Consider the following 130,145-nt stretch of genomic DNA (forward strand, 5'->3'; position numbering starts at 1 on the left):
GAATTTATGCAAGCAATGGACTATCTCAGGATTCAAAGCTAAAAGCGTCCTTAGAGATCAAGTCTGCCCTCTCTCATTTTATAAACTTTTTTTTCTCTCATTTTATTAGATGGGAAGACGGAGACCCAAAGAAACTTGCCCAGGGTCACTTTTTTCTTTTTTTTCTTTTTCTTTTTTTCAGGACAATAGGGTTAAGTGACTTGCCCAAGGTCACACAACTAGGTAATTATTAAGTGTCTGGGGTCGGATTTGAACTCAGGTACTCCCTAGGGCTGGTGCTCTATCCACTGTGCCACCTACCTGTCCCTGAATTGTCTTTCTAATGTAGCTCACATTGTCTTTCACAAGCCCCCATTAGTGTGTTTCTTGATATGATTATCTGATTATCAATTAATATAGTCACCCAGAAAGGAGAATTATCAAGGTGGTATAGTAAGAACACCTGATATAAAATATTTTTCCCCAAAGATCTGTGACACACTGTCCCACAATCACATACATAGTCTAGGGAAAAGTGGGTTTAGAGCACATGTGCCAAAGGGACAAATCACAGCTCCTGGAAATCTTTTTTTTTTTTTTTTTTGGAGTCTTCAAGATACATCCCTTAAGGATGACTGAGCTATTTTCTGCTGAACTCTTTGTAGAGCCTTGAATCTATTTGTCCTTGGCTAAGGCTATAAACAGAGGCCACCACACCAATCAATGCTATCCAGTGATGCTCCTAGGCTATCCAATAAGAAATCCAATCCTCAAACTGGCCAACTCTTTCTCATCTCATAGCTCACTCAGAATTCCAGATTCCATCTAAATGGATAGTTTGATGCAGTACCCAATCAATGTGACCTACTCTCTCAGCCAATCAGAACAGACTTCCTGTATCTAGGTCTCATTCACTTCTAGTGAGCGATGAGATGATAATTATGGGAGGGGGAGGATGATTTCACCTTGCCCTTTCCTTATAAAGTCTGTGATTAAAACTGAATTCTAAAAATAATTTACACTTATGCAACCTTTCAAGTTCTATAAAATACTTTCCTCATAACAATTTTGAAATCTAGACAATCCCCATTTAACAACTAAGGAAAACCAAGGTTTAAAGGGGTAGCTTTTTAATCCAAAGGGAAACAGAGTCAAGGGCTCCTTCAGTTTCACTGTGGATCACGTCAATAAAGCAAACTAATGATGCCAAATATATTATGAGACTATGATAGATACATGAAAGCATATATACACAAATATAAATTTTTTGCAAATCAGGTTAACCAAAATTATGCATTGTAACAATGTCTAAATACAGGAATATTAAAAGGATCCATTATTTAATAAACATTGGGAAGGAATTCTCTTCTACCAAAGATCACAACCATTCTCTGACAATAATAGATTCTAGAAATTCCCCTGAGTCACAGAGAGATTGAATGTACTGCAGAGGATCATGTGGGTATTCCATGACAAAAACAAGACCTTCCCTCCTCCCTGTACCACCCAGTTGTTGGCCATCTCTCTAACCAGTGTATTGCCTTATCTTCTATGCTTAAATGTCTAAGGAATGTCAGATAAATAATAAGAGCTTTAAATCCTTGGCAAAGTGCTAAAAAATACATCTGTAGCTCTCTGTCTTGAGGAGCCCCTCTTTATGACCCCCTGAGGCTGAACCAGTCACTCAAAGACCACCCAGAAGCACCCTACAGATTGAAAAGTCCTGGAGAATCAACCCAGAGTTTAACTGAAAACTACTGGATTCCAAAAGACCTCTTTATTCTTAGTGTCTTTTTGTCTCCGTTTGGATCCTTGGCTCTTAGTATAGTGCCAGACACACAGTAGGTGCTTAATAAATGTCTGTTGATTGATTAGTGTGAAATGATGCTGACTTTAGAGCTGAAAGACGTGTGCGGTCCATGGCAACGTTCTTCCTTTCTCAGAACCTTGGTGTCCTCAGTTTTAAAATACCACCTATCTGCCTGGATTTTGGGAGCAAAAGATCTCAAAGTCTTGAATGCCTAAGAACTACCGTTAGAGCCACAGACTTATTTATTAAACAACCCATTATAATAATAGTCCACGTTTATGTAGTACTTTGAGGTCTGCAAACATATTTACATATGTCATCTCCTTTGATTCTCCCCAAAATCCTGTAAAGTAGGTCAATTATAATCCTGTTTTATAGATAGGAAAACTGAGGCTTAGAGAGTTCCACCTTGGCCAGAGTTCCATAGCTTATGGGTGTCAGAGACAAGATTTTCACTCCAGCTTCTAGCAAAAATGTCTAAAACACTGAGGCAGCTAAGTGGCATGGTGGATAAAGTGTCAGCACTGGAGTTAGAGGACCTGAGTCCAAATCCAGCTTCAAATATTTACTAGTTGTGTGATCCTGGATAAGTCACTTTGTCTAAAGAGAGGGAAGGGTCAGGAATCAAAAGGTTCATATGTCTCCATCTTTTGAGCTGAAGGAGACTTCACAGATCATTTAGTCCTGCCCCCCCTTTATTTTACATAGAAGGAACATGAGAGCATAAGAATTTAAGTGACTTACCCAAGGTCAAACAGAAAGTAAATGGTCAGAGATGGTATTTTCACTCATTCCACATCCAATGCTCTTTCCTCTGCCCCCACTTGAATGTAAGTATTAATTCTCTTCTCATTGTTTCTCCAAATTGAATAATCCATCTCTTTCCCATGATTTCCTGAGTTTTCTTTCTTTAGATATCATTTTTGGATTTGTTTTTTTTTTTCCTTCTGGGGTATGGCTCTCTTCCATTCTTCCTTAAAGAAAGCTTTCCAGGCGAACACATTATTTTCAGTAAGAGTCTAATCAGTTTCAAGAAAGGGTGAAGGATTCCCTAATGGATCTTGTACCTAATATTCTTGTGAGCACATCCAAGTATCATATTAGCTCTTTAAATAACAGCATATTATGGTTGCGCCCTTTCCAGCTTATATCTTTAGTTCACCTTCAGGCCCTTCAAGGTCTTTCTTTTTGCCTTACTACTCAACCCCCACCTATCATAGCTTGAGCATGATGGCATCATAGCAGATCAGAGCTGGGAGGAACCTTAGAACACATATAGTCATAACTGAACACCTTACAACATAAAATGCCAGAATTAGGAAGAACTTTATTTAGAACACAGAATGTCAGATTTGGAAAGGGACTTCAATTCAGTAGTCTGAATTAAGCACCTACTACTATTATTATTAATAACATTTATATAGCACTTTTGTTGTTATTTGGTTATTTCACTCATGTTGCTCTTCCTGATTCTATTTGGCAAATTTCTTGGCAAAGATACTGGAATGCCTTGCCATCTCCTGCTCCAGCTCATTTTACAGATAAGAAAACTGAGATAAATATTGACTTGCCCAAGGTCATACAGCTAGTTAACTATCTGAGGCCAGATTTGAATTCAGCAGGATTAGTCTTCCTGACTCCTGGCTGTGCACGTAGCTACCCTTGTATAATATCTACCATATGTCAGACACTTTCCAAATATTACCTCATTTGATTCTTACAATAGTGAAAAGTAAGCATTCTTATTTTATCCCTATTTTGTAGTTTGAGGAAACTGAGATTAAGAGATTTATCCAAGGTCACATAGCTACTAAAGTATCTTCAGGATGAATCTGACCTCAGGTCTCTCTGACTCTGGGGTAGCTAGGGTGGCATAATGAATACAGTGCTGGGTCTGGAGTCAGGAAGTCTCATCTTCCTAAGTTCAAATCTGACTTCAGACAATTACTGGCTATGTGACCCTGGCAAATCATTTAACTCTACTTGCCTCAGTTTCCTCATCTATAAAATGAGCTGGAGAAGAAATGTCATACCTCACCAGTAATCTTGTCTTGAAAACCTCAACTGGGGTTATGATATGACTGAGAAATAATTGAACAACAACAAATCTTTCTGACTCCAGGTCCTGGGCTCTATTCACTCCTTAGCTGCCTCTATTATGTGCAAGACACCCAGCCTTTGCCCTGAGGATCAATGACAAAAATGAAATTTTTGTTTTAAGGAGCTTGTGGGGGGGGAGGTCTACAAGATCAAGAAAACAAGTGTGTGTGTGTGCATACACACTTATATATATTACCTATATATGTGTGTATGTATGTATTTATATATTGATAATGTATATTTATACACATATAGATAGTTTATGTATATATATGCTTATTAATGTATGTGTGTGGATATATGTATATATACATATATATATGATCATTTGTGCCATATTCCCTTGGTAGAGAGTATCTCTTCATCTGAAATTCCTTATGTCTATGAAATCACAGATCTGCTCCAAAGTCACAATTTTCTGAGGAGGGTAGGAATATTAATCATTGGGAACATAATAATAATAATAATAAAAACTAACACTTATATAGGGTTTTCAGACTTGCAAAGCACCTTGCAAATATGATCTCATCTGATCCTCAAAACAATTTTGGGAGGTAAGTACTATTATTTTCATTTTACAATTGAGGAAACTGAGGTAAACTAAGGTTAAGGGGGCCTCCCAGAGTCTAAGGCTGGATTTGAACTCAAAGATTTCTTGGCACTGGAGCTTCACCTTAAAGGACTCTAAAGCATTCCCAGAGTGCATTGTAGACATGGGGCATTAGCATAGCTTGGCAAATTCACTGGAAAAGCTGAGACTGATCAAGTTGATGTGTGCTTTATATATAAAAACCTTAGAACATAAACTCAGTCTTAGATCAGACTGGCAGAACCAGAAACAGCTTTAGAGATCAATTAGCCCAGGAATTCTTAATCTTGTCTATGAACTTGTTTTGTTGTTTTTAAATACATTTTGAAACGCATTTCCATCATAATTGGTTTCCTATGTGATCCTACATGCTTTATTTTGTGTATTAAAATATGATCTGAGAAGGAGTCCATAGACATAACCAAAACTCCCAAAGATCTCCATGATACACGCAGAAAAAAAGGTTAAAAAAATGCCTCATCTGGACTGGCCCTGGGAGAGAATGTAATTGGCCTCAGGTCACCCAGCTAGTAAACTCCAGAGCTGGGACTCAAACCCAGGTCTTTGGGCTCCTCTCCCAGGCAGGGCCCCTTCCACATTCATCTGCTGCCTCCCCAGCAGTTGGCTTTTTTCTTCCTCTAACCGCCCCACAGCTGCCCCTTCCTCCCATTGAACTTCATCCTATTTATTACGGGGCACCTCTTTAACTTGTCAAGGTCATTTCGAATTCTAATCCTATCCTCCAGGGTCCATCTTTATGTCAAGACCATTTGCTTCAGATGCCCCGAAAATAAGGCAGAGAGAGCAGTTGAAAGCTTCCTTTTCTCCCCCCACCTCCCATCCAGGAAATAGTCACTGTACTTAAGAGAGAAAAAGGACACAGGGGTTCAGAAAGGGCACCCCCTGACCAAAGGCAGCCTTTGGTACCTCGACAAACAACCTAACGTTTCATCTCCGCCAAAGGGGCCCCTAACACGGTCTTCATGAGCATTTTGCCATGGTTTTAAATGTAAGTTGTCCTGAAAGGCATATTTAAGGAAGGAAGAAGTGAGGTCTCTGTCTCCAGTCTAATTCTTTGAAAATGCAGTGCTTTTGGTCGGGCCAGAGACTGTTTGAATCTGACCTCAGTCATTTCATCTCATCCACAGAAATATGTTTTAAATCATTGACTCCCTGTGGATCATAGCTGTTGGCCTTCCTCTCCATGGGGACCCTGCTGATTGTAGCCTTGTCTGCACTTTTCAGAAGCTGTCGAGTTCTAGTTGCTTCAAGACCCTCCAATTGCCCGGCAGAATAATAACACCATCCTTCATTATAACAAAGAACACTGAGCCATCGCAGCCGCTGGTGATCCCAGCCTTCAGACTGGTTTGCAAAATCCCAATATGCCGTATGATTTTAATAGGGGGAAAAGATTTTTAAATACGTCAGCAGTTCACCTTCAAAAGACTTCTGCCACCGAAGAGCTGGGGACCTGTTTTTAAATAACACTGCAGTCTAAATCCTTCCCACGAGTTAGCATCTGACAATCTGCATAAGGCTTTCAAATGAATATCTGGGAACTGGGAAACAGACTTGCTGTCATGACACTGGAAAGTCGGTGTAGGCATTTGGAATGGAATGATAAGAGTGGAAAGGACCTTCTGAGGTCTAGTCCATACTCCCCCATCTCAGACAGAAGTATTCCTTCAAGCATGGGAGACAGATGGGAATCAATCCTACTTGGAAAAGAAGGGACACAAATGCAGTGTAGGAACATTTCAGCTCCACAAATGAGACAGACCTGTCAGTCATTCCCATTACATGCCACTGCTGTGGTATGTTTTGGTGGGATGAAATGCCTTCTAAACGTGCTCTATAATATATATGGCAGACAGACAGGATAGAAAGATGACTGATTTCTATCTTGACTTTGAACAGCTCCTAAAACCATCTTCTTCTGACAGGGTGGGGGTTTGGGGTTGTTGTCATTTTTTTTCTTTTTACATAAAGACTAAGAAATTACTTGACTGGCACTTAAAGTGAGTGACTCTATGTGAGCTTAGGACAAGCCTGTTCTTTGAAGGGTATCATGCAGAGAGAAAGATTTGTTTATTTTCATTTATTTCACCTCTCCCACCCCTGAACACAGATAACATGCTGTTCACTTGGGCCCAATTGTCTGACTTTAAATTGTTGATAAAACTGAGAAACTAAAAAAGGGGACATTTAAAGACAAATGTTCAGCCTTATAACCAAAAGGAGATGAGGTAAGGATTGAAAGATTACATTTTTTAAATGAGCCTTGATGGTAGTATTATAACACATATGACACTAAAAGTGATTTTATATATTATTTTACTTGATCCTTTACTGAAGGACCTACTGAAGGAGGTACTCTTATTAACCCTAATTAATAATAATGTTTGTCCTTTATTGTTGAAGAAGACCATGATGGCAGGGAGGTGATGCCATGACAAGCACATGAATTGGATTTAAGTGAGAGGATGCTGTACTAGGTCACCAACATCACTTCTCCTCCAGAGCCATCTGGATCCATTGGCCTGATATGAATCTAGATGACTGGAGATGGCCCTGGATGCAAGGCAATCAGGGTAAAGTGACTTGCCCAAGGTCACACAGTTAGAATCAAGTGTCTGAGGTGAGATTTGAACTCCTATCCTGAATCCAAGGCCACTGCCTTATCCACTGAACCATCTAGCTATCCCTTAACCTCAATTACAGATGGGAGAAGTGAGGTTGAGATTTTCCCGGAGTCACACAGTGTCTGAATGAGGATTTGAACACTGATCTTCCTAACTCCAAGTTCAGTACTTAATAGACTAGATCATCAAGTTTCCTTGTCAATTAAAGAATGAAGAGAAAAGTAATATGTTCCTTTATTTTATTTGAGAGTAGTATTGACCGGAAAGTCCAGGGAGAGTTGGGTTCAAACGTTGACTTTCATACTTAAAGACAGTAGGAAAATTAACTCCTCTAAGCTTTTTTCCTTCTCCACAAAATAAAGGCCATAATCCTTGTACCCTCTATCTCCCAGGAAAGTTATAAGGAAAAGAATTCTGAATTGCTGATACTGTCATTAAACTATATTTCCCTAATGACTGTACATGTTCAATACCAGACCAGAAGGTCAATACTAGTTAGAAATGCTGACTGTATTACTAGATGTTTATTGAGGGAGAAGTGCACCCTAACAGACATGAAAATGCGGATAATTTAATAATGAATAGCTTCTGGGGTAGTAGAAGGAATGTGGGACTGGAATCAGAATCAGATAAGGGATTCACTGTGGTATAGTGAACAGAGCATAGTACTTGAAGTCTGAAAGAAAAGGATTTCAGTCAATCAGTCGATCATTAAGTATTATTTCTTAGGTACCTATTCTGTATGAGCCTCTACTCTTTAGTCAATTCCTACCTGTATGACTACATGCAAGACATTTAACTTCTTGTACATCAATTTCTTCATCTGTAAAACGAGTGGATTCAATGACTATTAAGGTTCTTCCGTAGTTCTAAACCTTTGATTCCATGGCCTAGGTTTGGTTCTTCATTCTGTTTACTTGTTATTTGTTCTGAGCCTAGTCTCTTCTCTTAACAGTCAAATGGAAAGGTTGGACTAGACAAGGTATTCTTAATCTTTTTGTGAGTCCTGGACCAATTTAGCAACCACTCTGTGGAAACCTGTGGACTTTTACTTAGAATAATGTTTTTAAATCCATAAAAGAAAGTGCATAGGATTATAAAAATAACCAATAATATTGAAATCATTATACATATATATATATATATTTATATACATATTTAGGTTTAGTTTTGCAAAGCAGTGGGTTTAAGTGGCTTGCCCAAGGCCACACAGCTAGGTAATTATTAAGTGTCTGAGACCAGATTTGAACCCAGGTACTCCTGACTCCAGGGCCGGTGCTTTATCCACTGTGCCACCTAGCCGCCCCTCAAAATGTATTTTTGAAAAATTTCACAGACTACTTGAAATTTCTTCATAGACCTCCTCATGTCTCTTTTGTTAGGACCTCCTAGACTAGAGGATTTCTAAGTTGCCTTCCTGCTTTCAGTGTTCTGATCTTATACTTATTTTATACTTATTTATATTTAATTTATTAAAAACACATGCATGTTCATATGTGTATACATGTATATGTCTGTATAGCTCTGAAATTTCAACCAGTAAGTATGAACTCCTACTATTGACATAGATTCAGGCAGTAATCTGTAATTTCCATCATTATTTTCTCTGCCTCTAATTTCTCCCATTTCCAATCCATCCTTCCCACAGTTGCCAAAATAATATTCCTACAGCATGATTCTGACCAGGTCAATCACTCTCCATTCATGAAGCTCCAGTGGCTCCCTATTGCCTCAAGGATCAAATTCAAATTTTAAATCCCTTTACAATCTGGTTGCAGTCAACCAGACATCCTCATGCCTCCCCTTCATTCCCTCCCTTTCATATACTCTGTGGTTCAGTCAAATTGACCTTGCCATTCCTCTTCCTTCATCTCCCATGTCTCTGTCTTTCCAGAGGCTATCCCCAATGACTGATCTCTTTACATCTGCCTTTTGAAATTCATAGACTCTTTCCAAAATCAAATGCTACCTCCTACAGAAGATCTTTGCTGATTGTCACCCACTCTTCCCACCCAGGGTTCCCCACAGCAAATTACTACATACATATATTTCTACATGCATGTATGCATGCATATATATTAAGCCAGGTATATATATATATATATATATATATATATATATATTATAATATATATATATAATTTGTGTATATTAATTCAGGTACATAGATATACTATAAATTCCTTGAGAGTAGATATATTTTTGTTTGTGTTTCTGCCAAAGAATTTGGTACTTGGCATATAGGTGGGGCTTAATAAATGCTTGCTTATTAGTGATGATAGTTTTAGAGAGTTACCTGGTTCATTGAGAAGTTAAATGCTTCATCCAAGTTCATATAACCAGTATTATTATTGTCAGAGACTGTTCTGTCTCTGAGTGTCAGCCCCATCCATCCTCAGCCTTCTCTCCTAATGTATCTACATTATCAGTTATTTAACATGAATTATAACTAAAATTCCTATAAAATATTTTAATGAGAATCAGGATTTTTAGCAACTCCAGGTATTTAGAGAAAACTAAAAAACATACTTTAGATTTTAATTTTTTAATTTAATGTGGTGATTAACTAGCAGTGAAAAGAGTGCTGAGTTTGGAGTCAAAGGACCTGGGTTTGAATCCTGTCTCTGTGATGTTGAGAAAGTTAATTAACCTCTTTCGGTTTCATCTATAAAAATATATGGTTTAATCAAGTTATCAGTAGTAATATGAAAAATGCTCTAGCTCACGAATAATTAGAGAAATGCAAATTAAAACAACTCTGAGGTACCATCTCATACCCTTTAGACTGGAAAAGATAACAAAAAAAAGGAAAATGGCAAATGCTAGAGGAGATATAAGGAAATGAGTACACTAATCTATTGGTAGTGGAGTTGTGAAGTAGTCCAACCATTCTGGAAAGCAATTTGGAACTATACTCAAAACTATAAAACTGTGTATACCCTTTGACTCAGAAATAGTTACTATTTATACCTCAAAGAGAACTAGCAAAGAAGAAATAGAACCATATGTACAAAAATATTTATAGCAGCTCTTTTTGTGGTAGGACTGGAAACTGAGGGTATGCCCATCAATTGGAGAATGACTGAAAAAGTTATGAAATAGGAATGCAATGGAATATTATTCTTATAATAAATGATAAGGGGGATGATTTCAAAGAAAACTGGCAAGACATATGAATTGATACAAAATGAAGTGAAAAGAATCCAAAGATATTATATTATAAAGATAATCAACTATGGAATATTTAATAATCCTTGTGCAACACAACAACCAAGGACTAATAACTTCCAAAAAAAGCCATCCACCTCTAGAAAGAGAACTGATATGCTTAGAGGAAAGACGGAAGCATATTTTCTTTTTTCTATTCTTTTCTTTTTTTCTTTTTTTTTTTGTCCATGGCAAACTCAATAATTTGCTTTGTATGACAATGCATATTTTAATGGGTGTTTTTCTTGTCTTCTCAGTAGATAAAGTAGAGAGGAAAGGAAGATAATTTGGAAATGAAAATAAAATAAAATTGAGTTAATAAAAATTGACAAATTAACATATGAGAATTAAAAATAAATTAAATGAAGTGAATTAACAAATGAATAATAGGCAGGGTTTGGACTAGAGTTCTAAGATTTCTTTCAGTTCTAAACTTATGATCTGACATATTCTATCACAAAGACAGCCTTTAGAGAAAAAATTAAAATAGAAAAAGTCGTCATTGCAAGAGAATCAAAGTGTTATTGGATAATAGATTTATAGCTAGCAGGGACCTTAGAAGTGAGTGAATATAGCAACCTCAATTTACAGATGAGGAAAATGAAGTATAAAAAGTTAAGTGACTTGTTCAGTGTTAGATAATAAGCAACAGAGCCAGGTCTTGAATTTAGGTTTTCTTGACTCCAGGCATGTGTTTTATCCACTTTGACACCTAGTTGAGATTCTGTAGATAGAAAAATTCCTCACTATGTATTTTCTCACAATTATACATCTCAAGCAGCTCATATGTCTTATCTGAAAATGACCCATACTTCCTTATTTCTTTGATTGAATACAGACATTTGGCAGAAGGGAGTGGGGCACCTCCTTTTTTGATATTAGGAAATGTACCTATTTGCTCTCCCCCTCCCAACTTGTAAAACCCCTAATCCTTCTTCCAAGTAGAAATCAGATGACCTAATCTTATGTCCTGGTTTATTTACTAAAAATTGTTTTCTTTTAAAGCATAAAAATCTGTCTCCCCCTGCATTTGGGATCCAGTGTCAAGTCTAGACCTAGTCCTGATTTTTTTTATACAATTGGTAAATATGTAATAAATTGATATGCTTGAAATCTTGGATCTTTGTTTCCTAGGTTATTCAGATTTTACTCATCACCCTCTAGTCAACTGTGCTGGTCCTCAGATGACAAAGATGATCATCAAGTTTAATCGTAAGGCCATTCCATGTTTATAGGACCTTCCCTTTTCCTGCTCCACTCTAAAGTCCATTGCATAGCCTTAGAGAACCCAATGCTGTCCTATACCCCAGGGAGCTATTGTAGGAGAACTCTGGAGGAATATATCTTATAGAAGGATTTATAATGGAATTGGGATCTTACTGGACTCTCATTGATGTTCCTATAAAAACAAATCTATTTAGGATCAGAGAATCTCAGAGGCATAAGGGAACTTCTGAGGCCAACTTCTCCAATTTCTCCACCATATGCAACCTTTCAATAATGCTTGAACACCTTAATTGAAGAGGAAGCTGCTACCTCCTAAGGCACACCACTCCACTTTGAGATATCTCTAATGATCAGAAAATATTACTCTAGAACAAACTTAGATTCATCTCTCAACAACTTCCACTCAATTTCCTAATTCTACCTCCACTAGGGAGACAGAACCAATGGATCATTTCCTTCCAAATATGTAAATACAGTTGTAATGTTCCATACAGTTGTAATGTTCCTCTTCTGTTCTTTTAAAAATTAAATCATTTATTGATATCTTTTTTTTCCATTGCCTAAATTTCCCTTGTATTCTTTCCCTTTGTCTCTGAGTCAGCCTATATAACAAAAAAATTGTTTTAAGAAAAAATTAAATTAAGAGGGAAAAAAATCGGCAAAACTAGTGTTCTATACCCATGAACCTGACTGAAAAACTGAAGTATCTTCTTATGTCTTTTTTTGAGACCAAGTTTGTCTTTAATTCTGCCTCATTTTCATTTGAGTTTATTTTTTGTTTTCCCTTCCATTTAAATTATAGTCATTATGTATATTGTTTTCTTGACTGCTTATTTCCCTCTATATCAGTTCATGTAAGTCTTTCCATGCTTTTCTATATTCATGTTATTTATTACAAGGTAATATTCCATTAAATTTATGTACCACGATTTATTTAGTTATCTCCCAATCATTAGGCATCTACCCTGTTTCCAATCCATTACTACCATAAAGCATTCTGCTAAAGTATTTTGGAGCATATGGAGCCTTTTATTTATTTATTAAATCAATGACCTCCTTAAAGTTTGTTCTTAGTATTGAAATCTCTGGTCAAGGATATAAACATTACTTTGCATTATTCCAAACTGCTTTCCCAAATGATAACACTAAATCACTGCTACACCAATGATACATTATTAGCATGACCATCTTTCTATAATATCACCACCATTGACTATTCCCATCTTCTGTCACCTCTGTCAATTTTTAAGGATTGAGGTGAAGTCTTACAATTGATTTGATTGGCATTTCTCTTATTATTTGAAGCATTCTTTCATATGGTCCTCAAATTCCTTTAACCCAATCTTCTTATGGTATGAACTTGAGACCCTTAATAATGATAGCTGCCTTCCTCTGAAAGTTTTTTAACCTATCAATATCTTGTCTATAAAACAGAGATGAAGTTAACATAAGAAACTAGCTAATCACAGAAAAGGGGAAAATATGGGGTGAGACATTGAATTAGCTTAGGCTTATGGGTCTTCCCCCCCCAAACAACCCAGGAAAAAACTTGATTTTTTTGGATCTCTGAGTCCTCATCTACCATTGTATATATTGTATGTTAACATATGTGGCACATTATCATTTCCTTCTAGTAGAATGGAGGGTCTTGGAAGATGGAGGCATTTCTGTCTTCATATCACCAAATTCTCTTGGTTTGCATACATATATACAGTAATGGTAGAAAGTAATTCTGTGGATATTTTCAGAATGTTATTGGCTATGAGTTAAGCCCAAGGCATCTTGGGACTTTAAAAAAAAGCCAAAATCCATATTTGAACTTGCTGTGTCTTATGGCAAACAGAAACACAGTTAGGAGTGATCCCAAGAGACTGGATAGTGAACACTGCTAGGTAGAGAAATCACTTCAACATTTCAGGCGAACTCAACTATGAAAAGGTGAATGCACAGAAGTTTTGAGGAAATATCTCTGAGAGAACTAGTCTTAGAGAAAGTGAAAAGTTATTGTCGGGAACAATGCAAGAAACTCAGATATAGGACCTTGAAGAAAACTAACAAAACACAGTTGTAGATCACCTACATCTGGGAGAAGAACAAGGAACTCAGGGACAAGAGCAAAACAAATCCTTCCAGCAATTCTTTTTGAAATGCAGATAACAGTAGGCATTCTGCCCTGAAATGCCTAATAGTTAAAATGAAAGGCTTAAAAAAAAATCAAAGACAAAACAGGATGGAAACACTGTGGGGCCTAATCCTTTCCTCTTTGTGAAGGCAAAACTCTAGCTGATTCCAACTGGAGTTTGGCTGGTCTAAAGGACAGGGGGCTAGGTCCCTGTGGAGTGAAAGAGGATACCAACCAGCCCACAACAATGGACAGATTCAAAGGGGGGGAAACAAGCAAAAAAAAAAAAAAAATAGCACTGCTAGCTAGCTTGTCTTGTCAAAAACATTATTCTGTAAACTTGTGATCTTGGTAGAGAACATCAATCCCCTGAAACATACTGGGTGTGTACGGCCACTATTTCAATGGTGTGTTTTTGAAATGTGCTCTAATCACTATTTATGAATGCAACCTAGTGTTAACATTTTCAATGTTATGGATATTTATACAGCTAGACTTCTAGAAAAATAAAATAAAATAGAGATCATTATGTTGCCTGACTATTTTTCTTGATATTCAGCTGACAAACAATGTCACTTTTTAGCCGCATCTAGACTAATGAGTGTTTGTCATACACCTTGCTTATTTTAACAAGTCCAAAGCATCTTAACAAACAAAGGTTTTATTGGGGGAGCATCCTAATAGCTCCAAACAGTTTGTTACAGCTGAGAATGGCGGCTTCATCAAGCAGCCATTTCCAAAAGAGGAATATCTATTTTAATGCTTGTGGTGAAACAAACATTCTTGCATTGCTATTTTTTTTTCTGAGGTTGAACAGCCACATTTCTCCCACAGTTTCTGCAGGTTAGCAATCAATCAGAGAGGCTCCAGAAATCTTCCTTGTTGATCAGAAACTTTCTTTGCAAGATATCCCTGGTTGTCTCATTCATTCATTTCTCCCTGTATTGGTCTGATCAACCTCAGTCAGACACAATGTACCTTGACCCCAACATACTGAAATCATTTTGCTCCTTTTCAAGAACAAAGGACAACCACCAACCAACTAACAAACCCAAAATATAAGCTCTTTGGGTGGAGGAATTATTTTACTCATTGTATCTGTATTCCTAGTACCTAACACAGTTGTCTGGCCCATATAGACATAATAAATGCTTGTTGGGCCTAGAAGAAGCCTTAGATCTATTACAACTGGCTTATTTTTCAGATAAGGAAATGGAGGTCAGTAGAGAAATGACTTTCCCACTAAAATGCATTTCAAAAGGCTGGTGAAAATAAAATATAAATTAAAAAAAAATAAATCTGATTATCACTTTTTGTTTTTTCATCACAGTCATTTCCAGATATTGTCTTACTCTCCCATGAAAATCTCTCTTATTTAAAAGAAAAAAGTTAAAACTAAACAACATAAAAATGGAGTCTGACCATGTGGGTAACATCTTGCATTGGTATTCCCCCACCTCACTTCTGGAAAAAGGGTCTATATTATTATTATTATTATCTGTTCTCCAGGACAGAAATTGGTCATGTTGAAGAATCGACCTGGTACTTGCTTAAAGGCACAACTTTATTTCTTGCAGTTAAAAGGGGAAGAGACATTGCAACACAGACAGAGTAGCAGTGATGTGAATGAGAAGTTCTTCCCCAACCAAGTTAAAGCATGGAGGAAGTTTTTACAATCTTTAGAGAAGACAAAAATCAATGGAGGATAGTCCAAAGAAAGGAGATTAATGAAGGTATACAAGATGGAGAGATTTTTTAGGAAAAAAAATTGTATTGATATCTTTTGTTTTCACATCACCTGCATTTTCATACCTATCCCTTCCCCCATCCCTCCCCACAGAACTATCTTCAGAAACAAAGAACATGAGAGGGAAGGAAAAAAAAAAAGCAGTTCGGCAAAACTAACCAATACATCAAACTGGACTGACAGTAAACACAATATTCTGCACCCATATTCCCCTGCCTCTGCAAAGGAGGGGAGAGGTATCTTTTCTTATCTCTTCTTTGAGACCAAGGTTGATCCAATTACACAATGTTTAGTTGTTTCTGTTGGTTTTCTCTCCTTTTCATTGTTGCAACCATTATGTATGCTGTTTTCCTGGTTCTGCTTACTATATTTTTATATTCTCACCTAAGTTCCCATGTTTATCTGTAAATTTACAGGGCATGAGGTAAAATCTCAGAATTCTTTAGATTTTTATTTCTATTATTATTGGTAATGGCTGTTAATAGTTCTTTTGAGAATTAGATCTAGGGAATACCAAATCAAATAGTCTCTGTCCTCAAGGAGTTTGTGTTTTAAACGGACAGAAAATGAACATATTTCTTTCTAAGTAATTGTTTATGTTAACTATATATATATGTGTGTGTGTATATAAATATATATATATGTAGGTGGGTAGATAGGTAGGTATGCTTGTTATGTGAGGCAGCTAGGTCGTACAGTGGATAGAGTGCTGGGCCTGAAGTCAGGAAAACCTGAGTGCAAATTTAGCCTTAGATATTTACCATTTGTGTAACTGGAAACTCTTTTCAAGTAGGGATTGTTTCATTGTAAAATATATGTTGATGGAATCATAGGAATATGTGCGAAGCTGATAATAAGTTATCTTGGAGGGTGCATCATTGTAACTCTCCCCCGAGGGGATCAGAAAAACCTCAGAAGATGGTGCTAGAGGTGAGTGAACCGGCTATGAAGATTAATGAAAGAATGCAAAACTCAAGAGGTTCATGAAAGGATACAAAATTGAAGAAGTTAGGTTCAATAGATGAGTTGTGGAAGGAGTGTTTGGAATATCCTAGGAAATTGATAAAATATTTCAAAATAATTGATTATAATAAATTAAACAAGTCTTTAGTGTTCTTTCTAAAAGTGGCAAGGCTTCCCTGGAGAAAGCAAATTCTCATGATCCTTCAGGACAGTAATATCTAGTTTATCCATCACTATCTGCAATAATGTCAAATCCTCTAAAAAATAAGAAAGCTAACATCTATATTCAATCATAATTAAAATTACTCAGATTTGACACTATAATTCATTTGTTTCTCCAAAAACCTTGTGACACAACACAGTTTCACATACACGCTATCTTTGAAGATTCCCTTATATTGTACCTCTTTAAAGATCCAAAGTCAAATAAGCAACTCCCTCACTCCTAAAATATTGTTAATGAAAGAGCTATAGATGGTGGTAAAAGGAACTTGGATAATTACTTAGATATTAGCGGCTGAAACGAGGGCATGTACATCAAAAGTTTTTTGCTCCTTTCTATCAATTCCACTTAAAAATTGCTCTATGTATGTTAAGATGCCATTTGTGGATGGAACAACATGATAAGCTCGAAAAGGAACAAAGATGTATCTCATTTTAGGCATATAGAAAAGTAAGTGATCCAGGGAGAGCAGGGGGTTGGTGAAGTGTGCAGGAGAATGTCTGAAAATGAAGTGGGAAATAGAAAAGGTTTTCTACATTTTTTATTTCGCTTCTCTTCATTTTATTTTACTTGGCAGCACCATGGACTAGGCTGAAGGTTTGTTTTGTTTTGCAAAGGATGCTTAAAGAAGCTGTTAGATGAAGAGCTGAAACTGTCTCTTCCAAAATGATTGAAATTGGAACATCAAAATATTCTCCAAATGGAACCTGGACCAGTATTTCATTGCACTGGAGTCCCTAATTAGGCCACAAGAGATTGCAACCTGAAACCTTGACCTCACCTTGGCCTTGTTAGCAACATGTTCTTACCAACTGATTTAACAGGTTCAGACAGCCAGTAATGTACTAGGTGTTGTACAAATGTAAAATTAAGACACAATCCTGCCTGGTGGTTTTAGCATCTATGTTCACCAGACAAAATTCAAAAGCATGGGGAAAGGTGATAACTCAACTATCTGAGTTCAGGGAAAAATGAGAATGGCATATTAGAAGAATGTCAAAAAATAACTCTTACGATGACACTAAGTCCCCCAAATCAGAAAAGGGTTAAGCCATGGGTAAGTTTGTAACCCTTTCTGGGTCTTTGTTTTCTCCTCTATAAACAGAATCACAGAATTTGAGAGTTCAAAGGGTCCTCAGCAACCGTCTAGTTCAAGTTATTCACAAAAGGAATTCCCACTGTAACATACCCGACAAGTGGTCAGTCATCCATCCTCTGCTTGTAGACCTCCAAGGAGGCAGAACCCATCACCTCTTGAGTCAGCGGGTCCATTCCACTTTTGGACAGCTCCAACTGGTAGAAAGGGTTTGTTTTTTTTCCTGATCCCAAACCTAAATTGACCTTTTTACTCCTTTCACAGATTGCTCTTGATTCTGACCTCTGGGGCCAAAGAGAACAAACCTAATCCCTTCTCCACATGACAGGCTTTCAAATACTTGAAGACAGATATCAAGTCTTCTCTTCTCGGTGCTAAACATCCCCAGTTCTTTAAACAAATCCTCATAAGATATGAATGAAATCAAGATCTTTCCCCATATCCTTCTTGTCTTTCTAGATACTCTCCAACTTACCTAACATTTTTCAAACTGTGGTGCCCAGAAATGAACACAATTCCTCATTTGAGATCTGACTGAGGGCAGAGTACAGTGGATACTATACAGAACATAAGAGATTGAATTGAGTAATTTTAGAGTACCATCTCCAAATGGCATGTTGCTAAAGCTTCAAGTTTCTGCTGAATGCTAACCTAGCTCTAACAATCATCTAGCTATGATTAGTGGAAATAGCTTGGAATCGAACGACCTGGGTTCAAATTCATACTCTATTTACTATATGGTCTTGGGTCAGAACAGAGGAATGGAGGTCTCTGATTTCCCAGCCTAGGCTTTTTTTTTTTTTGCCTTTAGTGAATTATGCATTCAGCAAGAGCTGAGAGAAGCTGAATTAGCAAAGTGAGTCTGCGACACAGCAGCCTATGATCATAGGATTTTTAAAGCAGAAGGCATCTTAGGGTCCATCTAATTTAACTCCCTCATTCATCGATGAGGAAATTGAGGTGCTTGAGGTTAAATAATTTGGACTGCGAGTAAGAATACCAAGATTCTGAGCCTGGCTGTTACCTTTTTGACTTCCCTTCTCAAAACCTCTATTTTTTCATCTGTTAAATGAGAGGGTTGGACTTGATGGTCTCTCAAGTCCAGGTTCCACATTAAATGCTTCAAATTTGAATTTGGAAAATCTTTGATCACATTTTGCAGGAAGGAGCTAGTTAGGGGGTGAGAGGGATCCTAATTCTGACAATGATTGCCTGTGTCCCTCCAATTTCCCATCTGTAAAACGGAGACAATAGACTAGATGGGCTTTTCAAAGGCCCTTCTAGCACTAAATCCTATGATGATCTTTCAGGGGAGGAGATGAGTAAAGTCATTATAAAATAGCTGCTGGGCTTTTGTTATTGACAATGTTGTGGTTCTTTTTCCCTTTTTTCCCCAATGCAACAAGATCACTTTTACATTCCAAAGACAGCCTAGAGTGGTCCCAAAAGCCCAACACTTCTTCCCTGGACTACCCAGGATATGTAGCCCAACACTTCTTCCCTAGACTAGCCAAGCAATTTAGCTTGAGGACAGGTGGAGTGGAGGGGCCCGGGTAGCCGAAAAGGGCTGGTTGAGTGGCTGAGACCAGGGATGCCATAGCTTCTCTAGCAAGGGATGCAAACTGCAAAGGGCCCTGCCCGAGCTGTCCTCGGGAGTGCAAGCCGGGAGACCCGGGCCCGGGGGGCCTCAGCCCCATCCCAGGGATGGAGGCCAGGGCGGACCGGGCGGGCCCCGGAGCCCGGCTTCAAAACACTGGCCAGCCGAGAAGGGAAGAAATAGAGACAGGCAGCGAGGCGAGCGAGAAGAGGGGCTCCCCGAAAACCGAGGAGGAGTGAGGTGCCGCTGCCTCCCGGGTGCTCGGGAGCTGGGCAGGGGGAGGGGCGCCGCGCCCCCCGGTCCCAAGGGGAGCTGAGGGGGGGAGGGAAGGAAAGCGAGGAGAGAGGGCGGGGTCAAGAGGCCAGGGAGGAAGGGAGGGGCAGGGGCGGGGCGGGGCGGGGCGGGGGGAGGGCTGCCCCGGCCCTCTTCCGGGCGGGCGCGAAGCTTTAGAGGGCGGGGCCGGCGCGGGCAGGCTCGGGCGCGACGGGTGAGAGCGTGCGCGCGCCCGAGGGCGCGGGGCCGCGCCGAGCCCCATCTTTCCGCTTGGGGGGGGGGGGGCGGGTGTCATGGCGTCTAATTGCGAACCTCGCCGGCTCTCCGAAATCCCGCGCCGTCTGTGACGCCCCCGTCAAGAGCGCGCGCGCCTCCCCCCCCCCCCCCGCAGTTACTAAGGTGATGGCGGGCCGGGGGCTCCGAGCAGAGCCGGTGGGCGAGCATGGGGGCGGGGGGCGAGGCCGCGCGCCGGGCCCGCCCCCGGCCTCGCCCCGCCCAGGCCTAACTCCTGGCCGGCCCCGCCCCTGCGCCCTCCCGCGCACATGCGCCCTGGGGCCCCCGGCCGCGGTGGGAGGCCCCGGAACGGGCGCACTCCCCGCGCTGCACCTCGGCCTGCCCTCTTAGTTGGGTGCCGGGGAGACCCGCCGCGGTAAGAGCTGCCCCCGGGCACCTAGTGTAACTCCCCGAAACGGAGAAACTGAGGCCCGGCGGGGAGGGGAGGGCTCTGTCGGCGGGCCCCCCGGTGCGGCCCCCGGCCATCGCTGGGGAGAGAGCGGAGGCCCGGAGAACCGCAAGCTACTTTGTGTTACAGAGTTGGAGAAAAGCGGAGAAATGGCCCAAGTGGGAGGCCCCAGCCCCCCCGCTAGGAGGATGGGAGTTTAAAAGGCCCTGTTGTAGGAATGGGGGGGCGGGGGGTACTTCGGTTCGTTCAAACACCCTCGGAGAAAACACGTACTTCCTCCCTTACCGTTCCCGTTTTGTTGTTGTTTATTTTTAGAAATTTCCCCCCATGTTGTTGGGGTTTTTAGAAATTCCCATTTTGTTGGGTTTTTTAGAAATTACCCCCATTTTGTTGTTGTTTTTTCATTTCCCCCATTTTGTTGGGGGGTTTTAAGACATTCCCATTTTGTTGGGTTTTGTAGAAATTACCCCCATTTTGTTGTTATTGTTTTTTTAATTTCCCCCATTTTGTTGGGGGTTTTTTAGACATTCCCATTTTGTTGTTTTTTTTAGAAATTTCCCCCCATTTTTTTGTTTTTTTTTAAATTTCCCCCATTTTGTTGGGGGGGGTTTTTTAGAAATTCCCATTTTGTTGTTTTTTTTTTAGAAATTCCCCCCATTTTGTTCTTTTTTTTTTAGAAATTACCCCCATTTTGTTGGGGTTTTTTTTAGAAATTCCCATTTTGTTGGGTTTTTTTAGAAATTTCCCCCATTTTGTTGGGGTTTTTTTAGAAATTCCCCCCCATTTTGTTGGTTTTTTAAAAAAAAATTTCCCCCATTTTGTCGGGTTTTTTTTTTAGAAATTCCCATTTTGTTGTTGTTTTTTTTAAAGTAATTTCCAGCCTTAAGTACAGCCAAGATTTCACGCTGAGATGTGAAAGTCTTGGTGAAATCCCAGTTTAACGAACGAGCGCCTTACTTTTATTTGCTGCTTATTACCATCTCAGCCCCAAATCGAGAGAGACTACAACCTTCGGGGATTCATTGGACTGGCCCTCAAACTGCTTTTCTAGTCTTAGCTTTTGTATTGAGTATCTCAGTATAATTATCACAGAATTGACTCTCTAATTGAACCAACCTTTGCCCTTGGCTATTATGTCATCATTAAACCTGTGGCAAAATAAAGACTTTTCAGCTTTCCTGTCACTTTTGTTGCAGGTTATATCCTCAGACCTTGAAGTAGTTCAACCCTACTTTCCTTCCACATGTATTTTCATCATGGTGGATACTCAGTATGTCCTCTGCAGATGGAAAGAACGTTTATGGCCAGCAAAGGTGACAAGTTGTTACTGTTTTCATAATTTCAAAAATGAAAGATGACTTTTTGTTGACACTTAATGTCTCCATCCGGTGTTTAAAAGGGTGCTTACAATTCAGTTTAGCAAAATGATTGAGCTGTACAGTTTGCCTCCATGAAAACATTGGCATAAAGTTCTGATTGGTAAACTTGTCCCAAACAGCTTCAGGGCACCATTCCAAAATCTTGCATTTTGCATGCATTTTTAAGTGAACTGAGACAGTTGTGTGAAGGCTCGGTGAGTTAGGATTATAATTCATGAGAATACTGGCTATGGTATCTCCAGGACAGGAGATAGATTTTTCCCCCCCTTCTTGTTTTTTTTTTTTGTTTCACATGACCTTATCAAAATCTGTTTGATCTCAGAAATAGACTGATAACAGTTGGTGTTTTTTTTTTAACTTAGGTTTTGTCCCAAAGTGGAAATTCTGGAAGACAACATACTCAGAAAAGGAAAGCAACTTTTTTAGATGTTGAAATCCTGAGTCTAGATGAAAAGTTAAGTATTGCTTTTTTTCCAACAGGTGTAGGTTTTGTTTAAAATCAGATTTGGAAAAAAAAAAACCACAACAAAAAACCCCAAAGAATCTGATGTCCCTTTTGCTGAGAATCACTAAAGAAAATAGCTATGTTCTGCACAGAAGGCCATTTCTGTTATCTAGCGGACTAACATTGGAGAAATCAAATAAAAATTACCAATAGATAAAGCTTCCCTAAGAAAAATGGTCTCTTGTCAATTTTGAAAGCTGTATATTTTCACAAATCTATTTTGCTTGTCTAATCCTTTGAAAGGTTTGAATCTTATAAAATGAGAGTGCAGTTTGGAAATTTTAGCTTACAGGATAGTTTTGAATTGTTATCTGCCATTTTTGAACACCCATTAATGGAAAAATTTAATAATGATAGCTAAAATTTATATAGTGATTTAAAATTTATATAGCACTTTATATCTAATTTAAGAAATGAAAATATCCATATTGTATTGAAATGTGGAATTCATTTTATATTAGTATTCAAACAAGATTTTAGACTGACCTAATAATTCATAAGACTTCAATCACAAAAAATGAAGCCTTATTTTGTCTACAAACTTGAGAGCAAGGTAGAAAGCTGTATTTCTCCATCTTGGGGATCAAGTATTGTTTCTTATGCTATTTCTAATGTATCAGGCTAAACTAGGTTGCCTTTCCTATTCTGTAAGCTCCCTAGCTTTCGAGCTCATATTTTCACCGAGTAGAGAGGGAGATAATTTAGTACTGTTAGATTTCACACAACAGTTGTTTCACTTGCATTCTGATAAGAGAGTACTAGATATGGAGTCAGAACCTGAGTTCACATCCCAGTTGTATCTCTTGCTACCTGAGAGACTTTGGATATTATTGTTACCCTCTCTGGGACTGCCTGTCCTTCCTCATCTGTGAATAAACTATCTGTGAGTGTCCACACTCTTATTGTAAAGTGGCAAATCCCTGATGAGCTTCAGCCAATTTTCCATTTATAATTTTATTCCTATGGAACTCTTAATTGCTTCCTTCCCTCACCTCTGACCAGTTAATAACATTGAGTGGGATATACCTGTATTTTAATTTAAAAGGAGGGACCAACAACCCTTCTAGTTGCTCCTGTTTAGCTATAAACAGATGATTCCTTAGTTAGCATCCTTTTCAGAAAGGATGATAATATCACCAAACATTCTCCATAAGGAAGTTATAAATATGATTTACCTCAGATAAACCAGTTAGATTTTATTTGGCTCTGAGGTCAGTATAGCGTTTCCTTTGTTAAAATGTAGACCTGGAGTAAAGGACTTTCGAGCTCATTAATGCCACTTTTCTGGCATTTAAATTTAAAGGGGAGTGTGTGAGTTTTAATTTAAGGAAGAACACGTGTTTTCATTTTCTCTTATCTTTATACCCATACATATACACAAACACCTATACCAGTTATTATTTGAAAATGATCTCACAGTGATAGTGGGTAACATATGACTTCTTGTCTCGGCAGAATTAAAGTGAAGAAGACAGAAACCAAGATCCTGGAGAAGTCTCATATAGAAGAGATCGCTGCGAAATTTAGTAAGAGATTATATTAATATAAATGTGTAATTTTAATGAAATAAGAGATTACTACTTGAAAGAATTGTGAAAATGTGATGCTCCAAACAAGTTAGTCACAGCCTTAAATTTCCTGAGCTCCGAGAAGAGCCAGGAGGGTCCTTACTCTAGTCCTTGCTTCCCATGCTTTCTCCTAGAGCTCAGCTTTGACATTCTTCTAAGGAAGGAAGTTGTTAGTGTATCCAGTGTTCAACCTAGGATTTCTGGGGGTGCACATGGTTGTCCTATTATCTGTGTAGAGGCTTCCTCTTCTCAGCTTAGACTATAGAAATCTAGGACAGCTGCTTTGAACTGAATCTCTCCTGGTCACTGCTCTTCAGGCTGGAGAATCTTCCAGGGTTTTTAAATTATTTTCAAAAAAATTCCTAGTGAAAAAAAATAGCAACATTAAGATAATATTCATAATGAAATCATCTAAAATATTAACAGCATAGTTTCTGAATTTGTTAATGAAAAAATTTAACTCATTTACAAAAATAAAAAAAAATAATAATGGTAGTTTTCATCACCCCTCTGAACTGAAAATCAGACAAAAGAAAGAAATTAGGTTCTTAATGGAGAAACTGGATTTTATAGACATAGAATAATGAACTGGACATAAAAGGAAGGAAATACATGTTTTTCAAAATACCCATAGGACATTTGTAAAAATGGATCATGTGACTCCTGATCACAAATCTTGTAAGTTAATTTGGGCAAATAATTTTAAGCTATATTTATGGATCATAGAACACTTAAAAATGTATCAAAATGTATGGCAGAGTATATGTTGTATACTTGCTTAGTCACTAGCAATATTTATCAAATATTTGCAGAACATAGTATTAGTCACTGGGTAGTTAAAGAGAAAACAAAGTGTTCCCCTCCCCCCACCCTCATGAGGATTTAACAGTTTAGTGGGGTAGAAAGGTCATATACACTGAGTGAGAACATATACAATAGCAACATGCTTACACAGATGTATCCTGCTTTAAGCAAACCCAGGTATGAAATCAGAATTTGCACACAGACAAATAAGGGGTGATTATTCATTTTACCAAGGATGCTTTGCTTTGCCAGAATATTAAACACTGGGCTTCTTTAAAAAGGAAACTGCCTGGAAAATGGAATTGTTTACTAAGATTGTTTACATATTTTCCATGGCATAGATAAGATATACTTGTATTATGATAGATGGCTCTGAATGTCATTGCCCCCCAAGTATCATCTCTTAAGGGCTGTAGTGCCCAACATATTATTGGTAACTTGTATTTCTGGACAATTAAATATTAAAACTGGGGGGGGGTGTTTTGATTGATGTTTGAGTCATCTTAGCATAAATAGTACAGGGTCCAGGCTTAAAAAAAAAAGCGCTTCCAAGATTATTCTATTTTTTTTAATGTCTTTAAAAATAGTCTTGGAAAGGACAAAAATATTACTATCCACAAAATATTTTTTATCATTTTGCAAAAATATTGAGAATAAATTATCAGAATCCTTTTTAGTAGGCATTAAATATTTGAATAAATTTTATGGTTATCAGTTGTAATTTGAAGGTATTTTTATTTTTATCCGAGTCACGTTAGTAATTTTTTCATTAAAAAACAAGAATGGGGTATGTCAGCTCTCTAAACATTTGGTTTTATTTTTTTTTAATTACATTTAGTCTGTAGTTGAATTCACCAGTTTTTCTATTCTTGTCAACCATTACTGTATGCATATGAATATCATAAAAAATGTTTCTGTTTTCAGTAAAAATTACAATTTTGATTATTTCATATATTTTTAGCGACCCAGGTTGAAATAAATACTACACCTACCGAAGAACTGATTTACAGACGATCACTTAAAGTAGCACTGGATGCTTTGAGTCAGAAAGGAGATACCAGTCAAGTAAACTCTTTGGGCCAAAGTCTAAGTACTCCCATACTTCGCCAAGTGAAACAAACAATACCTGCACATGCTGTCTCTGAATCTGACTCGTCACCTTTTGTCTGTGAAGAAGTTGTAGCAGGGTCTGGGCCCTTTAAGAAAGCAAATGTACTACAGAGGCTGTCCAGTTCCCCCACTGAAGAAAATAAATGCAAAAAGGGTTTAAAGAGAGCTAATAGAATTTATGGAAATAAAACAGAACCCTGGGCTTCTCCAACGAGAAGTATTCTTGGTACTCAAAAACCGCAGCATCAGAATTGTGAGATTTCTAAGTTGAGGTCCAGAACTTGGAAAAACAGGAAACAAAAGAAAGATGATTCATCACAAAACTCGCAATTGAACCTTAAGAAGAAGCTCGAAGTAAAGAAGATTGGGGAAAAAGGCAGGAAGAGGCCACGGACCTCAAACAGGAATTCATCACCTTCTAAAGCCGGAGAAGACAATGGTAGTAATACTGAATTTGAAGAACTCAGGCTATCTTTGTCAAAGACAAGTAGTCCTATCCAAAAAGCACTGGACTTTTCTACCAGCCATTCCTTTGCAGAATCAGATTGTGAAAATGAACGTGGTAAAATGCCTTTACAGAAGTATTACAAAGTTTCAATTTCAGATGGCATTAAACGGTCATCCGCTTCTGGATGCCATTGTGTGGAGCCAGAAGGAGCAGGGCTGAGCCCCAGTGGATCAGACACTCCCCTGGGGGCCTCTAATTGCAGCTTACATTGCCCAAGCTATTTTGCAACTAAAACAAGACCTCTAAAGCTTCCAGATTTTAAGGAAGATGAAGGTAAAAACTTATTCCTGGGGAATTTTGACTTATGCGTCATTGCAAATAGTTCATAATGACTTTAGGGAGAAATGTACCTATGGGACACGTTGGGTGGGTAGCAGAATCTCTCAAATCTAATCCCAATTCTTAAGTGCTAATAGACATTCATTTTAAAAATTGGCACCATTCATTTTGGCCACTGAAAGTGGCCCAGAGCCCATCAGACTAGTGGTAAAAGTGGGTTAGAGTTAAGATTTTTAATTCTTTATTATGTCCTTCGTTCAGGGGAATATGTGACTTCTACTTTGTTGTATAGTATTTTCCCAATACTCTTTCTGGGGGAGGAGAAATAGAGGAAGGAGACATTGATATGATTTTAAAGGGGAAAATTATCAGTATGCTGATTGTGATTAGATGTTATAGAGAAAAATCATTATATTGCATTTATCTTATTTTGAATTGTTCCTTTTTCTTGCCACTGGTGAATATGACTTTTTTTTTTCATCAACTAAGCATAACAGACCTGAGGAGTGATTTCCCTCTTCTTAAAAGGTGATTATTTTTGAATAATAGATTTTAAAACCTTGAACAGGTATGGGTTAGATGCTGTGATACTTTGTTTAGTTTATTAAGCATCCTTGCTTAATAAGCAGTCTTAATCATGATAATATCTGACTTTATAGTTAAGTGCTTCAGGAAGGAAAAAAAATCACATTTTATAATTTTTACCTTTGTTGAACTATTTATAGATACACTAAAATAGGCCTCATTTTTCTCATTTGTGAAATGAAGGGGTTAGACTAGGTGAACTAATTATGCTTCTTTCCTGCTCATATCTTGAACCAAGATTTCCCAAACCAGACTGTACTATAGACCTATAAAGATAGTTAAATTTTCTATTATGGGTTGTTCTTCCATAATGAGAGAACACAATACAGTAGGAGTAGAGAAGGGAAATGGAAGTCATAGAATCTAAATTTAAATCTTGACTCTCCCACTCGATCTGGGTGACTTTGGGCAAGTCCCCTTCTTCTTGTCCTTCTGGGCTGCCAGTTTCTTCTCTTTAAAAACAATGGGGTGGAACTAGATTACTATTCCTTCCAGCTCCTATGATTAGGGGAGAGATGACCAGAGGAGTACATTCAGGCCAATAGGATAGAGATTTTTAAGAAGGAGAGATTTTTCATAGTAACTTTTGGACTGGAAAACCTAGATACTGGCATTTGGGAAATGTTGATCCAGGTCATTGGTGTCAACATCAAATAGAAATGGGAACCATAAGTAATCCTGCAAGCTGCATACTAAGTTTATTTTTTTTAAAGTAGTTATCTATGTGTTATTGTATTTTTATTTATTTTAAATAGTTACATTTTAATCTGATTGGGGCAGTACTCAAGGCCTTGTGTTTGATACCTCTGATCTAGGTAATCCCCTTCCAGATTGGAAGGCTTCTTTCTATTTTCATTCATAACACCATTTTCTGAAGAACAGAACCACAATATCATGACCTTACCATTAAATATTGCTATGTAGGTAAGCCCTTTGGAACTTGGTATATCACATAGGGAACCATGAGATCATAGATTTAAAGCTACAAGGAACCTCATAGATCCTCTAAACCTATTTCTAAGATTATATAGGAAAAAAAATGAAGCTTAGGGCAACTATGACTTACCCAAGGTCACACAAGTAGAAAGTATTATAGAATTTTCTTTTTACTGCAGCAAAAAAATACCAGAGATAATATGTAGATAAAGCACACTTAGACCAGTCGTTTTCTCTTAAATAATTACAGGTATATCCTACCTGAAGGTCCTGCATTGATTCCTGGAAAATAGGACTTTAAGTGAAACAAACTCAGGGGACAATTAATAGGGTTTATAGCATAGTGATATTTTCCTAAATGGTCAAAAGTCAAACTAGACATCTGAGACTAGTTGGGCCATTTGGACTGGGCATATTTGAATACAATAAATAGATCTGAGGACAGGAGACCTGAAATACAAAGTGATCAGAGGCACCCATGAGATTTATGGCTAACAGCCAACAGAATTAGGTGGGGAGGAGAGACAGAATCAAGGATAAGAAACAACTAACACCATCTTGGAAAAGAAATTTCTCTTTCTCCCTAGAAATTACCTCATCTCTATTTAAAGATTAACTGGGATGAAAATTGTCAGATGAGTTTAGACATTGTTTTGGGCAGTCTTCCTTTTGAGAAAATCTGTTTCCCACATCTGGTAAAGACTTCTTAGTCTCCCCAGAGGAAAGAACAATGGAGAAAAAGGTGTAGCGTATTCAAGTGAAAAGATCACTGACCCTGGAGCCAGGGGACTTGGTTTAAAATCTAACACTTACCTGTTACCTCTTTGGGCCTCAGTTTCTTCAGTGATAAAATGAGGTATTTGGACTTAATGATCTTTGAGGTCCCTTCCATATCACTGTCTGTAGTCCTTTGAAAAATCCTGAGCCCCCAAGTCTTGTGTTCAAGGGAAGGGGTAATTGATTAGAGCTCCAGCCTAAGGCCTTCAGCACCCCGATTCCCCTCTCCCCCTGCTTGAGGCTCGGAGTGACCAGAGACTGAATTTGGGGCTTTGGAACTGCTATGAAGTTTTAAAACCCTCAAGACTTTTTTTTATTTCTTGTTTCTGAACATCTCTGTTATGCTTCACAATCCAGATGAAGAACAAAGGCTAAAATTGTGTCCTCAGACTGAGCTAGATTTCTCTTGAGGAATTAGCTGATGACAGGAGTACTCAAAAGTCAGGGTCTTAGACCTAGAGTTAGGGGGCATGGTGTGGGAGCTTGCTGGTAAGAGTAGGCCTCAGTTAGAAAGTATACCTGGGAAATAATACTGGCAAAAGCATTTTGTGTAAGTAGATTATTAACAACTATTGAAGCTTTATTAAGAATAGAGCATGCTGGACTTAGGAAATTCAAGTTCTACCTCAGACACCAGCTGACCACAGTCAAAGTCATCTGAGCACTCCCAGCCTCAATTTCCTCAATTGCCTTTTAGCATTTTTGAGTTGGATGTCTTGTAGAGAGATCAAATCCAGAAGGGAGCTCATTTTCTCTTCCCCCAAATCTGCCCCACTTCTGAGCTTCTGGATTCCTGCTGAAGACATGAGCATCCTTCCAGTGACCGGGTTCCCCACCTCTGGGTCATCCTCAACTCCTTACTCTCATTCATCTCACCTAACAAGGAAGTAGCTGAATCTTATCATGTCTTTCTTCATAAGACCTTGTACACATGCCCTTCTTTCCAGTCATGTGACCCCCACCCTGATGGAAAAACCTCACCTCTGTCTTGGATTAGTACAGGAGCCTCCTTTTGATTTCACAGGTCTAGAGAATTCTTATTAGTATTTAAGCATTGGCCTAGAGTTGGTGTGGAATAAATATTTGTTGATTCATAATAACCCAGTCCTTTCTTACCTTTCCAGGCTGCTTAGCCCATTATTCCTCTGCCTCGATGCTCCACCTCCTGTCTCTGTGGTGTGCACTAGCAGCCCCCTCTGCCTTGATTGCCATCCTTCCTCACTTCCACCTCCTCCTGCCTTGGCTTCCTTCAGAACTTAGCTCAGATGCTATCTCCAGGATGACTCTCCTCTGTTCCCCCAGCTGCTAGTGGGTTCCCCTTCAAGGATACCTTCTCTTTGATGTGTATGTGTCTGGGGTGTGTGTGTGTGTACATAGATATGATATAGCTATGTCTATGTGTACATGTCCCCCCTCATGAGAGGAGAGGCTCCTTCTCTTCTATCATGGCTTCACATTTTAGCACAGTTCCTGGGGCATCATAGCTGCCTAATATAGGTTTCTTCATTAAGTGATTGAGGTCAGGAGCCTGGCAACACCTCTCTTGCCTCCTTGGCCTCTGATGTGCTGACAGGGAAATCCTGGGCAATTGTCCAAAACTGTCCATGGGAAGGGATTTTCCTAATTGGGCATTTCTCCCTTAATCAATGAAGCAGATGTCTAATGGGCTAGTTCTAGAGCCTCAGAGAAAGTGAGACCTTGTCCTGGAAGAGAAAAGATAGTGGACTTGTAATGGTAAAAGTAAAACCTAAAATTCTGAGAGACAGAGGTGGAGGAGGAGTGGGTCAGTGGGAGGGGACAAATACTGATGAAGCCCTTCCTTTGTGCTGAGCCCTCTGCTTTTACAAAAATCAAGTCATTGAATTCTCACTGCCACCCTGGGAAGTAAAAGTAAGGGAACTGAGTCAGACAAAGATGAAGTAATTTTCCCAGGTCTCATAGCTACTAAGTGTCTGAGACTAGATTTGAACCTGGGTCTTTTGCGGGTCCAGGTCCAGTCTTGTTCTGTTTCACCATCTTAGCTGCCAGTAGATGGGAGATGGAGGGTCCTTTATATGAGGAATGACTAGAAGAGCACTTTTGTAGAATGCATGGAATGAAACAGTAATGTATAAGACCTGAAAGGTAGGACAGAATCAGGTTATGAGGAGCTTATAATATCATGAAGGCTGTAGGGAAGCACTGGAGTTTGAGTATGTGTGCAGATGAGGGGAGGGGACTTGTGTCTTATGGTTTTCTGGAGAGTGGGAGTGAACTTTAGGCAGGGAGATCTACGCTAGTAAGGAAGCGATGATGGCCTAACCTGGAGTGGGGAAAGGAAGCATGTAGAAAGAGAAAAGACATTTGACAACTGACTTTTTAAATAAGTGGGGTGATTGAGTTGGAAGAGTTGAAAATAGCATCACAGCTATGAACTCAGGTGACTGAAAAGGATGGCGGTGCCTTTGAGTGCAATGAGAAGCGTATGGAAAAGAGGGGTGGGTTTGAGGGAAAATATCAGTTCCATTTTGGAAGGGAGGGAGTCTTCTCTTAATTCAGTACATTTCCACAGTGTTGTGCTTCTGATATGGTAGTGGAGACCCTTTTCTTTTTTTCTTTTCTTTTTCTTTTCTTTTTACAAGATAAATGGGGTTAAGTGGCTTGCTCAAGGCCACACAGCTAGGTAATTATTAAGTGTCTGAGGCCGGATTTGAACTTAGGTCCTCCTGACTCCAGGGTCAGTGCTCTATTCACTATGCCACCTAGCTGCCCCAACTGCGCCACCTAGCCACCCCTACCATTTTCTTTTTTATGGACAATTATGGGTCAGTAAATATTTTCTTAGGTAGCACAGTGTCAGACCTGGAATCAGGAAGACTCGTCTTCCTGAGTACAAATCTGGCCTCAGACACTTACTAGCTGGATGACCCTGGGCAAGTCACTTTACTCTCTTTGTCCTAGTTTCCTCTTCTGTAAAATGAGCTGGAAGAAAATGGCAAACCACCCTAGTATCTATGCCAAGAAAACCCCAAATTGAGTCATAAAGAGTTGGACACACTGAAACAATTCAACAACAACTGATCTTCAAAATATGTCCATTAGGATGGCAAAATAAAATTGTAATATAAATTTATTTGTAGAGCTTCAGTCTTCTGAACAGTCATTGGAGGCTAGTGCTGTTAATACTACTGTGGAAGAAGAGGAGGAAGATGAAGAACTTCCAAGTATACTTTCACACTCTGGTAAGAAATAATTTAGATCAATTGAAAGTGAGAGCAGGAGAATATTAAAGTGGGTTGGATGATGGCATAAAACTATTTCTAATGCCTTAAACTAAAGGCAGGTTCCTATTAATTGTTAATTTGTTCCCTTAGCATCATCCAGGAACTCCAAAAGATCTTAAAAGGTTATCTAGTCACTAAATTTCATACAGATGTACACTTAGGTTTTCATCTCCTACTAACTGCTAGTTGTATTTCTTTAATTTTAAGAGCCTCTAAAGAAGACATTACCAAAAAAAAAAAAGACATTACAGTCTAACACTGGGTAGTCCATTCAGCCCTCCGTCTTAGGATTTTTATTCCTTATGTTGAACTTAAGTCCGTTATGTTCCAGCTTATACCCAAAAGAAATCTATCTTCAGTATGAGAAAAAAACAGCTAAAAGAAGCCAGACACCCAGAGAGATGAACCCATCAATCTAAGAGGGAATTGACCAGTTGAGGATATAAACCAGGTCACCAAACACAAGAAGCAAACAGAACCAAATTCTCTGAACTATTAATTGGTAGTTCCTTGGATTTGTTTACTAACAATAGTTCAATAATTAATTTTATACTTAATTTTTAAATTTAAATTATTAGTTTCATTTTTTTATAGCACCTTTATTTCTGAACATATCCCTCTTTTTTTCCACACAGTGAACCATCCTTCTAATAAAGAATTCTAAAAGAGAGGGAGATAAAAGCAATGCAGCAAAGCTAGTCATCCTCTCACCTGAGCAGGACATATATTATAGTACTTTACCTCCATAGTGTCCCTCCTACTTCTACAAAAGGAGGGAGGTACATTTCTTTATCTCTTCCCTGGAGCAAACTTATTCATTTTCATTACATCATGCTCAGTGTAATTTTTTTTTTCCATTTACATTGTAGTTTTGCCTAGTAAAATTTTAAATGACCTGGAGGAATACTATATGACTTGACCACTTTAACTTAAAGTTAAAAAAAAATTTTTTAATCATACTCTTGTCCATTTGCACTTGTGCTAATATCTGATCATTTTTCTTGTATTTCTTTCTGTTTCAGAGCCATGTTCCATAGAAGCTGGAATGTTAGTCTGGTGTAAACATCAAAAATATCCATATTGGCCAGCAGTGGTAAGAATAACTATATCTTTTGAATCATAAAGTAAAAAATAATAAAATTCATTAATTTGGGCTCCATTCTTCTGAAAATTGACCTGGCTTGTGCAAAAGTTTATAGTATCTCTTTTGATGATTTTATGAACAAATTGTAAATAGGATTACAAGGAGGCATTTAACCGGGGAAGTTTAATCCGAGATTCTTTGTTTGTATATATTAAAGCATGCTTAGCAGAATTTTACTTACCTTGGAAAAACTTGAGCAAAACTGAACCTTATTTTATAATATATGTAATTTCAACTGAATTTTCGCCCACTTGATCCCATTTAGTTTTTATATGATAGAAGTTAACGTGCTCATTAATTAATTCATCATCGATCCTAGTTGAATTAAGTATAAAATTAGTATCTTTTACTATATGTTTGAACTTCTTCCATTTATCCCTTTTTTCCTCCAACCTTCAGTTGTTTTGGAACTCCCAATGATTTTAACTATGTCTTCAAATGGTTTTAAAATTTTGAAGAGTTGGTTTCAAACTTTTCTTTCTCTTCTAATTTTTAATCATTCTTTGGAATAATTAAAGGAACCCTGTAGTAAAAATAATTGTGGGATCAGAATTTTAGTCCTGCTGTTTTGTTGCACTCTGGGTTTCAACTTTACCAAAAAAGGCTATGGTTTGGTAAAATATTTCAATTAAAGAATTAGGCTTTTTGCCTAGTTCTAGGCTGAGCAATTAATTAACCGACTCCCTATGATCCTTTTTCCTGATACAATACTACTCTTTTCCTAGAGTGTGCCAGCCCACATCTTGGTCAATGAACCCTACTCACTCAACTTTGTATACCTTCATTTATTCACCCCCCCTTTTTTTTTCTTTTTGTGTTTCTCCTCTATTTGTATCACTCTACTTTTGTTTTTTGTTTTTGTTTGTTTTTTTTGTCTTCTCAAAAACACGGAGTTTAGCCCTGCTCAGTTCAAGAAGCTCACAGCATAAAACTCTGTCTCTGATGAAGGTTGCTTACCTTGCTGCTTTAAAAATATAGCAGTACCTTGTTTAAGCAAGAACTCACAGAGTACTAGGTTAATTCTTCAAAAATAATAAAAATTTATTCCCTAGGAAATTTAGCTTTGGGAGGTATCAAGAAAAAAATGCTTTCCCTTGAGACTTTACTTCTCTGTAACCAAAAGGGCTAAGGGAAAATAGAAAAGCTAATAAAATAGATTATTAAGATTATAACTGATTAATGTGGCATGAAATGAAGATTTAAGGGTGCTGAAGCAATTGTGAAGTAAGTGAAGTGTGTTTTTGGCAGTAGACTCTCTCTCTTCTCTTCCTGCCTTCTTTCAGCCCCCTCTCTTCCACCAGCATTTACCCCTTCTCTATCTTATTTGTGCGAAGTTCTTTTCATGTTTTCGACCCGCATTGGATTGTGAGCTCCAATCTTTGAATCACCAGTGGGTAGTACAGTGACTAGCACATAGTAGGTGCTTAGTGGTTTTTGACAATTGACTTCAATAGACTGTGACTTTGTTTGAGGTGAGCCCTTTCCCACTGATCTGAATTCATTCAAACCTCAACCTTTGTGTTTTTTGTTCAAAAATCTTCATGGTGGACACTCTGGAAATTTTCCTCTGGTTCTTTTATTACATGTGGTGGGGGGAACAGATATTGATGCAAAACTCAATACTATTCATCTGTGACCTTCCACTGGTCTTAGAAGTTGCTAAGAATGCCAGATACTTAGTCCTGGCTTAAGATGCCCAAGGTTCCTTACTGTGCCTGTTAAACTCATTTTATCAGAACTTGTTTATATGCCATCTCACATCGACCTGCTTAGGGACTGGCCATCTGATCCACCTGGAATGCTTGTGTTAATGTGTTACCCTTAACATTTACATTTATCAAACTTCAGTACCTTAGCCTGAGGAAATAAGTAGTAGGGGAACTTTAATAACATGGCAGACTAGTTAAAGAAGATATTTTAGGGGGTTAGAGAGCCATGTTTATTGAAACATGAAGCCAGCCTTAGGAATTATACATGTTATATCTCTTTTTAATTAGAAGAAAAAATATGCAAAACTCCCTTTCTGTTTCAAATGTATTTTTTTTTACTAAATATGTGGCTAGAATTATTCTTAATACAGACAGTGCAGTTTGACATTTTCTTTGTCAGATTTTCCATAAAGTTCAATGAATAATATACAAAATACTTATATAATTTTCTAAAAATAAAAGCTTTTTTTCCTTGAATTTTTCTACAGGTAAAAAGTGTAAAGCGAAAGGATAAGAAAGCAAGTATATTATATATTGAAGAAAATATGAATCCAGAAAAGAGAGGGTAAAAATAATAATGGCTTTTGGAAGCTGTCACCTGAAGGGACATCTTTTGAAAAATCTTGGGATCTTAAATGCTTTCTGTGTGCATGTTGCTGCAGGGATTATACTACTGACTAATAAGAATGGGTTTTGGCCTATGTGTAAAAATCTGGTCATTTGAAGATAAGACTGCAAATGGCCCAATTTTTCTAATTTCACAATTGGCCAAAAGCTCCCCACCTGGGTGTGAAAAACCATTTCGAGTTACTCAAAATCAGCCAAACTGCCAACACATTTTGAAAGGTATTTATGATGCAATGGACTGAGCATTGAGTTTGGAAGCAGAAACTCTATGTTGTGCTTGGACACTGTCATCTGACCTCTGGAAAGCCCCCATCCTTATTTGCATAAAGTTGCTAATCATGTTCATATTTATCATTGGTGATACCCTTTCTTTCCTCACAAGATCCAGAAAACACTTCCCTGAAATCTATTCAGCTGATTTTCTCCAGAAAGTTTTCTTTGCCCTTTGTTTAACTTGCTTCTTTGGTAATGTGCCTAGTAAAATTTGACCTCTGTATAAATATGAGTCCTTATTGAAAATGAGGTAAGGGATGTAAAGTGCTTTGCAAACTAGGCTACATCAATGTCACTTGATTATTATTCATTAGTAATGATAGAGATGATGATAATGATAATGTGGTTATTTTAACCAAATAACTAAAAAAATAAAGAAAACAGTGAAACTGTTATAAGTAATTTGTGGGTCCTCAGAGCATTAAAAGTTTTGTTTTGATGACTGTAAAATAGTCATCTATTGAGCTGTTCCACAGTATAACTCATTTTTTCTGAAGGGATTGTTCTTATTCTAAACTTCTATAATGCCTGTTCAGTAAATAGTAAAATCGGTAGAGCTTTCTGTTGGAAGAGAAGAAAGCATGAGCTAAATGTGTTTTTTAAAAAAAGCCTCACTTGGGCAGCTAGGTGGCCCAGTGGATAGAGCACCGGCCCTGGAGTCATGAGTACCTGAGTTCAACTCCAGCCTCAGACACTTGGGAATTGCCTAGCTGTGTGGCCTTGGGCAAGCCACTTAACCCCATTTGCCTTGAAAAAAAAAAAACCTTAAAAAAAAGAAAGAAAGAAAAGTAAAAAAACCACAGTATAAATGATGTGAAATTCTTATCCCTTTTTGACTGGGTAATTAATTCTCTTGACTACGTTTGAGTGAACTTGGTGTTGAGGACATGGATCTGATTGGGGTCCCTGCCAACCACAAGGTAGGAAATGGAGGGGCAAGAGGACTTTGGGCTGGAGGAAGAAAGAAAATAGCTTTTGTGAAAAACTGAATGTGATTAAAAAGGACCTCAAGACTGTCAAGTTAATAGAAGGGGGGGAAATACCATTCTGCTTACCTAGTTTGCCCGATAATTCCTGTGACCCTCTCCTGCTTTTGTTTCCTCAAGGTTTACAGTGTGTCTCAGAAGATTAAAGCACTTTGATTGTGAAGAAAAGCAGGAGCTTATGGTAGGTGGGATAAAGATTTTACTGTTGGTTCCTTAAAATCCTATTCCTTCTAAGCATTTTGCCCGAAAGATAGATGTTTAGAAATCAGAGTTGGGCTATAACCAAGTTTCTAAAGTAGATGTGGAACTCCAAGGCTTGCTTTGATGAACTGAGAAGGCCAGCAAGATTCTTCTCCTGGGGTAGTTAAGTGAGTCTTTTATTCTTTTAGATCATTTCAAAATGAATCTAGGCCCCACATAGCTTGGGAGACTAGACAAGCCCAGAGTCCCACACCTGAGCAAGAACTGGAACTCATGTCTGAACTCAAATGGTTTTTCCCTTGTACCACTCAGTGTTTCCTTAGCTAGTCTAAAAGTATTAATTTTCCTATGACTAGCCTTCAGTTCATAGTGGTCCACAGTCTCTGTTAAATATTGTCATTCTTGTCATTTTCTTCCTAGACCACTTTCAAACTTCAGTCAGATTCTCCTCTTCCGATACTGCAATCTTAACTAATTGCCAGATCTCTTTTAAAGAAGCCTGAACCCATTTACATACACAGACAATATAAATTCATGTGCCAAGTGCAAATTCAGTTATCAAATGCTGGCAGTTCTTGAGTTAAGAATTTATTAATATCTTGGTTTGAGCTCTATTCATAGTTGACCCTTCCCCCCTTTCCCCTATCCTTGTTTCTCGACAAATCTATTTGAAGATAGACAAGTTGGGTTGAATGGTCTTCAGTGACAGATGTGGGAGTAGGGAGGAAATAATCTCTTTTCAGATCTGAACTTTTAACAGATATATAGAAGAGGCCATTCATTTTTATAACATAAAAGTGACTTCTGAGATAATGGAGTAGTCCTTTGTACTTCAGTGTTTCATTGGGGCACTAAGGTGACCCAGGGCTATGGTGGGTCCTACCAATCCAAGAAAGCCTTTTTTCAACTTTGTATCTTTTATAGGATTTTTCCCAGCTAAGTACCAGAAACTTGGAGCCAGAAGATTAACCACTATGTTTAACTAACTAGAGCAACTTGAGAAACCATTTACTAAACTAAAGAGGGGTCTCTGATAAGTGTTTCTAGAGAGCATGCCCACACTAGTAAAAAATCTCAGTTCTTGAATACATAAGTATTGACTTTATTTCTTAAAAGTATATCTCACACACCCATAGTTATAACAGTTTTTCTTTATTTTTCTTCCTGTTCTTTATCCTCCCTCTGATCACCCTTTAAAGGACTCAAGTTCTACTTGTGGAATAAAATTTCTAGGCCTGTCTTGTTTTGTTATCCTTCTAAAGGACTTGACTTTATTGTAAATGACTGTGAATAGACTAGAGACTGCTATCCTGAAGGACTATGGGAAAATGTTTTCTCAAGGGGAACCTTTGTCACATCTAAACAGAATGATAGAAAGCACCTGCTTAATTTACTCTAATCAGTTATCCATTAACATATAACCTTTTTTACCTCAGAATATTCCATCCTACCTCGACTTGGCTGCTAAAGCCTCACTAGCTCTACTTTGTATACTTCCATTAATCTTACATGATTTATTTATTTAATTAATTTTTGTCTTCTCAAAATATTACCCTTGATTCAACTCAAACAAGAAGTTCTAGATAGCACACACACAGACATGTTATTCTCTTAAAAGCTCAAAGAATAAAACAAGAAAATGTAAAGCACTCTGAATCAATCCATCACCATAATCCATTATGATGTTAAGTTGGGACAAATATTTGACCATCTGGATATGCTTAGTAACAGTATTAAATGCAGTTTGAAAGTGGTGGCATAAAGTTGTTTCACACCATCGTTAATGCTGGGGTATCACTTCATTAAATGAATAGGAAGTTAGTACTATTATTGAGAATGTTGCTCCTTAATCAGTTGCCACTTTTTCCCTGAGTGTTTAAGATAATGTAATGTTGAGCCTAATTCTACAAAGTTCCGTCCATTTATTTTCTTGGGTCTTTGTGTATATGCAATGTACACTACAATATTCTTCCTCCACACTCAAATCAGTAGGCATTGAACCTCAGTAGAAACAGACTGTGGCAAATGCTTCTAGAAATCCATACCGTAACGGGGCCTTTTTCTTCAGCCCTTGTGAATTGTCTGCAGCCCTGCTCTCCTCTGTACGGCTCTGGTGTCTGCTACTTACCGTGCCAAAGCTTAAATGATTAACCCCTTTTTCTTGAGGCTGCAAGCTCTGCTTTTATCTAGCAACAGCTGCTCAGAAAGATGAGCTTTAATTGCATATAACCTTAAAAGAAAGCTGTCTGAAGTTAGGTGAATTGTGAAAGGAAGGTCGTTGATGGAAACGGAAGCTTGCAGAGCAGCTGGGTCAGACTGGTAATTGATCTCAGTTTACTGTTGGGACCGTTACCAAGTTGGGATGAGCAGAGTTGCTGGAGGAGTTTGGGAGGGGGTTAATGTGCCCTTGCAGAGGACTTCTTTCCTTAAAGACTTGGAAAAGCTATCGTTTACTGGAGCAGCCTTTATGAGGCATGAGGCCGGGCTCCTCTGTTGGAAGAAGAAATTGGAAAGGAACTCCCCACTTGCTGAATAAGCTTTTCCAGCTTTTCTTCCACTTTTCACTTCATACATACCAAATGTTTATTGTGTTTTATTCAGATACTCAGCCACTTGTGGACTTTATTAATGCTAAACTGATGGATTTTGATTACAGGATAAAGCCAAGGAGGATTATAGCCAGGCTGTTGACTGGTGTTTCATGCTGATTTCTGACTACAGAATTCGAATCGGTAAGCAAGGGAACCCAGTGCTATTAGTAAAATTAAAGAGTATCAAAGCCTTTAAAATTTGTTAATATCAATCCACAAAGAATAGGACAGAAGGAAATGAGCTCTGAAGTATGTTTAAATTTATTTAGTTCAGAGAAAAAAACAGGCATATCTTGAGAATTAAGAGTTATTTAGGCAGGGGGAGATTGTAGAGTTCCTTTTGGAACAAATGATTAAGAACAAAATAAGTCTTCTGCTCTCTTAGCTAGAGCTGCCTAAAGGCAGGGAATTAAACTTTATGATTCCTCTAGGTTCTATTTTCTTATCTGAGCAGTTCTTCATTTTCCAAAGTCTTGGAAGAGTTATGGGGTCTACTCGATATCTCCAGGGTAACTGGAATTTTACTGTATGGTGTGTCTTCATAGATCCCCATGATTTGAGGTAAATGGATAGGGTTGTACATTAGTAGCATAAACTCCCATCTGAAAAAAGGGAAGAGTGGTTTAAACAAAAGGCTAGTTTCTCCTTGAAGTCTCCACAAGGAGGACGTTTGAATCCAAGCTTTGCTCTATCCGTTCACCTCTAGGGAGGCTTGCACTTGGAAAAAATACTAAACATTGCTTTGACTAGCCCAGACCCACAATGATAAGTGTTTTCTATCACAGCATTTTCATTTAAGGCTGGACAAAGGCTGTCTTAGTCAATCTTAGAAAAACAGACACCCAAATACCAGGTATTTTGAGCTAGAAAAAAACGCTCCCTTACTGTCTAGCTCTTTGTATAAACATTCCCTTTTTGCATTCTTTTGTCCAGGTTGTGGTTCTTTTGTGGGATCTTTCCTGGAATATTACTCTGCTGATATTAGTAAGTACAACTATGCTTTTCTAAATTTGTTTTTTCCCCCCCTTTAAAAACACAGAAATATTTAATTCTATCCAGTAGACTGTTAGCGACTGAAGAAATCAGCACAGCAGGGATCTTGAAGGCTCCCCTGCAGTCTACTCTGGGTAAATTGACCTCTGGGACTGAGTTTGAATTTGGTCCCCTCAGGGCAGGTTCAAATTCAGCTCAGGTTGGGATTTGGAGCATGGGACGCTCTCCTTAGATTCCCACAGAAGGCAGTGCCCAGCAGTACGCCTCCACCTCCCTCTCCCTCCCCCCTCCCTCACCCCCATGACTGCTCTATATCCCTTGCTCAAGGGCCAGAGGTAGGAAGCGCTGTGGGGAGGGGGTGGTCAGTGCCGACACTGAATATTGAAAAATCTCTACTGAGAGCAAAGTTAATGAAATGTTTCACAATGTTGAAGATTTAGATTGGGGGCTATAGAAAGCATAATTCAAGTGCATCTCTTTTGTCATTCTAACATACTGATTTGTTGATATCCGGTCTTCCTACCATGAAAAGAGTTAAGATTAATTTACTTGTCTGAGAAGTTGGGGCCTTTCTCCTACTCCGCTGAAGTTAATTTGGCAATGTGAAAAGTGGAAGAATCCTTCTCATGAATGATCAGGAATTCTGTCAAAAGAAGAGTTCTTCATTAGATGCAGTGCTTTCTGTTAATTGCCTCACTGGAGTTAGCCAGACTCTCTGGGGGCATGACTCCCTTACTGCTGGGAGAATATTTGTTGGACCAGAGCCAGCTGGCTCCAGTTCCCTAAATGCCCAGCCCCCATCCTAGAAGAACCACAAGCTGGTAACAAGCTGATTTTGGACTCTATTCATGGGCAGAGAGAAATCAGTCTCCCTCGTAATCATTTATTTCACCCAAATTGGACATCCTTAGACAGGAGGGGTGTAGGGGAAAGAGAATGTGAAAAAAAGCCATAGATCATACAAACCAGAGTATGTTGGAGGCTGACCCTTTGGCTGACTAGCCAATAAACCAAGTTCTTGCTTGTATGCAGTCTAATAGTTTTGTATACTTGCAATCTTGCTTCATCCCTTGCCACTGATCCAACATTTATTAGCTATATATATGGGCAGGTCATGATATCTAAGCCTAGGTATCTTCATTTAAATAGTGAGACATTACCTGCACTCCTTACTTCACAGAGTAGTCTTGCTTAATCCGAAAACAGGGATAAGAAAGGGAATAGGACCTGGTGTGGCGGGACCACTCAACTGCCTTGCCTGTGGAAGAAGCAGAATTGTATATTTAGGGAATTCAGTCATGTATTTCAAATCATTCCAAGAGAACAAAGAGTAAAACCTTCTTGAATAGCCTGCCTATTGGACATGAAGTCTTCTTTTCTGTGAAAATCCAGAGACTAGTTTATGTTTATAAAATCTTGCTTATCCCCTGGGAGAAAAAACTAAGGTTTATCTCCATACTGTGTCTCTGTTTTATGGTAAACTATTTTACTTTTAAAGCTGGTATGTCTTTTAGGTTGTCCAGTGAGGAAAGAAATTAAGCAAGCACTCATCAAAACAGTATTTCCCAACCTGAACAAGGAAGACTCTGAAGAAAGTCTGCAGGATAACTCCCCAAACAAGAAGCAGCTCTTCAGAAAAGTACTTCCAGACCGAAGAAGGGCTGCTAGAGACAAGGCCAATGAGAAGTTAGTGGAATACATCGTGAATGAGAAGGGAGCAGAGAACCATCTCTTAGCTATTTTAAAAAGCAAAAAAAAATCCAGGTGGCTGAAAGAATTTTTGAATTCAAGTCAGTACATGACGTGTGTTGAAACATACCTTGAGGATGATGAGCAGTTGGACCTTGTGGTGAAATATTTACAAGGAGTCTATCAAGAAATAGACGGAAAAATGCTGACGCTAATAAATGGCGATGGAATAAAATTTATTCTGGATGTTCTTTTGCCTGAAGTAAGTTGCTGACTTTATCAGATTCTGATTTTTTGGCTTGGGGTTCTCCTGCCCGTTGGCCCAGCAAGATCCCCTACTCCAAGGATTAAGTGATGATTGAGCTGAAGAGTTTAAGTGCTGTACCATTTTGCTCAGCACAGCAGTCTGAAGGCTCTTTATGTACAAACTGAAATATGTTTGAAAATACATTTTAATTAAGTAGGCACTGCTGAGCTGTCCCTGCAGTCTTACCCAAAAAGCTTATACATGTAACTTAGAATGCTGGCAGCATGGAACATCTATTTTGGAGATTGTAAATCAGTTTTCTAATGATTAGAACCTGTTTTCTCTCTAATGCCATCAAAAGTCTTTACTACGTAAGCGAGTTTTCACCATTATATCAAATCTCTTGGCCATTTTACAACTGGTGCCTGAATAGATATCTAATTAGTAATTAAAATTTTTTCTTTAATGACATAATAAAGTGAGGCAGACGTATCTTGTGTGTGTTTTTGCTGCCCTTTGGATAAGGTAACTGAGTCATATTGTCCAGCATGAAGGAGTTGCTATTCCAGCTATCTTTATGCTTAATGGGATCTCATCTTGAATATTATAACCAGTGCTGAAGAGAGCTGAGAACCATATCATAGAAAAATTTGTTGAACTAAGAAATTTGACCTGAAGAAAAGAACACTGTGGGGAAAATAGTGTTTACAAGCTGTTAACGTTTTAAAAAAAAAAAGGGCATGTTCTGGTGGGCCTCTTTTGACAGATTCAGAAGTACTATCCTAGAGAATCATAGTGAAGTTAAGTTTCATTTCAACATGAGACAAAACTTAGTAAAAAGTAGAATGGTCTAAATGGGAATCAGCCATCATGTCATGGGTATTGTTCAGGCAGAGGCCAGATGAGCATTCCTGTTCAATACTGGGTTGGACTGGATAACCTCTTAGGTCCCTTTCAGCCCAAAGTTTCAGGGAAGAAGCAGAAGAATATTCTCAGTTGGTGTGAATTCCTCATTCAAAGATAAACTAAAAATATCCAAAGAAACTCTTACATTTTCAGGAAACTAATTGTCAAACTTCCTCACATTCATTTATTCAGACTGTGGTGTTTCCCCTTTACCCTTAAATGTGATGATGAATTCTGGCATTATCTCTTACAGGCAGTCATTTATGCGATATCTGCAATTGATGAAATAGACTACCAGACAGCTGAAGAAAAATACATAAAAGGACCATCTGTGAGCAAAAGGTATAAAACTGGTGACATTTCCATACCATTTAAAACTAGATCTCCAAATTTTGTGTTTTCATCAATGATTATAATTTTGTTTTACAAGATCTCTTAATTACCTATTCTCTAAAAGGTTCAAGAATGCCCCAACAAATATTTCACCCAAGATCCTTAATCTCCATTGTAAGTCACCTTTTGTTCCGGGTCCATCTGAGTTAATGCTTGAAATTTGCTAGCCTTAACTTCCCTAATTGCTGTTTGCTTTCTGTATAGGAAGACCTGATTTCAAGTTAACATTAGGCAATAATGATAAATAATAGTAATAATAAAATGAATTCTGTGACTTTGAAATTCATATTGAGGACCTAAAAGAAAACAAGTCAGGACTAGTAAATACTTGGATCTCCTACCTCTTTGATTTTCAGGGAGATTCTTTTTTACTTAGGGAATCACAAGGTCAAGATTGAAATGGTTCTATTGAGGATATGCTAGAGCCAGCTCAAATCAGCTTCTGAGAGCCACTTGTTCAGTGTGAGCATTTATACTTTGGAAATCAATGAACTCTGAAATCAGGGATTGGTTTGTTGTTTAATTAATTGTCTAGGCTTAATATTAGATGAGAGAGAGAGAATGTTAATAATGTGGATTAAACTTTAAAATGTCATGCATACATTTCCCTACCCTGGCTCCCCTGCCCCCAGAGCCAGTTGTTAAACATGCAGCAGCCCACTTCTGGCCCTGGCTGCACTGTATTGGCTTACAACAAGCAAATCTTTTTGGAACTGTTTTAGACAGTGTTCTTGTTCATGGGTAACTTCCTAATCGTCCAGATCAACCAGACAGAATGTTTATTCAAAACATTGTGAAAAATTGGGGTGTTTAGTCTTGAATTTAAGGTCCAGGTAGTTAATTAGAAGTTAATGGATACAATCCCTAATTGAGACTTTGGGCCCTTCTCCAATGCCTGTCAAGCAGACTATATCTAAATAGCAAAGCTAAGTAACAACTGAAGACAAAAACCTAATTTGGTTAGTCTTAAGTAGAGGACTTTAATGTGTTGAGAACAGATAGGTCAGAATCTTAGATAATTAGATTATTGGTCATTTCACTGCACAGACTGCTAGGGAAGAAATGAATTTGAAGGTCTTATTTCATACATTAGTTCATATAGTTAAAGCCTTATTGTGTAATTTTTGAAAATGGATATGTACTTATCCATAACGGATAATTAATCAGCTAAGAGGTTTCACTGCCAAAAATATTTAGCCATTACTGAATTTTTAGGCCAAATAGAATTTAGGTAGACTGAATAACCCTGGGAAATTCTTTTCTTTAAGTTAAGATCTGGATGTTAAATTGCCCCATGAGAACTAACTTTGACTTCCTTTATAAGATAAATGTTAATCTTAGTGAAGAACAACAAAAAGGTGAAAGGGAAATTTGTCTAAACCCTCCATTGTTATGGATAAGATTGAGAAGCAGACTTCTCTATTTGCTTCCAAGCCCTAAGAACTTAAATTTCAATATAGAAGGGTCCTCAGAGGCAATCTAATCATTATTCCCACATATTTGATGGATGATGGAGGCTTAGGGAGGTTAAGAAACTTGGCCCAGGTTACACTCACTGTGAGCATCAAGGGAACTTCACCTTGGTCTCCCCCCTTCCTCCTGAAGACAGTCTGTGGTCTCATGAAAAAAGCATTGAACCTGAAGATAATCTTCTCTTCCAACCCTAGGTCTATGTCATCTATGTAACCTTAGGCTCCAGCTCCTCACTTCTTGAGCCTTCATTTTCCACATCTATAAAATAATGAGAAGGTTGCAATGCTAAAATCTCAAGACCCTCATAACTTCATTCCACTGCCAGCCTTCGCATTACATTGGTCTATTCATTCTCTTCTTTCTCTTGGAATCTGTCCCTGAACTGCTTCATTCAGACAATTTAAAATTTTTTTCAGAGATTGTTTCCTCATTTGGCATGACATGACCTAAATATTCTCAGAAGTTAGAGAGGCAGCTTAGCATATGGAGACTTGAAGCCAGAAAATGTTCATGTGAGCCCTGTCTCTGCTACTTCATAACTTTGGGACTGGGTAAATCTGTTCGATTCCATTGCAGGCAATGGATTGTTTGGTTTTTTAAAAATATTTCTTCCCCTCACCCATGAACAGGGCTGTATACATGCTTAATAAGTGGTTATTAACTTGAAAGTAGGTACACCTTTGCTGCCTGTTTCCTCCTTTATAAAATGGGGATGATATTTGCAATACATATGTGAACCTTAAAAAGTGTGATGGAAATTGTAGTGATTCTTTTATAGGTAATACTTTTTTTAGTTAAATTTTAAATTATGTCTGAAGTAACTATAATGAACTGCTAAAGTAAAGAAATAAGGAAGAGAATTAATTATGATTAATGATTTTATACCATATGTTTGTGGTATTAATCTAAGGAACCATGGAATGAATATATTTTAAACTGGTTGGGTTTGTATATAATATCATAAGATAGAGAGAGATAACCAAATTTGGTTATTGATCCTGTGACCTAAAATGCACATAGAGAACTTTATGGTTCTAAATTGCTTTTCATATTTTAAAATCTATCTTTACTATCTTCCTGTGAAGTTGCTTGCTCTTTATTTTGTAAACAAGAAAGTGACTTTGTGAAAGTCACACAGTTGGGAAGTGCCAGAGGAGAGCTCAAGTATCTGTTTTCTGATTCCATGCCCTGTTTATTTCCTTTGGAATGGACTTCATGAATCAGGAGAAAAATGTTTCCAAGATACGTATTCCTTGTTTGTGTAATGATAAATATTATTTTGAGAAGGTAGTTATTCTTAATGAAGTCATTCAGCAATTATTTTAGTGGTTTATGCTTCTTTTATTGAAGAGTTCGTTTATTTTAAAGATGACACAGTTCATAGAAGAGTTTTAAAATGAAATCTTTGAAATAAAAGAATCCTGACAATGTTTGTTTTCTACAGGGAAAGAGAAATGTTTGATAAAGAACTTTTAGAGAAAAAAACCGGAACTTACATTGTTGAAGACTGAACCAACTTTCCCAGAAATGTCTCCAGATGTGTCAAAAACCATAAGAGGAAACCTTTGTATTCTAAGCTGACTCATAGGTATCGTTAGTAAGAGATCATTCTGTGTAAAATTCTCATTATAAAATTTTTATGGAAATGGGAGCTTTCAAAGTGTTTTTAGTTTTTACTGATTTTGGCTATATCTATTGTTGATTAGGGAGTGCATATCCCTCAGAAGTATTCTGTGGTATGTTTATGAATGTTCAGGGCTTCTTTCCTCAGAAGAACCTTTTACAAAAGTCATCAGTAGTGTGCATTTCTATTTTTATAACATACTGCAGGCCAGTATCCTACTCCTATCCCTTTTTGAAGTTTGAAATTGCTGGCTAATTAATGTCTGAAAAGACCAACACATTTTGTAGCATTTCTGGTTGCTATTGTGTTGTCCTGTTTAGTGTAAATTGCACATTGATTTTTTTTCATTTTGAAAGAAACCACTGCTATCAGTTTATAAAGTTTTTTTTAAAAATCTAGGTTTTGGATATGTAATTCTATAAACATCATTCTTTTTAAAATATTGCATCATTGATATTCAATATGTTGGACTTCCTCTTAATATTCTCCCTGTCCCTTCTTTATATTCATTTTGGGAAGAAATTACCTCTAAGAGGTGAAACCTGATTCAGAGATGTTTTCTTATTACTAACAGAATAACCACATTTGTGTGGACAAGAAAGTATAAGTTGCAGTATTATCATAACTATTTTAAATGGAGCTTTTCCAAGTAATCCATAGTGAGAAAGGATCTATGAATGCTTACAAATCATGCATTTTTCAAGAATGTGTGACTGAATGAAATTATATTGTATTGTCAACCATTTTGATAGCCCCAGGCCAGATTCTCTCTACTTATCTCACCTTCCCATGTGCATCTCCATTTTTTGGCTGTGTCTGAATCTTAACCTGGCAAGCCTTGGTCTCAGGCATTGTGACAGCTAGACTTCATTGTATCAGCAGACTGGTTCATTTGACTGGATCATCCTAGTTTGATCCCAATAGGCTTTCTGGGTAATGTGTTACAGGAAAGTCAAACACTCCTTTTTAGGACTCATCTATATCATTTGATGAGGGATAAGTTAGTATTAGAAACAATTGCATTCTCCATTGTACATTCTCACTGAGAACAGCCATCGATAACTAGACTGTGGAAATAAGCAGCAGAAGCTGTAGATTTAATAAGTTTTGGCCATTCAGATTTAGGAAGGACCATCTTGTTGGTAACAAAAGACTCAAACCAATGAGTAATTCAGACCCAGATAATGAAAGTTTGATTTCTATGGACTTGAAATATTAGGAAAGTTAAATTTATTTTTCAGATTCTTGGCATGAATATGAATGCTAAAATGTTGTATAAACATGAACTGAGTATAATTTTATATCCAAATATGGATGAATTGCAGTCTTCCTATATATGTTCAAATATACACATATATTTATATGTGTGTGTGTTATTGTGTATATTTATATAATATTCCTATGCATATCTTTTTTCTTTAACAGTGATTACGGAACGCTAAAGATTATATTTTTGGATTTGAGATTGGGGTGAAGTGCAGAAAGAAGGACCTATCTATTTTCTTAGTCTTGGTATAGCTTTAGAGTCTTGTGTTAATAAACATGTGAATGTAATTCTAATTGAGTAATAGCACTAAAAATTTGTAACTAAGTTTCTCTTTCTGTTTTTGAGAGGACATAATTTAACGTGCCTGAGTCACGCTAAGATCATTATAAGCCAATGATAACTTAGAATGTGCTCTAACCATTTTCAAAGTGAATTTTTAAGTATACAAGTAGAAAGAGTAATAAATGTGAGTTAATTTCATTGCTGTTTTCTTTATACAACCTAGGGAATATTTGTGCTGGTAAATAGCCCTCCTTCCTTAATGCCCTTGAGTAAAATCAGAGAAGTTTAAAAAGAAATCTCATATATAAGCAACAGATGGGTTTTTTTTAATTATTATCTTCTTTTGCCATTTAATCTGAATGAATTACTTCTAATATTTTTGGTGTTTATGGTACTACTACTAATAAATTCCTGGAATTGGTATATTCAAAGGTCTGAGAGTCAGCAGCCATTGTCCTTCATCTTTTTGACTTTTCTCCACATCCTCTCATCAGTCTCTTCCTCAAGCATAAAGAAATACATTTTCTCCTCCATCTCCATCTTAATATTCCCAGGGAATGTGAATCAGTAACTAGTCTGGATACACAGCTGCAGAGCGATTTACAGATCAGAAAGGATCTTGCCGTGCTGCTCTCACCAGTGTTTGAAATTGTGTACCATATCTCATCCATGGACAAATAAAAAAAAAAAGCCCTCTTCATCCCAAAGCCAAACACAAGAAGAAATGGGACACGGGGAGATAGAGATTTCTTGTATCAAGAGAATAAGCTTTCAATGTTTCCCACAGTGGTTTTGCAGCAGGGGCACTTGTCTTTATATCAAAGCTATCGTTCTTCCTTATGGAAGAAGCCTAGATAATTTAGGTCAATAATATCTTATTTTTAACTTATCATTTCTAGTCTAAATTGGTTAGTTAAAAAGTATTCACCTTGTACTGATACAAATAACACTGACCTTGGAGATAGGGCCAATAACCATTTTTAATGCTGTGCTAAAATTAAATTGCTTTAGATAACAAGGTCAAATGTGTCCTGAGTGTGTGTAAGGACTGTGTAAGGCATCTGTCAGAAAAAAAAATTCTTATCATTTATTCCAGAGTATTTTGATATGTGACAACATTTTAAGTGAAAAGTAATTATCTCTACTGCTCCCAAGTTTATAAGTTTTTATTCTCCTCACTGTAAAAATAAAATTTAATTGATACTGTTTGTTGGAGGCTTTTTTTTTGTTGGGATTGCAGGGTGGGGTGGGGAACCTACTAGAAGAACCAACTAAGCTGGAGTTTTTAATGAGAATGTCAAAGATTTTTTGGTAACAATTGGTGGCAATAACTTTATATGCATTACCTTCATTTGAACCTCAGGCCTATTATTACAAGTAGTATTCTCATTTTATAGATGAGCTAGTAGATGTGTAACTGGTTAAAAAATAAATATTTTCAAGGAAGCTTACTTTAATTTTTTAGGGGTTTTTTGGTAAGGCGAATGGGTTTCATGTGTCCCCAAGGCCACACAGCTAGGTAATTGTTGTCTAAGGGCAGATTTGAACTCAGGTCCTCCTGACTCCAGGGCCGGTGCTCTATCCACTGCACCACGTAGCCACCCAAAGCTTACTTTTAAACACCCCTGAACGTGTTTAATGTTTTATAGGCCATTCATAGGAAAATAGTTTGTAAACTGGAAGGGTCCTCGGAGGCCCTTGTGATCTCTCCGACTTGGCCAAGGTTACACAGGTGTGAAGAGTGGACAGGGCTGGCCCAGGCCCGGGCCAAGGCCACAGGGAAGCCCCCCTGCTCAGACACAGATGGCACTGTGCCGGCATGGAGGGCAAGGCACAGGGAACTGTGAGGTGAAGGCCCGGGCCCCAGGGGACACAGCTGCCCCGGTGGACCGGCCTCAGGGCTGGGGCAGCCTCCCTTGGGTCAGGACCCGGTGGTCAGGGCGGGCTCCCGAGAGCGGGGGCTTGGATGCCCATCTGGGCGATCCGCCAAGTAGCGCCACGCGCCCTCCCGGGCCAGGAGTGGAGAGGCGGCCCCGGCCCGGCCCTCCCCGGGGCCGCCTGCACCGCCTGCCCGGCCCGGTCCGGCCCGGCCCTCCCCGGGGCCGCCTGCACCGCCTGCCCGGCCCGGCCCGGCCCGGCCCTCCGAGGCGCTGCCGGGCCCAGGCGGGCCCCGAGGGGGAGCCTGGGGGCCGGGCCTGACCTCGGGGTCTGCTTCGAGAAGGAAGGGCAGGCAGGCACTGGCCCCCCCACGAGTAAAAGGTGGGCCCCCAAAACTTGTGCCGAAACCCGGGATCGAACCAGGGACCTTTAGATCTTCAGTCTAACGCTCTCCCAACTGAGCTATTTCGGCTGCGTAAAACCCAGCGCTGCCTCTGCGCCTTCAGTCCGAGCCGGCGCTCCCGGGCGGGGCGAGGCGGGGCCCCCGAGACGCCCCCCGCGCCCGCGCCCGCACTCCGGGTTCTAAAGGCCGCCCAGCCCCGACGCCCGGGGTCCTCGGCCCCTGCGCGCGGCCCGGGCCGTGCCCGCTCCCCTGGGCGGTGCCAGGCGCCGCCTCGGACCACGTGCAGGCCGGGGCAGCCACGACGACGGGACGCAGCCATGACTACGGGCTGCGGGAAGGGCTCCCCCAGCTCCGTCTCTGTGGCGCAATCGGTTAGCGCGTTCGGCTGTTAACCGAAAGGTTGGTGGTTCGAGCCCACCCAGGGACGCGGCCGCTTTTTTCCTAACAAGGAAAGATTTCCCAGAAGACCTCGGACTACGAGCCCAGGACCTCGGGACTGGTTCCTTTTGGCGCTCCACAGAGCGAGCGGCCGAAGGCAAGGGAGCAAGAGGCCGGTCGGAGCGGGGCGCCTCGGCGGGCGGGCCGGAACGCGGAGTCGCGCGACCCCGGGAGCCACTTCCAGGCCCCGGGCCTCTTTAAGGAGGGCACCCGCTCCCCTCCCCCTCCGCCATCTTCCCTCCGCGCCGCCAGACACACTTCCGCCGCCCGCGCCCTCCGACCCGGAACGGATAGCGCCGAGCCCCCGGGGAGGTCGTCTGAAGGCTGCGCACAAGATGGCGGCGGCGCTGGCGGGTGAGCGGAGCGGAGCTGGGGGCTGGGGCGCTCGGGGCCGGGCGGGCGACTGGGCACGGGCCCCCCGGCCCACGCCGAGCCTGAAGGGTGGGGGCCAGCGGCGCGGCCCCTGCTGGCCCGGGGGGCCCCCGGGGGGCGGGCCCCGACCCGTGGCCGCTGCGCACCTCGGCCGGCCCCGTGGCCCCGAGCTTCCGATTCTTAGTGAGAATTACGGTTAAATCCGGGAACTCCTCTGACCCCTGGTGACCCTGGCCCCTCCCCCACCGGCCGGGGCGCCGCCCCCTCTGCGCCGTGGCCTTGACCTCCGAGGGATGTGGCTTCGGAGCGTGTCTCCCAGGGACCTGGGGCCCCGCGCCCCGAGCTAATGATGACAGCGATGACCTTGGACCCCGGGGAGGGGGCGCCGAGGCGAGCCCCGGAGCTGGATCTGAGCGAAGGGGTCCCCCAGAGCCGTCCGGGTCCCGTAGCCGGAGAGGAATCAGGACGACTGGAGGCCATCGGGGTTCAGCGACTCGTCCAAGGTCACGCAGCTAGGAAGCGGCATTGGAACTCTTGTCTTCAGACCTCACCGCCCTGTCTAGACGCTATATATGCCCGCACAGAGGACTGGCATTACCACCCGAACTTGGCTCAGAATCGTATGACCCCGGGAAAGTCGTTCAGCCAGCCTCAGTGTCCCCCTTCTCCCAGGGTGGTTGTGAGGATAAAGCAGTTCTTGTAGTTTAGTAAACTTTAAAGAACCTTTTAATGCTGAAATAAGTGGAATGAATAGTACAACTAGTAAGGGCTGCCGATTTCGCACAGCACCCCCTCACGCGTGTGCTTGTCACACCCGCCCGAGGTCATGGCCTTCTTCCAGAAAGAAGGACAAACATCATCTTCATCTTCATCTTCATTAAGTGTCTTCTCCATAAGACTCAGCGCTCTCTCTCCAAACCTGTGAGGTCTGGTCCTCTGTCAGTCTGTGAGGTCCATCTGCCCTCTCATATTATGATCCCCAGTTTGCTTTTCTTGTTGCCCAAATATTTGGGGTTTTTTTAGGTTTTTGCAAGGCAAATGGAGTTAAGTAGCTTGCCCAAGGCCACACAGCTAGGTAATTATTAAGTATCCGAGACCAGATTTGAACCCAGGTACTCCTGACTCCAGGGCCTGTGCTCTATCCACTGCCACCTAGCCACCCCATATTTGGTTTTTTGGCAAGGCAATGGGGCTTGCCCCAGGCCACACAGCTAGGTAATTATTAAGTGTCTGAGGTCGGATTTGAACTCAGGTCCTCCTGACTATCCACTGAGCCACCTAGCCACCCCTTGCCCATGCATTTTTACCACCAAAATCCTACTCAAACCATCCCATATCTTTTTTCTTCATTTCAACCTCTTGCTTGCAAAAGACTAAGTCTGAACGTGTTATTCCTTTTAGCAAACTTTTGCTTGAGGAGCCAAAGTTTAACCTTATGTGACTTGGTTGTACTTTAAATCAACAGTCTTTTTTATGGGCATTTTATACTGGGTTCCTGATTCAAACAAGGTCTTCCTTGAGCTTATACTTAATGGGGAAGATGGTGAATATAAATTAGAATACACAAGATGAAGAAGAGAACCATTATTAGGGGATCAGGAAAAGCTTCCCCAAGGAGGAAATACATGAACTCAGTCTTGAAGGAAATCCCTTTGCAATTCTATCCTTGTCATTCTCTTCCCATAAATCTTCCATAGATCATCTACCCATGTGCTGAAAGCCTTTTTCTCTCTAGATCTTTTAACAGTTTGGGCCTGATGATAATTATAATATTGTAATTAGTTTTTGCCTCACTTGCAGTAATTAAATTGGCAGGCTATTAAAGTTCTTTTTTCCTGTGGTTTCTGCCTACAGTTCCTCGCCTGACCCGTTATGGATTGTTTAGTTTTCGGTGAGTACTGTGGTTTCTGATTTTTGTGGTGATTTTACCAACCAGAACAATACATTAGTTTTCTGGGAGTAGAAAAGGAACCAGAATTTTAGATATCCAAGAGAATTTGGCAGTCTCCACATTTTATAGCTAAGGAGAACTAAGATCCTGAGGGGAAATGACTTGCTTGCCCAGTTTTACACCTGAAAGTCAGTGAGAGTTCTCTTGGCACCAGGAGAGATTCAGATGCAAGAATGTTGAAGGGGTAGGCAAGAACTATCTTTTGGCTGAAACTAGTGATAGCTATGGAGGGGAATAGGAGATGTCAGGACCATAAATATGAAACTTGGGCTTTATTTCTAGGCAATAGGAAGCCATTGAAGATGATTGAGCAGGACAGAGAACATTATCAGAGCCGACCTTTAGGAAGAAGTGAAATCAAACCAGTCATTTCCTCTTCTGTGCCTCAGTTTCCTCATCTTCATAATTAGAGAATTAGACTAGCTCAAAGAGAGACCCTTTCTGATTTTAAATTGAATCAGTCCATCTCTATAGCATAGACTAGATATAGGGAGAGAATAATGAATTCAGCTATTCCTGTGTTTCTTGGTAGGATATGATATTGAATTTTCTCCTTTGAACAGATCCAGCACAACCCTTCAGGCTCAACTGCTCCATCAGAGTTCTGTGACAGATGCAAGCAGGTAAAAGGTAGCTTCTTAGGAGAGGCCTGTTCATTCTTCCTGTTCTTCTTTTCCAAGAATTTTCCATGAGCATCATAAGTTCTCTTTCTATTATAGTGCCCCAGGACTGTTGAGAAAGGGAAGAGAAGACTCTGTGGGAATTGGGGAGGAGAAAGTAGTGAAATAGATTTGCATTGAACCATTTACCTTTCCTAAATCCCTTTACATTCAGAATTATTCATTCACAATTTGTTAACTGCCTACAGTCAGTTCTCTGTCAGAAGTTCATATTAGAATGTTTCATCTGAGGTTGAAGGACTCTCAGAGTAGAGCTAAAGTTGGGCCTCCAACTGGGTTGGGGACTTAGAAGACCAAGGTTGGAGCAAGTGCCCTTGATCTTCCCACTATACACAGATCTCCTAATTTATAGTCTGGTTCATGTTAGCAATGTGTGCCAGCTTCAAATGTTTCTTGTCTGCAGTGTCTTGATTTAGGATTCTTTCTATTGATGTTGTACATCTCCTTGTGTGTTATGTCCCCCTTTCTCAGCCCAGTCCCAGAGGGAAAGAAGAGTGGGGCAATAGTCCCCAAATCCTCCTCCCTCCCAAGCAGCAAGGGGGAGTATGTGATCACCAAACTAGATGATCTGATCAACTGGGCCCGAAGGGTAAGTCACCACCAGATGAGTCTTCGAAAAGACCTGAATGTCCACAGCAGGCAAGGCACATGGAAACATGGAGCAGAGAAATCTCCACCTAGACCAGACTGGTAGAAAGTGACACCTTCCCCTTGCTTAACCGAGGCAGCGAGGTAGTGTAGAGGATAGAGTGAAGGACTTATGCCAGGAAGATGTGGGTTCTAATCCTACCTTAGATGTTTACTAGCTGTATGCCTGTGGCAAGTCATTTCTTCATAACCTCTCTTAGCCTTAATTTCTTCTCTGTAAATGGGTATAGTAATAACACTTCCCAGGATTATTTTACAAATAAGATTGTAAATGTTAAGTACTGTGTAAGCCAACATGAATGTATCTATTAACTATAAATTAAATGAAACGTGTCCATATTCAGCATAGAGTCCCTGCTTCTTCCATGGGGGCAAGTGTGAGAAAGCAAGCCATCACTGTCTGTCCCATTCATTGAAGAAAACTTACCAAGCCAAGCATAGTTCCCTAGTTCACAGTCCCTAGCTCCTGCCATCAGCCCATTAGTTTGCCTTTAAGGATCTCACCATTCAGACCCTTTGAATCCACTTGTTTGTTCATAAGAAGAGCATACAAGATTTTGTCAATTCCTTTGATCTATCAGACTAGTAACCCTGTCCAGAAAACGGAAATATTGAGTTCATCTATTCCTGCTGAAGCCATGTTGACTCTTGTGATCACACTTCCTTTTCTAAATGTTCATTTATCTTCCCTTAATAACATATACTAGACTTTTTTTTCTGGAATTGTAATCAAGCTTAGTGTCCTTTAATTTGTAGCATCTACTCTCTTCCCTTTTTTGGAAAATCAGGATGTTTCTCTCTAGGCCTATGCTACCTCTCTTGTAGTATCATAATTAGTTTGGGCCCCTCCTTTTGCCAATGAAGAAACTAACTCCCAGATGTTAAGTGACTTGCCTATGGTTATATATGCAGTAAGTTTGAGAGGTGAAATTTGTGCCCATGTACCCTGCGCCAGAGTCAGTGTTCCTCCCATGATACTCTGTTTTCCACCACCTGTCAGACTTGACGGTGGCTTTGACATGTCCTTTGTCTGGACCAGGTGACTGGCTGCTTTCTCACTCTTTCCTGACTTCTTTGGATTATTTGCTCCCCTGACAGTCCTTTTTGTTCTGTCCTTTTCAGTCCAAGAACTCCTCCCTTTGCAGAGGAAACAGAAACAAAATACCTCTCTCCCTGTTCTCTCTCTCTGCAGCTGTTTATCAAATCATCTGTCCTTCAACCTCCAAGGTCTAGAAGGTGTAACTCAAGCTCCGTCTTCTGTCCTTGCCAAATCTCCACCTGCTGGAGCTCTCCCTCCCTTCCAAGCTCCTGGGGATTTAATCACTTGTATCTACTTGGATTTAATCACTGTGTATGGACTTGTCCCCCCTCCCCATTTCAGTAGAGATTGTTTCATCCTGTGGACTTGGATCCCCAGGGCCTAGCCCCTAGTCTGCCAAAGAGTGGAGCTTAGGAAATGCTTGCTGTTTGACCTGATTGACTTGATCATCCAAGCAGCCGTTCCCATTCTTTCTTTGTTCCCCTTTTCCCCAAAACACTTTTAAAAATAAAATTGTCTTTTTGTCCTTAGCTTTCCTTATCAGTATTTGCTCATCTCCCAACATTCTTTTTCCTCCTGATGGTATTCTTTCAGGACTATGCCATGATTTTATATTCATCCTCTATTCCCTGCCTTTGTTTCTATTTTCTGTCTGTGACTTTCAAAAATCCAAGTTGACCAATAGAGCTCCTTGGGCCTTCATTTGATCTTTTTAGACAATATCTCCTTTCCTAATAATCAGAATTTTTTCTTTGTTTTCCATATTTCCTTTTTCAGACCTTCTCACCTTTCCTTTTCTGATTTTACCTGTAGCAATCCTCCCTTATCATTTCTCAGAGTCCTTTGAAATCTGTTTTTCCCAACCAAAGTCACATACCACATAATGTCCAAGTTTCCTTCTTTGTCTCACATTATCAGATGGAATAGTTACCTTTCTGTGATGTTCCAGCATTTCCACCCTAGCACTCATCCTCTACCTAGTTGGAGAAATCCAGATCCAGAATAGACATTCTCTCCTTTGGTGCTTCCTCCTTTGAAGGATGAAATCATTCAGATAAGCCAGAAAGATTGTTACATGCTCTGCTTTCAGCAAGGAGGGTGACCCCCAGCAGAGGCTGGACCCATTGAGAGCTCCAGTTTTCCTATCTGCTCCTCCAGAGTCCTTATGATTCCATCTCCTGAACTCTTCATCTGGGTCTCCTCTCTGCAGAATATTCCAATCAGACTTCTGTTGCTATCTTAATTTACCATCACCCACATATTTAAATCTTATTTCCCTTATGGTTCCCTAATTTTCTTGTTTAAGTACATCTTATTGCTAATAATAATGCTGCATTTCAAAGTTTGCAGAGCTCTCTATGTGTGTGCTATCTCTTGGTCCTCCTATCCTGGGAAGGTAGTCATTCTTGTTTACATTCTACAAAGGAAGAACCAAAGGTAGAAGAGGCTGAGTGGCTCAGGTGACTCAGAAGCAGGATTTGAACTCCCTTCTTCCTTCCTCCAAGTGCAGCCTTCCCTTTCATCCTACAAGATTCAGGGTCTTTATCCAAAACCTCTGGAGATCAAATTCGCTTTCTAGAGTTAGGATCTTTAGTTCACCTTGCTTATTGCCCATACATTTCTGCCACTGAAATCCTACTCAAGTCATCCTAGGACCTTGTTTCTCTTACTCCATTCCTTCCAGCCTCCTGAACAGGAGAGAAACCAAACATGAGCTTCTCTTTACAGACCTTTGCTTGGGGAACCTTATGCCACTTTATTGTATTTTAAATCACCAGATACATTATGATGCTTTATAACCATCTTTTCATCTTTATGAAAGAATAAAGTCTTAATTCATATGGAATTTAAGCAGCTAGACAATGGTAGTTAGAAAAATAAATTTTTCTAGGCTTTTCTTTTATGAAAGAAAACTAAATCAGGAAATTATTCAAAAACCATCCCCTGGAAGCTGGCATATATTGGATCCCCTACCCTTAGCCATACCTATAAGTTATATTGGAAAAAGTCCTGAACTGGGAGCCAAGACACCTGATTTGTGATCCCAGACCTTCCCCTAACTTGTGTGACCTTGACCAAGTTTCCCTCTGGGAGCCTTAGTTCTTTTTCCATAAAATGAGTAAGTTGGAATAGGTTCTTTCTGAGGTCCCTTCTAGCTCTGGTAGTCTGTGATTCAATGAATTGATAGTCCTTTCAAATGAAAATGAATGTTCAAAGCATAGCTGAAAAGAAGGAATTGGTCTTCTCCAATCCTACCCCATCCCTTTGCTGGAAGACAAGGAGGCCATTTGCTACACATATTTTCAGACTTCTTCAATGTATTGATTAGTAATGTTTTTTTTTCTCCTTTTCTTTTTTTGCCTTCAAAAATACCATTTGTTATACTGGATGGCTCTGGGAGAGGGAGGATTCTGGGGAAAACTATAGTGATATTAAAAAAAAAGAAGAAGCAAAAGACATCAATGAAAACTTTCTTTTTTAAGTGTTCAGAACAGTGACCCTGAGGACTTTCAGGAAACTCAGTCAACAAAGGCTTTGTAATTTAGTGGAAAGAGATGGAAACTTGGAACCAGTGGATCAGACTTCATATTCTGCTCTGCTGCTTCCTAGATGTGTAACCTCTCATCACCCCAGGCTGGAGCCAGCAGGTCACTTCTTGGGGCCTTTGTTTCATCACTTGATAAATAAAGATGTTGGATTTCTGATGTCCCTTCTAGTCCTGTGATCCTTTACTTATTGAAAGGACTTTGATATTTTAGGTGGAATTTTGTTACTAGAAAAATGTTTTATTTTTTGTTTTTGCTTAACTCTGAGTTAAACTTGAGAATCCAGTTAATCAGAATATCCCCACACAGTTTAAGTTGATCAAAATTTTAATTTGCAAATTAGTGTATCTTCTAGGTTGAGATTTCTTCAGAAAGAGGAAAACCTGCTTTCTTCATGTCTTTTATGTGTTCTAAAGTTATACCAGCCCAGAGTGGGAAGGGAACTCCAAAGTCTAACCCAACTCCTGGCCTAATACAGGAATCCTGTCTTGCTTGAGAGTCTTTGAAGTCACCTCTTCTCCTGTTTTTTCCTTGTTGCAGAGATTTTTTGGTGGGGCAATAGAGTTAAGTGACTTGTCCAAGGTCACATAGCTAGTATCAAGTGACTGAGGCCAGATTTTAACTCAGGTCCTCCTGAGTCCAGGGCTGGTACTCTATCCACTGTGCCACCTAGCTGCCCATGGTTTTTGATTTTTGTTTTTTTCTCCTTTTTTTCTTAACCAATTATTTCTACTTCATTGGGACCCATATAAGATTTTCTTGACAAAGGTATTAGACATATTCTAATGGCAAAGTTATTAAAATTATTTCTCCAGCTCATTTGACAGATGAGGAAACTAAGGCAAATAGGCTTAAAAGACTTGCCCAGGGTTAGTGTCTAAGGCTGGATTTGAACTCAGGTCCTTCAGATTCCAAGGATGGCACTCTTATCTGCTATGCCACTTTCTCCTTTCAAATAGCTCTTAATTCTTAGGAATTTCTTTCTTATAATAAGACAAAATGTATATCTCTAATAGAGTATGACAACTTCCCTCACCCCTAAGTGATCCTAGTCTCAGAATGTCTAATTTATATGGGAATCAAAACATTGCCCCGCCCCCCCATTTGTGCCTTCATTCCCTACCTCATCAGCATGTGTTGTTACCTGAATTATTGTACAAGGCAAATCCTGCCTCACTTAAGGCAGTCATGTTAAATTTAGCTTTTTCCTCTCTTTAGAGTTCTTTGTGGCCCATGACCTTTGGGTTAGCATGTTGTGCTGTGGAGATGATGCACATGGCAGCTCCCCGGTATGACATGGATCGGTTTGGGGTAGTGTTCCGGGCCAGCCCACGTCAGTCAGATGTGATGATTGTAGCTGGCACTCTGACCAACAAAATGGCCCCCGCTCTCCGAAAGGTAACCCCTCCTCCTCACTCCTTGATGCTGAGAAAGCCAGAAATAGCTGTCACACTCTAAGGAAAGAGGTCCAGCCTTATTGGAGTAGCATAGAACTGCTTGAGAAAGGACCTGATGATTGCTATCTGGATGTTTCTTACTTTCTGTGGTCTGAATCAAGGAAAAAAACGGGATGCATGAGAATGAAAAGATCCCATTGAGAGAGCTGCAGAATTCCAAGCCATTAAAATTCAGATCCAGATTGTGACTTGGGCTCCAGCCTGGGGTGATAAGATCGGTCTGGGTTTGTCAAAGATAGTGAGCTGTAAGAGACCCCCTGTAGGCAGAGGAGGCTTTTTATGACCCTGCCTAGCCTTCCACCAGGTATTCCTGCCCCCCACACACACCCAGTCCTTAATAGAGACAATATCATATGAAACTCTAGTAAAGCTGAAGTGAATTATGCAGGGAGATGACAATAAGGTGGCTGGCTTTGTCTGTTTTCCAGGTGTATGACCAGATGCCAGAGCCTCGTTATGTAGTCTCCATGGGAAGGTAAGTGAAGAGTGCATACTTTTTTTGCATTTCTTTGTGACCAGAGTCTGAATCCTGGATGGAACAAAGCAGTGTTCATGCCAGTAGCATGAGCCCCTGGTCCCTGTCTTAAGAAGTTTTCTCACTGGGGAGTCTAAGAAACACATAACAGAATGATATCAGAGTGTGAAGTAGTGTGGCAGGTTATAATGAGAGTGAGAACCTGTACCTGATACCAGGGCATCATCAGTTCCACACCTGTGAATTTCTCTGAAGTGATGGCTCCAGGAAAGACAAATTAGAAATAATCCCCAGGGCCAGAGGTGGGAGTACATAAGGATGTGGAATTAAAGAAATATTCTAGGAAAGTAAGAAGAGAGGCCTTCTGCTGTATTAGATAACGAACCAAATGGCATGTGAAGGATAGGACTGGGGTCAAGAGAGACCTAGGTTCAAATCCTGCCCTGGACACTTACTGTGTTAATGGTAAGTCAATTTAAACCTCATGGGTCCTGATTTGTTCATCTGAAGAATAAGAAAAAAAAGTATTTGAATTATCTTCCTGGTGGGGCTGTTGTGAGGAAAAGGCCATGAAAACCATCAACCCCCTCTCCCTCCAATAAATGTGAGACCAGTTATAAAAAATCACTGCCAGGAAATGATAGAAGGCAACAGAGAACGCACAAAGGATGCTGTGCATCCAGAGAAATGTTAGTTGGGAGTCATTTCAAAGGAAGGACCTTGTCAGAATCCTCTCCACAAATAATAATAGACTTGGAGAGAGACTCAGACAGCTTGAAACGAAATAAGAATCTCCTTAGGGAAGGAGACATTTCTTAGGGTCACAAGTGTAGAAAATGTGCCAACCAAAGCATTTGCCTTAATGGATATCCAAAAATTCATGCTGGAGAGAAAGCCTACATATAGAATAGCCCCATGCTGAAATCTATCAACTATGGAGGAAGGGAGCAGGTGGGGAGTGCAGAAGGAGCTCAGAGCTTAGGAGCCAAAATCCCAGGGTCTGGACCTAGTTCTAACAATTAACTGCATGCATGACATTGAACCAATCCCTGTTCCCTCTGGATTTCAGGTCTCCCTCTATAAAATGAGGGGGTGGTATTGATGATCTCTGAGGCCCTTCTCTAGCATCTTGAGTCTTCCTGTGGGCTTGGGCAGGGAACACTTTCTGGAGGCACTTATGTTGAAGTTGGACCAGGAGCATTTGTGATTAGACTTAAGTTCTTGAAGAAGAACCCCCAAGATAGGCAGAGGAAGTCAAAGTCTGGGAGATTGACAAGATCATAACTTCTGATAAAGCTTAGGAATTCCAGCGCCCCTTCAGAGAGCTTTCATGTTCATGGGAAGAAAAAAACCAGGGAGAAGAAAACCCCATTTGCATCATTTTTAAATCACTCTTCCCTGGAGCCCTTTTGTTGTCCTGTTTGCTATCTTCTCTGTTCAAGAAAGAATCATCTTTTTCTTCTGACCTTGGATAACAAGAGTTAATGAGTCCAGGGTTCAGTTCATACCAGTCCCATTCAACTTCCCAAAAAACTAAGAGTTCCATATCTAGGTGGGAATTGGAGTTGCCAGGGACAACTTGTCCCTGGGCTAGTAGAGCTTGTCCTGCTTCTGTCATTGGGAGCAGTTCATAGAAAAGGGGGAAGGGGTTCCCCCTGGGGCAGAACTCTGCATCTCATTAGATAGGGTCACTGCTTTGCTTGGTTTGTTTGGACCAGGTTAAGAAAATGCACAAGATTTGGTGATAACAGCTGAGCACAGCAGATTAAGTGATATTGAAGAGAACAATTTGGCAAAGAGTTTGTGTCCAGGACCAGGAAATATTTTGAGAAAGGTCCAGTGGAACCTGAGAGAGGCATGAGGAAACCCTGGACTATCTGGATTCTTCCAAACACAGAATTGCTTTGGGAAAGCCAGCTCTGTTAAGAGTGTAAGCTCCTCAGCCCCTCTATCCCTCTGGGCAGAGGGTAAATCCTCAGGGAGTCCCCAGGGTGACTGCTCCCTGGAAAAGTTCAGGTTTCTTGGAGCTTGAGCCATTTTCCTCTAGTCATCCATGAAGGCTTCTGTGCCCAGGAGTGAAATTGCCTCCTGGGCAAGGACAGTTTCTGGGGCATGCTCTGCATGAGCTGCTGGACTCTGGTGTAGGTGAAAACAGCCTCAGGAGGGCCCATTGGGCAGCATGAGAAGGGACTCGGGTTTGAAGACAGGAGTGCCTCTTGGGACCCTATTCTATTCTCGTCATGTGACTGCTTGCTCCATAATTCCTCTATCCTTAAGTTTTTTCAATGTGAAATTGTTACTAATAATAATAACCACATCTATATGAGGCATTAAAACTTGCAAAGCACTTTATATGTTATCTCATTTGAACTTCATAGAACAATTCCATGTTGTTGTATTAGTTATGGGGGAAACGGGGAGACAGGTAAGTGACTTGCCCAGGGTCACATAGTTAGTAAATGTCAGACAGAATTTGAATTCGGCTCTTCTTGACTCTGGCCACCTCACCCATTATACTGGTACTAACTACTTCACATTCGTAATGTACAATTGCTTTGTATAACTGAAGTGCTCTGGGAATTGTGAGATAATTCTCGTTATTCTCTCTTATTTTTCTTAACAGCTGTGCTAATGGCGGAGGATATTACCACTACTCATACTCGGTAGTGAGAGGATGTGACCGCATCGTGCCCGTGGACATCTACGTCCCAGGTAAAGGAGCCCTTCTGTAGCCTCCTTATTCCAGAGTCCAGTTCTGCTGCCCAATGTGTCATAGCTCTGATGGGTTTTGTCCTTCATTCTTGAAGAAGACTATGACATCAGGAAGATGATGCCATGAAAGCACATAAATTGGATGTGAGTGAGGGGTGGGTAGTGCCTAGTCACCAGTCTCACTTTCCCCTCCAGAGCCACCTGGGTCCAGTGACCACATACGAATCACAATTGGAGATGGCCCCAGATGTGAGGCAGACAGAGTTAAGTGACTTGCCCAAGTTCACACAGCTAGTGAATGTTAATGAGGCTGGTTTCGAACGCCTGTCTATCTGACTCCAAGGCCAGTGCTCTTTCCATTGTACCACCTACCTGGTAGAAGGGACACGTGAATGACCCCAGCATCTCCCTCATACTGTAATTGTTACAAGTGAGGAAACTGCAAGAGAAGTGACTCTCAAGGGGTCAGAGAGTGAGGTATAATTACATGGGAATACAGATAATAAGCTTAATTCTACTGCAAACTTGAGAAATTTCTTACAGGTGGGCTGCTTTTGACATATTAGAACCTTCATAATTTCTCAACAGTTTCTTATATTGTGGATATAGCAGTATTTACCAGCTAGCTTGTCATTTGCCATCTAAAGTCAGGTACCTGATCTTAGTATAGTGGTATATAGTAGAAAGAGTGAGGAATTTGTCTTTTAAGACCTGGATTCAAATATTTACTTTGCTATTTGCTAGTTGTGTGAATTTGGACAGCCCCTCCCCATTCAGCCCAGTTTCTTCATCTGTATCATGATGGCTGGACAAGAGGGTCTCTAAGGACCCTTGCAGCTTTAAGTCCTGTGATCCTCTCAGTACATCCCTTACCTTCTGTGGACTGAAGGATTCTGAGTTCCTTTCTAACTCTTGTTGGGTACCCAATACCTGGGTCCAGTTGAAATTCAGAAAAAAAAGCCCAAAAGGCTTTCAAAGCTCCCCATATTGATGTCAGATGATCTTATTGGCCTTCCTCAGAGCAGAGTCCAAGGGTCCTCAGAGAGGCTGCTGCCTCTTACTTAAAGGATTGAGGATCCTGACTCTGCCACTAATATGTGTGTGTGACCCTGGGCAAACCTCAGCTCCCTCCTCTTTAGAAGGAGCTTCAATCCTCTGTTCTCTTAGTCCTTTAACCCCTCCCTTCCCACCTACCTTGATATGAAGTCCTCTTGGGTGACTTCAGGGATCCAGAACCAGGAAACCACAGCCTAAGTCAGTCACATGCGTAGTTAGCCACAGGCATTGGAAGCCACTTGGTGTAAGTTCACTGGTGTTGCTGCTGGTGGAGGCTTGAGGCCAACCGAGGCATGGGAGGGAGAAAGCAAGCGTTTATTAAAGCCCCCATTCCATGGGTTGAGAACTTTACGAGCATTGTCTTATGGAAACCTTCCCACAACCCTCTGAGACAAGGTACTATTAGTATTCCCGGTTTTTAGGTTGGGGAAACCGAGGCAGGCAGCTTCAGTGTCTTGCCCAAGGCCACAGCCAGTGTCTGTAGCTGGATTTGAATTCAGATCTTTCTCACTTGGGGAAAGCACTCCCTCCACTGTACCACATAACTGTCTTTAGATAGAGGAAAGGAGAAGACAAAGTATGGAAATGAGAAAGAAATGTGGAGATGAGCTGATGTCAATTCAGCTGCCTTGTAGTGATTGTGCCATGATTGTGTGTCATCTGTGCACAGAGTCCTAGAGAAGCTGGGTGTCCCAAAGACTTAGGGAGTGCCTGGGTAATAGAAGACCTTTAGTAAAGAGGAGTCCAGCATCTGGGCTTCCTCCTCTCCTGCCTGCCAGGTTTAACAGCCTGTGGTGTGTGTCCTTTCAGGCTGCCCGCCCACAGCAGAAGCATTGCTCTATGGGATCCTGCAGCTCCAGAAGAAGATCAAGCGCGAGAAGAGGCTCAAGGTGTGGTACCGGCGGTGACGATGGCCCCTCTGGGCAGGACGCAGTTATGGGGCTCCTGGCCAGGCAGGGACCGGCCCCTGTTTGTTTGTGATCCCCTGCTGTGTGAATATCAATAAAGTGCCCATATTAAAGCCATTGTTGTCTCTGCTTGGTAGTGAGAGCACCCTGGATTGGTCTGTACTCTACTTTAATTCCATAGGGCCTCAGTTTCCCCATCTATAAAACGGGGCCCCTCAGAGCTCCCATGAGTGTATACCAAGGCTTAGGTGGATGATAGGCTGTATGATATAGAGGCAAGACCATGAGGTCCATCTCCTGTGACCAGACCAAAAGCTGAGTTGTTCCAGGGAAGCCATTGAACAAGCATAAGCCAGTGGGGACTGGGTGAGGTGAAAGGAAGGAAAGGCATCCTCATCACTGGAGGGTCAGTGATGTCTTTGGCATTCCCCATAATCTTCACTGTCCTAAGCATGTAGAAGCACGTTTCCCTTCACCACCACCTCCCCATTCCTGTTATACTTAGGATGTCCAAGGCTGCTTCATATTACGTGTAGGAATTAAATTTTTATCACAATCATTTTTATGTATACTAGTACTGCTCACTTTTAGGAAATACTGAAGTGAAGAATCCTCTGACTTGGATATAGGAGGTGCTCAATAAATGCTTGGTGAGAATGATGGAGAGTTGCTCTATTTCCTCATTTACCTGACCTGAGAGTTGCAGTACTGCAGTCCTTACAGTGACTTGCTTGCTCTAGTCCCCAAATTCCAGTAAAATGAGTGTGAACCTGAAGATCTCTCTGTCTGCCCTCAAAGAATCCTTCCAGCTCTCAGCATCTATGCTTCTTTCTGATCTTCAACCCTCTCCTCACAAATGGAAGAGTTGGCCAGATTTTTGGATGTGCACATTGGCTTAGAACAGGGAAGAAGGGGGCCCTTTTTATAGACCCACCCTCCAGAAGTCCTTTTATAGAGGGAAGACCATTCTTTTTAGAACAAGAAAAAAATTACCTAGCTGGGTGACCTTGGGCAAGTCATTTAACCCCATTTCTCAGAAATAACCGAAAACAGTTCCAATTTTTCTTTTAGAACTATAGAGTATGTGTTCTGAGACCTGGTTTCCCCAGGGGTATTGGGCTGAGAAAGCCTCATGGAAATAACCAAGGAGACTGGGGAGTTGCAAGAGTTGGGTTTGAATCCTTGATCAAGTCCTTTCTTGGAGTGCTTCAGATGGATCCACGAACCCATAGATATGGAGGACCCCATTCACAGCATAGCCCCACAATCCCTCCATTTATCCTACCTGGCTTTTGTCCATTTCTGCCCATAAATCCTCCCTGAGGTCTTTCCTTGGGTTCTTTTAATAGTTGGAGATACCAGTGATGACTGGCCCATTTTCTCAGGTCGGAATATCCTTGAAGTAATTTATGCTGTCCACCCCACACATGTCATTATCAGTCAGATGCAGCAGCCTGTGATTGTACACACCGCCCACCACAGACATGCACCAGCGTCTCTCCATTGCCTTTTGGCGTCATGTGTAACTGATTCTTTCAAGATCATGGTGCATTTTATAATTTGTGACTATGTAGCATCACCTGAAACCTATTAGGGATGAAATAAGGTTTTCCTGGGAAATAAGTCATGCAATTTTGGAAAGAAATCATCCAAACTGATCTCAATTCTGAGTCTAGCTTATAAATATACTAATGGACCAATTCCATGGGAATAACCAACCCACTGTTAGGTTATAATCCAGGCCCTGTCTTTCACTCTTACTGCCTGTCTCACAGGGCTATTTTGAAGAAAACATAAAAATAAAGACCATCATATCCTCATTAAACCTTGGCCAGAGTAAGAGGTCAACTTTTGAAACAGCCCTGTGGGAAACTCATTGACTACTAACTTTTTTTGTTGTTTGGTTTTATAAGTTTTTCAAGGCAATGGGGTTAAGTGGCTTGCCCAAGGCCACACGGCTAGGTAATTATTAAGGTTTGTCTAAGGTCAGATTTTAACCCAGGTACTCCTGACTCCAAAGCCATTGCTCTATTCACCGTGCCACCTAGCTTCCCCAACAACTTTTTTTTTAGGCTTTTTTTGCAAGGCAAATGGGGTTAAGTGGCTTGCCCAAGGCCACACAGCTAGGTAATTATTAAGTGTCTGAGATCAGATTTGAACCCAGGTATTCCTGACTCCAGGGCCGGTGCTTTATCCACTGCGCCACCTAACCGCCCATGACTACCAACATTGTTAAGAGACCTCATCTCTAACTTGGCATTCAAAGGTGAACTCTGCCAAGAGAGAAAGGACCCTGCCAACCTAGGGCTGTTAGAGAAGGCTGGAGATGTGAAACAGGATTTTTGACATGACCTAGCTAGGGGGAAGTCAGGAGTCCAGATTGCAGCCTGCTATTTTTGTCATGTTTCTAATACAAAAGACCATGGGGGAGCCTGGGTATGGCAAGCTCAGAGGACTGTGGGAAAGGCCTTATCTTTCTGCAATGTAAGCTTTGTATTGTTTAATTTTTATTAAGCCACTATCTGTTCATCTTTTTACCTTTCTCAAAGTACTTTGCAGGCTCCCACAGTTGTAAGACCTCAGCAATTCCCATTTGAATGTCCATTAATTTTGTAAATGGTTCAGACCATTCTTTTATGCTCCATCCTTCCTGTAAAGCATCTTCACCCTTTGCTATTGCTTTCCCAAGATTATAAAGTTTTGCTCTGAATAACAGCAACAAGGTATTCAAAAGTTCATGTTAGAAAATTACAAAGAAACACAAATGGCCTAAAGATATGAGAAGACACCTCCCTTCATGACTAGAAAATCAAGTATCTTTTCATATTTTTAGCTGATTTTTTCTTCTGTATTACTTTCTTACTTAAAATTATTCTTCATACCCAGCAAAACTGAACATCCTCTTTCAGGGGAAAAGATGGATTTTCAATGAAACAGGGGACTTTCATCAAACTTTCCTAACAAGACGACCAGAGCTGAACAGAAAGTTTGATCTCCAAGTACAGGACTCTGGTGAGCCATAGAGGGAGTGGAAGAGAGGGACTAACTGAGGAACTTGATGATGTTGGACTGTTTGTATTCCTGCACGGGAAGAAGATACTGATAACTCATATGAACTTTCTCATCTATAAGAGCTGTTAGGGGGCGGCTAGGTGGCATAGTGGATAAAGCACCGGCACTGGAGTCAGGAGTACCTGGGTTCAAATCCTGTCTCAGACACTTAATAATTGCCTAGCTGTGTGGCCTTGGGCAAGCCACTTAACCCCGTTTGCCTTGCAAAAAAAAAAAAACCTAAAAAATAAGAGCTGTTAGAAGGAGCATAAATAGACAGGGCACAGGAAGGAGCAGAATATGATGGTATGATGAGCCATGGAGAGTGGAAGAGAGGGACTGAGGAACTTGATGATGTTGGACTGTTTGTATTCCTGCACGGGAAGAAGATAGTGCTAACTCATATGAACTTTCTCATCTATAAGAGCTGTTAGAAGGAGCATAAATAGGGCACAGGAAGGAGCAGAATATGATGGTATGATGTGGTAAAGGGATGGAGTCAAAGGGCAATGGGGGAAAAGTACTGGAAGGAAGGAAAAGGAGATGAAGAAGCTGAGAGATTTCACCTAAGAGTCAAAAAAAGGCTTTTTTCAATGGAGGGGAGGAGGGAAGGAAAGGGGGAATTAAGTGAGCCTTCATTCTCATCGGAAATGGCTCAGGGAGGAAATGGCATACACACTTAATAGGGTGAGGAAATCTGTCTTGCGCTGGAGAAAGATGGGAGGGAAGGGATGGGATGAGGGGGAATGGGGGGAGGGAAGGGGGAATAGGTGACAGAAGAGAGGGTACTCAGATGCAACACACTTTTGGACAGGGCCAGGATGAAAGGAGAGAAAGAAAATGAGAGTGGGGAGGAACAGAGTGGAGGTAGTTAGTAATAGCAACTGTGAGAAAAATATTGAAGCAACTTCTCTGGTGGATTTATGATAAAGGAACTCATCCCAGAGATAGAGCCATTGGAATCTGAACACAGACTAAAGTACAATTTTTTTTCTCTCTATTCTTGAGGTTTCCCATCTTCTTGGGGGGGGGGGAGGGGGTTTATGTTTATTCTTATGTTTACACTTACAACATTCAATTTACATCAATGTATGGCATGGAAGCAATGTGGAGACTGTCAGACAGCCTGGGGGAGAGGGAAGGGAGGAGGGGGCAAAAAATTGTAGAATTCAGAGCCTTGAAAAAAATGATGGGTACAATTTACTATTGTATATAATTGGAAAACAAAATGTTTAAAAAATTATTCTTCATATGGAATAACTCAGGAAGGATCTAGACAGTCACATCCAACTCTTTGTGAGCCTTTGGATCATATTCCAGGTCCTTCTAGTCTTTGATATCTCCCAAAGTCTGTCCAAGCTCCTATTTCTTGCTTCCATAACACCATCTATCTCATCCTCTGCCATCCCCTTTTCCTTTTGCCTTCAGTCTTTCCCAATATCAAGAAATAAAGGAGAAATTTTAGGTGATGTGAAGTGCTTTATGTAATCTCACTGTCCAGTGAAGTTTTGGCATGCATGTGACTGGATGTATCAATAGGCCTAAAGTTGGCAGAATCCCGGTAATCATTTCTTCAATAGGAGGATAATTAGGCAATAGGTTGGCTTCAAGTAGAGCTGAGAAGGTCCCAAGCTCAATATAGGAAGCAGCCTCTGTCCTTTGGATTTGTTTCCTATTTGAACTGCTTTCAAAGAACCATTTGCTTCCTTGCATCCCCATATTCATTTATCTTTTCCCTTTCTCCTCCCTTCCCTTGCTGATCCTTCACCCCTTCTTTCTCCATTCTTTTTCCCTAATCTCTTCTACCCCCACATTTCATTCCTTTACACACACACACACACCACACAACACACACACACACACCTTGCATCAGTAGTTGAGGTCAGAATTGCTTTATTATTTTAGCAGCAGGTTTTCTGCTACAACTGAGAAAATACAAGGCCTTCCCTTCCCCCACAGGACCTCTGCCACCCCAGTAGAGCACCTGGTCTGAAGAGCACCAAAATCTGAATAAAAGATGGAGGGGGACCTCACAGTGTATTAATAAAAATTAAGGCTTTCAAATGGATTTCCATAGGGAAACAGACTGAAAGAGAACAAATGGGATGGTGGAACTTGCTGGAGACCCTCAGCCTCTGGGACTCAAGACCCAAGTTCAGATCCCAACTCCAACTTTAGTGTCTAAGAACAAATCACTTCTCAGTTTTTTCACTTATAAAGGGAAAGGGACTGAACTTCTGACTTTAGCGATGAAAGGGGACACTCCAATGAAGAAATTTCCTGTACCGATGCAGATCTGCAGCTTAATCTGAAGAAGATTCTCCGAGGAACCAGGCTCTGTGACTTGCCCAGAGTCACATCGGTATGCACCGGAAGTGAGACAAGAACCTGGGTCTTCTCTAGTAGATCCAATGCCTCTCTACCATCTATAACATGGGCCTACTCTTTGCTCCGCCCATCTCAAAGGAAAGGGGTTAACCGGCCACACAAGGAAGTATTAAGCATTAAGTATTAGGCACTGTGCTACACCCTGAGGCTACAAAGAAAGATAAAAACATTTTCCCTGATCCCAAGGGGTGCTATGGAGACCCCAGAAGCCACCCAATCTAATTCAGCTGTCATCTGAATAAGAATCCCATCCCCAACAAGTAGATGTTGACTCTTTAAAGCCCTCCAATGAGGGGAAACCTCATAATAGGAGCATTTGACCCCTAGACTCACTATTGGATCAGCAATACTCTTGTCTAAAATGGGGTATAAACCCCTCAAAGCTAGGGGGCCAAGCTCTAGACTTCTCTGGACTTCTCCAGCACCATTTTGAGCATTTGATAAGCCCTACATAAAAGGGGAAGCCTATTTCCTTAAAACAATTCCTCGGAGAGACTTTTGGTGAAGAACATTCCATATAGGTAGCCTAATTATTAACTTTCCTGTCAAGCAGGTACATGTACCTTTTCTACAAATGAAACAAATTAAGGCCCTGAGTGGCTTTCAAGGACTAAGATGGTAGACAAATCAAAAGACAGAAAAATCCTAAACCTTAACATCTAGCATTGGGCTCAACCCAGAGCTTAATATGCTTTTGTTGGATTAAAACAGAAGCCTCTTTACTACCCTTGGGGCCTTGAGTCAAGAGACAGGCCTAGAGAGTCCCTCAATCCCCTGCTTACTCTCTGCCTCTCTTCTTGTGTCAAGTTCCTCTGTCAAGTACTGTTAATATGTTGTCTGGGATCTACTGAGCAAACCTAGCAGGCTAAAGTCCCTGGTGCCCCCAGTCCAGGGTCAGCCTGGCAGGAAGAGAAAACTGGCATCTTCAGTGTTTGATGACTGTTGGGGTGATCATCTTGGGGAAGGAGTAGTAGCGGCATTCCTCAGGGGGCACTAGGTCCATCACAGTAGTGCTGATATTCTCTTTCTTGAAACCTGCCTCCACCAGGGCTGCAATCTGGGTCTCCTAAGGGACAACAGAGAGAAAGACCTGGGTCATCCACTGGGAGGCACACTGGAAAAATGCACGTGACAAATCTGAAACAGGGGACCTAGATTTGACTCTTAGCTCTTAACATTTAAAACCAGTAGGATTTGAGACAAGACATTTCACTAGTCCTGTCTTCTGGTTCCTTTTTCCTAGATGGTCTTGAAATTTCTTAACTAATTAAATTAAATCAGTGATCCTCTATGAGTTAAAGAATCTGGACAAAAATGTGGGGTCTGCCACTAATGATCTGTGGGACCTTTGACAAGTTTAACTTTGGGGCAGCTAGGTGGCGCAGTGGCCCTGGAGTCAGGAGTTCAAATCCGGTCTCTGACACTTAATAATGACCTAGCTGTGTGGCCTTGGGCAAGCCACTTAACCCCATTTGCCTTGCAAAAACCAGACAGACAAGTTTAACTTGTCTGGAGGATTTCTAAGATCCCTTCCAGCTTTGAGTCTTTGCTAAGGAGAAGGGAGAGTTGTTTGGAGGAGTCCTATAACTTTGGCACAGACTCTGACATGGTCTCCATCTTTAGCAGTCAAAATCAGAAAAATAATAAAAGTTTGGTCATGAATACATCTTTAAGATTTCAAGAATCTACAAATTTATTGGTGTGGATATCTCAGCACTGACAGAAATCCCAGTCTATCCATCTTAATGGATCTTAAATGAATTCATGTAGCTAAAAAAAAAATAAGCCCCAGTCTTCCTCTGCAGGTAGGCCTTCCAATGAGCTTCCCACTTCTTACCTAGGAGGGTATCTGAATAACAAAAACAATATGGAATGGAATGAGTGCTAGATTGGAGAACCTGGGTTCAAATATTTGATCTGCTTCTCTTATGTTTTTCCTCCCTATCCCATGATTTTCTTTCTTTTCCCTTAGTCCTAATTCTTCATACACAAAATGACTAATATGTAAACATGGTAAACATAAATGCATCTGTACAACTTTTAACCAGACTGTTTGCCATTGAGGGATAGTATGTGGGAAGGAAGGTTGGGAAAAAAATGTGTAACTTGTAAATATATAAGTGGACAAATGTTGAAAAACTTTGATAATGTGTAATTGGAAAACTAAAACAAAATATCAACCAATATTATTTCTAAAACTTTCTACCTGATAGAATATGTCTTAGTTTCCTCAACTGTCAAAATGAGGGGGAAGAATGAAATGAACAACCTAGAATTTCTCTCTCTCAATCTGTGATGCTACATGAATCAAGGGACCTGGGTTTGAATTTGAGCTCTGACACATGATCTGGATAACCTTGGGTCATTTATTTAACTATTCTAGGCATGTTTCCTTATCTGTAAAGTGAGAGGGATGAGCCTAACATCCCATTCTAATATAAATCTATGATCCCATAACCTTAGGCTAATCAATAAATCTCCTTGGCTTCAGTTTCTTTAATTGAGGTCCTCTCCAGCTGTACTGTCTATAATCCTTTAGGAGAATGACTGGCAAAGTATTCTATAAACCAGAAAGCCAGTAGAGAAATATGAGCTGTTATAATTGATGTTCTTGTTAGGGAAGGATGAAAGCAAACATCTGCAGCATGCTCACATCTCTGGAAGCTGGCTCTGAATTCAGAGACTTCAACTTTGCCCCCTATGCCCTTTTCTTTTTTTTGGGGGGGTGGGGCAATGGGGTTAAGTGATTTGCTCAAGGTCACACAGCTAATAAGTAACAAGTATCTGAGTTTAGATTTGAACTCAGATCCTCCTGACTCTGCCAGGGCTGGTGCTCTATCCATTGTACCACTTAGCTGCCCTTTCCTATGCTCTTCTAAGGGCCCTTAGAACACATGTTATCAGGGCTGGGAGGAACATTAGAACAGAGAATATCAGAGAACTTAGAACACATGATATCAGAGCTAGAATGATTCTTGAACACAGAATGGAGAGACATTAAAGAATGTCAAGGTTGAGGAGTAGCTTAGGATACTGAATATCAAGAGAAGATGGGAAGGTGCTTAGAACACAATTATTAGAATTATAAGGATCACAGATCTAGTGCTGGAAAGGGTCTCAGAGGCTTTCTGATTCACCCTCTTCAACTTGTAATTAAGAAACTAAGATCCTGAGGCAGCAGAGTGGATAGAGTACTGGCCTGGAGTCAGGAGAACTTGGGTTCGAACGTGACCTCAGACATTTAATAATTACTTAGCTGTGTGATCTTGGGTAAGCCACTTTACCCCATTGCCTTGCAAAAAAAAAAAAAGAAAGAAAGAAACTGAGATCCAGTGAAAGTAAGTTGCCTAAGGGTATGGACTTTGTTGTCAGTCCTCAGGCCCCTTTTGGGGTTTTCTTGGCAAAGATAGTGGAGCATTTTACCATTTCCTTCCTCAACTCATCTTACAGATGAGGAAACCAAGGCACCTTCCCCAGGATCACATAGCTAGTATCTGCACCAGATTTGAATTTGGGAAGAGCAGTCTTCTTGACTCCAGGCCAGATGCTCTGTCTACTTCATCACCTAGCAGCCAGTTAAACATGCCAACTTAAGACATGGAATATCAGATCTTAGAAACCATCTTATCCAACCCCTCCTTTTATGGAGGAGAAACCAAAGCCCACAAAGAAGTATTTATTATGCCTGAGATTCATTCCAGGAAGATGTACAGCATCAGGACTAGAATCCACATCTCTGATTCACAGACCAGGGCTCTTTCTCACCCATCCTGTGCCCCTCCCTATACAAAGACAGACATATGGAGAGGAGACTGGTAGAGGATGATATGGAGGATGGATCGTGGATGGTCTAGAAGTCATGCTGGAGGGCATGGCAGCTAGGTTCATGGCTCACCTCAAACATCTTTTTGATATCCGTGTACTTAGTCTTCAGCAGTTCTCCCCAGGACGTGAGATTGCAATAAGTGAGGACACCCCCAGGCTTCAGCAGGCGGAAAGCATGAGCCTGGCAGGGTGAAAGGGCAGAGTCTTAATGAGCCCCCTTCCCATTCCCCCTTCATGCCTATCTCACTAATGCTCTGGGTAACAAAGGATGAAAAGCCATGGATGCCTCAAATGCAAACCCATCCCTGTTGCTGGAGGCAGCCCCTCCTCCCTTAGATCTTGCTGATAGACTTTAAGGATCTTGATCACAGGTGTGAAGGTCAATGTCTTACCTTGATGAAGTTGAATTGATGGGTATGCCAGGTCTCCTCAGAGAGGGGATAGGTGTCATATAGAATTCCTGTTCCAGAGAAACAATGCTTTTAACTGTATTCTCTAAAAATGTTATATGGGACTATCTTTGCTTTACACAATAAAGAAAATAGTTTAGCAAAAACAAATGATAGAGTAACATTTGTCAATGTGGTGATATTTTGAATCATATCAATTTGCTTAAGTTCTTAATTTTCTCTTTTATTTTCTTTGCTGATTGATTCTCTAGGGTTTTCTAAGGAAACTACCACATTACCCATAAATAGGAGTACTTTTGTCTCTGCTTTACCCATTCTTTGCTTTTAGCTTCTTTTTCTTATTACTTCGAGTATTTATAGGAACTGTAGTAAAAACAATGAGGAAAGGAGTTATTCTTGCTTTGCTCCTATATTGGGAAAGCTTGTTGGGTTTCCCCTTTTAAAAATAATGCTATGGGGGCGGCTAGGTGGCGCAATGGATAGATCGATCACCAACCCTGGAGTCAGGAGGACCTGAATTCAAATTCGGCCTCATACACTTAATAATTACCTAGCTGTGTGACCTTGGGGAAGCCACTTAACCCCATTGCCTTGAAAAATAAATAAATAAATAAATAAAATAATGCAATGTATAACCTTTATCAGATTTCTCACTGTCATGGGAAGGGGAGAGGAAAGAAAGGAAGGAGAAGAAATGTGGAATTCAAAATCTTATAAAAAAATGAATGTTGAAAATGATTTTTACATGTAATTGGAAAAAAGTTTAATGAAAAATAAAAATAATTCTTGCTTTGCGTTTTATACCTCCACATGCATGTACACACAGTGTATACATATACACATATATATATATATATAAAATGTGTATATTTATCACATTTTAAAAAATATCCTATATCTAAGCTTTGTAGGATTTGTTTTCTGTTTGTTGCTTTTTAGGATAAATGAACATTGCATTTTTGTCAAGGGCTTTTCTGCAACTATTTTAATAGTGTACTAACTTTCTGCCTCCATATTCTTCCATCAAATACTTTTTGTTATATGTCCATTTGAACCAAAAGTACTCATTACAGTTAGTTACACTATTTAGCCTGTCAACTTCAGGCAAAAAGGACTGATTTCCTATCTCCAATTCTTTACCCAAAAACCCAAAAGAAACAAACAAAAAAAATCCCTAAGAAGTTTTTTTTTAATTCTGTCCTTGAGCACAACGGTAAGGCCCTTGTTCCTTAATGTGGCCCCCCAACTAATGGGTAACTATGTTGACTTATAGAGATATTGAGTAGGTAGGAGGGAACCTGGTGTAAACAGGGCCAAGGTCATAAGCTCCCAATAGCAACAAGGCTGGGTAGGGAGGCAGCATTAATATATTAACTCTTTCCCAGGGGCCTTTGAGCAGGAGTCTTTCCTAGTGCCAATGCCTTAATCTAAAGGCCATTACAATGTCAGGATTCCAGGCAATAGTCACAGCTGTCCAGTGGGACTGAGGAGACCTTCAAACTATTTCATTAGTGAAAGGAAATTTCCAGATCTACCACAGACTGCTGTTCCATTATCCTTCCTGGAGAGCTAGTGGTCAATTGTCATAGTGTTAGACTTGGAGTCTATGAAGACCCAAGTTCAAATGTGACTTCAGACTCTTACTAGCTGTGTGACCCCTGAGCAAATCACTTAACCACAGTCTGCTTCAGTTCTCTCATCTATAAAACAGGGATAATAGCAGTATCTTACTTCCCAGAGTTGTTGTGAGATAAAATGAGATAATTTGCTAGTTTTTGAAAGCCTTAAAGCAATACATAAATGAGATGGTTATGGTTATTCCCTGTGGACCTCATTGTGCTTTCTCACCATCAAAATGTCCATCAGGCAGATTGGGCACCACCTCTTCCCACAAGCCTTTCAAGGGGACAACCTTGGGGACAGAAGAGAGAAAAGAGAGATCAAATCCAGCCTCAGACACTTACTGTGTGACCCTAGGCAAGTCACTTCACCACTGTCTGCCTCAGTTTCCCCAACTATAAAATGAGGATATTAACACCACCTATCTCCCAGGGTTGTTATGAAGATCAAAAGAGATAATATTCCTAAGCACTACATTTATTTTCTTTCCATTCCTCCCCTCCTTCCACAACTCCTTAGAGACTGGTCACTGAAGGTGTGCCATGTGGGAGACCACTCAGGACAAGATGTCCCTCCCAAGCAGATCCCTACCTTATGGGGCTGATGCTGGGCCCACTCCTGAAGCCGCTGGAAGACGCCATCATTGCACTCAACGATCCAATGCTCCTGGATGTTGGCTTCTTGCACTTTGCTGGCCGAAATGGCCATTCCAAAGCCGACTTCCAGGACCCTTCCCCCTGGGATAGAAGCCAGAGGGAAAAATGACCCAGGGTCTACCAAGGCCCCAGGGAGATGATTTTAAAGCCCACCCACCTCACCCCGGTTGAGGCTGAATTTCAATAAAAATTTCACATTCTCACCAAGTAGGGCTTTTTCCAGAACCTCTGGTCCCCCCCTGTCATTGAGAGGCAAGAAGAAATTGCAGAAAGTGGGGGGAAGGGGCAGCTCCAATTTTGTAGTTGGGTTCTAGTTTTGAATTCAATCTCTGCTATGACTAACTCTCTGTATAACCCTCTGTACAGAGGTCAAGACCTCTGTAGACCTTAGTATCCTCTTCTGAAAAATATGGGCTTGGACTAGATAACTGTTTTGTTTTGGACATTCCAAGGACTTAAAAGGTCTTAGCTTCTCTTCTCTCTGTCCTAGAACAGAGCCAACTTGATTAGTGAGGGAGCAAGAAATCCATCTCATCCAACCACTAAGTCCCATCTACCCTAAACATTTCTCTCTCCCCCACCCCACAATTCTTGCTCTGGGAACAAGAAACAAATCAACTGCTTCTGGGGGAAAAAAAGGCAAGACGTGGCAATTCCAATCACCATTCCTGTGACTGCCCAAACCTGGACTGCCTTCTCTACCATCATTCCCCTGGGTAGCCTCTTCTCATTAAGATGTAAACTCCATAAGGACAGGGACACTCTCACTTATATATTAGTGTCCCTGACCACTTGCCTGCACCTGCCACGTACCAGACACGAAGTAGGGGCTTTAAAATGTTCTTTTTATTCACTCATTCACTCTCTGTCTCAGGAAACCTAATCTACCCCCTCAAATCCCACCTCCTCCCTTTTGCCTTCTGGAAACACTCCCCAACTCCTCACCTGAATTCTTCCTTTTAAGATATTTATGACCCCACTGTCTGTCATCTCATTATATTACCCCATACTGTCTGTTAATGTGCAGGTTACAGGAGTTTTGGGGGGGGGGGTTTAGGTTTTTTTTGAAAGGCAATGGGGTTAAGTGGCTTGCCCAAGGCCACACTGCTAGGTCATTATTGTCTGGTCCTCCTGACTCCCGGACCTAGCCACCCCAGGTTACAGGAGTTTTGTCATACATATAACATACATACACAGAGTTCCTAGAGCCTGTTATAAAATACAGAATCAAATTTATTCAACAACAAATAATCATGATAAATCATGTAGTAGGTGTAATGGTTAGTAGGTGTAGAGAAGGAGAGTCCATAAGTACAAACCAGGGTCTGCCCTCCAGGAGTTGACATCCAAGCAAAAGGCTATATCAGCTACACACACACACACACACACACACACACACACACACACACACAACAGGCATGAAGGAAAGATAGAATTCTGTCATCTCAGAAGCAAGAAGGATCAGGAAAGGCCTTGGATGGGAGGCAGCCCCTAAGACAAGGCTCTGAAGAAAGTAGAGAAGGAACAATGTTCCAGACCCAAGGGAACAAAAGTCTATCAAAGACACAGAACAGAGAGATGGGGTTGTTGTGTATAGGGATAAGACAGAGCCTAGGTTGGCTGCAAAAGAGTGTGTGATGGGGAGGAATGTTAGAGCTCAAAGAATGTCAGGGCAGTGAGGGCCCTTAGAACCCAGTATGTCAGAGCTGGGAGGGTCCCTTGAATACAGGATGTAGAGCTGGGAGAACCCTTAGAATATAGGATGTCAGACCTGAGAGGGCCCTCAGAACACAGGATATCAGAGCTTGTCCAGTTCAACTCTTGACTCTTCAGGTAGGTAACCTGAGGCCTAAACAGGAGGTGTAATTTGCCCATTCTCAGAAAGCAACTCAGTGGTAGAGCAGAAATTAGTGCACGGATCTCTCACCTCCTTCCTTCAAGATTTCATGGTATAGCCAAGCACTGCGCCTCAGAAAACAGATCTTGGACAAGTCACTAAATTTCTCAGATTTTCCATTTCCCAAGCTATGAAATAGGAATAACTATATTTGCCACAAGAAGGTAGGAAAGGGGGCGGCTAGGTGAGGAAGTAGATAAGGCACTGGCCCTGGAGTCAGGAGTACCTGGGTTCAAATTCGGTCTCAGACACTTAATTACCTAGCTGTGTGGCCTTGGGCAAGCCACTTAACCCTGTTTGCCTTGCAAAAAAAAACAAACTAAAAAAAAAACCCCAAACAAACAAAGAAGGTAGGAAAGTAGTGGAAAGTTCACTGAATGTGGAGTGCTGGGGTCAAATCCTGACTGTTTTCCCCAGGATGCCCATTTGTAAGAAGATCAAGCTAAATCCCCTCCAAAGTTTCGATCAGCTCTAAGAACTGAGATTCTGACTGAAACCCAAGGCTCTTCTTCACTACACCAAACGGCCTCGGTCTTTTCTAATATCTTCTCCCCAGAGCCTGGGACGGGCCAAGAATATTTTGGAGTCTTCAGGAACCACTTAGTTGGCCCACTGATAAGAGACCTAAAGTGATCTCTGATTGGAAGCCCAGAGCTGAGAAGGGAAAGATTTGCCAAAGCCACCAGTAATTTCTGGGAGGAAGCTCTGGGGCCTCTGCCTGGCTTTCTGCAGGGGTTTCTCCAGAACTACTTTAGCCTCCAACCCCCCCCAAGGCTGGGGCAGCACCCCCAACACCTGTCTGCCCACTTGACAAGGGGCCACAACTGGAAGGCCCAGGGTCCTGAGGGCTCCTTTTACACAGAAGCTATTCTGGGTAAGGGAGTGGGGTTGGACTGCAAACAGATCACACTTTTCTTTACTTGCAAGGAATTGGCCCAGGAGGAAGGACGGGAAAGAGGAGTGGTTTTCAGTTTCTAAAGTAGGGCCAGAATTCATTCCTGCCTCAGCATTGTCCATTGTACGACTCCCCTCCCCCCCAGAATGCCCTCCCCCATCTATGCAAATCCCTATCAGTTAGCTCTCAGTCCACTCCTAGAATCTCTCCCAGATAGACCAAACTAGGGGAGCCCTTAGGAGCTGGGAGGGCCCTTAGAACCCAGGATATCAGGGCTAGGAGGGTCCTTAATGTTTGTCCTTCATTTTTGAAAACCCCAGCATCAGGGAGATGATGCCATGACAAGCACATGAATTGGTTTTGAGTGAGGGGGGGTTGGTCCAGTGGCCAGATAGGAATCAGGACAACTGGAAATGGCCCTGGATGGAAGGCATTCAGTTAAATGACTTGTATGAGGCTGGATTCGAACTCCTGTTCTGATTCCCAAGACCAGTGCTCTCTATCCACTGTGTTACCAGTTCCCCAGGAGGGCCCTTAGAACACTAAATAGCAGGGAGGGAACTTAAAACACAAGATGCCAAAGCTGGGAGTACCCTTAGAACACAGAATGTCATAGCTGGTGGGTATCTCAGTTGGGAAGGCCCTTAGAACCAGAATGTCAGAGCTAGGAAGCCTTAGAACAAATAGGATGTCAGGATTGGGAGGGGTCTCAAGGTTGAGGGGCTGTGTCCCTGCTAGCCAAGGTTTCTCTTAGTATGGGGCACAGGGACATCCAGCCCTATTCCTCACCCCTCAAAAATACTTAATCTGGAGAGAAGTTCAATGGGAAAAGGAATGGATTCTGGAGAGAACTGGAGGGGGCCATACCCCCTAAATCTCCCTCAGGAAGTTGACAGAAAAGAGGACAATTTTCAAAAGCGACACTACCCAGCATTTGTGTTGCATCTTAGGTTTGCATAATACTGTCTCATTTGATCCTTACAACAATCTGAGGAAGCAAGTGCTGTAATTGTTAACCCCATTTTATAGATGAAGAAACTGGAGCACAGAAAGTAAGTGATTTGCCCCAGGTTACACAGCCATAAGTGTCAGAAACTGAATTTGAACTCAGATCTTCCTGACATCAGGTCAAGCACTCTACCCACTAGCTTCCAACAAACAACATCCTCGGTGAGATCCTGGTGATTAAAGATTCAGATCTGAAAGGGACCTTAGCAAGGCATCTCATCCAATCCAATTATTTTTCAGTGAAACACTCCATTAGCCTGGGTTGGATGGGAATATAGATGCAAACCTAAGTCTGAATCAAAACCCACATTGTTTGCAGTGAACTTCACAGTCTCGTGGACAGGCATTGTCTGTAGGAAGGCAGCAAGCTCAATCTTGTGCCAGAAGAAAAACGCCTGCTGGTTTTTCATATTGAGTTGCGTCTCTTGGTCTCTGCTGTTGCTTTGCTTTTTTTTAATTTTGTTTTAAAGGATCCTTTATTTACTGGGGAGACAGTAGTGTAGTTCAGTGGATTTAGCAACAGAAGCCCTGAGTTCAAATCTGCCTCAACACTATCTGTGTAACAACATGACTAATATGGAAATATGTTTACTGTGGTTGTGCCTGAATAATCAATGTCAAATTGTTTGCTGCCTTGGAGAAAAGGGAAGGAGGGAGAAAAATGAAAGTAGAAAAAAAGATCTCTATATGTAATTGGAAAAAAATACTATTGCTAAAAAAGAAATTCTTTCTTCTGTGATCTTGAACTTAACATTCCTGGGTCTTAGTTTCTCAATTGTAAAATGAAAGAAATGGACTAGATGATTTTTTAGGTTCCTTTCACTTCAAAAATCTATGCCATTATGACAGGTATCACTGTGTGGGTATTACATGTTAACATATATAGGGATATATGTGTAATGTAGATAGATAAATATATGTGCTTACATATATGCACACATTTTTATGAAGATGACAAGGCAGGTAGGCATCCCTTCATCCATTATTACAGAGTAGGCTATCTCTCCTCAACCAATTCAAAAATAATAGTTCATATTCCTATAGTGCTTTAAAGTTTGCAAAACTTTTTATCTATATTAAGTTTGTCTTCACAGCAAAGCTGAGAAGTGCTGCTATTATCCCCATTTTATAAATGAGTAAATTGAGGTGAAGAGCCATTAAATGACTTGCCTAGGGTCACAAAGTTAGCAAAAGAGGATGAGGATATGATGTTTGTCTTCTGTTCTAGAAGAAAACCAAGACATCAGGGAGGTGATTCCATGACAAGCAAGTGAATTGGATTTGATTGAGGGGGTGCTGTGCTCAGTTATCAGCCTTCCTTTCTCCTCCAGAGCCATCTGGGTCCAGTAGCCAGATATGGATCAGTACAAATGAAGATGGTCCTGGATGTGGTACAATCAGGGCTAAGTGACTTGCTCAAGGTCATATATCTAGTAAGTATCATGTGTCTGAGGAATTCTGCATAACCTAGTTGTAAGAGCAACCACCCAGCCCTGCTGAGCTGATCCTTTCCTTGGTGATGGCCTCTCCTGTAAAGTTGTAGGTCTGAGTATTCCAGGTCTGGACCCCAGCAGCAGGGAGTCTCTTTTCCCATTGGGATCACATCCCTGGGGCTATTCTGAGATCCCCATTCTCACCTTGATTTCTCTCCCCAGGGTTTCCTCCCAGTTAATCTGCTAGTTTTGGCTCTTCTCATTTAACTCATATATAAAATTTGAGTTCTGAACTAATGGGCTCGGGGAAAATCAGAAAACACTTCCTGGAGGACATGGGACTATTTGAAAGTGTTGGGAGGTGGAGAGACTTTAAAAAAAAAAAAAAGACAGTTTTTTTCCCCTTTAGCTGATTCTTCTTTCACAACACAACTAATATGGAACTATATTAAATATGATTGTACATATACAACCAATATCAGATTACTCGATACCATAGGGAAGAAAGGGAAAGGAAGAAGAAAAATGTGGAACTCAAAACCTTACAAAAAAGATGAATGTTGAAAACTATCTTTGAATGTAATTGGAAGAAATAAAATAAAATAACATTAAAAAACAAACAAAAAAGGCAAAGAGAAAAGACAGATGAAGTCAAGGGGCATGGTAAGCAAAGAACAATTTGCTAGAAACAGAGATGGCAGGAGAGGTAAACTGAGGCTAAATTAGGAAGGCTGTTTTGGAGTTTTCTGGATGAGTCATCCTAATTGTTCTCTATATCTCTCTCCTCTCTAATCCATTCTCTACACAACAGCCAAAGTGCTATTTCTCAAGCACAGATCTGACCACTTCCTTGCACAAAAACCTCCAGGCTCCCTAAGGACTAAGAAAAGCATACTTCTCTAGGTGCCAATGTGAGTCCTTCTTAGCTTGGCTCCAGTCCACTTTCTCAGGCTCATCACCCATTACTCTGCAATCTAAACAAATGGACTCAACCTCAAACAATCAAACAGCCATTTATTAAACACCTACTATTTGCCAGGCACTCCATTAAACTCTGGTAGAGCTTTAAAAAAAAAAAAGTGATCCTACTAGAAAGAAGCTCATGTCTTCATGTGCAGCATTTCATCACCCAACTCTTATACATATAGGCTCTCCTCCCAGGTCTCCTTCCTCACTGATGCTTTCTTGAATCCCTTCAAAAGCATTCTTCAAAGCTCTTTCATGAGGTTAGAAAGGGTGCACCAACACTCAATTCTCTCACATTTACTTCACATCTATTTTGTATTCTAATTTGCTACAATCTAGGAGGGAAGTGCCATTATCTTCTCTATCTTACAGCTGAGGAAATGGGATAAATAGAGGTTAAGTGACTTGAACAAGGTCACAAAGCTAGTCCAAGTCCCAGACCAAATTTAAACTTCTAGTCACCAGGCCCAGATTCCTTTCAACTGCACCACCTAGCTGCCTCAGAAATGTTCCCCCCCCTTTTTGTTACAGGGCAATGGGGAAACTAGACAATGAAGTGCAAAGTCTCTGCTTCTTCAACCCTCTTTGTAGTTTCACTCAATGTCTGTCCTATCTAAGGCATGAGATTCCCAGTTCCTGAGTTCCCCTTATTATACTCCCTCTTCACCAATTCTCCTCATCCCCACCATGATGAAGTCTAGGTCACACTGCTATGGTTCTCTCTTACCATTACTCTTCAGTAGTCTGGATTTTTTTTTCCCCTTCCTCTTATTTCTCTCTCTCTCTTTTCCTATGCTATTCCCAAATTGCTTGTCTTCAAGTCAGCAGTTAATGACTCAAGTCAGTCAAATTCCAACCTTACATCTTCCCTTACTTATTTTTTTTTTCTGAGCCAACCAGGATTAAGGGATTTGCCCAGGGTCATACAGCTAAGAGTATCCAAGGCTGATTTTCTATCTACTCAGTTCCTTTTCCTTATCACATAAGATCAGTCAAACTGGAGTTTGAATCCTGCCTCAGAAAACTTACTGTGTACACTTGGAAAAGTCACTTAATCTCAGTCAGCTGCTGTTTCCTCATCTGTAAAACTGATATAATAAAAGTATTGTTGGAGTATTGGGACATTCAAATGAGATCATTTTATTTAAAGAGCTTTACAAACCCTAAAGTGTTAGATAAAGGGCTAAGTCCTTAGACCCAGGATTTTATTGATGTCAGTAACTCCTGGATATACTAATTGTAAAGTAAATATAGTGCTTAATAAATATATGTTCCCTTCCTTTTCCTTGTCTCCTCTTCAGAAGAGAAATTCCCATATTAATTTCGGTGACCAGAGAGAGCTGAAAAATACAACCAAGTATTCTTTCACCTATAAAATGGAAATTCTTGGACCTTGCATCTGATCTTGACTCATTACCTTCATTAGATGTTGAGTCAGCACCAGTGAGAAAAGCCTTGGAGGTCTAGAGAAAAAGCAAAAGAACCACAACTTTGGATCATCATATTCCTCCCTCTAAGTAGTTTCTAGGTTTTTGGGACTCCACCTTAAAATCCAAATCACTCTGGTTCATGAATAACTCCAACCCAAGCCTCTGGGACTCAGAGTTCATGTTTTGATGGCTTAAGATTAAAAAAGCAGTTTTTTTTTGTTTTATTCAGACCAGAACAGATAGATAAAATTTTATTCTGGGTCTCCCAGATAGATATATTTGTGATGTTAAATTGAATCATTTTATCTCTCCCAAGTCAATGAATGGATGTAGTTTCAGAGGAACAGATAGGGCAGCTAGATGGTAGGATAGGACACAGCCCAGAAGTCAGTTCAAATGTGACCTCAGCTCTTGATACTTACTAGCTATATGATCTTGGCAAGTCACTTAAACTTTACTGCCTCAAATCCAGGGCCATCTCCAGTTGACTTGATTCATAGCTAGCCTTTGAATCCAGGTGGCTCCAGAAGAGAAAATGAGGTTGATGACAGCACCCTCTCATTCAAATCCAATTCATGTGCTTGTCATTGCATCAACTCCCTTGTGACCTGTACATCAGGTCAAACATTATATGGGAAAGATTTTAATTTAGAAAGGCCAAGATCATCCACTGCATGTAGGGTCTGACCATTGGACTTAAGTGACTCTGGAGGAGTAGGGCTGACCACTTGGCATTGTTCAGCCATGCTATATCCAGTTCATGCACAAAGAATGAAGGATGAACAACAAAAATTATTTGTGAAGGGGTAGCTAGGTGGTGCAGTGGATAGAGCACTGACCCTGGAGTCAGGGGCTTGACTTCAGACATTTAATAATTGCCTAGTTGTGTGGCCTTGGGCAAGTAGCTTAACCCCATTGCCTTAAATAAATTTAAAAAATTAAAAAAAAATTATTTGTGTAGCCATTATGTTCCTGGATAGAATAGCAAACTTCTTAAGGGCAGGGAATGTTGCTTTTGTATTCCCAGCACCTAATCATCCAGTGCCTGGATTCTTTCCTGGCAATGAGAACCATGGAAGGTGTTTGAGCAGGACTGTTTTAGAAAATCTCCAACAAAGAGCCATGTTGAGGCTTACCTTGTACCAGACATAGTCCCTGGGTACCCCTGAATGGTCTCCAGAGTCATGGTCTCTACCATTTGTTCCTATGTGTTTTCTTTCTCTGGGATCTGCCTCTTACATAGAGGACTTTCTGAGACAAGTCATCTCCCTTTTTTGGGTCTCAATTTCCCTCTCACCTTGCAGATGGGATTGGATTCTCTAATCTCACTGTTTCTCTAAATACTAAGGTCATGAAAACAAGCATTGGGCATTTATTAAATTTCTACCATAAACTAGGCATTGAAGGACAATCAATCAATCAATCGATCAATCACCATGGGCCAGTCAGTACTAGATGCTGTGAATAAAATGACAAAAAAAAAAAAAAAAAATCTCTGCCCTAAAAGTTACATTTCATATTTCATTGGGGGGAGGTAATAAGTGTGTATATATATATATATATATATATACATATATATACATATATACACACATATATGTATATATGTGTATATATATATATATATATATATACAAAAAAATAAATATTAAAAGTTTAAATAAGTTCCAACTTCTGCCATGGAGCTAGGAAACAACCAGACCATTAAAATACACCAGGGATCACTGAGTCTGCCAAGTGGGGCAGTCGATGAAGCTCTGAACCTGGAGTCCAAAAGATCCAAGTTCATATGCAGTTTTAGACACTAGTTGTTGGACCCTGGACAAGTTAACAGGCTCAGTCTGTGTGACCTTGGGCAAGGCCTGGAATCCAAAGTCATCTCTAGTTAACCGATTCCTACCTAGCCACTGAACCCAGATGGCTCCGGAGGAGAAAGTGAGGCTGGTGACTTAGCATAGCACCCCTTCACCGAAATCCAATTCACCTGCTTGTCATGGCATCACCTCCATGATGTCATGGCTTTCTCATTTTAAAATGAGAAGAGCACCTGCCTTATAGGGTTACTGTAGTACATGTATGGCCATAAAAGCCAACCTTCTCATTTACAAATCAAAAAGGAAACTTGACAGTGACTTGATCAGGATGCAAGAGCTTGGGAGTTCAAGGCCAGCTCTCCAGTCCACTACAAACCAAGCTACCTCTTCATACCACATAAAATCAGTATATTAGGAAGGTGATATTTGGGGGCATCGAGGTGGGGAAGTGGATAGAGCACCTGCCCTGGAGTCAGGAGTTCCCGAAGTCAAATCTGACCTCAGACACTTAATAATTACGTAGCTGTGTGGCCTTGGACAAGCCACTGAACCCCACTGCCTTGCAAAACAAAACTCCTTAAAAATAGAGGTGGGATTTGATAGGGCCGAGAAGAAGTACTCCAGCTGACCCTAAAAGCAGAAAGGGAAGCGGGGAGATTCCAAGCAGAGCCGAGCCTCAGGCCTCCTCCTGGGAATGCCAGTCTGCCTGCTGGCCAGATGGCCTTTAACCCTGGGCAGAGAGGGCTTGGAATTTGACTCCAAAGCCAGAAAGCAGCTGCTGAAGTGGGGTTTTGGAGGAGCCTGGCCTCGGCAGGCCTGGGGCTGAAGGCCCCGATGCCCAGATGGCTGCATCGGGAGGGGAGGGGGTCAGAGTCCAAGCCCCCCTTTGCAGACGGAGGCGGATGGGGGGCCTCGGGGGAGCAGCGACTTCCAGGGCCTCCGGCTGGGTGATCCCAGGACTTGGCGCAAGGCCGGCCCAAGCCCCGGGCCGGGAAGCGAGGGACTTGAACCCAGGCCTCTCCGGCCCCAGCCCCAGCCCGAGCTTTCCCTCCCGGCCCCGCTCCGGGGGCGGCCCAGGGGCGGCGGGTACCTCGGGCGGAGGCGGCGGCGGCCAGCGAGTGCATGTAGGGGGTCTCCCAGCGCTCCATCACCGGCTTGCCCAGGATCTGCAGGTGCGTGTCGGGCCCGTCGTAGCCCGCGGGCGCCCCGGCCCAGGAGGGCCGGCAGTCCTCGCCCGCCTGGAAGATGGGCGCCGGGGCAGCCTGGCCGGCCATGGTCTGCTCTGGAGGCCGGGGCGGGCCGGGCGCCTTTATACCGGGGCGGGGAGGCCCCGGGCTGCGGGAGGGCGTGGAGGCAGCCCCCGGCCCGGCCGGGCCCCTCCTCCTGGCCCGGGCCCGGCCTCGCCGAGGGGAAGGGGACACCTGGCTGCCGCCTTGGGGAAGTGCAGCCCACCCCCTCTGCAGAGGCTCGGGGATGCCCCAAACAGCAGAGCCAGCTCCACAGGCCGGGAAACTGAGGCCCGGCCCCATGGACCTCAAGCGTAGTGAGCATCCGTTGTGCGCTCCAGGGCAGCGAGGGGGCTGACCTCGGAGTAAGGAGGACAGGAGTTCGAATGCAGTCTCACCTAGTTGGCAGGGTGACCTTGGGCAAGTCACTAAATCCTGATTGCCTCCCAGCGTCCTGATTCCTACCTGGCCACTGGACCCAGATGCTCTAGAGGAGAAAGTGAGTCTGGTGGCTTATCACAGCGCCCCCCCCCATTGGTGTGCTTAATTAATCAAGGCATCACCATGGTCCTCTTCCAGAACAAAGGACAAACCTCATCATTTACTGTTCTGTGATGTTTGTCTGAAGAAGGCCATGACATCAGGGAAGGAATGCCGTGACAAGCCATGAATTAGATTTGAGAGAGGAGATGCTGTGCTCAGGCACCAGCCTCACTTTCTCCTCTAGAGCATCTGGGTCCAGTGACCAGGTAGGAATTAGGACCGCTGCAGGTGGCCCTGGATGCGACGCAATCAGGTTTAGGTGACTTCCCCAACGTCCCACAGCTGGTAACGGTCAAGTGTCTGACGTCAAATTTGAACTCAGGTTCTTCTGACTCCATAGAGACCAACTAAGAGGCCACTGTAAAGGTCCAGGTGAATCAGAAAAAGAAACTGTTTTAAGAGATCTTATAAAAGAAATAGAAATGACAAAACATGGCAGCATATGCAATATGTGTTGAGAGTAGGAAGAGTTAAGGATGACTTTGAAGTCATGAACCTGAATAAGTGGAAGAAAGGGTAATGGGTCTATCCACTGTGCCCCCTAGCTGCCCTTATACAAGGGCAAAACAATATATTCCCTGACCTGAAGTTGTTCAGTTCTGTCTGACTCTATGTGATTTTCCTGGCAAAGATATCAAGTGGTTTGCCATTTCCTTCTACAGAACGTACCCATTTTTACAGATGAAGCAAATAGGATGTAAATGATTTGACTGGGATCACTAAGTGTCTGAGGCTGGATTTGAATTTGAATCTCCCCATCTCCAGGGACAGTTAGTCCTCTATTCTCTGCCAATAACAGCAACAGGAGCAGCAGCAGCAACATCAACCACCACCACCACAACCTAGCTGGACTACAGAAAAGCAAAGAGATCACAGGACTATGCATAAGTGCAAAATATATGAGAAACCAGGAGTAAGGACTGCTCTCCCAAAGAGAATTTCACTCCCAAAGAGAACTCCTAGGTGAAAAAAGCTCTTCTACCAAAGTAGATCAGCACTCTCTCTGAAACTTTCTCTTTAAAAATAACTTTTTATTGCTGTTTTCTGATTCTTGCAATTACTATAGTATTGCTTTGTATCCATCCCCCCTCCCACCCTGAGAGCCATCCCATATGACAAATATGTAGGGCAGAAGAGGGTGGATTGAGAGGGGAAAAAGTCGGAAAATATGTGTAATGTGTAAGACCTATGAACCTTCGGCCTCCACCCAGAGTAGTTTGGGAAGGTCTTCTCATCTATCTTCATTAGAGTTCTGTCCTTAATAATTTTGTTACATTTGCTTTAGATTTTTTGGTGTATCCCTGTTCCTTCCATTTATGTTGTTCTAGTTACTATGTATATCGCTGACTTCATTCAGCATTCGTTCCTATGGATCTTTCTATGTTTCTTTATATTAATCACATTCATAACTTCTTTTTATATTATTAATTTATTTTTTCCAATTACATGCCAAGATAGTTTTCAGCATTCATCTTTTATTTAACCTTTTGAATTCCACAATTTTCCACCACTGTCTTCCCTCCTTCCTCCCCATGGTAGCAAGCAATCTGATATAGTTGGATATGTACAATTAAGTTTAGCATAGCTCTCTGTATTAGTCATGTTATGAAAAAAGAATTAGAACTAAAGGGGAAAAATTCATGAAAAAGAAACAAAAAAAAACATAAAAGAAGTTAAACTGCCTTGCTCTGCATTCCAACTCCATACTATTTTCTTGGGATGTGGTTGGCATTACAAGGCTTTTAGAATTGTCCTTGATCACTGAACTGCTGAGAGGAACTGAGTTGTTGTAGTAGATCATCTCACAGTGCTGCTGTTATTATTTCTCCTGGTTCTGCTCACTTCACTCAGCATCATTTCATATAAATCTTCCCAGGCTTTTCTGAAGTCCACCTGCTCTTGATAGATTAAAAAACATTAGTATTCTATCACATTCATATACCATAATGTGTTCAGTCATTCCCCAATTGATGGGCATCTCCTCCCTTTCCTACTCTTTGCCACTATAAAAAGAGTTGTATGTATTTTTGTAAATGTGGATCTTTTTTCCTTTTTTTTATGATCTCTTAGGGATGCAGACCTAGTAACGGTATTGCTGGGTCAAAAGCTATACACAGTTTAATTGCCCTTTGGGCACAGTTCCAAATTGCTCTCCAAACATTCATAGCTTCTTACAATACAATAATATTCCATTACATTCATGTACCACAATTTGGTCATTCTCCAATTGATGAGCAACTACTATGCTTCAATATTTAGCTATCACAAAAAAAAAAAGTGTTGCTATAAATATTTTGGAATATATGGAGATTTTTTCTTATCGATGGCTTCCATGTTATATAAGCCCAGTAATGGAATCTCTACTTCTGGTATAGATATTTTAGTTACCTTATGAGCATAATTTCAAATTGTTTCCCACATTTTTTTTTACCATTTCACAGCTCCACCAAAAATATATTAATGTGCCTATCTTTCCTCTAACATTAACTCTTACCATTTCACCAGTTTTCAGGTTGAGAGGGGAAACCTCAGATTTGCTTTGATTTGCATCTCTTATTACTTATTTGGAGCATTTTTTCATGTTGGCTGTGAATAGTTTGCAGTTTCTCTTTTGAGAAAGTTCATATCATTTAGCTATTTATCTTTTGGGGAATGGCTATGAGTCATATAATTAATTCAATTCAATGAACATTTATTAAGTGTCCACTGAATGCTAGGCTAAGGGTTAGGGATACAAAAAGGCAAAAGACAGCTTTCAAAAAAGCTTGCCAATCTAATGGGGAAGAGAATATTCAAACAAATATATACAAAGCAAGCTAAATACACCTGATAAATATTCAAGCTAAATAGGAAATAATTAACAGAGGGAAATGACTAGAATTAAGAGAGGAGTTGTAAAAGTCTTCCTGTAGAAGGTGGGATTTAGGTAAGAATTAAAAAGGAAGCCAAAAAGGTCAGAGAAGGGAGAGCCTTCCAAGTATGAGGGAATTTCAGAGAAAATGCCTAGAACTGAAAGATAGAGCATCTTGTTCATGGAATAGCCTGGAGACTGGTGTCACTGAGTTGAAGAGTCCATGTTGGAGAATAAAGTGTAAGAAGAGTGGATTTAAACTTTTGGGATAAGAATTCACTATTTGGTAAAAACTGTGGTGCTCCATAAGCCAATACCACAACATCCATACATGGACCCATCAGTTACAGAAAAATGGAGAAGTTTTGAATATTGTGGATAAGTTCATTTACCTTGGTAGTATACTTGCCAGGGATGTACCCACAGCTGATGAAGTTGACACACACACACACACACATTGCCAGAGTTAGCTCAGTGTTTGGAGACTCTGAAGAAAAGTGTAAGAGAGAAGAAATATTAGACTAGCTAGAAAACTATACCAAGGTCTACATATAGCACCATTGTACTGACCTCATTGTAAACCTGTAAATCTTGGACAGTTTGCCAGCCTCATGCCAGGAAACTGAATCACTTCCATTTGAATTGTCTTAGGAAAACTCTATTCACTTGGCAAGGGAGGTTGATTCCCCAGATACTTTTTGTATTTTATAATAATTTGGAATGAGGTTTCTCTTGTCTTTCAAGAATTATATCAAATAGTTGTTAAAGAGAATGGGTATCCTTACTTCATTCCTCAGTTTATTCTAATGTATCCCCACTGCATATGATGCTTGCTTTTAGTTTTGGAATCTTTTTATGATATTAAAAAATCCCTCTGTGCCTATACTTTGGAGGATTTTTGGCATAAAATAGCGTAACTTAGAATCTTTTTTTTTTTTAGGTTTTTTGCAAGGCAAATGGGGTTAAGTGGTTTGCCCAAGGCCACACAGCTAAGTAATTATTAAGTGTCTGAGACCTGATTTGAACCCAGGTACTCCTGACTCCAAGGCTGGTGCTTTATCCACTACGCCACCTAGCTGCCCCGAGTCTTTTTTTTTTTTAAGAAAGATTTTATTTATTTTGAGTTTTACAATTTTTCCCAGCATTCTTGCTTCCCTCCCCATCCCCCCCACGAAGGCATTCTGTTAGTCTTTTCATTAGTTCCATGTTATACATGGATCTCAGTTAAATGTGATAACAGAGAAATCAAATCCTTAAGGAAGAAAAATAAAGTACAAGATACTAAAATTACATAATAATATGACTTTTTTTCCTAATTTGACAGTAATAGTCTTGTGGTCTTTGTTCAAAGTCCATATTCTTTCTCTGGATACAGATGGTACTCTCCATTTGCAGACAGCCCAAAATTGTTCCCAATTGTTGCACTGATGGAATGAGCAAGTCCTTCAAGGTTGATCATCACCCCCATTTTCTGGTTCTGCTCATCTCACTCAGCATCAGTTCATGCAAATCCCTCCAGGTTTCCCTGAAATCCCATCCCTCCTGGTTTCTAATAGAACAGTAGTGTTCCATGACATACATATACCACAGTTTGCTAAGCCATTCCCCAATTGAAGGACATTTACTGGATTTCCAATTCTTTGCCACCACAAACAGGGCTGCTATAAATATTTTTGTACAAGTAATGTTTTTACCCTTTTTCCTCATCTCTTCAGGGTATAGACCCAGTAGTGGTATTGCTGGGTCAAAGGGTATGCACATTTTTGTTGCCCTTTGAGCATAATCCCAAATTTCTCTCCAGAAAGGTTGGATGAGTTCACAGCTCCACCAACAATGTATTAGTGTCCTAGATTTCCCACATCCCTTCCAACATTAATCATTGTTCTTTCTGGTCATATTGAACAGTCTGAGAGGAATGAGGTGGTATCTCAGAGATGCTTTAATTTGCATTTCTCTAATAAGTAATGATTTGGAGCAATTTTTCATATGACTATGGATTGCTTTGATTTCTTCAGATGTAAATTGCCTTTGCATATCCTTTGACCATTTGACAACTGGGGAATGGTTTGGGTTTTTTTTGAAAATTTGACTCAGGGCGGAGCCAAGATGATGACAAGAACAGATCATGTCTTAGGTACTCTCTCATAAAACTTATAAGCTAAGGATTCTAACTAAATTTTTGAGAAACAGAACCCACTGAGGGACCCAATGAGGCAGTTCTCCTACTCAAGGTAACCTGGAAAAGAGCAGAAAGGCTCTGCTCCCTGGGGTTGGAGGGGCGGCCCCAGGGCACTGGGAGCCACAGCTCACAGCAGGGGGGGGCGGGGTTTCCTGAGCTACAGCTCAGGGAGCACCAAGCACAAATTGGAGGAAAAGATGGGGGACTTCTGCCAGAGCAAGCACTTGAAGCCCAGCCCTAAGGGCACACAGCAAGCAGACTGGCCACCACAGCCCAGTTCCAGGAAACAGAAGCAGGCAGAGCCAGTAAGCAGGAGCCCCCAGGGCATGAGCCCATTGAACCTAGGGAGGGGAGTGAAAGAGAGAGACTACAGAGCTCTGTCCTCTGCCCCTGGAACAGGACTCTGGGGCTCTGACCACATTCAGATCCTGATCACAGTCTAGGCCCCCCCCATAGAACAGCAGGTGCCCCCTCCACCTCAGCCCCGTGGCAGAGGGGGGCACATATGGTCATTCACAGATCAGGAAGGAGGACAGAGCCTCACACACTGAGACCCTTGTGGAAGTGTCCCAAAAGCTCAGGAAGCACCCCAAAACCAGGCTCAGGCTGGGAGAATGAGTAAGCAGAGAAATGAGAAGAACACCATTGAGAAATATTTTGCTTATGAGCCCAAGAAGGATCAAAATACTCAGTCTGAAGATGAGGAAGCACAAGCTCCTGCATCTAAAGACTCCAAGAAAAACATAAATTGGGCTCAGACTATGACAGAGCTCCAAAAAGACTTTGAAAATCAAATAAGGGAGATAGAAGAAAAACTGGGAAAAGAAATGAGAGAGATGCAGGAAAAAACATGAAAATGAAGTCAGAAGCCTAGTCAAAGAAATCCAAAAACATACTGAAGAAAATAGCATGCTAAAAAACCAGCTTAGGTCAAATGGATAAAACAATTCAAAAAAGTTATTGAGGAGATGAATGCTTTAAAAAGCAAATTGGCCAGATGGAAAAAAGAGATTAGAAAACTCTCTGAGGAGAATAAATCCTTCAGACAAAGAATAGAACTCAGGGAGATTGATGAATTTATGAGAAACCAGGACTCAATACTTCAAAACCAAAAAAATGAAAAATTAGAAGAAAATGTGAAACATCTCATTGAAAAAACAACTGATATGGAAAACAGACTTAGGAAAGATAATTTAAAAATTATTGGAATATCTGAAAGTCATGATCAGGAAAAGAGCCTTGACATTATTTTCAAAGAATTACTACAGGAAAATTGCCCTGATATTCTAGAAGCAGAGGGCAAAATAGAAATGGAGAGAATGGAGAGAATCCACCGATACCCCCCAAGAAAGAGATCCCAAAAAACCAACCCCTAGGAATATTATAGCCAAATTCCAGAACTCCCAAGTCAAAGAGAAAATATTACAAGCAGCCAGAAGGACACAGTTCAAATATCGTGGAGCTGAAGTCCGGATCACACAGGACTTAGCAGCAACTACATTGGAAGCTCATAGGGCTTGGAATATAATATACCAGAAAGCAAAAGAGCTTAGAATGTAGCCAAGAATCAACTACCCAGCAAGGCTGAATGTCCTCTTCCAGGGAAAAAGATGGACTTTCAATGAACCAGGGGAATTTCAAATGTTCCTGTTGGAATGGCCAGAGCTGAACAGAAGGTTTGATCTTCAGATACAGGACTCAGGTGAAGCATAGAGATTGGAGGAGAAGGGGAAAATATGAGGGATTTAATGATGATGAACTGCATGTATTCCTGCATAGAAAAATGACACTGATAATACTCATATGAACCTTCTCAGTTAATAGAGCAGGTAGAGGGAGCTTTTATAGTTGAAGCATAGGAGAAAGCTGAATTTAAAGATAAAATATGGTGTAAAAATGGAGTCAATAGAAAAAAGGGAAATGTAATGGGAGAAAGAAAAAGGAGAGGGAGAATAGGCCAAGATATTTCATATAATAAGATTTTTCTTTATTACAATGATCTATTGCAATGATATGGAAGGAGGGAAAGCAAGGGGGAATGAGGGAATCTTCGCCATACCTACAATTATTACTACTATTATTTTTTTAATTTTAATTTTTTTCTCTCCCCTTTATCACTCAAGTGAGTCTATATTTATTGGGGGGAAGGGGGTATTTCATTTGCTCTTAAACAAGAATATTTTATTAATGTATAAAAAACATTATTTGTACAAAATGAGAATAAATATTAAATAACAGATAAATAAATAAATGGAAATTTGGCTCAGTTCTCTGCATATTTTAGAAATGAGTCCTTTATCAGAAATACTAGCAAATTTGTTTACCAATTTACTACATTTTTTTTTAGGTTTTTGCAAGGCAAATGGGCTTAAGTGGCTTGCCCAAGGCCACACAGCTAGGTAATTATTAAGTGTCTGAGACCAGATTTGAACCCAGGTACCCCTAGCTCCAAGTCTGGTACTTTATCCACTACGCCACCTAGCCACCCCTATTTACTACATTTCTTTTGCTCTTGGTTACAGTGGTCTTGTCTTAATATAGTCAAAATTATCTGGTTTGTTTTGAATGGTGTTCTCTATCTCTTCCTTGGTCATAAACTGTTTCCCTTTCCATAGATCTGACAGTAATTACTCCTTGATCTTCTAGTTTGCTTATAATATCGTTTTTTATGTTTAAATCCTGTATCCATTTGGATCTTATCTTGGTATACGGTGTGAGGTGTTGGTCTAACCTAAGTTTCTTCCATACTAACTTCCAATTTTCCCAACAGCTTTTATTAAAGAGAGAGTTTTTATCCCAATAGCTGGACTCTTTGGATTTATCAAACAGCAGGTTACTATAATCATTTCCTGCTATTGCACCTAGACTATTCCACTGATTTATGACTCTATTTCTTAACCAATACCAGACAGTTTTGAGGACTGATGCTTTATAATATAATTTTACATCTGGTAAGGCTAAGCCACCTTCTTTTGTACTTTTTATCATTGAATCCCTGGAAATTCTTGACTTTTTCTTTCTCCATATAAATTTATTTACTTTTTCTAACTCATTGAAGTAATTTTTTGGAATTTTGATTGGTAGGGTGCTAAACAAGTAGTTTACTTTTGGTAGAATTGTCATTTTTATTACTTTAACTGAACCTATCCATGAACAGTTGATGTTTGCCTAGGTATTTAAATCTGATTTTATTTGTGTGAGAAGTTTTATAATTGTTTTCAAAAAGTTTTTGAATCTGCCTTAGCAGGTAGACTCCCAGGTATTTTATTTTGTCTGAGGTTACTCTGGATGGGATTTCTCTTTCTAGCTCTTTCTGCTGTATCTTGCTAGTCATATATGGAAATGTTGAGGATTTATGAGGGTTTATTTTATATGCTGCTACTTTACTAAAGTTGCTAATTATTTCTAGTAGTTTTTTTAGTTGACTTTTTGGGATTCTCATCTGCATAACTTAGAGTCTTGATGAATTTCCTGGTGGACTGAGAAGTTAAGTAACTTGCCTAGTAACCAGAATATGTCAGAGATAGGACTCCAGATCATTCTGGATAGAAACCAACTTGCTTCATACCTCTCATACAAAGTAGACACAAAGTAATTTCCAAAGGGAGAACACTATCAACTCAGTGGATCAAGTTAGATTTCCTATAGATGTGTTCTGTGAAGGCTTTTAGCTGAGCTATAGAGGAAGTTTGGGGAGTCTAAGAAACACAGATGAAGAGGGAGAATATCTCAGCATTCCAGTGAGGAGTAGGAGGAAACTTGTACAAAGGTATGAAGATAGGAAATGGAAAGTTTTATATAGGATGTGCTGGAGCCAGATCAAACCTATTAATAAATTTTTAGTGTGAGCATTTACACCTCAACAATGGATCAGTGTTACAAATCAGGGTTTGATTAATCTTTCTGTTGTAGACTTTAGAAGAAAATGGTAGAGACCTCAACCTCCTGCTCTCAGATCTAGATAAATCAAATCATAAAATAAACAAGAAAAAAGTTAAGGAGGTAAATAGATTGTTAGAGAAACTAGATATGATCAACTTATGGAGGCAACTGAATGGAGATAGAAAGGAATATACCTTTTTCTCTGCAGTACATGGTACTTATACAAAAATTGACCATGTACTAGGACGTAAAAACCTAATGATCAACTATAGAAAGGCAGAAATAGTGAATACATCTTTCTCAAATCAAAATACAATAAAAGTCATATGCAATATTGGGCCAAAGAGACATAGACCCAGATCCAATTGGAAAATGAATAACCTCATTTTAAAGAATTACTGGGGGCAGCTAGGTGGCACAGTGGATAGAGCACCAGCCTTGGAGTCAGGAGTACCTGGGTTCAAATCCTGTCTCAGACACTTAATAATTACCTAGCCTTGTGGCCTTGGGCAAGCCACTCAACCCCATTGCCTTGAAAAAAAATCAAAATTAAGTTAAAAAAATAAAGAATGAGTGGACCAAAAAACAAATTATAGAAAGAATTAATCATTTTATCCTAGATAATGACAATAATGAAACAACATACCAAAACCTATGGGATTCACTCAAAGTGGCTGTCAGGGGATATATTACATCTTTAAATGCTTACATGAATAAATTAGAGAAAGAGGAAATCAATGAACTAAATATGCAACTAAAAAAGTTAGAAAAAGAACAAATCAAAAATTAGAAAGTCTAAAAATTAAAGGAGAAATTAATAAAATCAAAAGCAAAACACTACTGCATTAATAAATAAAACCAAAAGTTGATTTTATAAAAAAAACAATATAATTGATAAACCCTTGGTCAATTTGATTAAAAAAAAAGAAAGAAGAAAACCAAATTGCTAGTGTCATAAATGAAAAAGATGAACTCACTACCAATGAGGAGGAAATTAAAGTAATAATTCAAAATTATTTTGCCCAACTCTATGCCAATAAATTTGATAATCTAAGTGAAATGGACAAATATTTACAAAAATATAGGTTGCCCAGGTTAAATGAAGAGGAGATTAAATACCTAAACAACCTATCACAGAAAAAGAAATTTAACAAGCCATCACTGAACTCCCTAAGGAAAAATCTCCAGGGCCTGATGTATTCACAAGTGAATTCTACCAAACATTTAAGAAACAATTAGTTCCAATTCTATATAAACTCTTTGGAAAAATAGGGAAAGATGGAACTCTGCCTAACTCTTTCTATGAAACCAATATGATGCTGATACCTAAACCAGGAAGAGTTAAAACAGAAAAAGAAAATTATAGACCTATCTCCCTGATGAATATAGATGCAAAAATCTTAAATAAAATCTTAGCAAAACGATTACAACAAGTTATCACTGGGATAATACATTATGATCAAGTAGGATTTATCCCAGAATGCAGGGTTTGTTAATATTAGGAAAACTGTTAGTATACTCAATTATATCAACAACAAACCTATCAGAAATTATATGATCATATCAATAGATGCTGAAAAAGCTTTTGACAAAATACACCACCCATTCCTATTAAAAACACTGTGGGGGGGGCGGCTGGGGGGCACAGTGAATAGAGCACTGTCCTTGGAGTCAGGAGTACCTGGGTTCAAATCTGACCTCAGACACTTAATAATTACCTAGCTGTGGCCTTGGGCAAGCCACTTAACCCCATTGCCTTGAAAAAAATCTAAAAAAAAAAACACTAGAGGGGGGCAGCTAGGTGGTACAGTGGAGGGAACAGCAGCTAGGTGGTGCAGTGGATAGAGCACCAGCCTTGGAGTCAGGAGTACCTGGGCTCAAATCTGACCTCAGACACTTAATAATAATTACCTAGCTGTTTGGCCTTGGGCAAGCCACTAAACTCCATTTGCCTAGCAAAAAAAAACCTAAAAAAAACACTAGAGAGTGTGGGAATAAATGGACTGCTCCTTAGAATAATTAGCAGTATCTATCTGAAACCATCAACAAGCATCATATTCAATGGGGAGAGGCTAGAGGCATTCCCAATTAGATGGGGTGAAACAAGGGTGCCCATTATCACCACTACTATTCAATATCCTATTAAAAATATTAGCTTCAGCAATTAGAGAAGAAAAAGAAATTGAAGGAATTAGAATTGGGAAGAGACAAAACTCCCACTCTTTGCAGATGACATGATGGTCTACCTAGAGAATCCCAAGAAATCATCCAAAAAACTACTGGAAACAATTAGCAATTTTAGCAAAGTTGCAGGCCATAAAATAAACCCTCATAAATCCTCAACTTTTCTATATATGATTAGCAAGATACAGCAGGAAGAGCTAGAAAGAGAAATCCCATTCAAAGTAACCTCAGACAATATAAAATACCTGGCAGTCCATTTGCCAAGACAGATTCAGAAACTTTTTGAAAACAATTATAAAACAGTTCTCACACAAATTAAATCAGATTTAAATAACTGGGCAAATATTACCTGCTCATGGATAGGCAGAGCTAATATAATAAAAATGACAATTCTACCAAAACTAAACTACCTGTTTAGTGCCCTTCAATCAAAATTCTAAAAAATTACTTTAATGAGTTAGAAGAAGTTGTAAGTAAATTCACATGAAGAAATAAAAAGTCAAGAATTTTCAGAAATTTAATGAAGAAAAGTGCAAAAGAAGAAAATGGTAATAATGCAAATTAACCATAAAACTGTGTCCTGTGCTTGTTTTCCAAGAGCCTGTAATTTTAATATTGCCAGTATACAGGGATCAGCAATGAGTGGGATAAAGTCTGAGATTTCTTCAGTAGAATATTATAGATTAGAAAATAGTTGAGGGGGCAGCTAGGTGGCGCAGTGGATAAAGCACCAGCCTTGGAGTCAGAAGTACCTGGATTTAAATCCAGTCTCAGACACTTAATAATTACCTAGTGTGGCCTTGGGCAAGCCACTTAACCCCATTTGCCTTGCAAAAAAAAAAAAATAGTTGAACTATGTGCCCCTCCTCCTTTGACAGAGCAACTTCTGGGATATTGGTGAAGAGTCAACTGACCCCACCTTATCTGTTGAAGTCTGAATGTCCATTCAATTCCTGGGGCTGAAGGGATATTCTGGTTTTGGTTTGAATTAAATACTCTTTTCTTAGATTAATTTATGAGTGTAGATTGGGAAGACCACATTCCTCATTAATCAGGGTGAGTCAGTGGGAGAGGATCCCATTAGGATAAATGTGATTCTTGGGTCATTTGCTTTTGCCTCAGTCTCTGTAATTGATTGGGGATCCTTCCTGGAGAAATGAATAAAACTTTCTCTTCATATCTTGAGAGATCTCCAAGATTTATTTAAGTGGAGTTTGTCCCACACAGCAATAATAGAGTTTGTGAAGGAAAGCAACTTGAAAATATCTGTAAAAGGAGTCTGGAACCAGATTGTAAAAGGCTTTAAATGCACCAAGAAGTTTGCCTTTGACATTGGAGCCAAGAGAAAATCACTAGAGCTACTTAAGAGCAAGAGGACCTAGAAAACAGTGAATCATGTCTTTTAGAGAATAGTGACTCAGGTGTGTCAACATTTCTCCTACTTGTTTCCTCCTCTGTAAATTGAGGAGATTGGATTTGATAATTTTGAATGTCTCTAAATTGTAGGATTTCATAGGCTTCAGAGATTTGGGGGGTATACTGACTTTGGGGTGCATTTTATATGTTGTAGTATATGAATATAATGGAATATTATTGCTCTATAAGAAACTATGAACAAATTTCAGAAAATCTTGGAAAGGCAGACATACATGAACTGTCTTCCCTTTTCTTCAAAGACAATTCACTCTTCTATCAAAGACAGTTCTAAAAAACTTGGAAAATATCCACATCCAGAGAAAGAACTATGGGAATCAGAATGCAGATCAAAAATACTACGAGGCTGCTAGGTGGTGCAGTGGATAGAGCACCAGCCTTGGAGTCAGGAGCACCTGGATTCAAATCCCACCTCAGACACTTAATAATTACCTAGCTGTGTAGCCTTGGGCAAACCACTTAACCCCTGCCTTGAAAAATCTGAAAAAACAAACAAAAAAAAAAAACCAACCATACTATCTTCACCTTTCTAATTTTGTTTTTTGCTTCTCCCTTCTCATAGTTTCCCTTTTTGTTCTGATTCTTCTTTCACATGTGACCAGTAGAGAAATATGGAACACTATTGTACGTGTATAACCTATATCAGACTACTTGCTATCCTTGGGGCAGGGAAGAAACAAACTACAAAAATGAATGTTGAGGGGCAGCTAGGTAGCACAGTAGATGGAGTCAGGAGGATCTGAGTCCAACTCTGACCTCAGACACATCTAGCTGTGTGACCTTGGGCAAGTCACTTAACCCCAATGCCTTAAATAAAAACAATTAATGTTGAAAATAATGTCTACATATAATTGGAAAAACAAACAAATAAATGAATGAAAAGAACACCACCTCCCCCAAAGAACTTAGGTGGTATTTTTCAGTGTCTTTAGTCAATATGACTATTGTAGACCCCACCTGCAGAAGAGATTGCTAGACTATATCCTCAGTATTGCAACCAGTATTTTATGTTGCCTTCAGGTAGTTAGTTTTCTCATCCATGTGGGCACTCCTTCCAGTGATGAAAATTAGGTTAATATCTTACTTGGAGGTTTGAAGAATAGACTTTCCTAATACAAGAAGAGGACAACAGTTTATTGGAAAATGGTCTGGATATTTTAGTGAACTACAAGTTTAGAATAAGTCAACACTGATATAGCAACAAAAAAGTTAAGGGGATCTTAGACTGCATTAAGAGAAGAATCACTTTCTAGGAATCATGCTATTCTTTACTCAGCTCAGACTATATCCAGGATAATGTGCTTGATTCCAGGGATATTTAATGAATTAAAGGACTTTCAGGTACTCTTGAGGAAAAGACTAGAACTGAATAGAAAATTTGACTTACAAGAATCATGAAAAATTGAAGATACTAAATAGAAACACCTATTATAAAGCACTTAATAAATTGTGAAGAATGAAGGGCTTTGTTGGTCTTCACAGGGTGTGGAAGGGGGCCCCTTTAAAATCCATTACAAAGGGGGAATGGCCCCAGTCAATCACAAAACTGGGAGAGTTTTCCTAATCTCATTCCAAAAATGACAAACTACATTAGAAGAAACTGGTCCTTAACAAGTCAAGAAAGAGTAACCTAGTCTTGGCCTTCTCCTTTGCACATGCTCAAAGAGATCTATATTGTTCTTGCTTATTAGTATAATTAGCAGGGTGGGGAAACATAAAGGAACTAATGTATCAATTAGATTTGTGACCCCAGACTATCATTAGCATGAATGGGGCAGGAATAAAGTCTTTCAAAGTGCATAAAAGAGCTGGTATGTTGGGATTTCCCTACCCCTCTCTCCTACCATGAGAAAGGTGTGTCATTTTGTTAAGATATCTTAATAAAAAGCATTTTAATCACTCTGGACTAAGTATTCTGGAGCCATTTATAACAAAGATCACACTGGTTTTTTAATGGGAAAATGTCTGTAACCCTTAAGAATGTTGAAAGAGCATAGATAGATGGAACCTTTGAGGTTGAGTTGATTATATTGGGATGGTCCTAAAATATAAAATTGAGAAGTAAAATGGAGGAATTTTCTCACACAAAGGAGGCCTGAATGGAAGAATTGTTAACAGTGGAAGGAAGGAGGGGGTTAGAGGGCTGGTCATGCTTGAACTTTATTCTCATTAGAACTGGGTTTAATAGGGAATAACATTTACATGTAGACAAGATAAAAGTCCTAATTTATAGTGAAGTAGGTAGGTGAGGGGTATAAAAATAAGGGAGGGACTCTTAGAAGGAGCAAATCATGATAGCAGGACAAGAGGAAACCAAGAGGGAAAGATTTAGAAGGGAGAGAGGAGAGAATTGGGAAGGGACTCCTGGAAAAGGTGAGGATTAGGAGGTTAGAGATCAGAAGCATTTTAGACAGTCAAGAATATCAAAGGAATGAAAAAAATGTAAAGGAAGGAGATCTGGCAGTACTTGTCCTTAAATTGTATAATAAGGCATCAAACCAGCAAGTATTGACTAAGAAATAGAAAGGTAGATCAGGATGACTAGGTGGTTTAGTGGATAAAGCACCTGCCTTGGAGTCAGGAGTACCTGGGTTCAAATCCTGTCTCAGACACTTAATAATTACCTAGCTGTGTGGCCTTGGGCAAGCCACTTAACCCCATTTGCCTTGCAAAAAAACTAAAAAAAAAAAAGGTAGATCAGTGAAACAGAATAGACATACAATATACACTAATAAAATGATAATAGCTACTTTGTATTTACCACTGTAAAGATTAAAATTTTGGGGATAAGAATTTGCTATTTAGTTAAAAAAAATTTGGGAAAACTAGAAAGTAGATTATCAGAAGCTAGATATAGACCAATATCTTACCTAGATTTATGGATAGAAGAAATTATGAACAGACAAGCAATAGAGAGCATTGTGGGTTGTAAAATGGATAATTTTGATTACATTAAATTTAAAAGGTTTTATACAAATAAAATACATGTAGCCAAGTTCAGAAGGAAAGCAGAATATTAGGTGAGAAATGTATGGGCAGGTTTTCAGATAAAGTCTCATATCTCAAAGAATAGAAATCTTTGGGGTGGCTAGGTGGTGCAGTGGATAGAGCACCAGCCCTGGAGTCAGGAGTACCAGAGTTCATATCTGGCCTCAGACACTTAATAATTACCTAGCTGTGTGGTCTCAGGCAAGCCACTTTAACCCCATTGCCTTGCAAAAAAGAAAAAAGAAAATGAGTAATAGAAAACTTCGTCAGATTTATAAAAATATGAGTCATTCCCCAAATGATAAATGATCAAAGGATATGAACAGGCACTTTTTGGATAAAGAAATCAATGCTATCATCATATGAAAAAAATGTTCTAAATCATTATTGATTAGAGAAATGTAGATTAAAATAACTTTAAGATATTATTTCACACTTGTCAAATTGCCTAAAATGATAGAAGGTGAAAATGATAAATATTGGAGGGGATGTAGAAAAGTTGGGATGCCAATACCCTAATTGGTAGAACTATGAATTGATCTTACCATTTTAGAGAGGAATCTGGGCTTATGTCCAAAGAGTTATAAAACCACATATCCCCTTTGGCCCAGTAATACCACTATTAGATCCATTTCCCAAGGCAATCGGGAAAAAGAAAAAGATCCCATATGTTTAAAATATTTCTAAAAATTCTCTCTGTAGAGGCAAAGAACTGGAAACTGAGGGGATGCCATCAATTAGGGAATGACTGAACAAGTTGTAGTATATGATTGTGATGGAATACTACTATGCTATTAGAAATGATGAGCTAGTTAATTTTAGAAAAACATGGAAAGACTTTCATTAAATAATAAAGAATGAAATGAGCAGAACCAAGAGACTATTGGATATAGAAACAGCAATATTGTTTGAAGAATAACTGTGAATCATAGTCTTTCCTCTCTAATGATAAAAAAATTCCATTTTTTATCTTTACTTGTTTTCATTTCTAGTGATTTAGTTGTAAAAATATCTAACTATAAACATAAAAGAAATCAAGTAAAGTGGAGAGTTTGCTTTCAGATGATATTTGAAAATAGACAAATGACAATGAGAAGGATATAATCTTTACCTTGAGGTAAAGGGAAAACTAAGCATATCTACTATCATTTAAAAACTACATATTACAGAATTTTAATGTACCTATTATGTATCTATCTAACAAATTATGATATAAGAATCTATATTAGTACTGAAAATACAGCATAAATTTTATAAATTTTTAAAAATTTGGTTTTTTGAATAAAATTTTTTGAAATATGTACTAAAAGAAAATTATGATGAAACCTTCAACCAAGCATTTCACATAAATAAAAAACTAAAAAGTAAAAAAAGTTTAAAAAGAATAATTGTGAATGCCTAAGTTATTCTGAATATTATAAATCTTCTAAATGTTGCCAGAGAGAGGGACATATGGTTCATATGGATGATGAAACCACCAAACTCTGGTCAGGGAGGTAAGAAAGGCTTAGATTTTAATTAACAGGTTGCACAAATAGTTTACAAATTACTACAAATAATTCACCAATTAGGTTCTTTGGAGAAGTAGCTAGATAGTTTCAGTATTGCTGTGAGCTATAGGAAAAGAGAGAGGGACAAAAGGCAGGCTGATTACCAGAAGTTGAGGGAAAAAAAGGCTAAAGGTAGGAAACCACTGATCCCTAATGAGGGACAGTAGGTCATGTGGGAATCAAGTTTATGGACTTTAGTAAAGCAAGAGATGACTGAGAGAAAGTAACAAAGAGGATAGTCAAGTTAAGAAAGGAAAAAAAGGGAAATGGAAAAGAAACAGTCAGGAGGGACTGGCTTAAATCAACATGAGTCCAGCTGCCTGGAGGTGGGATCATGTGGATCCAGCAGAGAGAAGGGAAGGAGAAGAGAAACTAGGCAGCAGCTTAGCTGCCTGACAGAATCACATAGGCAAAAAGAACCTAATAAGGAGGTGATGACTCCTTAAATACATTTTCTGTGATGGGAGGAGTAAGGGCAGTGCTTGAGGAGTGATTTAACACCTGTTGTAGGTGTGGTTTTTCATTGAGTATGACACAGGGCAGTCCTTAAGAAGTGGCTTAACACCTGACTTAAGTTATTTTTCCAGTGGGCATGCATAACATTGCCTACTGAGCATGCTTGGTATCTGTTGGTATTATTGCCCATGCTACTGCCCTGAGGGCATGACCAAGCTCAGACACATGGTCACTCATCAAACCAATACAAAACAGTAAGATTTGTACCCAAAACTAAAAGATCACAATATTTCTGTCTCCAGAATTCTCCTGCTATGAAAACAACTACTAAGGACAAATGAAGGAAGGTGTTATATACCTCCACAGAAAGAACTAATAGAAGTATGTATGGAGTGGGGTTTTTTTGGTTTTGTTTTTTAGTTTTTGCAAGGCAATGGGGTTAAGTGGCCTGCCCAAGGCCACACAGCTAGGTCATTATTAAAGTGTCTGAGACCAGATTTGAACCCAGGTACTCCTGACTCCAAGGCCAGTGCTTTATCCACTACACCACCTAGCCGCCCCAGAATGGTTTTTAAATATAAATATATATATATATATATATGCAAAATAACACATGTTATATATTATATATAACTATATATGCCAAGTATCAATGTATCATGTGTGAGTATATATGCTTTGCATATATGTACACATATATAAATCTGGAGAGAGAGTTTGAAACTTAAAATGTAACAGAAAATAAATTTTTTTTAAAGATTGCTAGCAGAGAAAATAGGATCAAGTAAAAGGATTTTAAGCATAAGAGAGACACTTACGTGTTTATAGGCAGAAAGGAAGAAACCAGTAGATAGAGGGACTAAAGATTTGAAAGTGGAGGTCAAGGTCGGGGGGGAGGGCAGGGACAGGGTGCCATTTGCAGGAGATGGGATCAAGGATGCATGTTGAAAGAATTGCTTTGATGGGAATGTGAATCAGGAATGAAGAAGGAGATGGATGGTGGGAGGGAAGAAGTCTGATAAATGTGAAAAGAAGAGGAACATGAAGAGGGAGCTCCCAATAAATGGTCTCAGTTTTGTTCAGTGAAGTATAAGGGAATGTCATTAGTTGAGAGCATTATGGAGGAGGTGTCATGGGAAACTTGAGGAAGAATGAGAAGCATAGACAGCCCATTTGATTTGATGAGTGGGATAGATTATTGATTAGGGGACTTTAAAAGAACTGCCTTAAAAAATAAAAAAATTAAAATTTTTAAAAATTAAAAAAAAAAGAGAAGAACTGCCTTGCTTCAGTGGGGGACCAGATGAGATGTATGAAACATCAACTTAAAGTAGACCAAATTGACATGATTTTGTGACTTACTCTAGCTTCTGTTTAGAAGCATGTGAAAAGGAGCAAAGGTCAGGGCAGTGGCAGTAAACCAAGCTTATGATTTGGCAAGACAAGACTGATAGTAGACTAAGGAGGCAAGGAACTCAAATATCAGTAATAATGTACAATTAAACTGGTTGGTCGATCAGTTGAGTTAGGTCAGGGAAAAGAGTATAAACAATACAAAAGTGATGGGACTGAGAAAGGACTGATTGAGGATTGGAGGAGATTGAAGGCCATGACTAAAGACTAAAATGATCATAAAGCTTAGAGAAACTTGAAATTATAAAAGATGCTGATCAATAAAGGAATTTCAGAACTCTTGAACATGAAACACTTTCGGATAAGACCAAGAGGATGACCATCTCTGTGTATAGTTGAGATGGAATGGAAGAGGTGGTGTTATTCCGACTCTTGGTGACTCCATCTGGGGTTTTCCTGGCAAAGAAAATGGTTTGCCATTTCCTTCTGCAGATGAGGAAACAGAGGCAAGTTAAGTGACTTGATCAGAGGTATCTGAAGTTGGATTTGAACTCTTGTAGATGAGTATTCCTGATTCCAGGCCTAGTGCTCTATTCACATCACCTAGATGCCCTTGTAATGCTGTAATAAAGAAGTAAATCATGGAAAATGAGTTGATTGAAGAACTGGGATGTTAACATACTTTTTATATTATTTATTTATATTATTTATTTATATTTATTTATATTATATTACTGAGAGTTGGGGAAGAGAGATTATGATCTAGGCACTGAACACATTGAAAAAAAGGAGGATGTCTTAGGCATCCATCACAGCCATCAGAACTAGATTGTGTGATCAATTTGAATAGCATGAATCTCAACAGAGGAGTGTTTGCAGTGTGCTAGCTAACTGTTGAATTGTTTGGAAGTGGCAATGGGGACCAAGGAATATTTTGACTCCCCCTTGTGGAAATTTATCAAAAACCTTCTTTTCAGTTTCTCTGGATTTTAAAAAAACTTTTCAGGACTTGAAGTCCCCTTAAGCTAGTTTAAGTCAAAAACAAAAGGTTTTTTTTTTGGAAGGGCAGCTAGATGGTGCAGTGCATAGAGCACCCCACTGGCCCTGGAGTCAGGAGGACCTAAATTCAAATGTGACCTCAGACACTTGCTTGTATGACCCTGAGCAACCTCATTGCCTTGCCACAAAAACCTAAAAAAAAACAAAAACAAAAACAAAAGGTTTTTCTTAAGGCAGTGGATTATGGCTCAAGCCCATTAGTAAGGGCTTTATTAAGGGTTTGAGGTACTATGTTACCATGCTCAACCAGAGAATATAAGTACCAGTTTAAAAAACAAAAACAAAACCATAGTCCCTGCCCTCAGAGAACTTACATTCAGATGGAGGAGGACAGCACATAAAAAGGAGATGAAAAACTGGAGGAGACCTTGAAGAGGAATAAAGAAAACTGAAAAGAAAAAAGCTGAAAAGACAAACCTTTAACAAAGGGTGCCTCATATTGTAAAGATCTTGCCTTCCTCATCTCTGAAGTGATTGGAAGGATTAGAGAAAAGATTCTCCATTTGGAAAAAAAGGATAGTGATATTGATCATGAGATGACTTTTTCAATCCTTGAAAAGATTGATCACAGAAGGAATTAAGTTGTGACTTTTGCTCTGGAATGTTAAATTCAAATTTCAATTCAACAACTGTTGAGGGACACTAACCCTGCTTAACCCTGAACTTGTGTTTTTGAGTTGCCATATTTGCAGAAACACTAGTTTAAGAGTGTGCTTCTGTTCTTCAAGATCCCTATATATGTCTCCTCCACTTGTCTTGGAGTAGAGAGACAGGTACAAGACTTTAGGGGTATTGTGCTAGTTTGAGTATTTCTCTCTCTCAAATAGAAGGACTTGGAAACAGAGTAATGTTAAATTCATTTTTTTTAAGGTTTTTGCAAGGCAATGGGGTTAAGTGGCTTGCCCTAGGCCACACAGCTAGTATCTGAGGTCGGATTTGAACTCAGGTACTCCTGACTCCAGGGCTGGTGCTCTATCCACTGTGCCACCTAGCTGCTCAAGTAATGTTAAATTAATAAAAAAACTGTTTCCAGCAGCCTTAAGCCTAAGAGACAGATAATAGCATTCATCTTTTTTCCTTCATTGCTCATCATGACCAGTGAGTGGATGAGGGTGGATATGAGTGAAAATGCAGTTGCATTGGGATCCAGAGGTTTGAGATAGGGATTTCGTACAGACAGCTGTGGTTCTTTCAAGTGAGGAAGTCACAAAATTCTTTGACTCAGGTAAGTAAGAAAAGGCATAAATTATAATTCAGAAGTTACTGTAAAAAGTTACAAGTTAATTCATAGAGTTCTTTAGAATGATAAAACAGGGGTTTTTTTTGAAAAAAAAAGAAGATAGTAAGTTATTGTTCTATAAGAAACAATGAATGGCTGGATTCTAGAGAAGCATGGAATTACAGAAATCGATGCTGAGCAAAGGGAGCAGAACCAAGAGATCATTGTACACATTAACAAAAACATTGTGAGTTGATCAAACTTGATGGATGCAGTTACTCTCTGCAGTTCAGAGAGCTAGGACAACCCTAGGAGAACTGCTATGGAAAATGCTATACACAACCAGAGGAAGAAAAACAAAACAAACCAAAATAAAAAACCTACAGAATCTAAATGAGTACTACATTCACTTTTTTTCTACATTCACTTTTGTAAAATCTCTCTTATGTGTTTTCTTTCCTATCTCATGGTTTTCTTTCTTTTAACCTTAATCTTAATTCCTCATAAAGAAAATGACTGATCTGTAAACATATTATGTAGGTATACAATATTCACTAGACTGTTCGCCACTAAGGGGAGGGGGATGAGAAGGAAGGGTGGAATGAAATCATGTAACTTTAAAAAATATGCATATGCATGTGAATGAATGTTAAAAAGCTTTCATAACATGTAATGGGAAAAACAAAATAGAATATATCAACTGGTAAAAAAAAGAAGATAGTTTAAGCAAAGAAGAAACAACTATAAATTAGTCTGGTCAGAACATCAAGGACAATTAAGGAGGAAAGAGAAACAGCCATGAAGTGGCTGGACTTAGTTAGATTAACCTAAATCCAGCTTGGAGAAGAGTATGGGCAGAACCTTTATAGTGGAAATGAATCCAAACATTTTTCCATTTTAGTAATGCTAATGAAGTTCAGTGGCTAGATAGAGGTCCATTGAAGGAGGCAGGATATTATACTGTTTAAAGTCCTTCTTAAGAAATTATTATCAATAGTCCCATGAAAAAGTGCTCTCAATCACTATTGATTAGAGGCATGCAAATTAAAACAACTTTGAGGTAACACTCATATCTACCAGACTGACTAACAGGACAGAACAGGAAAATAAATGTTAGAGAGCATATGCAGAGTTGTAAAATTATTCTGAAGAGGAGCAGCTTCCAACTTCATTCCTCAAATCAGACTACTCTCTCCAAAGTTTGTTGTTCAGGGGTGGCTAGGTGGCAGAGTGGATAGAGCACTGGCCCTGTCATCAGGAGTACCTGAGTTCAAATTCAGCCTCAGACTTAATAATTACCTAGCTGTGTGACCTTGGGCAAGCCATTTAACCCCATCTGCCTTGCAAAAACTTAAAAAAAAATTAGTCTGAAGAATAATTTGGAATTGCTCCCAAAAGCCTATAAAACTGTACTTACTCTTTGACCCACCTGAGAACTATGGCATCTGAATGCATACTATTTTCACTTTTTTTTTAATTTGCTTTTTATGTTTTTTTCTTGTAGTTTTCCCATTTTGTTTTGATTCTTCTTTCACAGCATAACTAATATGGAAAAATGTGTAACCTGATTGTGTATGTGTAACCTCTATCAGATTATTTTTCTATCCTAGGATGGGATAGTTTAGCAGGCATAGTTCAATTTATTCCTTTTTTCATTTAAAAAAAACCTATATGGTTGCCACATTGGCTGCCTGGGTCCTCTGGATAGACGCATTTAAATATAAGTCTTCACAAGGTGATCCATGAATTCCTGATAGGGAAACTTAGTGAACAAGGTCTCCTTCACAGGTCTGTGTTGGAAGCTGTATAGTTTGGAGATGGAATCAAAAGTGACAGTACAGCCCCTTGCAGAAGTGAAGCAGTCATCAATTCCAGACAACATCAGGAGCTTCTTAGGCACAGAAGATCATATACATCAGAACCAATCCACAACATCCAGTGACCTTGCAGGATGCTGTATGAGGCTTGCCAATCTTGTTCCTCCAGTAGCCATGTCTCTTAGGAAGCTTGGTCAGAATGATAGCACCACGAATAGTTGTGGCCACTTCCTTGGAATGCTTGACACCCACTGTAGTTGCCAATGACCACAAAAACCTTGAACCTGGTACGTTGTCAAGTTCTAGTTTGTTTCTGAACAGGTCTGATCTTCAGAACCTTATCTTTCAATGAATATCCCAGGAAGAAATCTATGATCTTAGATGCCTCATGCATGTAGTTTATCTCTTGCTTTGTGGTATTCAGCCACACACTCCAAGCAGAAACAGAGGTCTTCATTAACTGTGAAAACTTCACAGGAAAGGGTCCCAAAAGCATAGCTTTTAAGGAAGTCAACAGTGGACTCACTACCTGGTGTACACCAGTGACATGTGCTCATTCTATACCTGGAAGTGTCATGCTGGAAAAGTAAATCAGAGAAGCTCCAAAGTGGTGCAGCCAGGTGAAAAATGAACTATCTTTTTTTTTTCTTATGACTCACCATTTCCTTTATTTGTACAAAATAGTGAATAATCATCCCCTCCCTGGGGGGAAAACCAGTGGTTTAGGATTTAAACAAGTCCTTAGGTCCTGAAGCATATATCCTGAAGTTTTGGGACTAGCTGTTTTACCTACAGCATCTTTGGTTTGGACTCAGCAGGTTTAGCAGCCTTAGCATCAGACTTGGTGACCTTGAAGACAGACTTGAAGGCCTTGGGATCAGACTTACTGGCCTTGTCCATGGGCTTGGCAGCCTTGGGGTCAGTGGGCTTGGCAGCCTTAGGGTCAGGGGTTCTGGTAACAGAGTCAGGCTTAGTGATCTTGGGGCCTGGACGTTTGGTGACCATCTTGTGACCAGCATGCCGGGCACTGGCCATGGGGATCTCGGACCTGAGGAGCTTGGCCTTGGAGGCCTTGGTGCTCAGGGTCTTGATAGCCTCTGCTTGGGCTTGGATGGCTTTGGCATTGTTGGCCTCCAACATTTACAAAAATGAAAGTTAAAAACTCTCTTCACATAGAATCGGAATAATTAATTAATTAATTAATACAAAAAGAAAGAAAAAATAAACAAAAATAACTCCAGAGACTAAATAAAATAAAAAGAAAGACAGAAAGAAAGGTAGATAGAAAGAAAAGATGAGCAGAATGATTTCAGAAAAACCTGGAAAGACTTATATGAACTGAGACAAAATTAAGTAAACAGAAGCAGGAGAACATTGTATTCAATAACAGCAATACTGCTACCATGATCAACTATGAAAGACTTAACTATTCTTATCAATACAATGATCCAAGACAGTTCCAAAGAACTTGATGAAAAATATGATCTACCTCCAGAAACAGAACTGATGAATCAAGTGCAGATTGAAGTATATTGTTTTTCACTTTCTATATTTCTAAATATCTTTTATTCAACATAACTAATATAGAAATATGTTTTGCATTACTTCATGTGCATAATTGATATCATATTGCTTGTCTTCTCAGTTGGTGGGGGAAGAGGAGAAGAGACGGGGAGAGTATTTTCTGAACTCTAAAATTGTAACCTTAAAAACATAGGATTAACAGAAGAACATTATACACATTAACAACAACATGGGGTGAAGATCAACCGTGATGGACTTTTTCATTTCAGCAGTACAAAAATCAAAGACAATTTTAAGGGATTTGTGATGGAAAATACCCTCTGTATCCAGAGAAGGGACTATGGAGTTTAAATGAAGACTAAAGTTTATTATCTTCCTTTTTTTTTTTGTTAGGATTTTGCAAGGCAAATGGGGTTAAATGGCTTGCCCAAAGCCACACAGCTAGGTAATTATTAAGTATCTGAGGTCACATTTGAACTCAGGTGCTCCTGACTCCGGGGCCCATGCTCCCTCAACTGCACCACCTAGCTGCCCCGTTATCTTCCATTTTTAAAAGTTGTCTTATGTATTGTTGTTTTGTTTTTCTCTAATGTTTGCTTTCTTCCTTTTGGATCTGATTCTTCTCTTACAACATGTTCAATATGAATCTCTGTTTAGCATGGTTGCAAATGTAAAGCCTATACCAGATTGCTTTCTGTCAGGGGGAGGGGCAGGAAAGAGAGGGAGGGAGAAAAATTGTAAAACTCAAAACCTTGCAAAAAAAAGATTGGTTAAAAACTATCACTGTATATAGTTAGAAAAACAAATATTTATTTTAAAAACAGGTTAAACTAACATAAGAAAAAATTTAGACTAGACATGAGATTTTATTCTCTGGAATTTACCATCAAAATCTATAGTTGGAGACCATTTCTAAGTTGGACATATGGAACTGGGGGAGACACAGACATATTTATCCAAAAACAAAGAATAGAGAAAATCATTAACCATCATAAGTGGCCTGAACATGGAAGTTTCACAATATCACTGCCCAAGACAGCTTTTCAAAGATTAACATAAACTCCAGATATCTCTTCTTGGGAGGAAGGTCTCCTCACATCCTAGGCACTATCTTCTTAGTTTGTAATTAACAAATTAATAAAAATAAAAAAAACCTAAAGAAACAAAAGGAGATGCTTTGGAGTCTTAATTTTTTACTAGGTTTGGCAAGGTGACTCATTTGAAGCATAGTATTCTCTTAAGGAAATTAATCTTTTATCATAATATAGTTTTTTTTTTCAAGGCAATAGGGTTAAGTGGCTTGTCCAAGGCCACACAGCTGGGTAATTAGAAAGTGTCTGAGACCGGATTTGAACTCAGGTACTCCTGATTCCAGGACTGGTGCTCTATCCACTGTGCCACCTAGCAGCCCCTATAATATAATTTTGAGAAATTATTATTGTTTGACATTGCTTTCACAATTTGGAACTCAAAATAAAAAAATCGATGTGAAAGAGAGGGAAGAAAGAAAGAAAGAAAAAGAAAGAAAGAAAGAAAGAAAGAAAGAAAGAAAGAAAGAAAGAAAGAAAGAAAGAAAGACATTGATTGATGGACCTAGTCAGCCTGATTTTGTGACTTTGTTCAGCTACATTCCCTAGCAAGACAATAGGTGCAAAGTTGAAAGATGGTGGGAGTAATCAAGGGCTTGAATCTGGGAAAAAACTGAAAGATGGAGAAATTGGAGATTGAGGTAAAGATGAAGACTAGACAGAAGCGGGTTAAGATTCTGATCAGATAAAAGGAATTTTGGAGTTCATGAACATGGAAGTGCAACATTGTGAGTAATGGCAAGATCAAAGTTCTGATTGAAGCAGGGAACTCTGGGCTGAAAAAAATATTGTAATCTTTTCCCTTTTTCTGTATTAGGAGCCAAAAATTGTAACAGCAGCAAATCTCTAATAATCAATGAATGTACCTAGCAAACAGATTCTCTGTTAAAATAGTTAACCTCAGGTGGCTGGGTGGCGAAGTGGTGAAGTGGATAAAGCATTGGCCCTGGAGTTAGGAGTACCTGGGTTCAAATCTGGTCTTAGACACTTACCTAGCGGTGTGGCCTTGGGCAAGCCACTTAAAAACCTAAAAAAAAAAAAATAGTTAACCTTTTGAAATTGTTAAACCTTTCCTATATTGACTCTGTACTAGTCCACTAAGTAATCCTATCTAAACTAGCTTTTCCAAATTATCTCACCAGGCTCTTACTAGTTATACATCAAAAATTCCTTAAAGCGACCTCGACTTAACAAAAACCCTAACTCCTAATCAAGCTGACACTAAGCTAAGGCATTATAAATTCTTTAAAGAATTAAAGGTTAGGGTCAGCGAGGTGGCTCAGTGGATAGAGCACCGGCCCTGGAGTCAGCAGTACCTCAATTCAAATCCGGTCTCAGACACTTAATAATTACCCAGCTGTGTAGCCTTGGGCAAGCCACTTAACCCCATTGCCTTGCCAAAAAAAACCCCTAAAAACTAAAAAAAAAAAAAAAAGGAATTAAAGGTTAATCTATAATTTTAACTCCCCCCTCCCCCCAGATATGCACAGAAACACAACCTTACGTCATTCATTAATTTATTCCTTACTTGATGGACTTGCTCACTCCATCACTGCAACAATCAGGGACAATTTGGGGCTGTCTGAAATGGAGAATCCATCTGTAACCAGAGAAAGAATTGCGGAGTTTGAACAAAATCCAAGGACTATTTCTTTTAATTTAGGAAAAAACAACTTGATATCTTATTGTCGCTCTTGCTATCTCTTTTACTTTATGTTTCTTCCTTAAGGATATGATTTTTCTCTCATCACATTCAGTTTGGATCGATGTACAACATGGAAACAATGTAAAGATTGACAAATTGCCTTCTGTGGGGGGTGTGGGGGGAGGGAAGTAAGATTAGAGGAAAAATTGTAAAACTCAAAATAAATAAAATCTTTAATAAAAAATTAAAAAAAAAGGAAATTTAAAAAATTCATTCCTTAGTCCCTCCTAGAGCCACCCTAATCCTCCCCTAATTCTTCCCTGCACAGGAGGTGGGCTACAATCCCTCCAAAAGCTCTGCTCCCCAGCTTCTCCAAACTGCAGAAGTTAGTTGACTTTAGCTAATCAGTCTAATTGTTTAGTTACAATTGTATTTTTCTCCCCTCCCCCTTCCCTATTTTTAACTGTTCTTGATATTCTCTTGGAGCTGTTTCTTCTTTGCTTAAACTTACTATTTTTTTAAAAAAAAACTCAATTTCTTCACCTTGCTGGAAACCTCTTGTGAATTAACTTATAACTTTTTGCAGTAACCTGTGAATTAAAATTTATGCCTTTTCTTACCCTTCTCAGAGAACTTAATGATTCAACTTAACTTAAAAAGCACCACAGCTGTCTCTAAGATCTCCCCACCCTCAGCCAACCTCTGAATTGGCTGCGTGATCATTTCTGTACAGATGAGGTGGAGGAAAGAGTTGACCGAAGGAGTTGAGAAGTTCGAAGAACTGGGGAAGTATTAGTATATGTGTTGAAATCTAGCATCAGATGTGAATGATTTACAATTAAATCACATGAAAAGAGGGCAGTCAGGTTGATGAATAGTCTTGAGATCATTATCCCATATAAGACCTAGCTGAAAGAACTAGATTTATTTAGCTTGGAAGATAGTTGAGAAGGGTTTTTAATTTCTATTGTTAACCCCTCCCCCCCCCAAAACCCTAATATATGAAAGTTGCAAAGGGAAAAGTTTGACTGATATCAGGAAGAACCTCCTAACAATGAGAGCTTTCAGCAAGTGAAATGGGCTGCCTGGAGGCTGGTGGATTCCTGTTCCCTGAGGTTCTTCAAACAGAGGCAAAGTGAAGCCCTTGCTGCCTTGTCATAATGTTATTACGGAGGCATGTTCCATAAATGTTATCAGTAAACTTCAGTGGCTTACTATTTCTTCCAGGACCAAATGCTTTTAAAGCCCTTCACCATCTGGCCTTTTTTCTCCTTTTCCAGTATTCTTACCCTATACTTCACATACTCTCTCATTTAGTGATACCGACTTTCTGGCTATTCCTTAGACCAAACAAACTATCTCCGGATTAAAAGCATTTCACTGGCTGTCTCCCACGCAGGGAATGATCTTCCTCTTCACCTCCATCTTTGGACTTCCCTGGTTTTCTTTAATTACCACGTAAAAAGACATAGGAGGCCCCATTCAGAAGAAGAGGACCTTTGGTGTGAGGACCTGCCAATCCCTTTCCAGGGCTGCTCATCCACCTGTGGTGTCCACCTAATTCACCCAAATCTCACCCAGGGCTCCAAGAAGCTATAGCAAGTGCAGCAGCCACACCCCCATAAGTGAACTGGACAGACAGGCTAAACCAGGTAACCAACTCGGGTCCGTGAAACTTAGATGAATCAAATGGACAACAAAGGGATGAGAAGTTCTGAAAAGGACTCAGCAAGTGCTCACACCAAAGGTGCTAGCCCTTGAAACACCCATGCATCCTAGGCCATAAGATCACAGCTCCAGAATGGGAAGGGATCTGGAGACCTTTTGGTCTACACCCACCTGGACTTCCCTCTATTTAGCAAATGAAGACTCTAAGGCAGATAAGGAATCTACAAATTCTACAAAATCGAAGGTCAAGGAATTTACACATAGTAGGGGCTATATAATTTTTTCCCCTTTCTTAAGAGCTAGAAGGGTAGGGATCAAGTCTCATCTAAAATTTACAACTCTCACATTGGCCATCAAAGTGCTCTGCCCATAGTAGAAACATCATAAGTGTTTTTTTCTTATTTTTATAGGTCTCCAAAGTAGGCCAAACTTGGATAATTCTGTGATTCATTTCCCTCGAGGCCACTAGGTGTCTCTGTCACTCTTCCCTTTCCTTCACAATTCTCTAGCTTGAAATGTCCAACCTTTTAGTTCTTCTGGGCCACATAGTCCAAATAAAAACTTGTCAGGGGCCACCACAAATAGAATTTAATATTTATTTATGACTACAGGGAATATAATAATAAAATATAATAAAATTAGTATAATAAAACATTTACTTTTTAAACAAAAATAAGTATATGTCATTTTTAATGTGAATACTGATCCTGCTTTTTTTTGATACCAGTGCATCTTCTGTATCTGGTTTGATAGAAGCTGTAGCAGAACAAAGAATATTTTCAAGATGCTTATCTGAAGGAAAGGAAAGAAGGAAGGAAGACAGGAAGATAGAAAGAGACAGAAAGACAGAAAGGCAGAAAAAAAGAGAAGAAACAAAGAAAAAGACAGAAAGAGAGAAAGAGAAAGAAAGAAAGAAAAAGACAGAGAGAGAAAGAAAGAAAGAAAGAAAGAAAGAAAGAAAGAAAGAAAAATTTGTTTAGCCCAACTTGCATGCAGTGATTGATTTTGATTGATGGACCTAGTCCACCTGATTATGTGACTTTCTTCAGCTACATTCCCTAACAAGAGAATAGGAGCAAAGGTAGAGGATGGAGGGAGTAATCAAGGGCTTGAATTTGGGAAAGAACTGAAGGGTAGAGAGATTAGAGATTGGGTTGAAGATGAAGACTAGACATGGGCGGGGTTAAGATTTTTGTTTTCTTTTTACTTTTTGTATTTTTCATATGGGAAAAAAGCTGCTCACAAATATACATATTCTCCAAAAAGAGATGTCATTAACAGGATATGTTTATGAAATGCCAGATATTTTTCTTTAGGCAGGTACATCTTATAAAAGTCCAATAAAGACACGAATAAATTTTTCTTTATGTTGCATATCTGATTACAACTTTATTCTACGTGCAAATTTGCAGGCAATGAGTTGATGTCACCTGAGAACTGAATAACAAATATACTGAAATGTAGTTGGTGTCTTCCAAAATCTTTTTTTTTAATTTTAGGTTTTTGCAGGTCAAATGGGGTTAAGTGGCTTGCCCAAAGCCACACATCTAGGTAATTATTAAGTGTCTGAGGTTGGATTTGAACTCAGGTACTCCTGACTCCAGGGCTGGGGTCTATCTACTGCGCCACCTAGTCGCCCCTAAAAGCTTTTTTTAATTTAATTTAATTATTCCAATTACATGCAAAGATCATTTTCAATATTCAACTATTTGTAAGTTTATGAGTTCATATTTATCTACTGCCCTCCCTTCCCCATGGCTACAAACAATCTGGTAAAAGTTGTATATGTACAATTGTGTTTAAGGTATTTCTATGTTAATCCTGTTGAGAAAGAATTAGAACTAAGGGGTGGGGGGACCATGAGTGAGAAAGAAAAAACATGAAGTTTTAAAAAGTGAATATAATATGTTTTGCTCTGCTTCCAGACTCCATAGTTTTTTCTCTGAATACAGATGATATTTTCCATAACAGGCTTCTCAGTATTGTTCTCAATCACTAACTATTAAGAGGAGCTTCATCCATCATATTTGATCATCTCACAGTGTTGTTGTTAATGTGAACAATGTTCTCTTGCTTTGTATTCTAAAATCTTGAAATCATTCTCAAAGTTCTAGGACAAAATAGTAATCAATTCTGCATATGCTAAAATTATCTGTTGCAATTATAAGTGATATAATGTTTTAAAATAAAGATTTTAATTTCTATATGCATATTTTTTTTTTAGGTTTTTGCAAAGCAATGGGGTTAAGTGGTTTGCCCAAGGCCACACAGCTAGGTAATTATTAAATGTCTAAGGCTGGATTTGAACTCAAGTACTCCTGACTCCAGGGCTGGTGCTCTATCACTGGGCCACCTAGCTGCCCCTATGTAAATGTTTTGTAAAACAAAACAAAACTCCTGGTAATCTGTGAGATTGCACAATGTTAGTTACTTGAAAAAATTGAACTGTGTTAGTTAAGGGTTAAACTGGTCTGTCATGTTGCAACATTGTCCCACATGCTTCATTTGTTCCTTCATATTCTAGTTATGCAACACCAGATCCATAAATGGACTTTGAGGGCTGCGTAGAGGGTTGGCCACACCTGCTCTAGAGGGATTTGATGCATCTTGTATGACTGTCTTGTCCCAGAAGAATGCCTCCGTAGAGACAAGATTATATTTAACTTCAATGTCATTGTAAAAGTGGGGGCCCTTCGTAGTTTGACTACAACTCTCATAAGGCCTCTCCTTTCTGTTCTCTTGATTGTGTTTTCACAGAGGTCAAGGAACAAGGACAAAGGTGTCATGGACCCAGTGAGTGGACAAGTTCCCACTAAACCTTTGTTGTAGGTCCAGGAGAGCTAGACCTTGAATAAGGCAGTTTTTGTGAAGCAAAAAAAAAAATTAGGAGATTCAAATTAGAGTCTCTTGAATTTGAATCTGGTGTGGCTTTGAACAAAACTCTTAAAAAAAAATGAGGGGGCAGCTAGGTGGCATAGTGAATAGAGCATGGACCCTGGAGTCAGGAGGACCTGAGTTCAAATCTGCCTCAGACACTTAATAATTACCTAGATGTGTGGCCTTGGGCAAGCCACTTAACCCTATTACTTTATAAAAAAAAATTTTTAATTTTTATTTGTATTTTATTTTCCAAATAACTTGTTATGAAAGTTTTTGAACATTCATCAACTTGCATATTTATGTTACACATTTTTGTACCATTTTCCCTGCCCACCCCCTTCCCCACAGCAGCAAATAGTCTTAGGAAAAATTGTACATGTTCATTTGTTTTTTTAGTTTTAGCTAGGCAATGGGGTTAAGTGGCTTGCCCAAGGTAATTAATTATTAAGTGTTTGAGGCTGGATTTGAACTCAGGTCCTCCTGCAGGGCCCGGTGCTCTATCTACTGTGCCACTGCACCACCTAACCACCCCACATGTTCATTTGTTGAACAAAATGACCTCTGAAATCCCCGGTTATTTTACTTCTAAGATAGGGGTTATCTCTGTATTAACATTTGAGGAGTATGAGTTTTGGTTTTTTTTACCTTAACATTCTCTAGAAATATCCTTATTAGAGATGGAGTTTAAGGTAGATGAACAAATTCTAGATTAGAAGTCAGGATGATCTGGGTTTTCCTTTTGTCACCTTATTCACTCAGTGTATGAATTTGTATATATCATTTCAGTTTCCTCTTCTGTAAAACAAGTGAATTCTAACATTCTGTGGCTTTTTATGTAAGTCCCTTTCCAGCTCCAATAAGGCAGGAGAACTTGCTATTATTTCTCATAACTGGGATGCATTGGAAGATTATACATGGAGCAAAGTCAGTTAGTGAAGAAACATTAAGTGCATCCTACATGTCTCCATTCAAGTTCAAGGATACCTCTTATTGTCCATTTCTATAAAGGAAAAGGAAATAGATTGTCCTGTGACAATTCCAGAGGGGTCTCTCTCTTGGTAATTGCTGGGAAGATTCTTGCCAGAATCTTCCTAAATAGGTGGATCACCTGGAGCCAGTGTGGCAACAGTAAGGCTCAAGGAAATCAATACAACTCCAGGAGAAATGTCTGGAGCAGAATAGAGGTCCGGATGCAATGTTCATTGATCTGATCCTGGGCCTTTAATAGTTACTTGTTAGGGCTTGTGGAAAATCATAGCAAAATTTGGTTGTCCAGAGAATTTTATTGGTATTGTGTACTCATTCCAAATATAGCATGCTTGCATGGGTTCTGGATAATGGGTGATACTCTTATGCTTTCCCAGATACCAAGTGGAGTAAAGGAGGGTGGTGGACTTCCTCCCAGGTTTTTTAGCATGATGTTTTTCAATCATGTTGTTAGACACCTTCAATAAAGTTGAAAACAGCTTTAAGGTTAGCTACTAACACTAACCATGAACTATTCAACTTGAAAAGGCTATGAGCCAAGACTAAAGTGTAGGGAGAGATGGTTTGTGATTTTTTTTGTTGGCAGATGATTGTGTACACTATACACCTCTGAGACTGGGATGAAATAGAGAATGGATCAATTCTCTGCTGCTTGTGCTAATTTTGGCCTAACAATTAACACCAAGAAAACAAATGTTCTTTACCAGGAAACATCCATACATAAAGCCATCAGTTATAGTAAATGTTTGGATTTTGAATGCTGTGAATAAGTTCACTTACCTTGTTGATATAATTTCCAGGGATGTATGTATAGATGATGAGATTGACACACACTTTGCCAGAGTCAGTTTAGGGTCTGGAAGACTCTAAAGCAAAGTGTGGGAGAGAAGAGGTTTTAGATTACCTCCCAATCTAAAAGTCTACAGAGTCATTGTGTTGACCTTACTGTTGTAAGCCTGTGAAACCTGGATAGTCGACCAGCACCATGCCAGAAAACTGAATCCATTCCATTTGAATTGTTTTTGGATTCTGAAGATCACCTGGCAGGATAAGATACCAGACACTAAGATCCTTTCTCAAACTAAACTGACAAGCATTCGGACCCTACTACAAAGAGTACAACTCTAAAGGGGTTGGCCTTGTTGTTTGAATGCCAAATACATAAATTTGCCTTGTGACAAATGAAGAACTGGAAAGACAGTTTCTGGAGAATTAATAATCAATTTATTAATTAGAGAAACAAATAATAAATTGAAGGTCAGCAGTTTCTCTGGGTAACCAAAGATAAAGCCATAGAGATTCCTAAATGTTTAAATACTTTTGGAAAAGGAGATATACCATCCAGGTAGAGATCAACTGTAATTGCAGAGTAATTAATGAGGGGGTGGATAAAATAATGAGATAGGACAAAAGCTGCTTTTGCTGAGAACCTTACTTGATTGTGAAACTGGAAACTTCCTGCTCTCTCAAAGAATTCATCTCCACCCAAACCAGGAGTAGAACAATGGGGGGGGAGGGGAGTTTAAAGTTTTAGAATTTGAATTCCTATCATTCCCATTGCTATTGTTGTTTGCCCCTAGTTCTTTAAGTGACTTGCCCAAGGTCCCACAACTGGTAAGTATCAAGTATCCAGGGTCATCATTGAATTCAGGTCCTTTTGACTCCAAGGTTAGTGCTGTAGCCACTAGGTACCCTAAGTGTTTAAATAGATTAGATTCTATTTACACCTTAATCCAAAGTGTACTATTTTAATTGGGTGGGGTCTTGCTAAAATTGAGGATGTTCCCTGAGGATTAGATCAGGCTCATCCCTGGTCTTGTCCTTCAGAGACTGACTGATTTACTAGGACTGGTCCCCTGATGTGGAAATAGAAAGAAGAAAAAACCTCAATCCTAATTTGGTTATTTTTTTTTAAATCATTTCTCTCAGCCTTTTATGATAGAACTCAAACATGAAGATCAAGAAGAAGGATTACAAAGACAATTTCAAGGTCCTTCTGAAGAGCTTTGGAATTGTGAGACATGGGAGACATTGTCACAGGACTGCCCAACATGGTCAACTCTCATGAGGGAAGTTCTTCAGAGAGACCTTAAAAGTGTACAACAAAGCCCTGTTCAATATTAAAATAATAATAATAAAATAATTTTATAAAGACAAACCATTTGAAGTGAAAATCCATTGTTTCTGTTGTATAAAATGTAGAAATGCTCTTTATTTGAGCATTGAAGTCAAAATTTTTTTAAATTAAGCAAAAATGAAATTCTTTTAGATGATGAGTCCTTAACTGGGTTTGTGAACTTGGTTTTTGAAAAAATTTCTTTTTTTGATAACTGTACTTCAGTAGAATTAACTTTCTTTGAAATCCTATGTATTTTATTTTGTTCATTTAAAAGTGTGACTCAGAGAAGGGCCCCAAAGGCTTCACCCATGATATCAACAAGGTTAAGAACCTCTGTAGCAGTTTAATGCTTATCTGATTGCTTGCAAAAAGGTCTTTCTTAATCCCAAACTGATTTTTTTTTAAGAAAAGAAAGAAATTCAAGCTTCTCTTCTAAAAGGAAAACATACACAATTCCCTGAATACATGGGGCTTGTCCCACAGAGATCAGGGACCTGGAAGTTCCTTTCTTACTCTTCAGAAGAGAAGCCACAAGTACTGGGTTCTTAGGCAGAAACCCCCAGGGTCCTTCCTTTCTCTCCCTCTCCCTCCTCTCTACCTTTCCCAGAAGTCCTTCCAGAGCTTCCCAGATCATCTGGTCCTCTGTACACAAAGGATTTAGAACCTGGGATCTACTGGAAATGACCTAGACAGGTGGGATGACAAATTGATTGGGTTAGGTGCTCTTCAATAAGGGTCATTATGCCCCCCTCTCTATTTTGGATTAATGCTGTGAAAGTCCCCTAGATCCCTGCACTAACAGAAGAACATAGGGAATCAACTAGAGGGCCTATGAAATATATGTATCAAAATAATTTTTTAGGAAAAAAATACAGCCTCGCTCACTTAATAATTGCCTAGCTGTGTGACTTTGGGCAAGTCACAACTCCATTGCCCCTTAAATAAAAAAAAAATTCTAAAAAAATTTTTACTATTTGCTGACCCCTTTTATTGAACCATTTTAGTGGTCTCCTCAAAAATCAGATACACTGTTAGTATATAAGAATCAAGTCCAAAATGTAATACAGTAGCCCATCAGTTTAAAAATTATATTTGCATATATATTTATATGCATATATTATAAAATGTCATTATGATATTGTTGTTTATAATATTATAATGTTATATAAAATATGTTAGAATATATATTGATATTGTTAAAATATTCAGAAAAATCTCATTCTTGGGGGGGACTGGCTGGTACAGTGGATAGAGCATCAGTCCTGCAGTCAGGAGAACCTGAGTTCAAATCTGACCTCAAGGAGCAGCTAGGTGGCTCAGTGGATAGAGCATCAGCCCTGGAGTCAGGAGTACCTGAGTTCAAATCCAGCCTCAGACACGTAATAATTACCTAGCTGTGTGGCCTTGGGCAAGCCACTTAACCCCATTGCCTTGCAAAAACCTAAAAAAAAAAACCTTCATTCTTCAGCATGTTGGGAAAGATGTCTCTTTTGAGTGTTTTAAGGAGATACATTCTTTAATGAATTAATGACTGCTAGACTGGTCTCATTTGGCATAGTAACAAGAACAACTAAGTAAGAGTAAGGAAGTTTTCTCTACGTCCTTTGATCTGCTTTCAACTCTTTAAATAATGGAATTTGGAGTCTTTGTCTAGGTTTGCCAATATTTGTCCTACTGCTAGCTATGAATCAGCTCATCACTGATGGGGACTGATTGGACATACTAGCACATGTGGGAACAACAGATGATATTTTGTTTATTGAAACTCTAAGTTTACTACCCAGATCTTTTCCGTGGCATGTGCAAAAGTAGATAGGAAGCTAGGTCTCCAAGTGTATTCTGATTTGAAGCATTATCATTGGACTCCTTGGACAACAGAGGATCTGTGCCTGCTGATACTACAATGGCATGGAGACCTTTAACATTTTGTAATTTTTTTTGTGTGTGTGATCGATCTCAAATTCATCAGCCTCTTGTTCTCAGAGGGACAGTTCCCACACCTGGTCCTCTGCTGACTAGTCTGCTCCTGTCCTGAACCAAGCTTTCAAGAACCCCTGTTTTAAGAATTTTCCTAGCTCTGACACTCTGTGTTCTAAGGGGACGTTCCAGCTCTGACACTGTGTCCTAAGGGTCCCCTCAACTTTAACATTCTGTGGTTTAAGAGACATCTTAATTCTGACACTGTTTTAAGGGTCCTCTCATCATTCTATGTCCTAAGGGCCCTCCCAACTCTGACATTCTATGTTCTAAGGGCTCTCCCAGCTGACATTTTTGTTCTAAAAGACCTCTCAGCTTTGACAGTCTACCTTGTAAGGCCCTTTTGAGTTCTGACATGTTCTAAGGTCCTTTACATTCCGGCAATTATATATTTTGTGATTATGCATAGCAAATGATGAAAGGCAAAATATAATTAAATACTTAATTGTGTTCTGCAGAGTTCAGAGGAAAGCTTTCTCCAAGAGTTGGGACTTGAGCTTGGATTCTTTTAAATAGTTGGTATTTGGATAGAGGAAGAGGATTAGCAAGGGCAAGGTTGGTGTCTGTGAGCATTGCAGAAATCTTGGGGGCAAGGACACTATTGAGGAAATGCAATTCAATTCATGATACAATGGAAAGAGCCCTCAATTGGGAGTTAGAGGACTCAGTCATTTAATCCTTTTTCTGGGACCCAGTTTGTTCACTTGTAAAAAAAAAACACAAAGCTTTTGGATTAGATAACTTCAAAGGTCTCATCTAGCTTTGTGATCCTACATAAAGATGATATTGATGTAGAAAGTACTGTTTGAACTGCCTCTTGAAGGAAATAAAGGAGGTGGACAGGACCTCTATGAAGAAGAAATACATTCCAGACAAGGAGGATGGTCAGGGCAAAGGCATGGAGGAAGGAAACAGAACAGAAAAGATAGTTTTTTGGATTGAATACATTAAGGAGTATAATATAGGAGACTAAAAAAAAATAGGCTGAGGGTAGGTTATTAGGGACTTTAAAAACCAAAAAGAGTTTATATTCATCCCAGGGATGTTAATTAGGTGACCACTAGAGTTTACTGAAGATTAGTAGTAAAGGAAAGTCACGTTGTCAGTTGTGTGGAGGATAGTATGGAGTTGTCAAGGGACTCTATAATGCTGCTGTCCCAGTAGTCCAGATAAAAGGAGGTGAGGGATCTGAAAGTAAGTAAGAAGAAGGGCTTAGGCAGATGTGAGAGATATTGTGGAAGTAGATTCTTTCTTTTTTTTTTTAGATTTTTTTTTTTTTTTGCAAGGCAAATGGGGTTAAGTGGCTTGCCCAAGGCCACACAGCTAGGTAATTATGAAGTGTCTGAGCCAGGATTTGACCCCAGGTACTTCGGACTCCAGGGCTGGTGCTTTATCCACTGCACCACTTAAACGCCCAGAAGTAGTTTCTTTTTATACACAGCCAATATGGGAATTTGTTTGCTGACTATGTATATGTGTATATAAACAAATATATATATTTATACACACATACAAACATACAAACACACATATTTGTGTGTGTACAAATACACACACACACACACACACACACACATACACACACACACACATATATATACTTAAAAGAGTTTTGGTTTTCTTTTTCCCATTGGGAATGTGAGAGGGAGAGAAGAACTAGCAATGAAGTTGACCAAAAAAAAAATGGAACAGAAAAAAAAAAGAAAGACAAGGGGGTCACTGAATCATTTCTTTAAATACACTGAAGAGAAAGAAGGTCAGAATTAATCCCAAACAAGAAGTACAATTTTTAAAGTAATATAAAAAAGAAAAGCAAGGGTGGCTAGGTGGCGCAGTGGATAGACCACCAGCCCTGGAGTCAGGAGGACCTGAGTTCAAATCCAAACTCAGACAATAATTACCTAGCTGTGTGGCCTTGGGCAAGCTACTTAACCCCATTGCCTTGCAAAAGAAAGGCAAGCTATATGTAGTAAGATTCCCAGTTGCATGTGTAATTCTCTTTTTCTATTTTATTTTGTAAATAGAAATGTTTGTTTTATTTGTTCTTTGTAAAGTTCAGAATAAAAAAATAAAATAAATCCAAATGCAAAATAAATTAGGAATTATATGGTATGAAACTGAATTCAGAAGAGAGACTATGACTAGATGTATAGATCTGTAAGTTATCTACAAAAATGATCATTTAAACCTGTGGGAACTAATGAGGTCACCAAGAGAGGAGAATATTATTTAGAGCAGAGCCTTGGGGAACACACAGAGTTAGGGGGTGTGATATGGATGATAAATTAATAAAGGAGACTAAGAAAGAGACATCAGATACCAGTATGAGAACCAAGGGGATAGAGTCATGTAAAACAAGAAAGATGAGAATATTCAGGAGGAAAGGGTGGTCAACAACACCAAATGCAGCAGAGGGTTTGAGAGAACAATGAGGTCATAAGATAGAATGTAATAAGTCAAGTCATTGAGATCCCTTCAGCTGGAGAAATCAGAAAATGCATCCCAGAGGGCCATAAATGAAACAGTGACTGAGGCTCAAGTACAGTATTGAGGTGACTTGTAGGAAATGAAGCTGAGGGCTGAGAAGTTGGAAACCTCACTAAGGCTTCAACTAAGAGAGGTTGAAGTTTTCTGTATAGGGGAATGAATTTGCCAGACTTTCTGTTAACTAATCATTATGCTTTTATAGGAACAAATTTTTATACTAACTCCAACTTACTCAGAAGGGCCATATGAGTGGACAACTCAGAAAACAGGGTCTCAGCTGAGTAAGAGCTGGAAGGGATCTGAGAAGTTGGAATGTTATCCACCTATCAATTAATGAGTATAAATTACATTTAGGGGGACAGAAAGGATCTCAGAACCTAGAATGTGGAAGTTAAGAGGGTCCTTGAAGCACAGAAAGTCAGAAAGATGGAGGGAAGAAACAATTAAGGGCCTATGTGCTAAGTGCTTTCCAAATATTTCATTATTGTTATCAATTCACTTTTTTTAGGTTTGTTTTTTGCAAGGCAATGGGCTCCAGGGCTGGTGCTCTATCCACTGTGCCATCTAGCCACCCCTATTGATTCACTTTTTTTTTTTAAGTTTTTGCAAGGCAATGGGGTTAAGTGACTTGCCCAAGGCCACACAGCCAGATAATTATTAAGTGTCTGAGTCTGGATTTGAACTCCTGACTTCAGGGTTGGTGCTCCATCCACTGTGCCACCTAGCCACCTCTATTGATTCACTTTTGAAGAAGACCATGATATCAGGGAGGTGATGCCATGACAAGGCAGTGAATTAGATTTGAGCGAGAGGGTGCTGTGCAAGTCATCAACCTCACTTTCTCCTCCAGAGTCCTCTGGGTTCAGTGATCGGACAGGAACTAGGACAACTGGAGATGGCCCTGGATGAGAGGCAATTAGGCTTAAATGACTTGTCCAAGATCACACAGCTGTCTAAACCCAAATTTGAACTCAGGGCCTCCTGACTCCAGGGCCAGTGCTGAGTTAATCTAATTGCCCTAGGCCACACACTTTATAAGGGGCAGAGCCTATGATCAAGGACAGACTTTTCTAGAGTGAGGTCCTTTTTATAATGGCCAAACATTTTGTGGACTCTGCAAATAGTAATATCTATAGAACCAATACTAATTGTACTGTAGTACTCATATACTAATCAAGGAAAATATATGACAATAGGATCACCTATATGGATTTAAAGGGTTATGTCTTAATCTCTATCACTCCAGATAGATCAAAATCAGTCTACTTTTATCTATATTTTTATCTACACAGATCAAAAGGGACGTCTCTTGATATCAATCTTTTATTTTTTTTTGGTGAGGTTGGATGGGAATCAGGATGACTGCACATAAAGTGATCATAGTTAAGTGACTTGCCCAAAGTCACAGTTAGTAAATATTATCTGTGGCTTGATCTGAATTTAAGAGTCCTCCTGACTCCAGGACATGTGCTCTATTCACTGAGTCACCTAGCTGTCCTCTATCTACTCATCTACCTGTAGTTCTGGACAGGTAGAGTTGGAGATGTTTTCCAAGGATCCAGTTTGAAATGGCCAATAGAAGAGTGTGAGCACAAATAAGTGTCCATAATGAGGCGCATATGTGTGTGTGTGTACTTTCCTTGTAGACCTATGCTCTATAGGGCTGTATATTTACATATATGCACACACACACACACACACCTGGCATCCTTGCTCACACATAATATCCTTTTCCCCATTCGTTCCCTCTCTTTTCCACTGCATCCTCTTCTGATCCCCCTAACTGCCAGGCCGAGAACCCCCTTCCCTGCAGAACACGAGGGTCCGGAAGGGCTCTTCATTCAGGAGCCTTAAGGTGCTTTCCTTGCTCTTCCCCTGAACTGGTTTTCCTACCTTTCTTTTTCTTTTTTTTTTTTAAATTTTATTTATGGCAATGAGGTTGAGTGGCTTGCCCAAGGCCACACAGCTAGGTCATTATCAAGTGTCTGAGGTCGGATCCCCCAGGTCCGACTTTCTGTGTCACGGCCCCTTGGGCTGCGTGGTGACTTCTGTGGCCCCCTTCTTGCTTTGAGATTTTCCAATAAGTGAAGGAAAAGCTACATTTCAGTTAGAGGTCAATGAAAATATTCTTTTTTTATCTCTTTAAACTAAGGTCAAGGTCTCTCAGACATCTATTCTGACGTGGGACCCGCTGGAGCTCCCCTTCTCTTTCCAAACGGGGAAACTGAGGCCGGGCGCCTCGGCCCCCCCTCCCTTTGTGTGCCGCCCGCGGGCCCGGGGCAGCGCCGCTCGGCTCCGCGCCCCCTGCTCCCTGGCTCTGGGCCTCGGTGCCCTCTCCTTCCAGCGGCGCCCCCAGCTCGGGGCGCAGAGCCGCCCCCCCCCCGGCCTGTGCTGCAGCGCGCGCGCCTTGCCAAGCCTGCCTGCAAGCACGTGGCCGGGTTCAGCTCGGGCCAGGGCGAGGAGGAGGCCCGCGTGGAGACGCGGAGAACTCCACTTCCCAGGCTGCCCCGCGGCGGCCGAGCGTCGGGCGCGCGCGGAGCCGGCCAGGGCGGGGAGGAGGCCCGCGTGGAGACGCGGAGAACTCCACTTCCCAGGCTGCCCCGCGGCGGCCGAGCGCCGGGCGCGCGCGGAGCCGGCCAGGGCGGGGAGGAGGGAGGAAAGAGAGGGAGTTGGGGGATGAGCAAGAGAGGGGGA

General features: G+C 39.9%; 3 protein-coding genes and 2 non-coding genes across 8 annotated transcripts; 3 read left to right on the forward strand and 2 right to left on the reverse strand.

Annotated features, from left to right (window-relative positions):
• Positions 1 to 20,064: 20,064 nt before the first annotated feature.
• PWWP3A (PWWP domain containing 3A, DNA repair factor) lies at positions 20,065 to 49,585 on the forward strand. 3 transcript variants are annotated; one of them, XR_012472094.1, is made up of 15 exons: positions 20,066 to 20,227; positions 21,457 to 21,573; positions 22,002 to 22,093; positions 23,600 to 23,670; positions 25,478 to 26,407; positions 31,831 to 31,932; positions 32,997 to 33,067; positions 35,316 to 35,392; positions 36,834 to 36,894; positions 39,571 to 39,646; positions 40,439 to 40,489; positions 42,013 to 42,449; positions 43,594 to 43,682; positions 46,651 to 46,794; positions 48,812 to 49,585. XR_012472094.1 is itself a non-coding variant. In XM_074204561.1 (14 exons), exons 2-14 carry the CDS (start codon positions 21,517 to 21,519, stop codon positions 46,715 to 46,717), a joined length of 2,181 nt encoding a protein of 726 aa, XP_074060662.1. In that variant the 5' UTR covers positions 20,066 to 20,227; positions 21,457 to 21,516; the 3' UTR covers positions 46,718 to 49,585. The 3 variants fall into 3 exon arrangements, 2 of the variants coding, with proteins under 2 accessions (XP_074060663.1, XP_074060662.1); XM_074204561.1 differs by having other exon boundaries at positions 46,651 to 49,585; XM_074204562.1 differs by lacking the exon at positions 22,002 to 22,093 and having other exon boundaries at positions 20,065 to 20,227; positions 46,651 to 49,585.
• A 1,071-nt stretch (positions 49,586 to 50,656) lies between these two features.
• Positions 50,657 to 50,729, reverse strand: TRNAF-GAA (transfer RNA phenylalanine (anticodon GAA)). The gene has a single exon. It is a non-coding gene; the product is annotated as a tRNA-Phe (tRNA).
• Positions 50,730 to 51,013: 284 nt separating this feature from the next.
• Positions 51,014 to 51,087, forward strand: TRNAN-GUU (transfer RNA asparagine (anticodon GUU)). The gene has a single exon. It is a non-coding gene; the product is annotated as a tRNA-Asn (tRNA).
• A 187-nt stretch (positions 51,088 to 51,274) lies between these two features.
• On the forward strand, positions 51,275 to 65,059 carry NDUFS7 (NADH:ubiquinone oxidoreductase core subunit S7). 2 transcript variants are annotated; one of them, XM_074204564.1, is made up of 8 exons: positions 51,275 to 51,452; positions 53,325 to 53,361; positions 53,985 to 54,044; positions 54,573 to 54,690; positions 59,553 to 59,732; positions 60,220 to 60,266; positions 62,890 to 62,978; positions 64,845 to 65,059. In XM_074204564.1, exons 1-8 carry the CDS (start codon positions 51,434 to 51,436, stop codon positions 64,940 to 64,942), a joined length of 648 nt encoding a protein of 215 aa, XP_074060665.1. In that variant the 5' UTR covers positions 51,275 to 51,433; the 3' UTR covers positions 64,943 to 65,059. The 2 variants fall into 2 exon arrangements, with proteins under 2 accessions (XP_074060665.1, XP_074060664.1); XM_074204563.1 differs by lacking the exon at positions 51,275 to 51,452 and adding an exon at positions 51,814 to 51,973.
• Positions 65,060 to 70,889: 5,830 nt separating this feature from the next.
• GAMT (guanidinoacetate N-methyltransferase) lies at positions 70,890 to 87,624 on the reverse strand. The gene is made up of 6 exons (XM_074204566.1): positions 87,426 to 87,624; positions 76,828 to 76,973; positions 76,465 to 76,528; positions 74,599 to 74,666; positions 74,277 to 74,387; positions 70,890 to 71,447 (listed from the first exon to the last, which is right to left on the reverse strand). Exons 1-6 carry the CDS (start codon positions 87,607 to 87,609, stop codon positions 71,307 to 71,309), a joined length of 714 nt encoding a protein of 237 aa, XP_074060667.1. The 5' UTR covers positions 87,610 to 87,624; the 3' UTR covers positions 70,890 to 71,306.
• Between the last annotated feature and the right edge of the window lie 42,521 nt (positions 87,625 to 130,145).

This window comes from Macrotis lagotis, chromosome X, assembly GCF_037893015.1.
Source record: "Macrotis lagotis isolate mMagLag1 chromosome X, bilby.v1.9.chrom.fasta, whole genome shotgun sequence".
In the NCBI taxonomy this organism is placed as follows: domain Eukaryota; kingdom Metazoa; phylum Chordata; class Mammalia; order Peramelemorphia; family Peramelidae; genus Macrotis; species Macrotis lagotis.

Bases quoted from the DNA above. Each gene is read 5' to 3' on its own strand.
- PWWP3A (XM_074204561.1), top strand. From the start codon at position 21,517: ATGGTGGATACTCAGTATGTCCTCTGCAGATGGAAAGAACGTTTATGG. The intron at 31,933-32,996 runs GTAAGAAATAAT...TTTCTGTTTCAG, and splicing joins AAGTATACTTTCACACTCTG to AGCCATGTTCCATAGAAGCT. The intron at 35,393-36,833 runs GTAAAAATAATA...TGTTTCCTCAAG, and splicing joins ATGAATCCAGAAAAGAGAGG to GTTTACAGTGTGTCTCAGAA.
- NDUFS7 (XM_074204563.1), top strand. From the start codon at position 51,817: ATGATGACAGCGATGACCTTGGACCCCGGGGAGGGGGCGCCGAGGCGA. The intron at 53,362-53,984 runs GTGAGTACTGTG...TCCTTTGAACAG, and splicing joins TATGGATTGTTTAGTTTTCG to ATCCAGCACAACCCTTCAGG. The intron at 62,979-64,844 runs GTAAAGGAGCCC...GTGTCCTTTCAG, and splicing joins CGTGGACATCTACGTCCCAG to GCTGCCCGCCCACAGCAGAA.
- GAMT (XM_074204566.1), bottom strand. From the start codon at position 87,609: ATGGCCGGCCAGGCTGCCCCGGCGCCCATCTTCCAGGCGGGCGAGGAC. The intron at 76,529-76,827 runs GTAGGGATCTGC...TCTGTCCCCAAG, and splicing joins CCCAGCATCAGCCCCATAAG to GTTGTCCCCTTGAAAGGCTT. The intron at 71,448-74,276 runs GTGAGCCATGAA...GTTGTCCCTTAG, and splicing joins ATATCAAAAAGATGTTTGAG to GAGACCCAGATTGCAGCCCT.